This window comes from Saccostrea cucullata, unplaced genomic scaffold, assembly GCF_032062105.1.
Source record: "Saccostrea cucullata isolate Sc308-1 unplaced genomic scaffold, CSIRO_AGI_Scuc_v1 ctg278, whole genome shotgun sequence".
Lineage (NCBI taxonomy): Eukaryota > Metazoa > Mollusca > Bivalvia > Ostreida > Ostreidae > Saccostrea > Saccostrea cuccullata.
The window spans coordinates 72,823-217,001 of NW_026928887.1; the positions used below are offsets into that span (position 1 = coordinate 72,823).

The 144,179-nt window shown below is 32.7% G+C and overlaps 8 protein-coding genes across 11 annotated transcripts; 5 read left to right on the forward strand and 3 right to left on the reverse strand.

The window, feature by feature from the left end:
- Positions 1-3,125: 3,125 nt before the first annotated feature.
- On the reverse strand, positions 3,126-21,234 carry LOC134279043 (mucin-2-like). The gene is made up of 32 exons (XM_062761383.1): positions 21,078-21,234; positions 20,144-20,314; positions 20,028-20,042; positions 19,153-19,599; positions 18,756-18,923; positions 18,102-18,266; positions 17,191-17,547; positions 16,630-17,076; positions 16,335-16,496; positions 13,840-14,268; positions 13,542-13,703; positions 12,919-13,347; positions 11,739-11,900; positions 11,181-11,573; positions 10,914-11,075; positions 10,528-10,593; positions 10,053-10,294; positions 9,872-9,955; positions 9,278-9,422; positions 8,821-9,014; positions 8,315-8,403; positions 8,141-8,204; positions 7,733-7,924; positions 7,266-7,519; positions 6,761-7,058; positions 6,534-6,674; positions 6,144-6,327; positions 5,048-5,238; positions 4,453-4,722; positions 4,172-4,292; positions 3,794-3,938; positions 3,126-3,344 (listed from the first exon to the last, which is right to left on the reverse strand). The coding sequence occupies exons 1-32, from the start codon at positions 21,136-21,138 to the stop codon at positions 3,266-3,268; spliced, it is 6,489 nt and encodes a 2,162-aa protein (XP_062617367.1). The 5' UTR covers positions 21,139-21,234; the 3' UTR covers positions 3,126-3,265.
- Positions 21,235-30,980: 9,746 nt separating this feature from the next.
- Positions 30,981-39,352, forward strand: LOC134279038 (uncharacterized). Its single transcript, XM_062761376.1, has 3 exons — positions 30,981-31,407; positions 36,788-36,937; positions 39,099-39,352. The coding sequence occupies exons 1-3, from the start codon at positions 31,149-31,151 to the stop codon at positions 39,350-39,352; spliced, it is 663 nt and encodes a 220-aa protein (XP_062617360.1). The 5' UTR covers positions 30,981-31,148.
- Positions 39,353-48,202: 8,850 nt separating this feature from the next.
- LOC134279044 (YEATS domain-containing protein 2-like) lies at positions 48,203-60,260 on the forward strand. 2 transcript variants are annotated; one of them, XR_009994565.1, is made up of 18 exons: positions 48,203-48,310; positions 48,502-48,599; positions 48,713-48,805; positions 49,151-49,303; positions 49,601-49,701; positions 49,818-49,979; positions 50,477-50,588; positions 50,850-50,894; positions 51,095-53,457; positions 53,985-54,061; positions 54,300-54,379; positions 56,093-56,228; positions 57,489-57,659; positions 58,288-58,403; positions 58,703-58,777; positions 58,957-59,021; positions 59,349-59,923; positions 59,960-60,260. XR_009994565.1 is itself a non-coding variant. In XM_062761384.1 (17 exons), exons 1-17 carry the CDS (start codon positions 48,217-48,219, stop codon positions 59,455-59,457), a joined length of 4,050 nt encoding a protein of 1,349 aa, XP_062617368.1. In that variant the 5' UTR covers positions 48,203-48,216; the 3' UTR covers positions 59,458-60,260. The 2 variants fall into 2 exon arrangements, 1 of the variants encoding a protein (XP_062617368.1); XM_062761384.1 differs by having other exon boundaries at positions 59,349-60,260.
- Positions 60,261-61,043: 783 nt separating this feature from the next.
- Positions 61,044-64,577, reverse strand: LOC134279033 (uncharacterized). The gene is made up of 3 exons (XM_062761370.1): positions 64,209-64,577; positions 62,312-62,515; positions 61,044-61,412 (listed from the first exon to the last, which is right to left on the reverse strand). Exons 1-3 carry the CDS (start codon positions 64,226-64,228, stop codon positions 61,184-61,186), a joined length of 453 nt encoding a protein of 150 aa, XP_062617354.1. The 5' UTR covers positions 64,229-64,577; the 3' UTR covers positions 61,044-61,183.
- Positions 64,578-66,914: 2,337 nt separating this feature from the next.
- Positions 66,915-70,576, reverse strand: LOC134279046 (uncharacterized). Its single transcript, XM_062761386.1, has 4 exons — positions 70,420-70,576; positions 69,445-69,503; positions 68,555-68,758; positions 66,915-67,452 (listed from the first exon to the last, which is right to left on the reverse strand). Exons 2-4 carry the CDS (start codon positions 69,471-69,473, stop codon positions 67,179-67,181), a joined length of 507 nt encoding a protein of 168 aa, XP_062617370.1. The 5' UTR covers positions 69,474-69,503; positions 70,420-70,576; the 3' UTR covers positions 66,915-67,178.
- A 4,402-nt stretch (positions 70,577-74,978) lies between these two features.
- On the forward strand, positions 74,979-80,664 carry LOC134279045 (uncharacterized). Its single transcript, XM_062761385.1, has 2 exons — positions 74,979-75,242; positions 77,166-80,664. The coding sequence occupies exon 2, from the start codon at positions 77,220-77,222 to the stop codon at positions 80,250-80,252; it is 3,033 nt and encodes a 1,010-aa protein (XP_062617369.1). The 5' UTR covers positions 74,979-75,242; positions 77,166-77,219; the 3' UTR covers positions 80,253-80,664.
- Positions 80,665-102,253: 21,589 nt separating this feature from the next.
- Positions 102,254-108,047, forward strand: LOC134279034 (uncharacterized). Of its 3 annotated transcripts, none has more exons than XR_009994563.1 (4): positions 102,254-102,304; positions 104,255-104,325; positions 105,346-105,474; positions 107,930-108,047. XR_009994563.1 is itself a non-coding variant. In XM_062761371.1 (4 exons), exons 1-4 carry the CDS (start codon positions 104,051-104,053, stop codon positions 108,032-108,034), a joined length of 387 nt encoding a protein of 128 aa, XP_062617355.1. In that variant the 5' UTR covers positions 104,019-104,050; the 3' UTR covers positions 108,035-108,047. The 3 variants fall into 3 exon arrangements, 1 of the variants encoding a protein (XP_062617355.1); XR_009994564.1 differs by lacking the exon at positions 102,254-102,304 and adding an exon at positions 103,658-103,738; XM_062761371.1 differs by lacking the exon at positions 102,254-102,304 and adding an exon at positions 104,019-104,132.
- Positions 108,048-119,764: 11,717 nt separating this feature from the next.
- On the forward strand, positions 119,765-126,276 carry LOC134279035 (uncharacterized). The gene is made up of 2 exons (XM_062761373.1): positions 119,765-120,784; positions 126,074-126,276. Exons 1-2 carry the CDS (start codon positions 120,414-120,416, stop codon positions 126,135-126,137), a joined length of 435 nt encoding a protein of 144 aa, XP_062617357.1. The 5' UTR covers positions 119,765-120,413; the 3' UTR covers positions 126,138-126,276.
- The last annotated feature ends 17,903 nt before the right edge of the window (positions 126,277-144,179 follow it).

A 144,179-nucleotide genomic window follows, 5' to 3' on the forward strand; every position in this document is an offset into this window, starting at 1 on the left:
ACAACACATTGGACACATCTGGGACGAATCTCTACTGCACCCTGAAAAAAAACTAGGGGCGAAAAATGAAGGAAAAGCTGCACTCAGCAAACTCTAAACATAAAAACAGAAAACAAAACACAAGATGAGAGCGCGATATTTGATAGAGATTATGATGAAAACACAATTTTAACAAAGGATCGAGGAAAAGGTGAAAAGCTTGACAAAATTTAAAGCGAAAATTCGTTAAATCGTCGAATTTCTGTCAAAGTATACCATCCATATTCAACCAACAGAGATAAGAAGACAGATATCAAAAAAAAATTTTGACATTGAGAAATGGAAAATCAAGAGATATAACGGGAGAGGAGAAAAAAAAAAATTTTGCTCTACCAATGAGCTAAATGGAAAATGACCGCCACAGATGTAACGGGAGAGTCTGCTACCCGGGCCCCCTGAAACTCCGGTCAGGTGCATTACAAGAGAGCCACACTAGCATTACAAGCAGAGAATGAAGAAATATATAATTGACATATTGTTATAAATAACCATAGTACTGAGCAGTCATGATCTTGTCAAATGTACCAGGCAAGGTCCCGAAGTACTTGACATTAACCTCTGAGAAAAGTTGATAGGCATTGTAGGAACGAATTTTGTTTTTGTTTTTGCTACCCGTTTTCGTCCGTTGGCCTTCGTCGTGCAATGTGCGTCGTGCGTTAACATTTGAAGATTTTCAGCTTCTTCTCTGAAACCGCTTAACCAATTACAACCAATTTTGGCATATATAGCATCTATGGTTGAAAGGGAACCAAAATTATGAATTTCATGGTCCCTGCCCCCCCCCCCCCCCTCCTGGGGACTGGGGGTGGGTGGGGCCAAAACCATTAAAATTTGATGCCATCTTTAAAAATCTTCTTGTTTACTCCAGGACACCAAGCAGTCAAACTGTTGGTATGATTATAAAAAGCATCTAGTCCTCCACCAAAATCGTGAAATTCATGGCCCCAGGATCAGGGGTTCCAGCGCTAGGTCGGGCCGGGCTAAGTAGATTATATAGTGAAAATGGATTGTTTCTTTGAAAATCTTCTTCTCTACTTCTGGGCAATAAATAAACTAACCAGTGCATTAGTTATGTTGAATATGGCTGTCTCTTCCAAAATTGTGAATTTCATGGCCCCAGGGTCAGGGGTTCTAGTGTTAGGGTGGGGCTATATAGATTATTTAGTGAAAATGAATTATTTCCTTTGAAAATCTTTTTTTTCCACTCCTGGGTATTAAATAAACTAACCAAGTATATAGTTTAAATTAATAGGGCTACCTCCTCCAAAATTATGAATTTCATGGCCCCAGAGTCAGGTTTTGGTGTTTGGGTGGGGCTTTATTTCAATTACTAATATATAGTGAAAATGCATAAACTATTTTGAAGTTCTTCTTCTCTGATCCTGGTCATTAAATAAACTATTAACCAAGTGCATAGTTATGTTGAATAAGACAGCCTCTTCCAAATTGTGAATTTCGTCGCCCCAGGGTCAGGGGTGGTAGTGCTAGGGTTGGTCTATTATTTAGTGAAAATGAATTATTTCTTTTGAAAATCTTCTTTTCTGCTCCTGACAAAACAAAAGTTATCTGATCACAGGAGTACAAATAACAATATTTTTTGGTGTTTTCAGTAAGAAATTAAAATAATTTATTATTCAGTCCCATAGTCTTGTATGTAATGTGACAATGACAAAAGAAAGGAAGCTATTCTCTGACTTTGTGTTTTTTGAAATAGTTTTATCTAGTGCATTTTATGAAATTCACCAAACATATTATAATTCTTTGGTATCATGTAAACTTTCCAGCAATTGAAATTCGTGTTTTAAACCAAAACACAAATTCACAATTTTGAAAAAGGACCATTGTTTATCATAATTATAAACTTAGCATGCTTACTTTTGTCATTGAATCGAAGAGAAAATGCATTTCCACTTTATAACCCCCAGTTGTACATCCCTCCCCACAGGAACCACTGACCCTGGGGCCACACATTTCAAAATTTTGGAAATTTCATCATAAATGGTTGATTAATACCAAAGAGCAGATTTCAAAGCATTAATTTATAACACCAAGCGGTGTGATAACTATTTTGGAAGAAGCACCTTTCTTCATCATAAATATGTACTTAGATCATTGGCATAATACACAGGAGCAAAGGAAAAGGTTTTCAAAGAATTCATACATTTTCGCTATATAATCATCCTAACAAGTCCTTTGCACCTTTAGCTCTCTGTATAACTATTGCATAGTTTATTGTTAATACCCAAAAGAATATTTTAAAAGAATTTTTGTATTTTTACTATATAATCAATAGAACCCCACCCTAACACCAGAACCCCTGACCCCTGGGCCATGAAATTCAAAATATTAGTTGTTTAACTTTGTCATTTTATCAAAGGCAAAGAAGATTTTCAAAGAACTTATGCAATTTCACTAAATACTAGTGATCAATAGAGCCCCGACCTAACACCAGAAACCCCGACCCTGGGGCCATGAAATTCACAATTTGAAAGAGTCAGTCTTCTTCAACATAACTATATACAAGGATAGTTTATTTAATACCCAGGAACAGAAAAGAAGATTTTTATAAGAAATTATGCATTTTTACTACATAATCTATTTAGCCCCTTGTTTCCTTTGATTCGATCCATTTGAAATAGTTTTATCTCGTGCATTTTATGAAATTCACCAAACATATTATAATTCTTTGGAAGCAGAAACTTGAAAAAGAAAGAAAACACAAAGTCAGAGAATAGCTTCCTTTCTTTTGTCATTGTCTCATTACATACAAGACTATGGAAATGAATTTACTGAAAACACCAAAAAATATTATGTGTACTCCTGTGATCAGATAACTTTTGTTCTCATAAATCGTGTTTATCTTGGTGAAATCATGCATTTTGATGGTGCGAAATTTTCCATTATTACTCTCCAGAGTTCATTCTTGAAAATAATCATGCAAAGAACTAACATATTAAATAAAAATATAAAAACATTAATTAAACAAATATAAAATTCGAAACTTTTTAATTACTTATTAATGTTGTTGTATATCAAAAGATTTGGTGTGTAGATGATGACAGGTACTTAAAAAAATCAACAGCATCGAAAATCGAATCAATATTTATTCAACAGTAACAATGTATTGCATACAAAATGTATAAAACACGTATTATCAAACTGTATTATATACAACATATTGTATTAATCACAGCACATGTATTTAGTTTTTCAGTAGTTTATTGCACTAGAAATAAACAGAAGAAGGATCCTGAAGCTCGATACCACTGAACGATGATTCAGAAGAAACGTCATATGAAAATTTTCTACAATGAAAGCAAAAGTTAAAATAAATATCAACATGTTCAAATGACTTTGTTTGATATAGAACTCCAAAAAATACATGGAAGTAGCTTTACAAAGCCATTATATATATGCTTATCCTGTAACAGAACGTTTTTCTCGCAAAGTAAAACACAGGGTGAGATTTCCAGACATAATTGATGTCTAATTGATCGTAATTATTGATTTTAATTCACTTTCTTACTATAGGAAAAGACCACAAAACCTGTTTTATACTTTGAATAATTAAAACGAAAGTTATTAAATGAGCATTACTTAGGCTCATGATCAATTAAAACTTACGGTGTATTTTCTGAAATCACATCATGTCTTATATGTGATATAGAGACAGAGGAACAGCAGCTTTCTAACTCTAATCTCTGTATATATATGGTAATTAAAACTTTTCCACTTGTGATTCTTAGGTAATTACCTTTTGGAGCGAATTCTGCGGCATCGGTGTTGACAGACGACCATAAGTATGATCAAGATAACAGCAATGGTCAATCCCAACATCCAGTACAATTCAGTGGAATCAAAGAAAGACTTCTCAACAGGTTCCCGAATAACCTCACATTCTGAAACCAAAGCAAGGTCAGACAGTCATTTGGTCTATTGTTATTCAGTAGTGAGGGGATAAAGCCTGGGTTAGTTTATTACTTTTGATAAACATTGCTTTTCGATTTCTTCAGATATTTTGATCTTTTTATTTTATTTAAAATGTTTTTAACAATGTTGGAATCTATGAAGTTGATTGGATGGAGCATTATTATTTCAAGACAATTTTGAGAGAAACTGCTTAAAATCTTACCTTGACTTTTTACTGGTGTCCATTCTAGGACACTAACAGAGGAGTTACAAGCATTACAAATATTAGTTGTTTGGCGCCACCCGTCTGGAATTCCTTCTTCATCAATGAAACAGTATCCACTCTGTAAATAGAACCATAGGTAGTAGTACTAGTGAGAGGACGATATATAAAAATTCGTAAATCTCCTTTTCTTTCTTCATTTGGAATGCAATAGAAAACTTGATTCTTTATAATTAAAGTTTTATCATTCATTTTTCTTTGTTTTGATTTTTGTTCATCACCTTTAATGAAAACTTTGGCTTTCCGTCTACTATTTCAAGGTCCTGATAGGTTGAATTATATTCATAAAACTGGAAGGATTCACTATAGGTGTTTCCGTCACTACTGAGAGAAACGCTGAACGTCCGTACAAAAACTGGACTTGTTCTTAATACACTGCGAGATGCAAACTTTTCCCTCACTGGAACTGGACATGAAATCGACATTAACGTCTGCATATCACCGTTCAATTTTGTTAATCCAGCGGATGAGGTCGCGCCATCAAACAATATCTGTTCACAAAAAGGATGCAGGTTATACGTTATAATTTTCACCATACATTTGTTTTGCACAGAAGATGTAATTTTCAATCAAATTAATTTTAACCCCTCAGTGCAACGGGAAACATTTTCGCTGTTTTCGATTAGACAGCAGATGTAAATCTATTAGATGATCCATATGTAATTTATTGGTTGTCAAGTTAATTGCAATTAGAAGAAGCAAGACGAAAATACCATATACAGTGCAATTTAAGTACCATGCATTTAATAACGGATAAATATGCAGTAAAATATCTACTTGTTCATTTAATTAACTTATTATAATAAGAGGTCTTACATGTGCAATTTCTATTTTGCAGTTGTATGATCCAGTTTCTGTAAAATCATCGCCTGCTACGAGAATTTGGTCACATGACATTTGACTGACGTCACATAAGCCGTCACCTTCGATCCCATAGATCTCAGGCGGAACAGACACATTCAGGGAACAGTCGGATGCCCCGTAAAGAGGCGGGCAAACACACGTTCCTGGAAATAAATATTACACAAATAGTAAGTCATGGATAAAAAAATCTAACTGTATTATACAAATGGACAAATAATATGGATGATATGCTTTGGTATGGTTTGAAAAAAAAAATAAAAAAGGATTTTCAAACATATGCAGTTAAGCACAGAATATAAAGAAGAAATACATTTATATAAAATATTACATACTTATATAAACACATGCATTAAATCTTAATTAATACATTATTGTTTTTAGTATTTTATAACTATTTTAAAAATATTTTAAATGATTAATAAGTTACATGAAAACATTTTGAAAAACCTTTAATTATTAATGACAGTTATTTTAGTTATATAAAATTTAATGAAAATAAAATCAGTGGTCATCAATTGTCTGTTTTGATTTATTGCACTTTGTTTTGTATACTTTTTCATATGTACTAGTAATATATAAATTTCCATTTGAATTATATGCACATATTTCACAATTTGTATGGTTGATATTTATGTTCGTATTCAATAATTTTTCATTTGTATTGTACAATTCTTAATTTTATTCTATAGCTGTCTATTTGTATTATATTTCCTTTCTAAATTTTTCTTTTAATTGTCATTATAATGTTCTACAAATGTAAAATATCTTATTTTTTATGATATATTTTTTTAATTTGCATAGTAAAATACAACAGTTGCATTTCGATATGTTTCATTTTGAATTGTATGTTTATCCATTTGTATTAACAAATAATTTGCATTCTTTTCTGATATTGATTTAATTCGGAATAAAAATCAGGAAATCTGGATAATAAATTAAATGGAGGAATATTCCTTCCATTCTGCCACATACTTAATTCGTACATGTATTTCCTATTTTAAAGAATAATACTTTGCTAATCGTTTGATTTTGAAGAATTCATGAATACCATTTACACAAGTTCCAATGCCGCTACAATCGTTTGGACATGCTATGTTACGTATCACTTCCGCCACTGATGGGGTGTTATTGCTTTCTGTATTCAAGGTCGCATTAAGTCGCAATTCCGAAACACATCGGTCAATCATAGCTTCCTTTGGATTGTCAGCCCACTCTAGAGAACCATTTGTCAACTGTTAAATGAGAAAAACAAAAATATATAACAAGATTCATATGGACTTTTACCTTTGGACAATTAATGTTGACCTCTAAATTGAAAAAAGTAAGTATTTTCTCTTTAATAAAAACGGAACCTGTTAAGAATAATTTGGATCTGAATTCATGTTTGTAATTTATAAAATGATATAAAAGCATTAAAAAAAATTCTATCGTTACTCACTACAATGTCCAAAGCACATGTTTCGATTGCATCCTCCTTGTTAACGTTAGGTATATCCTCACACAATGTAAAAGCCTTAGATTTGGACAAATGATTTTGACAAAAAGAGGTGGCATTGTTGATTGTCGTCAATGGTATGTGCTGTATAGAATTTTAAAATGATAATAATAATTTCATAATAAATCAGGAAACAGTAATTTTAATACAATGTACTTCCACTATCTTACCGAAACAACTGTTTTTATCCTTCTCTGATTCGGTTCCTGCCTCCGTACGCGTGTGACGTCATAATGTTTTAAACCATACTTTGATGATCTTTTGACCTCACAGCCTCCGCCGACTGCTACGACCTTTTCCCGCCGTCTGGTACAGTTGGATACCACGCTGGAGGAACAATCAGGAGTTCCTCTGCCATCAATTCTCATTTTCACCACGTTTTTCTTGCAGGAACATAAGTATCTCTCTCGTGGCCACTCGGCGTTACTTGAGTCGTAATCCTCAAATAGGCTTTCATTCTCAGCAACCCTGCAGTTGAATAAGAATAGAACTGAGAGATGCATACGAATAACAACAATCTCTCTCTTTTCAAACTGATTGTTTTTTATACAAATTAAGCATTATAAGAAGCGCTTGAATTGTTTTCCCCCTTAAATTCAATACACTTTTATACAAGGTATACTTAAATAAATAATTTTCATTTTGAATGAATAAGAATACAGAATAAAATCATACATCCAGGATCTGGAAAATGAATCCGGTTCCCATCTGTAATCCGACCATCCGAAGTTTCCGCAGGACTTGTTAGCGGCAGGTTCATTAAGATAATTGCCATTCCGAAGGAGAAAGTCGTCCGCACATTCATTAGAAAGTGTTCCACACAGTCCTCTTGTTTGTCCGACATCGCGGATTGAGGGATAAATCTGGAGGTTCATGTAAGTTTTTCCTCGGAGATTTACCTGAATCCTTGTTCCATATGGTGTGTACATCTTTTCCAAGTACATATACAAAAGGCTATTAAAATCTTTTTATAGACTTGCACGTTAAATATGATTGTTCTAAGTCTTTAGGTTACACTTTGTTAGCATGAGAAATTCACACAAATACCAACTGAGGACATGTTTAAAAATATGGGGAAAAGTTTATTATGCTGAAGAAAAGACTAGAAATCATAATATATAGTATTGCTATGGATATCTTACATTATACAAGTAATCGTGCCTCTTTCTGACTTCCAGGGTGTGGTCCATACAGGATGTGTACATCATCCTCCGTAGCCTCTTTCTGGACTCGCACCTGTCAATCACGAACACGTCTCTTCCGGCCTGTACCGCCACTCCACAGGTACAGTGGGGGCCTGAATTGCCATAGCAAGGCTTAAATCGGGCCTGCACCTGTGAAATGTAAACCAAATTCCAATACAATTTAAACCATACTTGTATATACGTTACTTACTTTATACTTCAATTATTAATGGCCAATAAAACTATTTTTCTTTTCAAAACTTTTAAAGTTAATGAGAGTCCAAAAAGCGCAGCATTTGTGGGTTCTGCATTAAAATAGACAAAAAGTAAATGTTTCAAATCACCTGCCGTGTGTATATGCCTTACCTGAATTGGGGCAGTTTTATGCTCATACATTATGAAATCTCCTTTCAAGTGTACATCATATGGCCTGTAAAATTATTTTAAGATACTTTGTTTTTATAATACACCCGTAGCAATTATAAATATGCATCATATACTAGTAAATGAAAAACTCAAGGGACTTAAATCAAAACTAACCGTTGGTCAAAAGTTAAAAGATGGGGGTCATTGACGGCTCGGCAGTATTTCTTGGACCATTCTCTATCGGAACCCTCTTGGATGACAATCTGTATTGTAAGGAAAACACGTACTAAATGTACATCATTAAATGCAAGGAAATGGACATGACAAGGTAGGAACAAGACTACTGTGTATTTTTATTATTTGACATACAAATAGACGTTAGTTATAGATTAAATACCTTGGCAATGCGTAATTCGTCTATAACGAAATACCATAGCTGGTTATAATTTGCTTACATTACTTTTGCCGTAATTCTTTGCATCTACTTTATTATTCTGCATTATCAGTACAAGTGAAAATATTGCATATCATAATTCTAAATACTATAGTAAAACAAATTGTGCGAATTGATTCATTTACTAAGTATTAAAACAAGAATTTATAACATTACTTTGGCGTCAACTAGAATTTTCTCATTTGTGAAATGATAGGCCTAATGCTTTAATAAAAAATTATGTCACCTTTACGGGTGGAAGCTCATAAAGTCCCCATATAGGCTGGTGGAAGTGGGCGTCAGTCCTAAGAACCACCTCGTAAGTAGCTGAGTACGTGTGTCCCTCTTCTTCTATTGCCCCAACTGGAATCTCGTAGATCTTGGTCCATTCTCTGCTTTTCAAGGAAATTCCACAATCTCTCTGTCCAGAGACAGCAGCCCCTATTGGTCCAAAATGTTGATAGTAATTTTATATCAATTACCTATTTTATGTAGGTTTTAATCGGATTTTGCTTTAATAACTACAAAAAATATCTAACGTTACCCTTTTAAATATGAAAAGTATCATTTGAGCTTGTAAAAAAAATTAGTTGAATATCGATTTTTTTAAAAGTTTGACCGCAAATGATACAAAGTGACGAGGAAAATTTAATCAATACGAAAAAAGTATTCACAAAAAAATCGATTCACAAATATGTCTGAACCTGTGCATTGGTCTTCTGATTGGTCCATCATGGCTAGGATGACGTCACACTGACTAACCAACTGGAGGCAACCAATAGGTACAGTAAGCTGAAGTTTAATTTTCCCCTCCTCTCCACGTTTAAATGTAACAACTGGCGTAAGAATCTGTATATTGACGAATGCATTTCATTTCAAATAAAACGTTTTACTGGTATATACATGCATCAACAGCAGTGGTATAAAAAAAATTAAAAGGCACTGTACAACTACTTTTTTTTTTCAATATTGATGTTAATTAGAGATAGACAGTTAGAAAGACCAATGAACTTGGAGAAAAAGTGATTTTAAAAAAAATCAAAAGCACTAAACAAAGAGCAGACTTTTGACATCAAAACAATTGCTAAGTAAAAAAAAGAACTCATTTGGTGCTTAAAACTTAGACCTAACTTGGCAAACAAGGGCACTAAGCAGTGGAGGATCTTTTTCGAGCAAGCAACATGGGACATGGTTAATATTCATCATCTGTACACCTGAGAAACCCATGGTGTTGAAACAAATATAAAATATATTCATTACTTTAATTCCAAAGTGTAAAATATGTGCTGAGGAATTACTTTGATTCCTAAAAACTGTTCTTGGCTTTTTCTTGCTTCAATAATTGTTCCATCGTTGCTGAGCATATCCACACCACAAGATATCTGGAAATAAATGACAGTTTTACAAAAATCCATAAAAAAGTCATTGATTTATATCACTCTTGCATTAAACATGAAATGAAATATGCTTTTAACTTACATTTCTTCCAAGAGTTTTAAAATTATCTCTTTGAAGATAAATATAGGTTCTGTAAATATTCTCCAGGGTAGCCGAGAAGGAAGAATCGAACACGTCGTCAAAGTACCAAGTTATGTTAAAACGGAAGCCACTTGCATTACTCGCATTAAATGTGCATCGTGCTTGGAAAACTTGGCTTATACCGTCTGGAACAAGATGCACTTCTACTTCTGCACTAGAGAGTGTTGGACTTGGTGAAGGTGCTGCCAAAACAATAACAGACATCATTATGTACTTACATCGCTTAAAAGTTGTTCAATTTATGATTATGACCGTCGCTATAGTATTTGTCATTTCATAGTTCCTTGATCAAAACACGTATTTGTTGATTCCAAATTTCGATAAGAGTATTGTTTTTATGACATTTTTTGTAATTATGCTTTCAAAATACGATATTTTCTTTAATTAAAAAAATCCAAATCCGATTATGACTTACTTTGCTGAGAAGTTGAACTCATTTGAATCGTTGTCATGGGATTTGAGGTTGTGGGAACATTGGTATCTGTGAAAAATGAAACAGTTGTTTTTATATCGCATGATCTTTTTTATAGATGAATATTACAGTAAAGCGCATAACACAGCTATTCAAAAGAGCAAATCAAGTAAAGTCGTAATAGTTCCTCTTTCTTAACAGCTATTTTAGATAAAAAATTATATCATTGTTTAATTGGAATGACAATCACATCATTTTTGATAACCGCAATTTTAACTTTTCGATGGAGTAACCGATTAACCGAATACTCCGATCAAATACAGTAGTCGGTTAACAAGTTATTCGTTGATATCCCTAATATTAATGATCTTTATATCACATCCCCCTACCATAAATGCAGTATGCACTGGAGACAATGGTTTGTCGGAGTTGATAAACTCGATGTGTTCCACAGTTACGAATCTTAACAGAAATAGTTATTCCACAGTCTGTATTAGTTACAATACACGCTGTTCGATCAACCTCACCATCTTCTTCTAAAGATACACTGCCTGCGTTAATGAAAAAATCATTTATTTATGTATATATTTTAGAAAAATCTCGAGAAACATGAATATAGAGCGATATGGGAAATATTTACAGGAAGAAAAACTTACCATTTATCCAAATAGGATTAATTGTCCCACAGTGATACCTCCTGGCACTCGACGTTAACAAATCATATTTTCCAGTTCCATACCACCCATACACAAGCGAGTGGTCAGAGAGACTAGAGGTTGAGTTTGCCTGAATTTGATTGGTATGAAATCTCTTTTCAATATTTGTCAAATTTGTATAATGGACACATGGATCCACTGTGACAGGTGTACTTGTTGGTTTCATGGAAGAGTAAGATGAAGTTGGAATAGGCGACTCTGTAGATGTATTCGATTGTATCATTGTAGTTGATGTTGGCGATTGTGTTGTGTTTCCATTTGTTATTGTTGTTGTCTGTGGTGAACTTGACTGAATCGTTGTATTTGGCTTTAACGTTGTGGGGACACTTGCATCTGGAAGGTGAAATAAAATCCTTAAACATTTTCATGTTAACTTCATAGATGAAAATGTGTCTAATTATTTGGAATGGACGATATCAAATAAGTTATAAACATCTCTTTCAAAGCAGTTATTTTTCAATATATAATTATTAACTATTATATTTCACATCATCGTACCATAAATACAGTAGGCGCTGAAGACAAATGTAGGTTGAAGTCGATAAACACGATATGTTCCACAATTACGAATCTTCACAGAAATAGTCATCCCACAGTCCGTATCAGTAACAATACATGCTGTTCGGTCAACCACACCGTCTTCTACCAGAGGTATCTTGCCTGCAATAGGATTATGATACAAATGTGTTAAATACAGAAACTTTCAAAACATTACAATTATATAAAAAGGAAGATAATTGCATGTCGACAAAAAATTACCATTTATCCAAATAGGATAAAATGTCCCACAGTGATAACTCATGGCACTCGACGTTAACAAATCATATTCTCCAGTTCCATACCACCCATACACAAGCGATTGATCAGAGAGAATGGTGGTTGAATTTGCCTGAATTTGATTGGTATGAAATCTCTTTTCGATATTTGTTAAATTTGTATAATAGACACATGGATCCACGGTGACAGGTGTTGTAAAACCTTTTGATGTTGTTGAACGCTTGTCAGTAGATTCTGTCCAGTCTGGTTTCATGGAAGAGGGTGATGAAGTAAAGATAGGTGACTCTGTAGTGGTAGACGTCTTTATTGTTTGCAACATTGTAGTTGATGTTAACGACTGTGTTGTGTTGCCCTGTGTAGTTGCTGTAGTCGGTGGTGAAGTCGGTTTCGAAATTGTAGGAGCATTGTAATCTAGGAGAAAAAAATAATCTGTAAATTTTTCAATGTGTTACTATTTTTTTCCCTAAAAGTTCCAATTCCTAGGATGAAGTATCTTAACTACAGGGATGCATAGACTGCCAAAAAAAGGAAATCCTTCCTTCATTACAATTAATTTAAAACATATTTGTAAATATTTATGATTTCAAATCACGTCCACGTACCATAAATGCAGTATGCACTAAACACAACAGTGGGTCGAAGTTGATAAACACGATGTGTTCCACAATTACGAATCTTCACAGAAAAAGTCATCCCACAGTTCGTATCCGTAACAATACACGCTGTTCGATTCACCTCTCCATCTTCTACCGTAGGTATATTACCTAAAATAGGATTATTACAAAAAAAATCTATACCATGTTTAATACTACCAGAAAATCCTTATAGAAGAATTCGAGAAACCTTTCTTAAAATCACACTGATGTGAAAAAAGAAAGAATTGCAGATAAAAAGTGCTTACCATTTATCCAAATAGGATAAAATGTCCCACAGTGATAACTCATGGCACTCGATGTCAATAAATCATATTCTCCAGTTCCATACCACCCATTCACAAGCGAATGGTCAGAGAGACTAGAGGTTGAGTTTGCCTGAATTTGATTGGTATGAAATCTCTTTTCGATATTTGTTAAATTTGTATAATGAACACATGGATCCACGGTGACAGGTGTTGTAAAAGCTGTTGTTGTTGTCGAAGGCTTGTCAGTAGATTCTGTCCAGTCTGGTTTCATGGAAGAGGGTGATGAAGTAAAGATAGGTGACTCTGTAGTGGTAGATGTATTTGTTGTTTGCAACATTGTAGTTGATGTCAACGACTGTGTTGTGTTGCCCTGTGTAGTTGCTGTAGTTGGTCGTGAAGTCGGTTTCGAAGTTGTAGGAGCATTGTAATCTGGGAGAAAAGAAGTCATTTTAATTTTTCACTTGCAATTAATTTTTTGGCTATATAAAAATCATTCTTGGGACGAAACCTCTTCAAAACATAATGCAGGGAATCTTAGAATGCTGCAAAATATACAAAATCCTTCCTTCTTTGCAGTTATTTTGAAGCATATTTGTAAACATTTATAATTTCAATCCACGTACCATAAATGCAGTATGCACTAAACACAACAGTAGGTCGAAGTTGATAAACACGATGTGTCCCACAGTTGCGAATCCTCACAGAAAAAGTCATTCCACAGTCTGTATCAGTAACCATACACGCTGTTCGATTCACCTCCCCATCTTCTACCATAGGTATATTACCTGCAATAGGATTATTAAAAATAATATCTATACCATGCTTAATACAACAAGAAAACCCTTTTAGAAGAATTCGAGAAACCTTTCTCAACATCCCACTGATGTGAAAAAAGAAAGTATTGCAGAAGAGAAAGCTAACCTTTTATCCATATAGGATAAAATGTCCCACAATGATAACTCATGGCACTCGACGTTAACAAATCATATTCTCCAGTTCCATACCACCCATTCACAAGCAAATGGTCAGAGAGACTGGAGGTTGGGTCAGCCTGAATTTGATTGGTATGAAATCTCTTTTCGATATTTGTTAAATTTGTATAATGAACACATGGATCCACGGTGACAGGTGTCGTAAAACCTGTTGTTATACTTGAAGGTTTGTCAGTAGATTCTGTCCAGTTTGGTTTCATGGAAGAGGGTGATGAAGTAAAGATAGGTGACTCCGTAGTGGTAGATGTATTTGTTGTTTGCAACATTGTAGTTGATGTCAACGACTGTGTTGTGTTGCCCTGTGTAGTTGCTGTAGTCGGTGGTGAAGTCGGTTTCGAAGTTGTAGGAGCATTGTAATCTGGGAGAAAAGAAAACATTCAAATTTTTCTATGTGTTTGTAACAAACTGAAATTCTTCATTACATTGTAAATAAATCCCCTGGGTTCACCCTTCCGGTAACTTGTGTAATAACCCTGTGGGGAGCCCCTAAATTCCTTTAGTTCCCATAGTAACATAGCAGCCTGTGGGGAGCCCCTCGTTTTACTTTAAATAGTAAGGTTAAAGCGTGCTCTGTGGAGTACCCGGGAAAAACATCAGCCGATAGACGTGTTCGTCTAGTGCTACCAGGGGGCCTGTAGAAAACCACATGGGTCTTATGCCTTATTTTCATGCCTAAAGTCTCTCTACAGAATGTTGTTTGAAATTCTTTATTTGAGAGTAGCCAATTCCATGTTATGGTGTGTAGACCGTAGCGTGTGAGTGATGTCGACACATCTCTAAAACCAGTTCTGTGAGTTACTAGTATATCATCGGGCGGTGACCCTCATTGAACATTTCATTATCTGAGTTAAAGTTATTATATGAACGAAACATTGTGAAAGTTTGAGAATTATAACTATTGTGAATTTGGAAATAATTCTGAATATTTAGTTTCATTGAAAGACATTTCAAAGTGTTGAGCCTGGCGTCGGACCATTGTCTCTGGAACCCGAGAGGAACCCAGTGTGCCACGCAGCCCGTTATTAATTAACATTGTTCCGTGCAGCCATACAAAAAGGAAACTGTAAAAATCTATTCTTAAAGGATTTCCGCACTTACGGAAGGACCAGGACAAACGGGACCTATTCATACCAAGGGACATGCGCACTGACTGACTGAGGACCAACAATTAACAAAAATTTTTCTATTTTATTTTTGTACATTTTTTATTTTTTGGTTAAATTCTTTGTTAAAATTTCTGTTTACTTTGTTCTTTAATTTTGTTATTAAATTTTGTTAAAATTTTAAAGTTCTTCTTTTGATTTTTGTAAGTTCATCAGGGTGTATAACCCACACCCTCACAGTGTTATTAATTTTATTTCCTAAAATATCCAATTCCGAGGACGAAATATCTGAACTACAGAGATTCTTAGAATGACAAACAAAAAAGGAAATCTTTCCTAGTTTAAAGTTAATTAAAAACATATTTGAAAAAATAGTTGTAATTTCATTTCACGTCCACGTACCATAAATGCAGTAGGCACTAAACACAACTGTAGGTCGAAGTTGATAAACACGGTATGTTCCACAATTACGAATCTTCACAGAAAAAGTCATCCCACAGTCCGTATCCGTAACAATACACGCTGTTCGATTCACCTCTCCATCTTCTACCGTAGGTATATTACCTAAAATAGGATTATTACAAAAAAAATCTATACCATGTTTAATACTACCAGGAAACCCTAACAGAAGAATTCTAGAAACCTTTCTTGATATCACACTGATGTGGAAAAAAGAAAGAATTGCAGAAGGAAAAGCTTACCATTTATCCAAATAGGATAAAATGTCCCACAGTGATAACTAATGGCACTCGACGTTAACAAATCATATTCTCCAGTTCCATACCACCCATTCACAAGCGAATGGTCAGAGAGACTAGAGGTTGAGTTTGCCTGAATTCGATTGGTATGAAATCTCTTTTCAACATTTGTTAAATTTGTATAATGGACACAATGATCCACGGTGCCAGGTGTTGTAAAAGCTGTTGTTATACTTGAAGGCTTGTCAGTAGATTCTGTCCAGTTTGAATTCATGGAAGAGGGTGATGAAGTAAAGATAGGTGACTCCGTAGTGGTAGATGTCTTTGTTGTTTGCAATATTGTAGTTGATGTTAACGACTGTGTTGTGTTGCCCTGTGTAGCTGCTGTAGTCGGTGGTGAAGACGGTTTCGAAGTTGTAAGGGCATTGTATTCTGGGAGAAAAAAAGAACATTCAAATTTTTCTATGTGTTATTCATTTCTGCCATAAAACATCCAATTCCAGGGACGAAATATCTTAACTACAGGGAATCTTAGAATGCCAAACAAAATAGGAAATCCTTCCTTCTAAGTTATTTTAAAATTAAGATGTGAATACTTTTAATTTTATTTACTGTCCACGTACCATAAATACAGTATGCACTAAACATAATAGTAGGTCGAAGTTGATAAACACGGTATGTTCCACAATTACGAATCTTTATGGAAATAGTCATCCCACATTCCGTATCAGTAACAATACATGCTGTTCGATCAACTACGCCATCTTCTACTGTAGGTATATTGCCTGCATCATAATGATAAAAAAAGTAATGTCTATATTTTCTTTCATACATCAAGAACACCCTCCAAAAGAATTCGAGAAAACTGTAGAAACATCACATAATGTGAAAAAAGGAATTACTGAAGAAAAAGCTTACCGTTTATCCATATAGGATAAAATGTCCCACAGTGATAACTCATGGCACTCGACGTTAACAAATTATATTCTCCAGTTCCATACCACCCATACACAAGCAAATGGTCAGAGAGACTGGAGGTTGGGTCGGCCTGAATTTGATTGGTATGAAATCTCTTTTGGATATTTGTTAAATTTGTATAATGGACACATGGATCCACGGTGACAGGTGTTGTAAAAGCTGTTGATGTTGTTGAAGGTTTGTCAGTAGATTCTGTCTCGTTTGGTTTCGTGGAAGAGAGTGATGAAGTAAAGATTGGTGACCCCGTGGTGGGAGATGTTCTTGTTTGCAACATTGTAGTTGATGTTAACGACTGTGTTGTGTTGCCCTGTGTTGTTGTTGTTGTTGTATGTTGTGACGTTGATTGAATAGTTGCATTTGGTTTTGACGTTGTGGGGACACTGTAATCTTGCGAAAGAAATTATATGTTTACTTTTTTTCAAATACATTCATAAAAGACAGTCTAGAACGAGGTAATTGACGCATGCATTCATCAAAAGCGATAACAGTAACATAACGTACCTGAATTTTCCAATGTTGTTTCTTGAGATTCCAACGTGGTTGGATCTGTTGCATTGATAGTAAGAGTTGTTTGTGAAGACGGTTGAGTTGAGCTTGATATATTGCCTGTCAGATTAAAACTTGGATTATTTGTAGTTGTTTCATGAGGTAAAGCTGTAGTGGAATTCGTGACGTTAATGGCATGAGTTGTTGATTTAGTTTGACGAGGTGTGCTCGATGCGTTAGTTATCATCTCAGATCCCGGATTTTCAGTAGTTGTTATCTGAGGGATAGCCGTCGTAGAATTTGTGACGCTGACTCCAGTTGATGGTACAGTAGTGCGTGTTGTGCTTGAAGAGTTAGTTGTCATCGCAGTCCCTGAAAAATTATGATTTATTTATTGCATTAATAACCATATCATGTCACCGTCATCAAATCGTAGAATAATTTATGACTAAAAGTATACTTTTTAGTAAATATAAAACCGAAAAATGATTGGTTTAAATGGATTGATTGTACATTGTTTAACGTCCCTCTCAAGAATCTTTTACTCATATGGAGACGCCACCACTTGCCGGCGGAGAGCTGCAAATTTTGGCCTATACTCGGCACTTAGGGCCATTGAGTAGGGAAGAATCTTTTTCGTGACAACTCCTACTGCGACACGGGACCTCGGTTTATACGTTCTCATCCAAAGGACCACAATGGGATTCGAACCCGCGACGTAAGGATCAACTCCTTACTTCGCGGATCTAGAGCAGACGCTCTAACCACTGCGCCAAGCGGGCAACTGATAGTTATTATCCCAGTGAAAAGAGGATAGCTGACTAAGCTTCAGTTAAAAATACCAATGAATCTAAAGGAAATTTTAATGATGACACATGAAATAACATAAGCTGAAATTACTATCAGTTATGGAGAACATTAAGTACCGTTGGATACAATTGTAGTCACTGTACTGGTGTATTGATCTAAGGTCGTTTCATCTTTTTCTAACTCGTCTGTAGTTGTTAGGGTTGTTTTTGTCGCACTGCTGTCTCGTGTCGTTTGGGTTGTAGAGAATGTCGTGGTTGTGACATTGGTAGAGGGGTTGGACCCTTTCAAAACATTAATAAGATTGTGCATATATTTTTATATTAAATATATATTTAATACCGGTATCTGTTGCCCGTTTTACAAAAGAACTTACGACTAAGATCAAAAGCTTAAACTGCATGTAAACTCGTTCAAAATTAATTATCTTGTTTAAAATTACCATCTTGAAATAAACTTTCTGTATAACTTTTATAAAGATTAATTCATCTTCATTCATTTTAATTTTGAAAGTTATCAGCAGAATTTAGTTTTGGCCTCAGTCGTGAGTTCTTTTTTAAAAGGGACCCCTGATCTATTTAATCGATATTATTTTCCAATATTTGATTAATGATATTTTTAATATGCTACAAATATGTTGTGTCTAATTAAGAAAAAAAAACCAAATTATTTCTTTCAAAATTCGTACATATTTGCTTTATAAGGAACCTCTCTCAAAAATTCAGTTGTTTCTGATATGTATCTAAATATTGTTAATTTATTAATCCATTTACCAAAACAATATCCTGAGCTCTTAATATCGGTTGGTTTCAAAAAATAAACTCGGTACGTGCCACAATTTTTCACGTTTATCGAAACAGTTTGATGACACCAATTGTCGTCATCACCATAGAAACAGACGGTTCTGGTCACCACCCCAGCTGTTACATTCGGTATGGAACCTGCAGTGTGTTGTTTAATGTTAGAAATAATGTTCAAGCTAAAAAGAATAATATTCGAAATATTAAGAGCATTTTCTAAAATTGATAAATCTAAATGATTAAATGAATACGATGTCGCTACATGTAGTTATATACAAAGGTAATAAATCAAAATTTTCTTTATGTAAACTTTATGAAGAATGTAAGTTTTCACACACTTTTTTCCTTTATAATTAAAGATTCCTCTAACCTTTTAGATACCCTGGATACACGGTTCCACAGTGATATAGGGTCGGCCTAATTACTGGAATATCCAGGTTACCAGCGCGGTACCAGTGTTTTGGTAGGTCCTTGTCGTCAATGAAAGAACTATTTTCATTGACAACGTTCTGTATAAAGCGATCTTCATAATTTGGAAGGATTGAATAGCTTAAACAAGGATCGGCCTGGGATGTAGTGTGGGGTTTAGTAGTTGAATTAGTTGTCAATTGTTGGGTAGTTTGAGTTGATATTGTAATGTGGGACGCGGAAGTTCCATAATCTGCAGTGCTATATTGGTCTGAGGTCGTTAACTCTAATTCCAAATCATTTGTAGTAGTTTCTTGAGGTTTTGAAATGGTTGAATTCCCGATTTCGTTTGTAGCAGTTGTACGCAAAGTAAATGGTGTGGTTGATCCAACGGAGCTCGTAGTAGACTCTAATGTAAAAAAAAAAAACTGACTAATTATTCTATTACACGAGCAAATTGCATACAACTTGATTTAATCACATTTATTTTCAAGACTAATTTTATACATGATTACAGAAAACTATACTTGGGATATAGTATATATATATATATATATATGTAGATTGCCATGATAGGTAGTTTCAAATTATTTTTTTTATTAATATACATATGTACATTGGTCTTATAATTGCTTACAAAACAGAACTAATCTAAATACCCCGGTATGTGTTTATTAAAGAACTTATTATCAAAGAATCCATATCATTCGTATCTGGTGTTCTTAAACGTGTTTTTTTTTCTGATATTCAATACAGTGTTAGTTAAATATATTCACTAACAAACTAACTAAAATACTAATTTTAAAGGTAATTAGATATATTTTGGAGTGTACACACCTGTTTTCTCCATTCCTGAAAGAAAGAAATATGTATGTGTAGACATCTTAGAACATAAAAAAACAGGCAAGTGAAATACGATGACAAATTATCCAAATATGTAAATAAGAACACACCAAAACAGTAGGCTTCGTCGTTACTCGGTGTTGGGTATAAATAATATACTCTGTAGACGCCACAGTTCTTCACTAATATCTGTAAATGGTGGACGCAGTAGTTTCCTACCAGGTGACCCAGAAAACAAACTTTTCTTTCTGCCACACCATCTGTGGTGTCTGGAATCTCCCCTGATAACAAAAAATAATAATAACAACATGTTATATCATCAAATTATTTGAATAGCCTTGTTAAAGATTAAAAATATAACTGAACAAATGTTTTGCATGAAATGAATTCCGACCTTATACAAATGAATCATTATTTTTCAAGCAAAATGGAAATATGAGAATATTGCCACATAGCCATGAATGGATAAAGACATGTGAAAATAACATTTAGTTTCGAAAATATAACTCCTATCTTAAAACGAATCGGTATGTTTTTAATTGATTTTGAATAGGAAGGAAATAGAAAAGAAATAGTGAGTTTTCTTTGGTGCTTCAGTATGATTCTTTGTGTCGTTTTTCTTCAGTATGATTCTTTGTGTCGTTTTTTTTCAGTGTGATATTTTGTGTCGTTTTTCTTCAGTATGATACTTTGTGTCGTATTTCTATGTAATTCTATACAAAAGTTTGCAAAATTTATTTTATATTTGTGACAGAATCTAACACATTCTTCTACTACTTTATCTTGCAAACATAATCAGATTACTAAATTGAATATAAGTCCATAAGAAATATTGCTGATTTCTGAAATAAAGTTTGTCTGATATATCTTTAATTGGTAAAATAGACTAAGAACCACATAGTGATTAGTTAATTTACAAAACAAGATTAGTCAAATTACACAAAATTAGCTCTGTTATACGGTAAAAAGGCAGTATTGATTCTACTGAAACAAAGAGAATCATAATTATTCTATAATACATAGCGTCTTTTTTTTTTAAATTACCATCCATCCAAGCGGGAAATATTGTTCCACAGTGGAGAAGAGAAGGGGTGATATTAGGCATGTCCAGGGAGTGTCCTGCCCGATACCATCCCTCCTCCAGATGACGGTCATGAACGAGGGCCCCCGTGGATCCATTCAGAACATTGGAATAGTACCGGTCATAATCATTAGGAAGAGGAGAATAATTGTAACAAGGGTCCAGTTCCGGTTTACTTGTAACATTTTCTTTTTCTGATGATGTTGTGACGTCATCAGTAACAGATGTTGTTGTAACAGAGAGAGAACTGTTGTCGTTTTCAATATCTGTAAATTATTTTACAAATTTTATAATGGTTTACCTTGATAAAAATGAATTGGTTTGACTGTAAAAAGATTGATTTTGTAAACTCTTTGATCATATAATTCCATTTGCTTTTTTTTTCTTAGATAACAAGTTTTGTGACAATTGTGCTCTAAGATATTATTTTAAAATTAAAATTAAATTGAACATTTTTCATACTTACCGATTCTGTCTGTCCCTATAAAAGATATGTTAGACCTTTACTTACGGTGGAAATTACTCGTATTGAAAATCAGTCATGCATAAACATGTTGTACTTGAATTTTTAACCTTTTATGAAACACGACAGAGTTACAGAACAAATATTGTTGATACAGAGTACAATATTTTGTACTCACCAAAGCAGTAAGCCTCGTCATTGCTTGGTGTGGGAGGAAGATGATACACCCTGTATATTCCGCAGTTCTTAACTTTTATATCAATATGGTGAGCACAAAAATTTCCAACAATGTGACCCAGGAAACACACCCTCCTCACTGCTTCTCCTTCAGAAGTGCTTGGGATACTTCCTTAAATAGGTAATTAACAATTTTTCAGATGGATTTATGTCGTAATAATTTTGCAAGTAATATGAATACACGAAGGTATTTTAATTTAATTATTTATTGAAATTTCTTTTTGCAAATGATAAAGAAAGATTTCGCCAAGGAAAACTCCATTTTATAGAAACAAATTTTATAATACGTATCTCTATTTGCATATAACAGCACCTAATATAACAAAGTAAACCGTTGACATTTATCGGAAAAGTAGACTAACCACAAATTGAATAGTTGACTTAAACAACTAGTTAATTAGCCAAATTACACAAAAGTTAGCTCATTTGTACTATTAAAAGTCAGTTTTGATTCTATAGAAACAATTAGAATCATTTTAATTCTATATTGCATACATTCTTTTTTAAAATCTTACCATTCATCCAGGCAGGAAATATTGTTCCACAATGGAGAAGAGAAGGGGTGATATTCGGCATGTCCAGGGAGTGTCCTGCCCGATACCAACCCTCTACCAGATGACGGTCATGAACGAGGGCCCCCGTGGATCCATTCAGAACATTGGAATAGTACCGGTCATATGCATTAGGAAGAGGAGAATAATTGTAACAAGGGTCCAATTCAGGTTTACTTGTAACATTTTCTTTTTCTGATGATGTTGTGACGTCATCAGTAACAGATGTTGTTGTAACAGAGAGAGAACTGTTGTCGTTTTCAATATCTGTAAATTATTTACAAAATTTAAAATGGTTTACCTTGATAAAAATAAATTGGCTTGACTGTAAAAATCATCGACTTTTGAAATTAATATTTATTATCATTTTATTTGTTAATAAGATAAGTTCATGACACCATATATTTTACTCAGATAATGATACAAACTGAAATGATGCATTCTTTACATACTTACCGGCTCTGTTTGTCCCTATAAAGGATATTTTTGGCATTAACTTATACACGTACAAGAAATTATTGAAAACCAATCAGGCATAAACATATTATGATTGAATTTTACAGCTGAATAGTTCAAAAAAGAAAGAGTCACAGAATAAACGTTGTTGAAATAGAACACTATTTTTTGTACTCACCAAAGCAGTAAGCCTCGTCATTGCTTGGTGTGGGAGGAAGATAGTACACCCTGTATACTCCGCAGTTCTTAACTTTTATATGAATATGGTGAACACAAAAATTTCCCGCAACGTGACCCAGGAAACATACGCTCCTTTCTGATTCTCCTTCAGAAGTGCTTGGAATACTTCCTTAAATCAGTAACAAACAATCTTTCTGATGGATGTTTCGTAAAGAATGTGAGACTAATACTTAAATAAGATTTTTGTTTAAAAGCCTTTTTTTTATTCTTAAAGACCTGCCTGCAATAAAGCAACTGACATGTTGAAAAAAATTTAAAGGCCTTTCATCTTGTAATTCCAATCCAATTATGATTTTGTTTTATTTTGGTAAATTTTTAGTATTCAGATTGATTAAATCTATATTTTTATCTGAACTTATCTATAAAGAAATTATTTCTTTTACCGTTCATCCAGACGGGGAATGTTGTACCACAGTGGAGATGAGAAGGTGGGGGTGTGTTTGGCATATCCAAAGCGTACCCCACCCTGTACCAGCCCTCCTCAATGTGCCTGTCATGTAAGATGCTCCCAGCTGACCCACTAATGTTGTTTGTCAGGTAGCGGTCGTAAGGATTGGGTAGTTGTGCATATTCTTCACATGGATTCCCTCTCGAAGATTTAAGATTTGTTACTGAAACGATTACATTTTTATTACATTATAAAGATTGATTTTTTAAAAAATTCTATCTACTGTCAATGTGACTAAAATATAGAGTATTCAAGAATAGTCTTTTTAAATGTCACTTCTTTTTTACTATACTGTAGGTTTTGAATGGATCTGAATTTTAATTTATCAAATAGCCCTCTAATGTCAGTTAGTTAGATTATGAAAAGTAAGTGAGTACACTGTGTAACGTTGGAATGGTCCCTAGAATTAAGAAAAAAATCCCCAACATTTGGATGGACCCGAGAATTAAAAAAAATGCCATACGTACGTAAAGAGAGAGAGATTATTGAAAATATTCCAGCTGGTGACATCCTTCTCCGTCAGAAAAGACCGAAAACAGCTGGTCTTTAAAGTTTATAATTCTACCTCGACTGTTCAGATTTAGATTTATAGATGTAGAATTTTTGGGTGTACCTTAAATCAATATTAACATGGGTGGACAATATGAGTAGCTATTTACAATCACATGTACCCATACACCTCCTCCCAATGTCTCCTCTAGAGGTCACTCCCTAAGGATGGTTACGTCACCTTATTTTATGCATTTATAATATCTTTTCAATAGCAGTACAGGTTTATTGTTTTATAACTTGATTTAAGTAAGTGAAGGCGGACGACAAGTTGTAAATTTATTTTTTGCCACGTAAGTATTTAAAAATAATTGAAATTCTATTTCATTCTAAACATTTTATTTGATGGTTGTAACAGTGTTTTAAATTTTAAAGCTGGCATGTTATTCATGAAATAAAATGAAAATACGTCATAAAATAATTTCTTAAACGTTTTTTTTTTATAATGTTAACGTATCGTTTTCGCCTAAAACTTTCCGTTTCTGGGTACGATGAATAAGTATGTATATGTGTGTCTCTTTCAAGACATCATCAAGACATATAACAGCTAAAACGTTTTCACATAATATCAACATCTTTTTTCATCAATAAACGCATATTTATCTAGTCATCAACAACCCTCTTGGTTGACTAAAAACACTCAGGACTATATTTTTCTTTAAATGAACATACACATTTTTATATGCATAATATCGGTCTTTTAGAATCTATAAGTATGACCAAGTCCATTGATCCATGTTATACTGTACATGTTGATAAGCGGTGCGCATTCCTAAACATCAGAGATTGCGACTTTTAAGTGGGGTTTGGTCTGAACAGCTGACAGGTGAATAGAACTGAAGGTTACATGTAAGTGGATATATACCTTTGGCAGTCTTGCTCCTTTATATTGCTTAGAGATGATGGAGTCTAAATTTCTCAATATGTTTACAGTCTTCTATATATCTGCACACAGTTTATTTTTTATGTTAGGATACTCCTGCCATGAACTGTGGCCGTTAAGTAGCTAAGGCGGTAGAGCGCTTGCCCGGTGATCGGTAAGTCGACGGGTGTATCAACCATATGATTTACGGAATGATGACTTTTAACGAGACAGTTGATATTCTTGTTTCATCAACGTGTTTGTCAACAATTAACCTCGTTTTAGAAATTTTTCTTTAAGTACAGCATACTCTTGCAGATAGAATCATTTTAGAGATATAAACCCCATATGCAGGTCATAAGGATATTTCTGCATAAGTCAGGGAAGTTAACTATTGAAAAGTTTAAGTTATATCGTTTATCATATAGTTTTTTTTGTTAGATTACTATTAACGTCTTCTTTAAAAATATGTCCAAAAATGAAATAGATGTTTTGCTTAAAGGTGCATGGACACAGATTTGAAGTTAATATTTTCTGTATAATATCACGACTTATATATTTTGATTTTTCACACAAAAATATATTAAAACTCTGTGTCCATGCGCCTTTAAATATTAAAATTACTGAGAAATTATATCGGGATATTTTTTTAAAGACTAAATTTAAATCTTTCTAACAGTGAGGAAATTTTGATTCAGTAGTGAAATTTTCTGAAACACAAGTACAGGTTTGATAAAAAATAATTTAGGATTGTCTTAGGATGAAATAATAGTTTTCAATCAATTTAATCAAAATCAATTCTTTCACGAAATTTCGTAAAAAATACTAAAATTGGTAACACTTCTTTTGATTTTTGTAAAGATTAAAGTTTTGAGAAACGTAAAATAAATAAAATATATAATTAAAGGCATAATCTAAAAAAGAGGCATTATTTAAAAAGAAGATACTCATAATCTGAAATGAAAAATTGTATAACTTCATTGTCTTTTCTTAACAAAGAAAATATTAACAGTTGGTGTGTACGCAATAATGATAGACGTCTTAGTTGTTTGAATATCAAAGTTAGTTAAACGTTCTACTTTTAACTGATCATTCCTTAGAAAAACAGGCTTGATGTATGCACTGATTTCAAAAATTGAAGGGAAAATATTGATAAAACGAAATCTATTTGTTTATATGGTCGAATCCCAACAAACAAAATAACGAAATGTAAGCTTAACGAATGTCAGCCATGAAACAACTCTAGCAGAAAAAAAATCAAAGGATCGTTCAATTTAAACGTTATTTGAAAAATGAACGTGTGTGGCATCAGATAAAAAGTAAGCTATAAAACCAAGCCAGTCTAGAAAATAAAGAAGTAAATCAAAATGAAAACTGGAGTTAAATATATATGTCAGAACTGCACAGATTTTCATGAATTTCTTCCAAGAATAATATCTAAAGTGCAAGCAACATTATTAGATTTTATATGTTTAGAAATTTACCAGACAACTGCTTTTGAATTCAAATGATTGGTTAATTGTTTTAAGACGGGAATTGGCAATGAATACGAAACACATTGCCGTGTTTCTTATACTGCAAGCTTCAACTCAAAATAAATAAAACCACATAAATCTCAACGTATATTTGATTGAGAAAACTTATCCGGACTACTTTTTCATGTCTAGTTCAGCTGCATAATTTAAAAAAAAATAGAATTTTGAACATAGCTTTCAATATTAAATATGTTATTTCTGAAATTATATCGAACTTAATTACACATTGAATTGTCTACAGATGTTTCCCTTTCATGACAAGGAAAACACGGATGGAACACACGCCATGTTTGCTCTCCTCTCGATTTGTATTATTGTAATGGACTTTAGAGTTTTTCTACGGTTGGTTTTTGGCCTTTTTTTTTTTTTTTTACATTTGACGCACGGTAGCAGAAGGCTTAAGTGAGGTTTTGCCCACTGCCTTTCCTTTTTCAAGAAGAGATTATTAGAAAGTAGAGAAAATTAGATGGGAAAATTAAAAAAAAATCTTTTTATGAACCACTGGACCAGAAAAGATCAAACTTATTTGAAAGCTCAAATCATGCACCACGGGGAAGGGTGGTACCATGTTTGGAGAGCAAAAGTTTTAAAAAGTTGTCATTAAATTGGTGTTTGTATACCATGAATCTAGTTAATAATTTTGAAAAATTTGGTTTAAAAAAATGTACCAAATGATCCTTTTTCTTAATTTGCTTCTGATTTGTATTGTTTGAATGAATTTTTGAGCCTAAATACTGTTCATTTTCTCCATTTCTCCATATATTTTTATATAACAACCCTTTCTTCCATTGGTTACTCTAGTGACATTTTAGTATCTGAAAAGATTAAAATGATAAATAAATATTATTTCTATTCATTCATATCTAAATTTTCAACAATTTTTTTTTCCAAGAAAAAAAAACAACTAAAAATAATGAGTCAATCTCATATCTTCATAAAGAACTTTTCCAATCAGCAGTGAGGGAAAAAATTTAGAAATAATGTACAATATTGTGCTACATTATTGAAGATGTGTTATTAATAAATTATGAATACTTGAAAACTCCAAGGCATCTGTACGAATTTTGAAATCACGTTTTAAAACAAAAAGCAACTGCATCAAAACATATGACATTTTAACACTTTATACAATCATACATTACGATAAATTCAATGCAATATTTTTTTTTACTAGGTTGACAACTGCTTCTTCTATATTTGCATCCCTTGTTAGTGGTCATTTGCACACTATTTTGTAAAGAGGAAAAAAAGGTCAACTATGCTATACAAATACTCTCCCATGCTAATACTACAAAGACTCTTACGTTCTGCAATATAATATTGATGTACTTGTAGATGACCGAGTCTCTTGTAATTTTACAATGACCTTGATTTCAAATACATTTGTCGAATATTGACTGTCGTCTATCATACAAATTGTTAGGTCTTTACTTTCAAAAGCAAAGTAATTTTCTTTATTATTTGAAATTTGTCAAATAATAGATATGTCCATTTATTTTCATGAATATCAAAAGAAATCACTGACAGGTACACACTTTCAAGGAGCACATGTTTGTTCAGAGTCGAGATTGATATATAATGTGTGTATTATATGGGTAAAGCATGAGTAAAAATATCTTTGTTGAACAACCTTGTGCTCTATGCTTTCTAATTAAAAGTATTGTGATTTTGAAACTCTTCGCTATCTTCATTTACATGCGATTAACCTCTTATGACCTGTCTCGAATCACAACAAGCCACGTGGATTTGTGTCGTTACAGGTAAATGCCCACAGTGTTAGCAAGCACTCAGTTGAAATGTTCAGTGACATGTTCGGTCAGCATATGGACTTGTTTGGTTAAGTTATCGTTGTTCATTCACATTGCTATAGAGTTTTGTGAAATGAATAGAAAATTGTTTTAGTTGTTGATTGTGAATCTTTAACATATAATTCTTTTTATAGTATCTAATCTAAATGTCTCCGCCCATTTACATATCGTAGTCTGATGGAGGACAGCAATTTTTAGCGCGATGGGTGTTAAAAATTGTCTTGTATTTTTTGATGTATTTGATAATTCATTATGAATGCACAATCATATTATTAGAAATACTTTATTATACACAATGAAATCAAACAAAATACCCAATCCTACTATCTATGCAGTAAACCAAGGGTGTAAAAAGGGACCACGCTACTATACTTAAGTGGAATACTCCTTTTGTCCATTTATCCGATCCATTCAAGGAGCATTGGCTGTTGTGACCGGTTGACAGGTCACAGGCACAATCCAGTCCCTGTCTTCAGAGGCCAGTGTTGTCTGTGTTAAATTGATGTTTTGTTTTAAAGGATTTTTTTTCAGAATTATCGCTACACGTTCCTTATATACACCAGCAGTCCTTAAATGGTGTTATTAATGAATTAATTTTATTAATCAACAACAATTAGCATTAATACTGAAGCTATTTGTCAAATATTTTATGATAAACACTTTAAACATTTGAGAACAAATGGGATTGTTGATTCCTTTTTTTCAATGCACCTAGGACTGTAATCTTAGTTAAATGTGCACTTTGTAATAATACTAACATATGGTTTATTCTTCTGATACTGTATACTCAATAGTTAGGGTTCATATTTTTAAATTTTTCAGCAAAAGTAATTTTTTTTTCAGAATAAAACTTTTTGTGTGTCTGATTGTTTCTCAGCACGTCACTTACATGGAACCTTTAAAAGTAAAACAGGTATTCTGTGTTTTCTGAAGTTTTGTATATTTTTTTCTATCGGTCATTTCGCATACCTGGTTGAAAAAATGAATCAAAACAATATTGAAATACTACTTTTTAGATTGTTTTGAAAATAAAGGATTACATGATATTTAAAAATTAGATTTGATTATTGTTATATGTTCAAAATTATTATGATGCATTTTGGACAATAAATGCACGTACATGAAGACTTGTGTTTTTTACTTACTTTTTTCGCAATGCAAAGCATGTTTGATTCATACAAAAGTCACATAACGTTAATACTCAAGTGTTTGTTTCAGTGTGAAATAAACCCTATTGATGTATTTTTAGAAGCAAAAATAACTGAATTAGATCGGCCCTCCTCTATAAACCCTGTATCTAACATTGAAATTGTTAATTAAAGCAGACGTGCAGTGTACCAACTGACGTTAATACTTCTTTTCCACTGGATATAAAAATCAAAATAATTACTCACTTTATATACTAAATCTTTATCTTAAAAAATTATAGATTTAGGTTTATTTTCTAATTAACCCTTAAATATCGTATATAACATAAACATTGTTGAACTGAAATTTGGAGTACAAGAGGTATGTGAATAAAGATTACATAATTTTGGAAAATGGAATTATTTAGATAAATGTAGGTGGCGTGACATAAAAGCAATATACATCTGGGGTTGTTGGGATGAATAAAACCAAAACTGACATCTAAAGATCTTTTTTGTGTTAGAAATGTGCGTGTTTTGAAGTTTCTGATACCCCTTTCCCGAGGAGAAATTAAAAGTACAGGCAGCATTATATACGATTTCATTGATGGTTCAGAAATATACCAGACAAGAGCTTTTGGATTCATGTGATTGGTTAATTTTTGGGTGCTCATAGGAAATGAATGTATAAAACACATGGCCCTCTTCCTATTTTTATCAGCCACTGTCTTCCTCCCACCTGAGCACCACATTGAAATAAAAATCTGTAGTTCTCGGTCTCATTAAATTGTTAATGTTCTTCTATGAAATAACGTATATAGGGATTATTAGTAAGGCTGAATACTTTTCATTATAGAGGACAGTTTTGAATACTATTTCTTGCCAGTAAGCGAATTAGAATAACTAACCTTAAGCACAGGTGGAAATTCTTTTACCTCAAAGTTAAAAATCAAAACGTAACATTTAAGTAGATTGTTACTCAATGTTTTGTTTTCCATATTGACTCCCTTCTGTGGAAATGCTCTTTACTGTTTTTACCTTTAAAAGCTTTTTTCAAATATCGCTGCTTTATGGTTATAGATGGGAAAAATAAACAAATGGATATAAATCCTTTTTAAACATCCCATTTATTCATTGTTTGATTGATTTTAAATTCTTATATTTGTTACTTATTGATCCTATTTAAATTTTAACAATATTTGTCAGTAATAAATACTTGATCTCCATCTTTTAGCATCAACGGCAAGAGATTTCCACACCGTTTATCTTATTTCAACACAAGGGTACTGGGGCGTCACAGAGTAGACCAAGAGAGCCTGGAATTAAGCTTAAAAAAAAATTTCCTCTATTGTTTTCCTGCATCAATAATACCAGAAGTTTTGTATATTCCCCGTACAGAATGTATTGAATTCTTATTCATATTGTTGAAGTTTATCTTAATAACTTCTTCAACATGTCAACATGAAAACCAGATTATCCTTATCGAGTATAAAAAAATGTTAATTGGCTCACTCCCTTACTTCATAATTAACCCCGACATTGAAACTAAGGTTCCTCGTAAGCTCTAGAGAACTGCTGAAGAAGAATAAATCACACGAGAGCCTGCTAGCTCCTATTAATATCGGCTTCGTTCTATCAAACGCGTTTAGCGCATCTGAGGTTGTTATGGCAATGTGTCTCTTACAGAAAATAACGTGTAGTACTTGTACAACCATGAGTTCTAGTACTTAACTGTTTACTACGAAAAGTCAAAGTCTTATGACAAACATGTTCAACGAAACTTTTAAATCGTCCAGCCTGTTTTTGAAATTGAGCTTAATTCCTGCTTTTCTGGGATTTTTGTGCCATCTGGTGTCGTTTGCCTCGTCGTACTGGCGTTTGATTGAGAGCGTGACAGACGTGTCTCCACATATAAGCTTTTACCCTCAGATCAAGCATACATACTGTGGACTCTGGAATTGCTTCTCCTGTTTTTCTGCAGATCCGAATTGTCAATCTGCAGTTTTGGAGTTGGAAGGTAGGAAATAAAATATTCTGAACACTTTTGAATGCAATTCCAAATAAAACTAAAATTGCTTTTTCAAAATATTTACAGATTTTCGAAGTGTCGTCATTATCGGTCGATAAATGTAAAACTCAACCATCTAATTAAAACTGGTATCAAAATACTGGTGATTAAAATGTTTGTGGGCATATCTCAAATTATTTAAATCGTTTTACTATCTTAATTAGCTTAGCCTATCGACTGCCTGTTAAAAAATCACTAATAACAAGAAAATCCTTGGCATGTCCATAAATGTCAACATATTAAGAGGTAAATCAATCTTTTTAATCTTAGAATAGTAAGGTTTTTATTTTTTAAAACAAATTTTGAACTTTTTTTTATTTTATTGTTTAAATATTCGTAGATACTTTTATTGAAAATACGTTTATTTTGAATCCATGGAAATATAAACTTCTGTATCTTTTCTGAATTTAAGAAGTCGACGATTATTTTTAGTTCTAATAACTGATAATGGGGATTTCATGAACTCTTAGAATAAAAATATTCAAAGATAATGAATTTAAAGGGTTTCTTATGATTTTTGTTACACCTGTTTGAAGGAGATCAGTACAGGGTTTCACAGTTTCATGTCAGGGACGACATCAACCAGATCTTTTTCTCACATAAATGTATAATACAGTTGTGAATAACATAAACTGGGGAGATGTTTATCCACAATCTTTTTTCTGTACATTAGAAGCTCTTATTTTAGAGGATAAATTTGCCTTGCTCTAAGAAGAAGTTCTAGAAAATAAAACCATGTGTGTTTCTGTATTTAGAGGAAACAAATTAATAATCAGGTTATCTTTTTTCTTGTTAATTGCAATTGTTATGTATTTGAGCAATTTATGAAGAGGCAATGCAAGACAAATAACTCAGCATGCGCATTGCATAACACAGGGAAAACATCGAGATAACAGATTAGGCTATTATAATCATAATGATGTTGTTTACTGATAGGAAGAAGTCAATAGCGTGCAATATTACCGACCCCACTTATGTGTCCGAGTGTTATTGTATTGAAAAAAGATAAAAGTTATAGATAGAAGCTGGAGAAATATACAAACACAAAGAGTTTGGATTCTGAAATTGCAGAACTAGTATTTAATGATTTTTGTTCTTCTGTTATATTTTCCTTGTGACCATCGATCTTAATAGCTAATTTTCTTGAAAAAAAAAACTACTAATAACTAGAATATACAGGTTTTTCATTTAAAGGTTTGCTTTTATTCTTATTGGTAGGTCCTTTTTGACAGTCGTTACTGTTGCATTATTCTAAACATTTACACGTAGTGTTAAAAAAAATATCTCACCTGCATACACACAAACAAATGAAATAATTTCAATTTTATCACAAAAATAAGTTAGATCAAGAATTTGAATCAAAACATTAATTTTCATTAGTACATGTATTTGTAATATGAATAAAAAAATTCCTGTTAGTTAAAATGAATTAAGGTTTCAGACTATAGACAGGAGAACTTACCCACTAATTCATTTCGATCTGTATTTTTTATCTGGAAAAACAGCAATAAATATCATCTTATACTAGTTGTGATATTTACACCCTAATTCTTAATTTACAACACACTAAGGGGTTTTGATAAAGTGAAGAGGCATAGTAAATTAACCCAAAGTATAGAAGCATCGTTCCTAGCGTTCCACACCTTGCCATGCCCAAAAGAAGATCAGTAACGTCATGCAACAGTTAGACATACTTTTACTGGGATCTTCGTGGATTATCATAAGAAAACTGTAATTTAAAGAAAATATTTCGGTTAAAGTGATAAACATTCCCGAGTTTAAGTTCGACAGGCTATTTGAGTGTATGATAATTTCATATTATTAACTTTCTACCTTTGTGTTCTTCGATAAATTTAAAATTCAATGTCCTACTCTGTAGGGGCGACTTCTGTCCAACCAGTCGAATTTTCTTCTGCGTTATCTAAAAAAAACACCAACATCTTAACTTAGGAATTTCTGAATGCTGATGAAATAAATGGATACAAGGAACAGTATTCAAGCTAATATTCCAGTCAAACAATACAAATAAGGAACATATCAAACACGAACCTCTAAAACATCAGAGGTAGGATCAGGTGCCCTGATGGAGTGAGCATCCCCTGCCGACCGGTCCCACCCACCGTGTGCTCCTTGGCATGTTCAGGAATCTGTAGACAATCAAGTATTTAAATAATGGTTTATTAATCTTATGAAAAACGTCAGACATCATTTGAAGTAATGATAAATTAATGTATTTGCTGACAAGGCCATTGTATCGACCAAAGAACTTAAGAAATGATAACTTTAAACGAGCCTAACTGATATTCTTGTTTCATCAACTTGTTTGTCAATAACTTACCTCGTTTTAAAAATTGCCCGTACTTATTACATGCTGCTGCGTATCGAATCATCTTATATGAACACCGTATGCAGGTGATAGGGGTATATTGCTACTTAAGTAAGGAAGCTGATGATTGATAATATGCTGAAGTCATCACATTTATGCATGATAAAGCTTTGTTGTTAGGTTAACCATCAACGTCTCTTTCTAGTAAAATCTCCAACAATGTTAAAGATATAAGTTTTGTTTCAAACTCACTGAGATATATCATTTAGAATTGAAAGAATTAATGCAAATTAATATTATGACGGCGATATATTTAAAAGTGAAGTTGAAGGTCACGGCAAGTGTTTTCTTCTTCTCGTGTACAAGATTTTGATTATATTCTGCTTCATATGAATGCAAAAATAGGTCTGCTTATTGTTTCTTATAAAAAAAATGCTGATTTGCTCATCGTATATTTCTTTTGAAAATCAAAAACCAAATACTAGTATGCGTTTCTCTGGCATTATTCATTCTTAGGTATGCGTCGTTATTAATATAGCTACAAACAGCGGTGGTATTTCATTCTCAGTCGATTTCCCTCAAAATATATATCGATCTTTTTTGGACTGAAAATTAATTTTCGTGACAAAAAGCAGTTCTTCACAATATTAATTTGGGACTGTCATTTGCATTAAATGAGCAACGTATTTGAGAAAGGAAGAGAATAGAAATCTACCATTTTTCCTACTAACAAGATAGAATATATTCATGTTTGCAACTTTCTTCCTTGATAAAATATAGTTTAGATGTCCAGTTGTAGAGGATCCTCCATGGCTTTTCATTTAATTTCGTGTCAGACAATTGGACTTTATTCACTCACATTTTCTATATTTAATTGATTATAAATTCATAAATGTTTTTCTTGGCATTTTCTTACAATTACAATAAGTATTTTGTTACATGCATTGAAATAAATTGAGCCAGCTTTGGTGTTTTGTTTTGTTTGTGGCATCGCTATTTCTATAGAATTGTAGAATAAAGTCTCTAGAGACTTCACAACTCTGCCGTGCTTATTACAGGGCTTATGTTAGTTTCCAAAACAAAAAATACAATATTCAATAAGATTTCTGACTTTTTTCACAGAGAAAACACATGTACAAAAATACCCACAATTTTATGCTACATTGGTATAAAGAATGCTAAATAAAATCTCGAGACCGACAAACAATCATGATAAAAGAAATGTCTGAAATTGACATTCCTTATTAAGTGCGAGATATAAAGGCCAAGTATAGCAAGAAAACTGATATGATATAAACGATAGTCATTGTCTAATGGTGCAAGAGGCTTCGATTGATTAAATATCTTCATCTGAAACTTCTTATGGAGAAAGCAGCGTCCCCAGACGTAGAAATTCTCCTCTGATAAATCAAATTAGGCGAGAAAGATACTGGAAATCATACAATAGTGAATCAGAATCGAGTTATTTCAAGTAAATGATCGTGCAGTATCAAGCTATCGATCACTCAAATGGATGTTCTGGATGTGGCCGTGTCTGTTAGTATTTGTTATTCTGTCTTTTACAGGGTTATCTAGTATACCGAGATATACAAGCCGTCAATGGTTATGAAATGCATTGATGAATTATAGAGATAGCCAACAGTAATCTAACTAATAAGTTCATTGCAACAACTTTGGAACAAAGCAAATTAAACATGCACTTCTAAAAAATCAAATGTGGAATCCGGTGCCATGGATAGGAAAACACACCTTGTCGACCGGCTACATGCACTCGCCGTTTAATTTTTGTCATGATTGGGTAAATGAAATATCCAAATACAATTCAGTGTGTAAATAATGACCTATCGATTAATGTGAAAACGTCACTCATTATTCTTCTAAAAGATATGTATTTTCTGACAAGCTCTTTGTATCGATCAAAATATGTGAAACGTTGACTTTCAATGATATTGTTGAGATCCTTGCATAGTCAACTCGTTTATCAATAGCTTGCCTTGTGTAGTCAACTCGTTTGTCAATAGCTTGCCTTGTTTTATTATATGTAATTACGTAAGCATGGTTTGAACCGAATCTACTGGGAGACATAAACTACATCTGCAGGTGAAAATGGTATATTTCTACACAAATGATTAAATTTGACATGAAAAAACGTTGAAATCATTATTTTTATTATAAATCTTTGCTTTAACGTCTTTTTTCTAGAACAATATCCAGATTTGAAATAAAAATACGTTCAAAAATCTGTGATCTTTTATTTCGCTGGGATTTTCTTGAAAAATTACTTAATGCAGATACATGGAAATGATTATTGTTAATTGATAATGTGTCGTCGATATATCTAAATCTTGAGTTGAAAGCCTAACAAATTATTGTTTTATGAAATAGTTCATAATTTTGACATAAGGCTTTTGCCCCGCTTTATTTAGCTTCTTTGTGCTATTTATAATAGTCATACTCTATAAAATATATCGCCTCATTCCTACCATTTCCTCGGAATTGTCGAATTTTTTAACTGCGTTAAATAAATAGACAGATATTATTTGATGAAATTTAAATCATTTTTTTTTCGAATCCAAAATGTGTGGAATCCCTTAAACTCCTTTAATCCAAGTTTTCTTTGTATGATTTTTTTCAGTGCGAATATAATAGTTGAAAGTTAAGTAAGCTCTGCATGGCGACATAAAATCAAATATATACTATAGTAACATTAAATTCATATATCCAAAAATCATAACAAAATATGCCCAGGTTTTTTAAAAATAATTTACGATATAGGTATGCAGAATATATTTCAGCATTAGTGATATAATGAATAGGCAATAAAAAATAACGTACGAAAATATTTTTTGATGAAAAACACAAGTTTAGGAAAAATGTAGAAAGTTTACAAAAATTCGTACAGAAAGGCATGTGTTAATGCAAAATTTTTACAAAAAGATGAAGTTATTTTAAAAAGTAAACATATAATAAAATACATTATTAAAATATTTATTTTATTTACAGATGCCATAGTAGTGACCCGAGTATTCGTGACGATAGGACTGTTCGCCTCCTGTGGTACTCTGTCCCTTACTCTACTCTGTTTGTTCATACGGGAAGTCGCCTCACGTGACTTTGTTCATATCGTCGCCATTTTAGCCAGCATATCAACAGGTACTAAATTTTTAAAAAAAGATTTTATAGCTCAAATAATCTTCTCTCTAGCTGCATTTTTCTGGAAGAAGCATGATCAGGTATTCAAGAAAAGTACACTGTATTTATAACATTTCTTTTGCGTTATATGCATTAACCAAGATTTTAACACAGCATCCAAGGTTGTCAAGTCGCCGGTGGGATCTTTCCTCGTTAGAAAGATTTCTGGTGATGTTTCGTTGGAGGAAAATTTAATTTCATTAATCACTTGAAATCTTGATGTTTATATTGAAATAATGTTTTATTCATGGAATAATGATTCAGTCTGTCTACAAATAAATAAAACATGAATTGCCACAGTTGCACAAATCTATAGTTTTTATCTCTTACAGCAAAGACTGGATTTTGTTTAATTTTGTGACAAATCCATCTTATCGATGCTACAATGAGTGTAGCATGTTCATTGGAATAAGCTTCAAATTCGATAGACATTGTGTTAATACATTTCCCATTTTTCCCGTTATAAGACCATTCTGTTTAATTTCTCATTCAAGGACATTTTGCGTTTCTTAGGTCTGCTTTATTAACTGGGTCGCTGATGATTCATCTCGTAGTTTGGTTTTTTAAATTCAGCAAGGAAAACAAAACAAAACAAAAACAGCTGAAACGGAAATATCATTAGTAAAGGTTATAATTTGGTCTATTCATGCAGTGAACATGGAAATGCTTTATTCAGTGAAGAGTCTGAAATTACCTTATGAACAAAAAGTTAAAGATAAAGAACTTTTTTCGATCTTCTAAATCCCGTAAAAAAATACAAACTGTAAACAGGGGAAAAAGGCCCCTTTAGAAAAACCAGAATTGATTAGGTGTCCAAAGGAATAAGACCCTCACCCCCTCGTCACATTCGCCTTAAGCTGTCTGTATTGATTAGGTGTACGGAAAAAAATCTGCTTAAAAGTAGTGTGTTAGAATGGTCTTGCAATTGGTATAATAAGTACCAGCAATTATTTGATTATTTTTGTAAAACAAGGTTTTCATATCAACCATAGAATCTGCGAAATTATGATTTTAATAGATTTTGTTGAAAGTCATGTAAAATCAACTTCTTTGTCAGTGGCCTACCTTGGTTTAAGAATTGACTTGAGTGCCAAATTTCTATGAAGACCTACACACCATATGCTGGAGATTTTATGATATTGTTTAATAAGAAATAACCCCCAGAAGGAGAATTTGACAGTGAAAAAGCTTCAGCTATTAGTCACACTGTCATTAGTCAGTCAAACATGCATTATGAAACAAATATGGCAGACTACTTTATTTTTTTTTTATTTGGATTAAACTGGGATTCGTAAAACGGATTAAAATTATCTGTAATAATTGAGAAAGCCACTGCGATAAATTTAATTGCATCTCAGTTTACAGGAGGGTCTATTTCTTCTATTTTTCGACAAGATGTGCCTCATATGAAATGTTTCTGTTTTTTATATTATCATACATTCTTCTGGATCGACTTTATACATGGAGATGAAAGTCTGTATTTTGACACTGACTTAAAACAGTGAAAATTTAACTTTGGATATGAAAATCAAACATTTGACTTTCTTTATGTTCTTCTCTTGAGTATAGTTTAATAAAGCAATATGTAAAACAAATGTCTGACTATTACAAAATTAATGACAATGATGTCCTCGAAGCAATCAGTATTAGCTATTCATCAAAGGAGAAAATGATGCATAAAGAAAATTGTATTTCATTCCATCATTCTGATTACGCACAGGCAACATTTTACCGACTGTCGTGTCTAACTCTTATTAGAAGTACAATCACATTCTTCTTTATTATTCATTACATGCATGGGTTACATAATGGTTTCAATACATAAAACCCGGACAATGATGTATAAGGTTGTATACGCTCTTACATTATCAAGAATAAAATAATTACTTTACTTGAAGCATGTTGGCTTAACGATGTTCGGTTCAATCTTTTAAAATCTTCTATGGTAAATTTTGTGGGCTTTAAAATATCATTAATGAATTCGGCGCCGTTTATTGGTCGTCGCATTTTATTCAATTCAAGTTACAAGAAATATATTTATAATACTAAACAATGTTTCAAACACGGTAGTAATATTTTACTAATATAAAGAAGTTTGATTTCATATTTTATCTATTTTTAGGTGGATGCGTCTTGATCGGGATTGTGGTTTATGGGACCTCCACCAATGATCATGAAGCAACTCTTTTGGAAAAGCATAGCCTACATTGGTCCTACTTCATGTGTATTGTGACTTTTCTTCTGTATTTTGGCCTGAGGTGGGATCGGGTGCCTTGGAGGAATGAGCATCCCTTCCAAACCGGTCACCCCCAACGTGTGCTCCATATCATGATTGGGAAAAACGGAAAATCCGTAGATAATTCAGTGTATAAGTAATGGGCTAACAATGCATATGTAGAACCTCATTCTACATTTGACATACTGATGAGTTTTATTTGCTATCAATGTCGTGCTAAACAATAGTTAATGGTTGTACACCGAGTTGCATTATGAAAGAGAAAAAGTTCTGGATAAATTTAGTGTAATTGGAAATATTTTCATTTTACTGAGTGATAGAATTGAATGAGCTGGTAATGACTTGATCGAAAAGCCATCATTAAAAGGGATATGGTAAAAACAAACGAGTTGACCTCAGCTTTCCCTCATTAGTTATATTCCACTGTCTCCTGTGTATGGAGTTTATGTATCATAACTTCTTCGATCTGCAAGAACAATCTTTTGCGTATCGAAAAACATAATGATGGTACAGGAATTTCAACTCTTTGGTCGTTATAATGACCTTGATTTAACCTATCATTTGGGCATATTTGACTCAAGTTTCATTCCAGTTGGGATATATATTCTACACTAAATCTGACTAAAAATAAAATTTTTAGTACATTATTGCATATACTAACGAACATGATAATACTTGTACTTTACCTAATCTTCGTGCTGCTCTGTTTATAAGGCAGTCACCTGAGGATACCCAAACTCGCCTACCCTGACACCACCTATAAGGACCCACTTCCTGGACCAGTTGTTTTATTTCTTCTCTCCTTCTCTCTGGAAGGCATCTAACCTGTTATAATGACTTTTGTCGCCTTCCGAGGTTCCAAATCATACTCCAAGAATTTCTTTTAAAAACATTTGGTTTGGTTGTTTTTTCTTATTCGAGAATGAAATATGTGGAGATAACGAAAATTATTCGATCTCAATAGTTCATTGAACATTACAAAATAAGAGAGGAGCAAACACGGACGTCCAAAACATCAGAGGTTTGGATCAGGTGTCCTGGAGGAGTGAGCATCCCCTTGCCAATCGGTCACAACCCCCGTGTGCTCCTTGTCATCATCAGAAAAAATGGAAAGATCCGTAGATAATTAAGGACGTTCGATCCTGAGATTTTGAGCGTATTTTGGTCAGGTCCTTTATTTATAAAATTCTGTATCATTTTTAAATTCTAACATTAAATCTGAATTCTACAGGGCAAATTTAACTATATTCAATGAAAAAACCGCGATTAAATTCCATTCAAGTAGAATTAAGCTAGGGACTATATTTTCTGGCGGAAGGTTTTTTAGACGAAAATTATCAGTTTTTCCAGTTTGCACTATAACAGTACTGTTAATTTTGGATTTTTATTTTTCCATCCTGGTTGCGCACAAAGCTGTTTTTTGCAGTGAAATGTGTTATGCTGGTTCTGAAATATCTATTAAATTATTTCTTATGAATTCAGTCAACAAATTGTGACAAATATAGTAAATATATTCTGAAAACGCGGGAAAAAATTGAGCCAATTTTAACGTAAAATCGACACTTTTTTAGTAATATCTGAAAATTTACATCATGTACCCCCGCTTTTGATGTTCTTTTCTAAATATTCAAGAAAAAATTGACCTATTTGCTTAAAATCAGAAAAAGTTAAAGACTTTAAAATGATTTTTTTGCTTATTAAATTTTCAATGCCAGAAAAATCACTTTTTATTAGTGCAGAAAGGTCAAATAATTTGTTATGCGAAGCAATATGAAACTTTTTCTTAGTCACAATTTTTTAGTGTCTTTTTTTAAACAAACTTAACAGTTCATTTTGTTTCATGCTTTTAACTGGATAAAATATTGGAGGGAAAATGTCAAAAATTAAATTTTTTAATTAAGACACAAATTTCAGTGCAAAAAGGTCATATTCAATGTAATGTAGCGCCAAAAGAAGCATATTGACCTTCATTTTTTGATTTGAATTTTAATTAAGCTATGTATGTAGAAACTAAAAATATACTTGGCAAAAAAAGTTTAAGACTTTAAATATCAGGATCGAACGTCGTTAATGGGCTAACAATCTGTATGTAAAATCTCAGTCTGTATTTGACTTACTGATGTGTTGTATTTGCTGTCAATGTCGTACTAAACAATAGTAAATGACTGTACACATAGTTATATAATAAAAAGAGAAAAAAAATGATGGTTTTCTTAGTGTAAATGAAAAAATTTGCATTATTCTGAGTCATAAAATTGAATGAGCTGGTAATGGCTTGATCGATAAGTCATCGTTAAAAAAGACGATTTTAGTTTTTCCTTATTAGCTATATATTTAAGGAATCACTGTCTAGTTTTGAGAGTATGCCAGGGCATCAACAATAGTGGGAAACATGGGATAATTTGCATAACGGGCGAAGCCCGTTATGCTAAAATTATCCCATGTTTCCCACTATTGTTGATGTCCCTGGCATACTCTCAAAACTAGACAGTGATTCCTTATATTTCCATTTCATTGTGAAATAAAATTGTAGACTTAGACATTAAGAATGTAGACTAATCGATTTAAATTACACGAGGACTTCCATGCCAATTTCAATAGTCCTCGCACACTGATGTCAAACACAAAGGCAGCCGCACGAGATTTACATGCATATTTGGCCTCCTTAGCGTCAGACAAAGAGACAGATGCGCATGAGATTTGCAAGCGTATTAGGCCTCCTTAGCTGCTGACCTATCGACCTGCCTAATTTACATTCCGGCAGAATTATAAGGAAATCAACTCCGCTTACTTTCAAACGGTTATTATAGAGAAAAAATTTAGAAATTGAAATATTCCACTATCACCTGCATAAAGAGTGTATGTATCACAACTTCGACGATCTGCAAGAACAATCTCTTGCATATAAAAAAACAAAATGATGGTATAGGAATTTCAATAGTTTTGTTTAACTTCAGCATTTCGAAAACTCTTTGGTCGTTATACATGTAATGACCTTGTTAGGAAGTACAGCCTATCATTTGGGCATATTTTGTCTCAAGTTTCATTCGAAATAGGGATATTTTTGCATTATAAATGTGACTATAAATCACATATTTAATACAATACTGCATATACTTACGAACATGGTAATAGTATACTTACTTCACCTAATCTTCTTCGTGCTGCTCTGTTCATAAGGCAGTCACCTGAGGATTCCAAGATCGCCTACCCTTAGAATACCTATAAGGCAGTCACCTGAGGATTCCAAGCTCGCCTACCCTGAGACCACCTATAAGGCAGTCACCTGAGGATTCCTAGCTCGCCTACCCTGAGACCACCTATAAGGCAGTCACCTGAGGATTCCAAGCTCGCCTACCCTGAGAACACCTATAAGGCAGTCACCTGAGGATTCCAAGCTCGCCTACCCTGAGACCACCTATAAGGCAGTCACCTGAGGATTCCTAGCTCGCCTACCCTGAGACCACCTATAAGGCTGTCACCTGAGGATTCCAAGCTCGCCTACCCTGAGAACACCTATAAGGCAGTCACCTGAGGATTCCTAGCTCGCCTACCCTGAGACCACCTATAAGGCAGTCACCTGAGGATTCCTAGCTCGCCTACCCTGAGAACACCTATAAAGACCTGCTTCCTGAGCAGTTGTTTTATTTCTTTTCTCTTTCTCTCTGGAAGGCATCTAACCTGTTTATAATGACTTTTGTCGTCTTCCGCGGTTCGAAATCATACTCCAAGAATTTCTTTTAAAAACATTTAATTTTGTTGTTTGTATTTTCTTATTCGAGAATGAAATATGTGGAGATAACGAACAGTATTCGAGCTCAAAAGTTCATTAAATATTACAAAATAAGAGTGTAGCAAACACGGACCTCCATAACATCAGAGGTGGGATCGGGTGACATGGAGGAATGAGCATCACCAGCAAACTGGTCACACCCGCTGTGTGCTCCTTGCCGTGATCGGGAAAGAACGGGAAAAAATTCAGTGTATAAATAATGGACTAACAATTAGTATGAAAAACGTCAGTCAGCATTTGAATCAATTATAAATTGTATTTACTAAAAAGGTCATTGTCATGATTGTATCGACCATAGAACTTACGAAATGATGACTTTAAACAAGACTGCTGATATTCTTGCTTCATCAACTTGTTTGTCAATGACTTACCTCGTATTTTAGAAATTGTTAATACGTAGAACAATCCCCTTCTTGAATATGTTAGATATATAGTACAGTGCATTAAAACCCCGAGCAAATACATAGACCTTCAAGTCTCCATCAGTCACATTCCTACTTCCGAGGAAGAAAAAGTTGATGACACCTTCTACTTTTGTTCTGTCAAAAGGGATTCGATCATCTGATTTCGTATTGATCCTTAAAATCTTAGTTTTCGTGATGTTGATTTCAGGACCAATCGCTAATTGTCTTTTTGCATGCTGGGTGGTTTTATCTTGCATATCGGTGAGATTCAGTATAACATCATGTGTAAAATTCGGTTCTTCCAGCATGTTTGATATTTATATTTTGTCCAGCTAATTCTTCTCCGATTATTTTTTGTGTGGTTTCTCATAAACAGAAAGTGAACAGGAGGGGCGGGCATATAATTATTCATTTTTATAATTTAAACCCCCTTGACAGTTTTGATCCAAGCTAACACTTGCATTCAGGTCAGTGCACATACAGCAGCTAAAAGAAGAAGAGTTTATGTGGGATTCCGTGTTGATTGGAGATTCTTTTAGAACTTCTTGGTTTGCGTGTTCTTTCTTTGTGCTCTTTACTCTTCCATACCTCCGATTATTATGCTTTGAACCGATCTTTCACAATCTTAGAATTCGACAGTTGATTTACTCTTCTTTTATTTTGTGTTGGTCTTTTCCGTGTACCTATATTGACTAAGATCCATTCTACTTTTTTCTCCTATGACCACCATTTTCCAGAAAATTTATTGAATGTGTCCATATTAATTTCATCAGGGGTGTTCTATGAGATGCTGTAAGTTGTTTTGAACATAAATTTTAAACGATCTCATAATTGTTGTGTCCTTTGATTTTTGGGAGTTAATTATAGAGGCATCCTTTGATCTTTTTCCTTGTTTTTTCTTGGCTTGTTTACAAATGCAGGATCCCTTCACACGTCAACCCCTTGATTTGCAAGCACATCCAGAGGGCCACTCCTCCATGGCACCTGATCCCACTTCTGATGTTACAGAGTCCGTGTTCGCTCTGCTTCAAAATTTGTATTGTTTAATGGACTTTTTTTTATTTATTTCGTTACAATGACCTGAACAAAGTGGCTGAACATCAGAAGAGTCCCACATTGTCTTCTGGATATCTGTGTGCATGAATACCGTTCTGCAAATTACTGAACAGTGAACAGTCTTTATCTATTGCTGTTAAATTCTCCTGTTCCTTGTTGATTCTTTTTGTGTTTAGGTTTTCAAAGTTAATCAGAAGGTTGAGAGATATTGTATCACCTACTTTCTTTTGTGTTTTCTGCATCATCAAACCAATACAGTCACGTAAGTCATTTTGACTAAAATTTAATTTGATATTCGCCACTTAACAGGTCTCCATGCATTCTACGAAACTTCTGTCTCTCTTTCATCGCAATCTTCTTCATCTCTCTGATAATAGCCGGTTCTTCGAAAGTTGACTATTGGTATGTGATGTCCCTACTCGATGTGTTTTGATCCATTGGATGTTATTATTTTCACGCGGAGAACGATTCTACATGTAACTGTCGCCCTGTTTGATATACAGGCTATGCACATTCCAGCAGCCAATTCCCTATGGTTGTGTTTGACAAAGAACGCGTCTCCTAAATCGGAATAGGATCTAGATTATTTCACCATAACCCACAATAAAAAGTATATGGTGGGATAGGTGTCAGAGAAAATCTTTTTTCTGATAACAGTTTAAGATGGAATTCATTAAAACCCCATTGTTGTGCCCACGTCTTTAAAAATATTACACTGATGATGAAATGTTTGCACTTTTAAGTGTGTATGAATTTACTTCTTTGTCAAATTCAGTTGAATGTTAAATGTCAAAAAAGTGCAAACGGAAATTAATGTGACACACTTATAATTATGAATAAAACCACAGTCTCTCCAGAGACGTAATCAAGCTTCACAATTAAAATTTCACTGTCTGATTATGAGGACATAGTACAATATAACGTATACTAGATAAGTAATTAAAATGATTCAGGATATTTGATTTTTACGGATTGAATTAGAGCCAAGATGTCTTAGAGCAACACTGAGAGGTGACCACTTGACCCGTATAAATTAACTTTGCAATTGAATAAAACACGTTGATTTGCATTTTTGAAAAAATTAAATACGAACTGACATAATAATAATTCGCTTGCTGAAATTAATAAAATTGCAGATTATGTTATCTAAATATAGTTCAGTCATTCTACAAAAGCATGCCCAACTACGATTTTTTTTATGTCGCATACAAAATTTGTAATTTACCGTTGTAATTTCTTCACTATAAAAAATCGATTTTAACTCTCTAAGACTTAACATACTCAAATGGTTTTGTAAATATTTACCAATATAATATGTATGTAGTTAAAGTCTTCACATGATCATAATGTAATGTAGAAAAACGTATTCCAGTTGCAAATCTTACAACAAGTCGTAAAAGAGTTCCAAACAAATTGCAAGGAATGTTAAAAAAATGATTTTTATCCCACATAAAAATTAATCAAACCCCTTAAGCTTCTCGCAAAGAAATGCATGGTTCTTCCGATTAACTTCCGTAACGATTTTGTTTTAAATTTCACGCACAGAATGCAGATTTCCAAAAAGAACTGAAAATTATCTGAAAGTGACCACGGTTCCAACCTAATATAGTTGATTCTAGTTGCGAGTCAGCTATTTTATACCATTACATTTGACATTTTCAACATTACAAAATGAATTAAGTGAAAAACAATCGTCTCTCTTAAAAATTTAACTTCCATTGCTGATAATTAACTTCCATTAACGATATTTTTACCGAAATTTTAACTTTAATTTCAGATAAATTCTGCTCATGTTTCATTGAAAAATTATAACTGGTTCTTTATTTGTAATGCTTTCACAAACTAATCTGAACTAATTTTATGATCATTTTTGCACCTTTTGATAGTAAAATTTGTATTATTGTGCAGGCACGTAGCAACAGGGGGAGGGGGGCAGCCACTTTTTTTCCAGACATAACTTTTACTACTGAAAATGTTCATTGAAATACTGGTTGACCCCCCACTTTTTACTATGTATAGTGAAATAGAGATACTGTAGAGTTTTGAGCAAAAAATGTGGTACTGAATGTAGTTGGCCTCTACCCCCCCCCCCCCCCCCCCCCCCCCACACACACACACACAAAATAGGATTTTCGAGTTAGGGCAATTATCTTTTTTTTTGCTTGTCAACTTTTTCAGGTAAGTAAAAAAAAATGTCTCTGTAAGAGGAAGGACAAAATTTGAGGAGAATCAGTATTTTGATTTCTTCTTACTCTGAAATCAAATAATTTCTAGGTGGGAGTTTAGTGTTTTTGTGTTCTATGTTTTTCATTGTAACAATTGAAAAAAAAATTCTTAATGCAAGGAATATATTGATTTTCCATGCAGATATTTTATTTCTGTGGTTTTTGATAATTACTCATTTCTGAGAGACTTCTTGCATACTTCCTAACTGTTTTCTAGAAATTCAAAATGCTAACAACATGGAGACTTATAGTAACACCCACCTGGCCGACAGTCCTTTCCCCGCCTCTTTGTTATTGGTTGATCCACCTCTGTGTTTATGATTTCCCGCGAAAACAGGTTCGCCTCTCGGAAAAAAAAAATCTTCTATTGAAAAACATTAATCCAGAGAACTAACAGTTATGAAAACAACTATTAAAAAGAACATCATCGAGTCAGATAGAGCTATTGAATATGAATTGTTTTGAAATACTTGTGTTTTCCAATTATACGGAAAATGGCATTCCGCGTGTATTGTTTTTCCGCTACATAAACATCGACTTACAAGATGGCGGCCTCCATGAAACAGAAATGTTGAACGTGAGAAACTTGTTCTTTCTTTTCAAAAGCACAATTTATTTTACTAAATAAGTTCTTAAATATTGTTTGATGTTTGTTGCCATGGTTTGACAATGCTGAAATGCAATCATGCACCGCACTTTATAAATTACCGTCAGAAATGTAGTTGACAGTATGAAGTGCATTAGGAATGAATGAAACTGATGGAGTTCATGTGGTACGTCACATAATCATGCATTAATTTATTTTTATGTGTTTAAATTTAATAAAAACCTATTAATTTATGTTTCTCATAAATTTTTCCGTAATCAGTGCTGTTTACAAAGGGCAATTGATACATTTAAATTTACGTGTTTGCAAACCAGAAGTAATCTGTCATGCAGATAGTCTATAATGCATGGAGCTGGTTTATTCGTTTAATGCAGACTGTTGTATTTTTATGATGATTAAGAACTGGATGTTCCTGTTTCCTGATAGAAAAGTTTATAACTTAGCTGGCGTTGCCAGCAATATAAATATACTTATTGATTGTCATTTCAGTCCTGGCCTTCATTGTTTCTATGAAACAAGAGGAAAAATAAACTATACACACATATCTATATAAATGCATGTTGACTGTCATTTCAATCTTGGCTACCACTGTGCATATGATACAAGAGTAAAGAAAAGTTACATGAAACACCTTGAAAACATTCTAAAAATGCTATGTGGTATAAAAAGTGCATATTCACTAGAGGCGCTGCTTTGTAAAATGACCTTAAGGAAAGCAGAAAAAATTATTTGAAAAAGAAATATTCTAACTGTAATTGTCTAATTGACTTCAGAAACGTAAGTTTGTGTGGTAAGTTTGTAAAATAATTTTTAACAGTCAAACATTATTGATCCATTCTGCACATTTATTTTATGCATCTTAATATTTTAATATTTTAATGATCTAAATATTTTAAATTTTAGAATTAGTACCCCTAGAATGGCAACAAAAAGAGGTCACATAGACATTGATCCTGATTATGAAGATGTAACCCAGGCTCAGAGCAAAAGACAGAAAGTTCTGGAAGAGGATGGTTTGTTTAAATATTGTTGTATAGAAAAAGAAATTTGGATTTTTATTCTACTCATCAATCCTAATAACACAGAGATAAAGCAAAATCTTTACATAATAGAAAATTATTTCTCATCTAAGTTGATAAATAAGTATATTTAATGTACTGAAGTATTTTCACTGGAAATTTATGGTAAACTATATATTTAATAGCCAAGGAAACAACAAGAAAGAAAATAGACCTGATTGTAAGAAAAGAATTTCACCAAGAAATCAAGAACAAAGAGAAGGAGTTAGACTGCATTGACCAGGTACCAGAATCAATAAAATGTTTTTGTGTTGTTTTTTTTTACCTTAAACTAATATTCTTTTTAAAAAAGTACATACATGGACAAATATTCCTACTTTCTGTTTGTTGTTATAGAGTCTAAGACATAGCCAGATGATGATGGACAGGCTGCGAGCCTGTATCATTGCTAATTACTATGGAGCAGCAGGTCAACAGAGACATATCAAGGTATACATTGTATATCTACACACAATAAGAAGTAGTGCTTATAAAATATACAATATATATCTACACACTGTATGATATTGAACTACTTATAATATCTGCACAATAAGTTTTGGATAGCAGTGAAATCCTTTAAGAGTTTGTTTCACTGAAGGTCACAGAGAGAAATGATTTACAAAATATTTTGTAGATGAAATAAAAATCTGTAATGTTTAATAGAATCCTTGATTTTCTGAAGGCATATAAACACTTAAAAATATCACACATCAAGAAATCATCTAGTGCTTGTTACTTTTAACAGTGATAAATTTTAGCCTACTTTTACTTACATGTAATTGTTTATACCAGGGTGATCCCCAGCAGAGTGCACCCATACACCCAACAGTCAAGGACACCCTGGGAAAGCGACCTCTCAATGTCAAGGTCAAAGTGGAACCAAAAGTAGAAGGAGACACCACAGAGAAACTGATTATGAAGCAGGAACCACAGGAAGAGAAAGAGGTACATTGAATGCCTTGCTAATGTTATTATGTAACATCACAAGTCTCAAGTTGGAATTTGTTCATGTTATCAGTTCTTTTCCTTCTGTCACAAAGAAAAGTTAGAAATATATGGATAAAAAAAGCTCTCCAAGTACCCATAATAATACTTAATTGTTTAAACTTAACTATTGCAATGTATAGGAAAAGTCATTGATGTAGAATGTGTGTGTTTTGTAATGATAAAAATTCATTGTCTGTCTTGTTTTGGTAAAAAAATGTTTGCATCAATAATTAAAAATTAAATGTTCATACAAAGGAGGACAAGATGATCAAGGAGGAGCCATCTTTGAGTGGAATAACAAATAGATCTGATCGATTCAAAGTCAAGAAGAGAATTGTGATAGGGAATGTATCAAAGTAAGTAAGAAGACCAAATTTATTCAACAAATTTTCCAGATGTCTTCATCTTCTTTAGTTGAATTTTAAGATGTAGACATCTGAATGTGCATTAAGCAGCATTTGGTATTCGGCAGGTATATTCCGGTGGATAGAAGAGACGAGAATGACCAATCAACTCACAAGTGGATGGTGTATGTCAGGGGCCCCAAAGGGGAGCCCAATATTGATCACTTTGTGAAAAAAGTCTGGTTTTTCTTGCACCCCAGCTACAGACCTAATGACCTAGTTGAAGTGTCGTAAGTTAATAGATTTCTTGAATTAAAGATTTTTATGCCATCATTATCAAAAAGTTTTTGCCTGTTCATCTGTCTGTTTGTCCACAAAAAATTAACCTTGCCCATAACTTTTGATTGGTTAGAGCTATGGCATTCATATTTCACAGATGTATTAATCAGAGTTTGACCTACTTTTGAAAAACTTTAAAGCTTCATGGTTATAGATTTTAAAAGGTTAGTGTCATGGGTTTTATTTGTCACTCCAGCTATTTTGACCCCTTGACCTAACCTTGATGTTTTATCTAGTTTTGAAAAAAAACTTTAACCTTGGCCATACCTATAGTTGGTGTAAGGGCTGTTGTATTTCACATAAATATTCCTTAATACTAGACATTTCTTGGGTACTAACAAATTTGACCTAGGAGTTTGACTTGCATTTGAGAAATTTTAATTTTCACCATGAGGTGCCATACATGTATTGGGGCATCATTGTTTCACAAACACTTTGTTTTTTTAAGACAACCACCCTTTCATCTGACACGGCGAGGCTGGGGAGAATTTCCTGTCCGAGTGCAGCTGTACTTTCAGGATTCAAGGAATAAGAAAGTAGACGTCATTCATCAGTTAAAGGTAAATACAGAAGGATTTCTTATGAGGACTCAGACTTTTTATTTCTATTTTGTGGATAGTATTAGTTTAATATATGAAACATTTTAAGCTTGACATATGTGAATTCAGCAAAGACATTTAGTCCCTAAGTGTACATGTTCCTTCAGTGAGTTGGATATCTGGGGAGATTGTAGTTTATTCAAAGTTTCAGAACTAAGCCAAAAAAGTGAATTGACAGCAGATTACAGGTCTTGATATTTTTTCTGATTATCTTTTCTTCAGCTTGACAGAACTTACACTGGTCTGCAGACTCTTGGATCTGAAACGGTAATTAAGGACATTTACATTTAAATACATACATACCTATACACTTGCAGGACTTACTAGTAGTCTTCTCTTTTACTGTAAGACCAGTTCTGTGAAAAATTAAAAATATATTTTTGTGGACAATGAATGCAAGAAATAAAACTTTTAATAATTTTATAAATTTTAGATAGGTACATTAAATATCTTTTGTATGATTACAGGTGATAGATGTTGAGCTGGAAAAGGAGATAGAATTAAAATCTTCAAATAGAGTCCTTTGTAATGGTTCTTCTTCAACTTTGGTGGGGAAGGAATCAAATGTAACAATCAAAGAACATTTATCCCCCATCAAGAAGGAATTTAAACAGGAACAATCTTCACCATTATCAACTCAATCAAAAACATCCAATAAAAATCTCAGCAATTCAAAAAATACTTCTCCATTTTCTCCAAGCAGCAAGCAAGCCAATATGACCTTGACCTTGGGAACTCTTGGATCCTTGACTTCTCATAGCATTAACAAGACTGGCACTGTAGAGGCAGGTCACAGTAGAAGTCCCATTAATGGAGTGAAACAACAGTCTGTGCACAGTTCTACAAGTGTCTCGGATAGTTCTGGCTCCAAGCATTCCTCAGAATTACAGAAAATGCTTCTCCAAAGTACACCACCCAGTGTGACAAAGACTTCTACTACAGGAAATGTTCAGTTGACTCACATAGTTCAGGTCTCTAGAGGAGCACAGATAAGCAATACAAGTAATGTGAAGTCTGCCAGTGCAGGGAAAGCAAATCCGCAGCAGGTTAAATCTCTTCAAAATTCTAGTGCTGGTGTCATCTCAGCTGGAATTCGCCCACCCTCAGCCAATCAAATTTCAACGCCTTCTAATCAAACAACGCTTACAACTGCTACCCCAGGTACACCAAACCCAGCACAGACTCTGTATATAAGGTGCAAAGACAATCAGGGAAATATATTCCTTGTGCCTCATCATCTGTTAAAAACTGTCCCTGGAACACCAGTTGCAGGCCAGCCAGTAAACAACCAGGCAGCAAAAGGAACTGTTCCAAGTCCTCAAACAACCCCCACCAAAGGAACTACACAGAAACCAGTTCAAACACAAAGTACAATAGCAGTGGTAAACACTCCCACAAGTACTGTTACCTCTAGTCCATCAAAGATACAGAATTCCACTGTAACAATGAAGCCAGTTGGTCAAAACCAGACAGTGCATCATCAGTCAGCAGGAGCTAAAGCTGTGTTTCAAAAACCCGTTGTGCAAAATTCTCAGTTATTAATCAGATCCCCTCTACCTGTATCTAAAAACAGTCTCTCTCCATTAACCGGTGGCCCAAGCCCTGTCCTTCTGATAAAAACTGAGGTTAATCCTGTGAGACCCTTACTTACTGTTGGCCAGTCTGCCACTAAAGTGTTGGATAAAAATGGAAAAGAAGTTCCTCAACCAAGTCAGTTACAGCTCCACTTACAGGGTCAGATTGCCCAGAACCAGCTAAAAGTGACCAGTCAAGGACTCAAGTCGGTTCAACCTGCTGGAAAGAGCAGGGTCAGCAAAAAAGTGGAAACATTAGCTCTCATCCAAAAAACAGACTGCAATGTGGAAAACAAAATTCCCAGCAAGACATGTCAGTTAGCTTCTTTATTAAGAGGAGACATAGCAGCAGCCCATAGAAATGCAGTCAAACAAGTGTCTCAGGCTACAGAATCCAACACAACCTCTACTCAAGTACTGACTAGTCAGCGCACTACCCCACAAAATTTCCTAGTGCCAGTAACAGTGGGGGCTCCTAAAGATACCCCCACCTCAGTGGTAGGGATAAAACCAGCCCTAGTGAAAAACAGTGAAGATGCTTCAACCTCTGGACACCAAGGAATCAAGCTTATACAAACTCCAATTAATGTGCTACCACAAGCTGTCCCAGTTTCTGTGCCCCCTAAAACTATGCATTCTGTTATTCTTATTAACGAAGATGCCAAAAAAGTGCCTGGAATTCAACTTCCTTCTAAAAATATCAGTGATAGTCATTCTACACAGAATAGTGAAAAGGTGATGCTCACCTCAAGTGTGAAAACCACAGCCGCTAGATTGACACCATCCACAAACTTAACGAATGCCTCGGTGAATCTTACCAAACAGGTGTCAAAGACAAATGATCTACCTGCAGGACAGGTGACAGGAGGCAAGGAACAAGTGAAGACAGTGATAGCTAAGATTGGGATGCAGACTCTGTTGCTACAGCTTCCTGTGTCAGATTCTGAGGCTGTAAACAAATCCCAGGAAGTGTCAAAGGTCAACAAGCAAGTTCCTAAAAAAGTGGGGATCCCCTCCAATGCAGCACTTATAGAGAGTCTCAAGAAACAAGCCGTGGAGAAAGAGAAGAAATTAAAGGAAGCAGCCAGGTTGTCCTACATTGATAGGAAGCTGGGATTGCCTGTAAAGATGGGTGATTCACAGGAGAAGAGAATTCACAAGTGGAAGAAAAAAACACCCGCAGAAAAGTTACTTACTTCTTCCCAGAAACTTCTTCAAGATGACCCAACACCTGTGAAGGATATTGAGCCACTTTGGTTTGTATATTTCAAGCATTTTCCCATGATCTGATCAATTTTATTGCTCTTATATACATGTATTCTGTTTGAAAATGTTTATAATAGTTTTTTGTAATTTATTTTGGCATTACAGTGTAAAGATATTGTTAAAATTGAATATCGCTAAAAATTAATTGCATATTATTTGTAATAACTTCTTTAGTTAACATTTTAAAATCGCTAAAATTACTTCTCACAAAAAATGAAATACTTGCGATTTGTGATAAAATTTCTTATAAAATAGAATAGTTTTTTGTAATAGTAGAAGCATACATTTATTTGTGTTTTCTAATATTCTTGTGATTTGATTTTCAAAAATATTCATGTATTATAAATTTACAATTTGATTATTTTTTAATCTACCTTCAGTCAATTTCAACAAACATGAAACTGTTAAATTTTGCAAAAATGGGAAAATCACAGAAATTATCTGTTTCACAGTATCTTGTATATCAGATGGCAAATTTTCCTGTGTTTTCTGTTAATTTTGTCTTTTTCCTCTGTAGTGTTGAAAATTATCCAGACGTTCAATCGTTGGTCAGAGCAGCCATAAAGAGACACCCAATTGTCTCCCCCTCTGCCAGTATGATGTTTTTTTTTTAATCTCATATTAAACATTTAATGAATTCACAATTTCAAAGGAGAGCAAAATTGTATAAACTTATACCAAAGTTGGTAACCTTGATTTATTCAATAAATATTCATCTCCAATTAGTTCATAAGTCCATCTGAAGAGTGAAGTTTCTCTGTTATTTGATAAATATTGGTGGTGGATGAGAGGTAATTCTTTGAGAGCTGTACAATTGCCTGTAATATTGTAGATATCCATCAGCATCCATATTGTGCAAAAACATTGGAACAGTGGTTGGAGTGGAATGTAGGCAAAAGGTGGGCATCAGAGGTAAATACATTTATATTGGAAACTTTTATATTTGTACATACCTGTCAACATGGCCAAAATTTTTCGGGTGGTATTAATTTACGACCTCTTGCAAATACACGGTCAAAAGTCGCGCATTTCACTGTTTATAGAACAAAAATAAACAACTTACAAGATAAACCTTTATTATTAATATTAACATTATCATTAATTCATGAAATTTAGTTATTAATTCATACATTGTTTAGACACTTGTACAATGTGATTTAATTTTGAAATTATAAATAAAAATTTATGTTCACTATCTATTCTGTCTGTCCATAAGAGCATAATTTATATAAAATTCATGGCAAATGTTGTAGTTGAACTTGGCAATTAGAAAAATTAATAAGGTTCTGCAGACAGTCTGAGTTTCCAGCTTTTAATAGATGTATGAGTGGATTTTTCTCACTAAGTCTAAGGAACATGAGTTGTGTCCTGGATTTAAAGATCTGAAATTGAAATAATTGTCAAAACTTCATGCTTATATTCTTAAAATAATGTGTAATCAAGTATGAATGAAATACATGGACCCTGTATTTTTTTTCGTTTAATCTCATAACATATACATATATCAGAATTTTTAAATATAATACTTTATTTAAGTAATGTTCTAATGTGCGAATTTTATATTTTTTAATTTTAGAAATGCATTACTGTGTTTAGCTTTGTAAATTTAAAGAAGTCTTCTAAACACACTGTCTTGTTGCTCTGTAGTTTCAGGAACTGTTATATGCTGATGTTGATGCAGGATTTACTAAGACTGAATCTCAAAATCTGAGGGGAAATTTTTAGACTCTTCATTTATATTAGCTTCCAGGAAATTGTTTCCTTCTCCTTGTTAAATTAATAATAGAGTACTGTAGCTACAACTTTCCTGATCACTGTATTGTTTATGGAGAAATAGTTTTGTCATATGCACTTGTAAACTTATTTGCAGCAAAGTATCAAGTACTTCCATATCGTTATTTACCGTCATGTTCTGTAAAAATTTTCACATCTGGCATCTCTGTCTTTGATAATATACATTTTAATGAGAATAAGGAGCATATTACAACTGCAATTACATCTGCTAGCACAGTTGACACCTTGTTGATTACCTGTTATCAGTGGCAATAAACAGATTAGCTACCGATATGCACTGCATGACATCCATTTTTGTGTTGACTAGTTGGTATTTTACGAAACAAAGTAGATAAAAAATCCGGATTTTTTCAAAATCAGTAGAAACGGCAGTTAAAAAAAAATTCGGTAGACAGTCGGTAGGGGGTGGTTAAAAATCGGTAGACTCCCGATAAATTTGGGAGAGTTGACAGGTATGCTTGTATTACTATATACCTTATGTTTTTTATGCCATCACCAGTGTACTTCTTTTAGGCACAAATAGTAATTTGTCTGTCTCATTTTTGATCAACCCTTTCTCTAGTTAATATTTTGTGGTCCCTGCTGGTATGGAAAATTTAACTATCTGTCCTTTGTGACCCTTCCTAATCAAGCAATTGTTTCAGAAAACACTGAGCACAAGACAGCCTACATGTATCTGCTAAATGACCATGCAAGGGGTCTCAGTTGGATATGTATTATTCTTTAAGTCAAACTGATAAATTCACCATCTATTTTAGGACTTTAAAAGATAAAATTAAGAAACCCTGGAACCTAGATGTTGTATAAAGGCAGCTGTTTTGTTTATTTTAGTGGCAGAGAGCTGTGGCATGTCAAAAATATTTAAAGGAGTTGTTAGATGGTGATCAGTTTAAAGGGAACCAGTTGTGGTCTGTGAAGAAGATCGTCTGCTGGTGTCGTCTGCATGCTTATAGTCCGCATTACATGGGTAAGTGGATTTATTGCAAATTTTTTTATGAGGTTCTTAGTAAACTTGTTCAATGGCCTTTTTAACTTAGAAAAATTGTATGAAACATGTTTAGAATGCTGTAGAATTGAAGTACAGTCAATTCTCGAATTATCGCCATTCGATTCATCGCCATTTTCGCAATACCGCCATGATTTCCCAAGAACGTTTTTCCTGCTATATAAAATTCTCTTTATAACGCCAAATTCGCATACCGCCATCCGCCACCCTGTTTTCACAACAAACGTCCATTTTTAAGTGTCAATTATCTCGATAATACCGCCACATGTGTATGTGGTCAGTGAAGCGCGTCTAATTGGTTGACGCTATCCCTGTTGTAAAGCATGCAAAGCCAATCAAGGTACATGCAATTAAGTAAACAATGATTTTAACATGAACTGTTAGAATAATTTTGTTTTCTTTTTAATAAAATCATTTAGTCAAGGCTTTGCCATGAAAGCGGTCGTTGTAAAGAACGCCGATAACGATATCATTTTGATGACCTCTGCTTTTAAAAACAATGCAAGGTTTGTTTAAAAAATAATTATAAGTCAGAAATTGTGAACGTTTCATTAACAATGATTTCATAAACAATGAGTTTATTCAAGAACTTATTTTACGTACTTTAGGCAATATATCATGACGATCGACCCAGCATATTTTTTTCAATATCAGACGTGCAGATTTACATACATACACATATACTTGTCTTAATTTCACAACTGAATACTTTGTTTTAGCGAAATTGTACATAAAAAAAATTACTTGAAGTATTTTCAAATTTAGAAATATGTTTATATATACATGTACATGTGATAATAAGAATAGAAACGCTAAATGGTATTTCTAAGAACGATAACTCTGCGTCTTTTCTCCTAAAAGATGGAAAATTCAATTCATCGCCAAATTCGTTATACCGCCATGATTTCTAAATTACAAAAGGTGGCGGTTTATCGAGAATTAACTGTAATTCATGAAGAAAATAAGGATATTTCCTATTTTCAGTATACATTTATATGCAACTAGAATAACGCATTAATGAAATGAGTTTAAAAAAATCATTGTATCCTATAACACATCAAATAACAAATAAAATTTCATGGATTTCTTTACATAACACATATTTTCAAAATATACATTTTAAAATGTTATTAAAATTATTCTTTGCAAATATACTTGAATGTCAAATTAATAAGTCTTGTATATCCTTATAATGATATTTATAAATTAAAATTTCTGTAGAGAAGACCCTGCATCCATCAGGCGTGGAGTTTCCTATGAAGGAGATGAGGATGGGAGAGAGATTCTGCTCAGCAACGGACAGCTACGAGACGTTGACGGAAGTCGATCAGATTAACAGTAAACGGAGGACGGAGAGTTTGTCCGAGGATGAGGTGGATATCATATCAGATGGTACGTGTATAGACTCAGAACAACAAGGGGTGGTTAGACACTGATCAGGGGTGTTGCTAAACATAAAACAGTAGTGTAGGTAGAAATAAAATAATTTAATTAGTGTCTGATATATATCCTTTGTATTGTAATTAGATGCATGTAGTATGAAGTGTAAAGATTATAAATATTTATGAAATCTTAAAAAATAAAGGAAAAGAGGGAAAAAAAGGACTTGAATCATGAATGTGGTGGCCAGGTGAGAAGGGGTGCTGTTGGCAAGATAGCTTAGTTGGTAGAGCTTCAATTTTCTCCTTTTCTGTTACAAAGCATTTTTTTAATGAATTTTATTCATTAAGATTAACATTATGGATTTTCCACATTATACATGTACATACTGTATACAGGTTTTTTTTTTTGCCCAATGTTATTTTCGCCCTTTCACACTTGCAGACAACTTTACCCTGTCTTAAATTTGCCCGTTCAAAGTTTTACCGTGGGTATTTAAGAAAGTATATTGTATTCTTTGAATTGGCCCCGTTTTAAATTCGCCCAAATGAGGGTAGGGGGAAGGGGGGAAATAAAACTGGGGAAAAAATTTCCCTGTGTACATCAGCTAAAATATATGTATTTCCATTGTTGACATCAGAACCCCCCAAACCAAGGATAAAGCTTGAGCCTCAGGAGGAGATAACTGACCCCAAAGATCCTGTCATTCTGTCAGCCTCAGCTAATGCTCGCTTTGTTCAGGATCTGACTCAAAAGGTAAATCATGTTCTTGGTTGGAACTTTAAGGAATTTTGATGTATAATTCTATGAGAAATGTGTTCATATATTGTAAATGCTTTCAAATGTAGTCAATATGAAAATTCTCAAAACTCACCCTTGAGTTGAATTTTGTTGAGATGACATTTGATTTTGTTCTGATATATCTTAAATTTTTCTGTGATATGCCTATAGATTAATTGTTCTATGATATCTTGTAGATTGTTCTTTGATATACTTATTTATGGATTACTGAGTATTTTGGATATATTTATAGATTTTTCTGTGATAATTTACAGATTGGAGTTAAATTTGAACCCTCTCCTGTACTTGATGATGTTTATAGTTCTGTATCTGAGGATGTTTTATATAAGGTACAGAATACAGTCAAGACGATAAATAAAGAACTTAATTTTTATCAAATAAATCTCAATATGTTATTAGTTTGATGTATTTTTTGTGTTAAAATTTCTTTAAAAATATAAATCTTACAATGTAAATAGCTTTAATTTTAGAGGACATAACTCATGCATATCTAAATTTTACAATGCAGGCAATGTTGTGCTTTGTTGAGGACATTATAACTGAGTCATTCGCTTTCAAAGTTAACATGGGCAGGTATGTTATTCAAGAGAGATAACTCTTATGCAGTCATTGATTGTGTACAATGTTTATTCTTTACAGCACAAGGAATTCTTTAGTTGTTGGACTAAGCGAAAAAATAATTATCTTGAAAACTGTTAATTTTTTGTACATTTCACTGCTGGAATGTCAAAGACAGAATTACTATTGAACTTGAAATTAGGTTTGAATTTCTTCAATCATAACAATTTGAGATGCAGTACACGTATCTCTTAAGTTTTAATTACAAGCAACTGCATTGAATAAGAAAGATGTTTTAACGAATTTAAACTTATCAAATAATTCAGAATGTTGCATTTTCAGGTATCCTGATGGTATTGGGGTTACAGATGTGTATAAGGCTCTGTCTGTCCTCCCACAAGCCGACTTCTTAACGAACAAACACCTGGGGGTCAAGGACGTAACCAGGTGACACAGGTGATACACGGTCCAGGTGACACAGGTGGTCCACTGTCACACGTTTTAGAGATCTTTAAGACATATCATTTATATACATGTATACGTAAAATACTGAGCATGATCACATTACTGCAGTATACCAGTCTTCTTTAGATTGTTGCCATGAAATTTTATTGTTGACTTGTTGTTACATAGAGACAGATGTTATTTATGTCTAGACCTCATAGCTTTCTGGGGCATTGTTGACTGTTTATAATGAATGCTTTTTCACCAAAAAATTTAAATTTTTTATGATTTTAAATAAACAAAATTTCCCGATGTATGGAATTTCTGACAATAGGGAAGAATTTATGTCTAATGTTTCCTGTCAGCAAGGAATATTATGTTGACTCTGATGGAGAGATTCATACATTGAACTACTGAAAACAATGATCTGTATCTAGTTAGAGTACTACTGTCTTGAATCTGGCCTGTATCTAGTTAGAGTACTACTGTCTTGAGTCTGGCCTTTTTAGTGAGAGTCTCTACCCCATGTCTCAATAAGGAGGAGACAACTCTTTGTACTAGAAAAATAGAAATTAGGTCATCTTCATAAGTGACGTATTACAGTCCTTTCCAGTATATAAAACATAAAACACTTAAGGATTTAAAACACTTGTTCACTGAAAAATTTGTTGATGATTACAGGACAAGTCTACATTATTACCCTCCTAAGAAGTTTTGAGGAGGGGGTGCCAGTAGTGTAGAGGGTTTAAGTATGTTGCATTCTCAGTGAATTGTTGTATGAAATTTTTATTAAAAAAGGTGATATTTATACTTAGTCTTGCTTTTTACTTAAAATTCAAAGTGTTTGGGTTGAGATGAGAGGAATTTACATTTGAAGATCTACAAAGTGTCTAAATACCACAAAGATGTTTTTGATGTGCATGTATGCACTATTTGTTTTTCTCTTATTGAAGAAAAAACATCATAAGTTGTAGTATTGTAATCCTTTCATTTTGTTTGCCCCCTCCCAATAATTTATGTTTATTCTAAAGAGCTTTGCCAAAAGAGTTGTTAAGCATATTTTAAATAGAATTTACATGCAGATCTGGATATTAGGTAAAGGTGTCAAAATTATCTGTTTCACGAAGTAGGATGAAATAGATCTTTTTCATAACCCATTTTACGAAGTTTCAAAGCTTGAATTACTACAAAAGTGTTTTAAAAATTTACTCTATAAAGTGATGTAACAATAAATACCTATTTTGAGTTTCTTTTATAAAAAGTAATCTAAGATTTAACAGACTGGAAGTTGGAAATTTATTTTCTTAAAGTAAAAAAAAAAAACAAAACAAAAGTGAATAAATCTTTATTTGAAATATAACAATCAAATAATATTTGTTAATTCCTAAGAAATAAATAGCAATAAATAACTGAACACAGGTGCTTTTTATATTAGAGTAACAACCTCAGTAACAGTTAAGATTCATAGAACCCAGATCACAGGTGAAGATAATGAATGACTGCGAGAGTGGAAAAGTTTACATTATACATATATATACAATGTATGTATAATCCCACCCCCACCCCCACCCCCCCCCCCCGAAAAAAAGATAATGGTAATGTCCTAATTGATAAAAGACCCATGAATGAAATGAAATAATAAACTTTAAATAAATGTTAATTTAAAAAAATATATATGCACTATAAAGCCATCACAATTAATTTTTTAACAACCTGGATTTTCTCAGATAATTTTAAGATCTACTTTGTTTAATCCTACAGAACACATTCATAAATTTTCCAAAGTCCATCTTTTTCTCTTGGCCGGCCGCAGCTTTGATGAACACCTCTAACTCGCTATCATCAGCGAGTTTACCATTGGCGTTTTTTACTGTTTTTAGTAAATCCCAGGTTTTCTCAAAATCTAAACTACCAGCTCCCTCGGAGTTGAGTTTCTCAAATGTTTCGAATAGTTCAGCAGCACTAGAAAATAAAAGTTAACGGTAAAAAAAAAATAGAAGCTGTATAATTTTACTCGTACATTTACAATGTAGGTACATTTTTACAGATATGCATGTATCTTTATTTGTTTAATTAAAAGCTGGGAATTACATAATAAAAATCTTTTACATGAAGTTTTATGATAAATCTTCAAAGTGATAATTTTTTGCACTGTTTGCGCCGAACGCGAGGCGTGATTATGGCGAAGTAGGTTATTGCAGTTGCGTGCAATTTTATTGCATTTATGTACAAATTACTGTTGGATTTATCACCTAGTGGTAAAGTACGGGGACCGTAAAATGTAGGAAACGATGCTAAATATTTTTTATTTCTGTTATCAAGGCAGTGGCGGATCAAGAAGCGGAGATGGGGGTGGGGTTACGAGGGGTTGCGGCCTCCTCCCGCCATTGGATTTGCTAAAAAGAGTGAGATAGACGAGAGTCCACAATTTTTGTTGTAGTAATGTATGAAGGAATTCGGTTGTGAAAAGAAAATGACCCCCCCCCCCCCTTTAAAAATATGGTTTTCGGATTTTGAGATTTATTGAAAATTTTGCTTTCTTCGTCACTAACTTTCAGGAAATCCATAATTTTCTTTCCCGTGCGGACCCCCTTCCACTTTTAAAAACGATACTTCATCCCTGTATCCTATTGAGTTTTCTTTACTTTATGTAAACCCACAATATAAAATCTGTTTTCCTGATATGTATAATAATATGTCCAAACAAAAGTATTTAATATTGTTTTTTTTTTATTATCATTTGAAATTGACGTGATCGACAAGGCTTCGACTGCGTTAATCTTGAGGGATCAGAAAAATATATAAACGCGTTGTTAATTTTTAGTCATTTATATCCTTTAATTGGGTCCCTGCCTACTTACTGTTCTCCCAGGTTGGTGTAAAACTGTCTGAACTCCCATTGGCTGAGTTGTCCGTTTTTGTCGATGTCGTAAAGTTCAAACATGGTTTCTGCCTGCTTTTCATTCAGGTGGAAGTCCGAGGTGAACATTCTAATGGCATCCTCGCGTTTCAATTTCATGACGAAGTTTTGACAATACTTATCAAATATTTTCTGCGCCTCTGGCCTGCAAAAATAATACGTACATATAGAGCAACGTATTACCATTGCTAGTTGGTGTAGGGTATGTTGTTTGAATTTCATTAAAATATTTTGAATATTTTTCAAATTTTAATCTCTCATAAAATGTTTGTTTTACCCTGTCTTATGCCAATGACCTGATAATGCCGAACGTAAAAATGTTCACAAATTATGTGCATTTTTCAGTTAGCTACATTTTACCAACGGCATCTTCCTTTTTCTTCTCCCACAAATTCTCTCTCTCTCTCTCTCTCTCTCTCTCTCTCTCTCTCTCTCTCTCTCTCTCTCTCTCTCTCATATACAGTTACAATAAAGTGTGGATTGTCCAAAACTCCAAAATCCTAATTGTTAGGAAAAAAAGTTGGGAAACAGCCTTAACCCGATCCCCCCTCCCCAATCCCACGGAACTTATGAATGGGGACACGCATGCTAATAATCAAACAGACAATACTTCTACATAAACTTGTATCTTCAGCATAGGTAGAGGTAACTTTGTAATCGGTTTTACTGTACAAATATTTCCTGATGGGTTATACACAGGAAATTGGTCGTGACCTTAATTACCAGATCACTTTTGATGGTTCTTTTTGCACGGTAACTAAAACCTGTACCTTCCATCGAATTTAAATGAAAGTGAAACGTAAGAAAAGTGAAACATTCCTTTCCTTGTTATTGTTTGATTTTCGGAAAGTTTGCCGAGATTTTGGAAACGAAACCTAGCATAAACAATTTTGCAATTCACGTGATTATTTTCTCGCCAAGTTGTCACTGTAGGGGTTGATGAATCTAATCGACTACAAAATGACGGTTTACCACGGGTATACCTGACAGGTGAAATGGCCCTTATATCACGCATAATTCACAAGGTGGAAGACGCCGAAAACCTTATTTTCACATAAAAATGATTAATTACACGTAACTTTACGTTTTTAATAATATAAAGATGCCATATTAAATTTAATATCTTACCTTTTTACATGCCATACAATTTCAAATGACAGTTCACGCAAAATGTATCATAAAAAACAAGTTACTAGTATAACAATAGTATTACAATGGTTGAACTAATTGTCTCTTTTGGATTTTTTTTTTATACTTATCGAATTAAAATGCAGATTTTTTTTTTCTGATTGGAAAATTAATTAAGAATTTTCGTAGGTCTCTTACTGAGTTTGTAGGTTTCTTAAAAAAATGTAAAAGAAAAGTGATCTCAGAAAGTAATTATGCAGGATTTCAGTTTATTACTGAAATGTTTGCGACGTTGATACAAGTGTTTAATTGATAAATAAGATGTATCGTGATTGTTATTCATCAGTCGTTATCTATATATCGAGTCTCTATAACATACAGGTAAAGTACAAATCAACAATGACAAATGTATAGAACACATCATTAATGCACATTTCAGTTAAAGTTCCGTGATATGTTAAATAAATATTTAAATATAACAATAACATATGGCGACATTCAATATTTAGTTGGTTTTAAATATGGATTAAAAATATTGCCACCTAATCCTTGTTTGCGACAGACTGATCTTTAATAAGTGTTTGGTGAGAGAATTTACCGATGTCATCAATAACATTCACCAAGTCAGGCAATGATGAAGGGGAATATTTCTTTTACGTGTAATAAAATATAAATATTACACACAAGTACACAAAATAAATTGTACTTACGGTAGCTTTCGACAGGCCATGTTTTTCTTTTAGTAGAATCCTGTAAAACTGTTTCGTATTTATTTATCAACGTATTTTATTCAAGCACTTTAGGACAAAATGTTTATTTTTACCATTAAAGGTAAAAGCAGCTGTGCGCATGTGCGCATGTGCGCGTGACGGGGATGCCCTGCTCGGTTGAGTCACCGTGGTCACTGCATTTTTTTCCATTGTTGTTCGCGGTCTATGATGACATATTTTTATATTAATTTCAAAATAACAATGGCTGCTTGATATAAAAGTTTGTCACAAAATCAGAGAATTAAAACTGGATTGTTATCGCACAAAGGACTAGTAGTTTTAATCGCCCACACTCTACTGTCACCTTCAGCAATGTGTCAAGATTTTATCTCGGAATTTCTACTGTGACCTTAAACAATTTTAATTGTTCTGTACCAAAAACATCTTTCAAGCATAATTTATAAATAGGAAAGATTATGAATAACAATAAAGTGTGTAGGGAAATAATTATGTAAAGTAAAGAATTTTGTATCTTAAAATTATGAATATCTTCAATTTGGTAAACATCGGTAAAACGGTTGAACTATTTCCATACCATAATCGGAAGTCAAGTTTTAGTCTGCTTAACAGAAATCAAAAATTGCATGTTTAAAAAAACATTTGGCAATATTATGGAGTTTTAAGGGTTTTGTACTGTTCATCATAAGTAATGCAGCAATATTTCAAAAAAGTAAACTCTCCTTTCGTTTCCCGTAACGATATATTGAAAAGGCATTTCCATTGCTCTAGCTGGAAAATGTCAATGTAAAGGTGATGGAGAGTTGCTTGCCAAATTTCACTACATTGCTACAATAGGGTCTTTGTGTGACAGTCCTTGTACCGGAAGGGGTGGGGGTAATATTCGCTTTTGAAAATCATAAGATATAAAAATCAAACATTTGTAAATTACTGTGCGTTTCTTTTTTAGTATATTTAATTTTTTCAGATTACCTACTGAAAATATTTCAATATTCGTGTTTGTTGTTTTGTGTGTGTGTGTGTGTTGGGGGGGGGGGGGGTTGCCATTTAGAATTTCAGCTGAAAATTTTCAAATTTGTGCTTAAAATTGAAATAAATCGTACAATTATACTCTTTATTTCGTGAATAAATATAAAGTTATTGAATATGCCATATGAAGGCCTGCTTTTGTGCACTAAAACATAAGATATGTTGAGAAGATACATATGAAAAATAACAAGAAGTCCATGGGCCTTGACGGTCATCTGAGTATTATTTTCTCAAGCCTTGACCCCTTCCGGGAGTAGAAACCTGGACTCACGTCACAAACACTTTACTATGATAATACAGTATTCTCATAAAAATTGTAACAGTTGTAGAGAACATCATCATATCTTTTGAGAAATATTTTGATATTCTTTACCATTTAAAATTTTTATACTATTTTTATGGATAATGTACTCTTAAAGTATGATATTCTTTATTTTGTGACCTTTTGACATTAGCCGTATTACAATTTCCACGTATATCTTAAATCACATGAAATAAATAATAAGTTTCGTTAGGACCTTATAATCGTTATCATTTTTTGGTCAGAGATTGTACAGATTAATGATTTTGGAGCAGGTTAAAGTTATTCCGAAGTAACTACATACATAAGCCCTATGTTGACCAAAAGTTGTATGAATGATGCATCTATGGTCGCAAGCTATCATGATTACTTTGGATGCTGGATCTGGCCTAGTTTTTCGGATGAGTGAACAGCTTTTAAGCTTTTAAAGCAGATTCGATCTTAAGTAAGTAAAAGCTTACCTGAACCACATTTTTATTGATAATGCATTTAGGGCGATGCACATTCCCAGACCTAATTAAAACTATATTCTCGAGATGAGTGACCTGGTTAAGAAGAATATCCAATCCAGTGAAACTCTAAGCTCAAGCTAGACAATACCTTGTTGATACAAGACTTGTAATCACTACTGGACTTATTATCCCCTGGAATTCTTATTTTTTTCTGAAAATCTCTGACAACCCTTGTACTTTCACTGTACATTACTGTAATTACCTCTGTACTACACAGTACATTACAGTACAATACTGTACAGAAGAACAGCATTTCACAGCACCTCCCTGTACTTCACAGTACACTTCCTCTGTATCTTACAGTACTTCACAGTACACAATCACTGTTTTCCACTGCACATCACAGATTTTAGCTGTGCAGATAACTGATCTTCACATTACACCACCGTTATTCCCTGAAACCTCATTCTGTACATCACAGTACATCAAATCATGGATGCTGGATTTGACCTACATGCATTTTCTGATTGTATCAATGGGTTATAGGTTTTACAGAAGCATCTTTCTAGTGTTTCCAACTTATGTGATACATTTAAGTTTTCTCAAGGAAAAGTGGCTTCCATTTTTTTTCCCGCGAGGGAAGTGTGGTGAGTAGGTGGTTAACTCTGAAATGCTTTAATCAGTTTTTGACCTGTCTTGGATAACACTAAAATTTTGCTTGATCCAGGCTTCTATGCAACATATAGTATAACTATAAGCAAGAAATGGTCAAAGCAATTTTGAACTATTTCAAAGTGTTCCAGAGTTAACTGCCTTTGTTTGTGACGACGCATAATTCACTGATTCTCTAAACCAAAAACAACCGGTTTAAAACTATTTCCCCAGCAAAAAAATTAATTAAAGAAATTTGTTTCTCGAGATATTTTATTTTTGTCATGGTAAAAAAGTGAAAAAGATCAACAAAACAAGAACAAATCATATACGATCAGCGTACAATGTATAACATGAAAACTGTGACGCATGGTTCAATGAAATATTACACAATAAGATTTTTATAGTATATTAACGACGTCCATTGCGTTTAAATAAAAAATTAAATCTTAAAAATACAAAAAAATGTTCATCTAAGAACACGTTTTCCAGCACTGTCTTTATTTGGTCTGTCCCAGTTCATTCACTACCCAGCACGTGACATTTGGCATTCTTTGGGGGTGCGGGGCTGTCGTAAACCTTCAATCGCTTGAACAGACTGACAAACTTTCCGATATCAATGAAGCCTTGGTCATCGGAGGCCGTTTTCAGGAAGAATTCGATTTCACGAGGATCTAATTTTCGCCCCGTGGCGGTCGTCATAAGTTCTAGTCCCTGTCTGGCTTCGTCTTGGTCGAGTTTTCCACTTCTGTCAACGTCCAGTTCATGGAATTTGTTCAACATTTCCGACGCCCTGTTTAAAAGATTGGTTTGTTACTATAGTCAATGTATGTCTATTCCATATCAATTATGAAACGTCAATTCTTTGTACAGTGCAAATATTAAAAAAAAAATCTTCATGAAATTAGATATTACCGAGTTTTGACGAATTCAAGTAAATTGAAATGTAAATTTAGTGATATACTCATGTGCATATACATACTCCTAGGATTGGTTGCAGGCGATGAAGAACTACCGGTGAATAATACATACATACAGTATTTCTAGGGCCTTACTGCAGGATATATTGATAAACGCAAACTTCTAGAAACCCAGTGTATACCTCCCATTTCAACCCTCACTGATAACAAGTTGATAGCAATTTTGATAAATTTTTTGATATATTGATAAGAAAATCATCTGTTTCCTCCTGAATGAGTCGATTCATATTGATTATTTTTAAAAATATCATGAAACAGTGCCACCTTTGTTATCAGGGAGTAAAATTTGAAAATATTCCAACTCACCCATCTCTGTAAAAATCAAAGAAAACACAAGAAATTAGTGAACAAATCTAAGAGCGCATTATGTAATCAGTTAATTGGAGAAAAGAAAGGCAGGAACCACACAAAACACGTCAATATTACATACTAATAAGTTAAATCATTCATGGAATACAAGTATATATCTATTAATTAACCACAAACTATCAGTTTACACTGCAATCGAACTTAAGGACATACGCAACGCATATCATGTACATGTATTCCCTTAGAGTCTAAGTGTAACCTTTCATAAAGTTAATTTTCCCAAGGTTTTTTTAAAATTTAGAATCCGAGTACCGTCGATATCGGGTTAAGGAGTTTTCACTTGATATTACATGTAAGTAATGAAAATAACTGTGTTTTTTTTATATTAACAAAAATAGTTTCAGTCGGTATTTCTTGTATTTTAAGATTTGATAACGAAGAGGGGTTCTGTAGAACCAAGCAGCATTCAATTATGGAACTCTTAAATTCATTACCGAGAATAAGAAATAAGTTTCAAGTATAAACGTTTCGTATGTCCTTAAATTAGTTGTGAATTTTATTTAAAATCATGCGAAAGTTAAATAAGGGAAACACTCGGAGACATACCCGTTCCCTACTGTTTCATAGAACTGCTGGAACTCCCAGATACTCATGATGGAATTCTGATCTTTATCAAAGGTATCGAACATGCACTCGGCTTCGGCGTCATTCAGGTTGAACTCGGTCATCAGGAGCTTAATGGCGTCCGGCTTCTTCAAGCTCCTCACGTTCTGGTGCGCATATTTGTCAAAGATGAACTGAACCTCTTTTCTGGTGAATAAGATAATGAAATACCATTAATAAAGTATGAATATTATCAGTGTTCTAGTGGTTTGAACTGAACAGCCTCGATCACTCATTTATAAAAACTAACAACAGTTCTGCAATCTTATAGTAAAATACTTTTCCGATCTTGTAAAACGTATTTTAATAAATATCTTGTTCTTAGAAGAATTATTGTGAGGAAATATTATTTTAACCTTCAGAATTTGAAGTATCAGAATCTAGTACCAGTTTACATGTTCGCCATAAAAATCTTTTATCATAGTGATGATAAATTAGGTGCTGGCATTATCAACAAATGAACAGAGTCTTGCCATTTGTTATTAAGAAGTCTGGCTTGATAACAATACATGTAAACCATTTTTTTCATCACCCCATGCTGTGTACTAGACTAGACACGTGCTTTTGATGTAGTGCCTGATACTTCCGACTCTATACAGATTAATGCCAAAATTACTCTCGCTACTCGGAAGTATGTACAAGCACTACTTTACGGATACAAATGTCACTGGCAATATTCTTAATAGATACTAAATAATACTTATTTCATAAAAAAAATGTTTATATTACTTACTTAGATCTAAAGATTGCTAGATAAAATCGACTTATGATGGATGTAAAAACTGAGTAATGAAAAAGATCTCCCGATCTGCTGATAAAAAGATAGAACTTACGGAATTTTTCCTCTCCTCATCATAGCCATTTTGTAGAGTTGCTGGAATGTAGGTTTGAGCTGAAACGAATGACGTATGTAATGAAAACCACAGACGAGTTCAAAACTCTGAAGCTAGGAGTCTGACGAGGGGGATGAGTCTTTGATATCATTGACTAAGCAGACTTATCAAAGGGAGAAAACATTTTATGATCTCACTTAAAAATATATTCACGATCATCTGTTTGTTGGGTGATTGGGAGTTTAATATTTTTTTTGAATTTTTAGGAAGAGAATTAACAACGAACATGTTGATGCCAATATTTAGCCGGAGAATGGAAGAGTCCGCTTAATTTTAATTACTTAAGTAGTAAAACACAAAAACTTAACATTTTATCAAAGAAAATTAACCTAACCGCGAATAACAAAAGCATTCAAGTGGAATTCTACTTGTATACATTGCCTTTTACTGAGATGGAAAAGTAAAAAGAAGTTTTGTTTCTTACATTAGAAGGTTATGCAGTTATAGCCAATTACAATAGACTTGAAGAACAACTCACTAATGAGTTAGGAATTTTAAAGTGCTTCAGCACAAGATTTGTTGTTGTTTTTTTAAAGCTCAGACAGTTTTTATCAAAGGCGCTTTTTTCATACAATAGGCTAGTTTTTATACTGTTATTTTACAGTATAAAAACTAGCCTATTGTATGGAACAAGCGCCTGTGGTTTTTGCATGAAAACATATATAAAAATAAAGAAAATATCAATGATTTCCATTCTCACTATCATATCCTTCTTACTCAGAGACAAAAATAACATAATAAATGTTATTTATGTCTCTGAATTACTGTATTTTTCAGTAAAATTTCCTTCCTTGGAAAATTCATGACATTTTGAGCATTAAAAACATATTCTCCAAACTATATGTAAAATTTCCTCAGTGTACATGTACCGATGGTAGGTGTTGATATATGAATATCTGGAGGAATAAATCTTACCTTGTTAATATAACACAAGGCAGTAGCTTCTTGTCAGGCTCCCCTCCCGCCGTGTATATATACCTCTCTCGGTATGGGTGCAGCAAAACTCCTCACAGATTCTGGAAGGCTTTCGTCATCAGCAAGGCATACTTATTCTTTGTTTCGTAGAAGTTCTATTTTTAGAGGACGAATGAGTCAGATTTCTAAATCAAGAAGAAACTGACTGTATTAAGAGTTTTGACACTACTAGTCTTGATAATTTTATTTTTCATTTAGTAAAATTGCGACGTTTTCACGGATATTTTTTTCTTCTCTTTTTTGTTTTGATTTACGTACATTGATCAATTCAGAATTCCTTTTTTGTGATTTACACTTGATAAAAATGTTGACTAAAAGGATATAAATATACTAGTATTTGAATGTCCCATGAAATGATCCTTCAAAATGTATCGAAGTAATAAAATAAGTTTTTCTAATAAATTAAATGATTCATCCATGGATGTATATTTATTATACTTTGTAATGAACAGATAACGCATACCTGCAGAGTAGCTAAATAAAAAGATTATTTCTATCCATCAACAATATTTTGAAGTAGAAAATACGAATTATAATGCTTGGCACATGTTCCAAATCTCAAAGAAAGTCCATAGAATACAAGACAAGGACAAGCTTTAAGGAAAACGAAATTACAGAAAACCTAGTATGAATGCAATAGTGTAGGACTAGACGACAACAAATATTAGCGAGTTTTGACTAAACATTTTTTAACCAGGACTTTGAAATTTTCTTCAAGTTGATACACGAAGAAATTCAAAAATTGTAGACCAATGCTTATTATTTATCTTTGATTCGAACAATTTAAATATATTTTTTAAAAAATCAGCATCTCTAATTCTCTATTATTTATGAAGCATTCGTTCATTATATTGTTTTTGGCATGATTTTTATTCCAGTCCGATACATTATCGGAGCATTTGCAGAACTGTCGGTATTAGGTAAACAGAAAGGGCAAGGTCACACGGAGAACTGATACAACTATGAACTATTTCATAGAGTTTTTATATAATGATATTTCATAGAGATTTTATAATACCTGCAAGAGATTAAAAGTGTATGATCTAAGCGAAAATTGTTCGATATATATATATATTCAAATGAAATGAGTTTTCGTTATCAAAAATTAACATGATTCAAAAATGTCTAGAATTAAATTGTGATTGAATGTTTAGGGTAAAATCTTTTATATTTACAGTGTTTAATACAAATAACATTTTAAAAACAAAAGTTGAAAACAAATTGTTCATTTGATACCTTTAAGAAAGAAATATTGTCAGGTACATGTACTAGCTGAAGAAAAAAATATATGCAGGTAGAATCAAAAGATGAAAAATAAGATTTTTATATACATGTACATATAGCTTAAATAGTTTTTATTCAAATGAATTATATGACTTTAATTTTTTTTAATTTACAAAATAGAACAATATTTCATTGAATATAATTTCTAAGGCTGTAGATATGAAGTAAAATTACAGAAAGAGAATATGATGAAATATATTTTGCGCAATTGAAAAATCATATTTACACATGTGTAAAGGAACTTTTACTGTAGATATAATGGGAAATCCAGTAAAAATTAACCTTGCATCATATCAAAACTTGAAGAAATTACTTAATCAATCAGGGGAATAACCTCTATCCGCCTCTTCATTCAGTAAAGTTTGAACTTTTATGCAGATAGACGCGCTAAAACCGGGTCGGCGACAGATTAGCTGAAGAAAAAAATAATTTAAATTCAAGAACTATATTTTGATCTGGAAAACACGAATCACATGTTCCAAGTCTCAAAGATAGTCCATGGAGGACAAGACAAGAAGAACGACATCACAGTAAACCCAGTATCAAGAAAATATAGTGTAGGACTAGAAAACAAATACGAGCGAGTTTTGTTTTGACCAAAAGATTTTTTTAACCAGGACTTTGAATTTACTTTCAAGAAATATGTGAAGATAATGAATATATGAAGAAATTCAAAAACTGTAGACTAATGCTTATTATTTTTCTTTAATTCAAACAATAAAATATATTCATGTTTTGTTTTGTTTTTTTCCAAAAATCAATATCTCTATTATTCGTGAACATATACGGTCATTATAATGTTTTTTGGCATGCTATATAAACTATCGGAGTGTTTGTAAAACTGTCATTATTAGGTAAACATGCAAAAACTGCAAGGTCACTTTCAGAAATAACCAATGATTGTTCTATTTTATGAGTTTAAATATGTAATGATATTTCGTAGGGATATTATTATACTTGCAAGAGATTGACGTTATTACTATAAGGAAAAGTTATTTGAAATAATTAAAATGAAATGAGTTTTTGTCATGTAAAATTAACATGAATTCAAGTTGAATTGTGATTGAATGTTCAGAATAAAATCTTTCATATTTACGATTTCAAACAAATTAAATTTTAAAGTTAAACAGAAACTGAAAACTACATGATTGCATATATTTAATACAATTTATTTTTAATTCTTTATTTATTTTACACAATCTGTTTCACAATTCATAATACAAAAATTAATATATTACAGACTGGTTTTTTTGATAGAGGGAGAGAAGAGAGAGATCGAGAGGGAGAGAGAGAGAGAGAAAGAAGGAAAGAGAGAGGGAGGGAGAGTTGGCATGTTTTAAAATTCCTTTACATAAATAAGTTTTTTTTCATTTAATAACATTTTATGAAAACATTTGATTCCACAGATTCCAGTTGGTGTCAAACATCTCTCTGTCACCATTCTTATATGCTAAATAAGTTTCAAGTTGAATTAATTTTTTTTCTAAACATCTCATTGAATATATTTAATATTTTATCCATAGGGCCATCAAGTTATGAATATCTTTGTTTTTTACTATAAATCCCAAAATAAAACTTTGCTTTGTGAATATTTACTTTGTTCACAATGTCTTTCAAAACTGTTGAGGAATGTATTGTCACATTTAAAATATGTATTATTGTGTTCCATATTACAGAAAGAACATAAGTTAATCTCTTTTCCTAATTTTACATAGATATGAGTTTGTACCTAGTATTTTTTTTTAAAATATATTTAATACAATTAATAAAATACTTTCAGATACATTTTGTACATTATAGCTTTGGAAGAAATATATGCAGATAGAACCAAAGGATGAAAAATAAGACTTACATATATAAATTAAATAGTTTTTATTCAAGTCAATAAGATTGCTATTCTTTTTAAAATCTACGCAACAAGTTGCGTGAGGTATAATGTTTTTGACCCGTCCGTCAGTTAGTGTTTCAGTCAGTCCTGTTTTTTTGTCAGCGCAACTCCTCATAAACTGCTGCACAGAATTTGGTCAAACTTTGCTCATATTTAGGACACAATGTGCAGATGAGCACATTACCAGAAAATTCTGATTCCTTTATTGTTTCCGGTAATTTCGGCACTTTTCATCTTAGATTTTTTGGCCATATCTTTAATACATGTATAGAGATGAACAGTTTGTAAGCGCAACTCCTCATAAACCGCTGTACAGAATTTGGTCAAACTCTGCAGATACAATGTATATAGAACATAATGTGTAGATATGCATATTAACAGGAAATTCCAATTCCTCTATTTTTTCCGGGAATTTTGGCACTCTTTCACTAAGATTTTGGGCCATATCTTGAATATAGAGATGAACAGTTTGTCAGCGCAACACCTCTTTAACCGCTTCACAGAATTTAAATTTAGGAAACAATGTGTAGATATGCATATTTTCAGGAAATTTCGATTTCTTTTCTTTTTACAGGATTTTCTGCAATTTTCAACTTAGATTTTTAGCTATACTTTGAATAAAGAGATGAGTAGTTGTCAGCGTAACTCCTCTTTAACCGCTGCACAGAATTTGGTCAAACTTTGCAGATATTTACTACACAGTGCATAGATAAGCATATTACCAGGAAATTCCGATTCCTTTTTTTTCGGGGATTTTCGGCACTTTTCAACTTAGATTTTTGGCCATATCTTGAATATAGAGATGAACAGTTTGTCAGCGCAACTCCGCATAAACCGCTGCACAGAATTTGGTCAAACTTTGCAGACTTTTAAGGACACGATATTTAGATGTACATCAGGAAATTACGATTCCTTTGTTTTTTTCGGGATTTTCGGCACTTTGAGTTTTGGGGCAGCACGGGTCAGGTAAGTAAGCTGGCTCACTTCTTCTTTCATTTTATACAAAATAGAACAATATTCTATTGAATTATAGGGCTGTAGATGTGAAGTAAAATCACAGAAAGAGAATATGATTAAATATATTTTGCTCAATTGAAAAATCATAAGATGTGTAAATGAACTCTAAATGTGGAGATAATGGGAAATTCAGCAACAAATAATCTTGCATCATATCAAGACTTGAAGAACTTACTTAACCAATCAGGAGAACAACCTACAACCGCCTCTTCATTCAGCAAAGTTTGAACCTTTTTTGCAAAAAAAGACTCGCTAAAACCGGGTGATCGGCTGCAGAACCCTAGTGGCTTTCAAAAGAAACAGATGCATAAAGCACCGTTAAAACACACGTTAATATCAACTCCGATTTATTAGCAGAGTGTTTCGCTATCAGAAACAGCTAGGTGTGTTTAGTATATACAAAGTAATTCTGCACAAAATATGACCCTTCTTCGGCTAAAGCTAAAAATAGCCTGAGGTTCTGAGAGAGCTGCTCCGAGTGAAGCTGGGGAGTGTGTTGTATTGTGAAGGATTTTCTTTTCGGTTTGGACAGGAATTAAAGATTGGATATAGTCTTGACCTGTATCCAACAATGGTAGGTACCGTGTTTTCCCGTTTAACAATGTTTTATATGGGACTTCTTGATAACTGCTTTCTTATCTTGTTTATGCTTCTTTTGTGTTGGCGTTCCTGTCCGCCATGTCTTAGATGTCCTCTTTCAGTATGTATCGTAGGAACATATTTTAGTTACAGTGTTGTCTTTTGTTAAAAAAAATTAATAACACAAAAAACACAGTTAAAGTCAGTTAAATTTTAAGCGATGAAGCTGTTGATTTTGTATAAACACATTGGAACATGTACGTGTAAATTATCGAGGACATTTATGGCTTGTAAAGCATATTTTTGTCATCAAAATATTTATTTCAAACGCATTTACTCGCACATAATAAAAGTTAAAAGGAACCTCCCAGAATACAGTTGACGATAAAATAAATATATATGGATTAGTCTACAAACATCCGAACACAAAGTTACGCAACAAAGATGTATGATGAGATTAGTCAGACAGCTTGTTATGGCTACGTCATCATCAACCGTGATCACATGATCAAAATCTCTCGTGTCATTGTACTAAGAATATTTCCCGTTCCTACATTCAACTTTCAAAGTAATATATCTTACCACATCTTTCATTTTCATGAATCTCAACAAATAAAATAAATAATGTTCATCTTCAGTGATATTTCTCTGGGGTGCAGTTTAGTAGTATTGTGTTTTGGTTAAATAACATATAATATCAAAAACAACGTAAAAGTCTCAAGAATGAAAGAACAATCTTTAAACTTATAATGTTATTTTTAATTCTAAGCCGATTGTACTTTGCTTGAGCATGGTGAGAATGTTTTTAATTAACATAGCTGATACTAATGGGTCGTCGATCTGTATATAATAAACAAAAGAACAGATGCCTGGCTAATCGCTACCAAAAGGATCAGATCTTCGATTGTCCGTGATTTATTACAAACCTGGAAAATGCCCACACCACCGTTCAATCGAGATACACAGTTTCTCCTTGTGATTCCACTTTGATTATTAATGAATTGATGTAAAATGCACCTAAGGTAGATTTGTTTTCTGTAAGAAAAGAAAATCCAACCTACCACCTACCGAAATATTAGCAAATTAACCCTCTTATTGCCAATAATCAACAAAGATTTATTCAGACAGAGGCAGATTATAGTTAAATAATTTCACTTTTAGAGCATATAATTTAATTTAGTAATTAATGATTCAGTTAACTTTGACGGATAGACCTGATAACATTAACTCAAGAAGAAGAAAAAACCATTGAATTCCATACCGTTACTTGCAAATTTCTAATACTTTTTTCCAAATCTACTTAAACAGCTGTTTTAATTACTTTTTGCTTCCGAATTTAACCAGTTTAATGAAGATTACAGTCATGATTTCTCCATGAAAAAGAAATATTCCTAATCCAAAATATAAGATAGGAGACTAGAATTACGTCAACGTAGATTTGTTCTGAAAGCACAAGATTTTGGTTGGCATAGACACAAAGCAGATCTCGGATCTGATAAATACATATAGAGTTATAGCTTGTTTTTCTTTCCACTGGGTCAGGCTATCTCATTTTCTAAGGGCACATTCGTCATTTAACAAATATAATCTGATTTTCGTTTCAAAATTCTATTTTCTGGGATTTTGTTTTCTTCTTTCAAGTATCTGAGAGAAAATAATGTTTATAATATAAAAGTGCATGTAAAATACAAAATATGCACGCTGTTTTGTATGATAAATAGAAGTAAAATTAATGTATCAAACCGTGCCAAGAAATCCTGAACATTTGTATTTTCCCTCTTATAAAAATAAAATTTTCCATTAAGATTAAGTGATTTTACTGGAAAAAATATCTAATCAGGAAAAAAGTATTGTAGAATGCTTATTTTTATTGTGATTATATGCTGAACTACACTCTTTTCTGTATTTATTTAAACAGGTTCGACCTTGGAAAAAAGCCACACGAATAAAATAATGAACCATGTGACCTCGAATGAACGTTATCGTTCCCAAGAAAGCCTCGCTTTCATCAGCTTCTGCTTATTCCAAGCCAACTAACAAGCACAGCAAAAGAAGTCGCAAGCATCAGCGTTACCATGAGCGGAGAACAAGCACCAGCAGCAATAGCAGCCTCTACAATCCAAACAATGACAGGAAACACTCTGTAAAGAAAAGGTCGCGACATAGGAAAAATATGGGGACCTGTACTTCAAAGAAGAAACCGAAAGAAAATCAAGAGAAGGTGGAAACGGAGGAAGTATGGAAGAAACGGACAGACGAACCTGTATCAGAAACGGCAGAAACGGGTTTATACAATTTTAGAAGGGAAGATCCACTGATAACGGAATTAAAATCAGTTCTCCCGAGTAGAAATATTGCAGAAAATGCAAATTTCCCGTCCACCACCAAAGGAATCAAAATGGCGGACGACTCTTCTTCAGGTAGCCATGGATTTGTGACACCGTTGTCAACTCCACCAGTCAGAAGAGTCCAGCATCCAGTATTCAAGGTCACCACACCTCCGCCATCCAGAAGAGCTGTTGAACCTGATACAAATAAAATTTCGAGCCCTGTTCTTCGCCGGGTCAGGAAACAAAGTGACGTTGCACCTCCTTCCCCACCTCCGAGATACAAGGAACTATTTCAAACGGAATCTCTTCGATCAGATCCACCAGAAGTGAAAACAAATGAAGAGGCGCCTGAATTACCTCCTCGCAGGAATAGACTAGGGAGTAACAAACTTTCGAGCCCTAGTCTCTCAAGAAAAGCAGAAAACAAAAAAGAATACTTGAATACACCTTTCAGTAAACCACAGGAAGATCAAAGCAACACGTTTGAATTAAAAAGTAATGGAAAACAAGTCATATGTGAAAATTGTAGTTCTCCTGTATTAATAAGAAAAGATGACCGTGCCCCAACACCTCCTCCTCGGAAAACGCAGACTAAACCTTCTCCGGAATCTGCTCAGCATGGTTCACCTTCTGTCCGAAGAGCGTATCCTGTGTTCAAAATCGATACTCCGCCATCCACAAGACGGATTATTGAGACGAATAAGGAGATAACAGACATTAAAAGTAATGAAATACCGAATGAAACAAGTAATGAAACGCCATCATCATCTCAACAAGCAACATCTTCTCAAACGTCAAGAGAGAATGATTTATGTAGGCCAATATACTCCACGATTTCAAAGCCAAAAGCAGCTAATATTACACCCCCTGAACCCCTTTTAAGGAGAAAAAATAATGAAACAGATGACGCGCTTGTTGTACGTGATGATTCTAAGTACCTTGTGAGAAAAGAGAAAACTTTGTCAATGGAAATTGAGGAGGAAAACCTTCGTAATTATATGCGGGAACACGCAGGTAAATCATCGGCCACAATGAATGTGTTACCAGGCCCTGTTCTTGTGAAACAGGTAAAAATGCCATCACCCGTCAGGGCAGTGTTAACTGATGTCCCTCCACCAAGTCCGAATTCCCTCGACATTCTAGAAGAAGAGGAAGATTTAGAGAATGACTTAGATGAAGATAAACAGGACAGAAAAAGTAAAGAGATGGACCAGTTTACTGATAGTGTGTGTCAAAGACTTTCTCAACTCTTAGAAACAAAGGAGATCATAAAGCATGATAAAGAAAACCCTGGTAATGGTGTCATCCTGAAAGATAATTTAGATGATGTTCCTAATGACACAATACATGTCAATAAGGAAAACACGGAAATACCAATCGAAACTGTTCCCCCACCTCCAGAGTATTTTGACGATTTTTCTTTAGATCTCATGAACAACAGTAATCAGGGAATACATGGTAGCGAGGACATAAGTGATAAAAAAGAGGCTGTTGAGTGTCTATCAAAGGATGAAAGTGTTCCACTCTTAAATACAAATACCGTCAGACAAAATATTACACCACAAAATAAATTCAATTATAAAGACTATTGTCAGAATAAAAAACAAACAAGCAAAGGTATTCAGGAGAAAATTAACCTGATAAGTGAGTCGGCTGCTTCATCTAGTCGTGAAGATCCAGATGGGGTATCAGATAAAGTTGTAATCGAGGAGAGTATTGTACCTATTTCAATTAAACGAAGGAGCTACGAACCCTATGCCCAGGAAAGGCAGTCTGAACTGTTATGTGATGTAATTCAGTCCTATGCAAAGCCTGAAGAATCCGATATAGAAAAAATTATGGAAGAGCCTGTCGTCAGCAAGAGCTCGGTTAACCTACAAGAAAAGAAAAAGAAATCTTCCTCTCTTGACAGGAAACCATCAAAACTTGATCAGTCACTGAAAAAGCTGTTTGAGGTTCCCGTTAAGGAAGACACGTACGACAAGCTTCTTCCTTTGGAGTCTTTCCTCGATGACGTTACAGATCAACCGTTAAAGTCTGAAGGAACACTTCCTTTTGATCCATATGATTTGGATGAAAGGTTAAGAAATAGAAGAGTCCTAGGTGGGCGACATTCTGTTACAAGAACAGAATCTGACATTGATATATCAGAGCCAGGCGACTGGAGAGATGATATAAGTTCTGACAGCAATCAGGCGGATGATGAAGATGAGATAGAAAGTGGGGAGGTAGTTTTCAGCAAATCTTTCCCGGATACTCGGAGATATTCAGTAAAACGGCAGGGACGGGACATTAAATATGACGCTTCTGTTCAACACGGAACATTCCAGGATGAAATTGATGATAATGATGATGATGTTTCAGACGAAGAGTACGATGATGTTGAAGATTATGAAATTGATGACGCAGAAGAAGACGAGGACTTGTGGATCGACGAAAACACTCCGGAAAAACGTGATTTGGAACCATTGACATTTGGAGCTGATTATTATCCAATTGAACATCCTAGAGATGCGGGTGATGTGGCATACAGTAGTGCAAGACGACAGATGCATGAAATTCATTCACATTTGTTAAACTTGAGAGATCAAATGGAATATCTGGCAGACGAGTCGGAGAATTCCAATTTGAAACCAAGTAGATGTAGTGGAATTTCTTCAGGGGAGAAAAAATAATCCCTATATCCTAGTTTTTTTTAAAAAATGATATTACACATAGAGTATGAGCTAATTTTTTTAGATTCTGTTGGTTTTATTCATATGTATATAAAAAGAGATGTTTTATTTGTATAAAATTTAACAAGGCTGCATAAAAGAAGCTTTTGCTATTTTTAACTGAAACTGCTCACACGCTTTTGTTTTACTACATCAAATGTTTATGAATGGTATGTATTAGCATTTTTAGTTGAGAAACATAACATGCTAGGTCTGATTTTTAAATATATATTTTTATTATTTTATTTAGAAAAAAAGTTGTATAAACAACGAATTTTCTGCAAGGAAATGATTACCATCAGAAGTCTAAAGTTTCTTATATACTAAGAACGTACTTTGAAATAAAACATTGCAAAACTTATAAAACTAACAATGTGTCAAATTTTATGTATAAATTTTATCCAGGTGTTAATGAATAGGTAAATGCAACTGAATATCATCTTATTCAAAATATTTTATAATTTACACATTGAACCCTGCACCACCACTTCTTTTATTCTTTGAGTGGATTGGGAACTACTTTTATTGGTGGCAGATCGTACAAATTAGATCCTGAAAAGTGATTAAGTCCGCAGTTTAGTATATTTTGAACAATTTTTTATTAGTAAAAAATGAATTTCAGCTGCTTTCAAAAATATTTTTAAACAGATTACTAGTACATAGCTAATCACTACTTTCAATACATTTGTCGAACTTTGTTCAACACAAAAATATTGGTAAACAAACTGCTTCTTACATTTATATGTCATTTTGATTTTCACTTCAATTCTGTATTGTAGCTTTCGAATAGGAATTGTTTTCAGAGGCGAACAATTTTTGATCTGTCAGCCCGCCCGTTTGTCCGCAAGATCTTTAACCATGCTCAATATTTTTTATCAGTTGGAGAAAAGGAATTTATGCTTTACATGTGTTTTCCTTGTGACAAGATCTTTCTTTGATACCAAACAAGCTAAATCTTAACCTCGAAGTTTAATCCACTATTGCAAAGTTTTGCAAAACATTAAACTTGGTCATAATTTTTGGTGTTAGAGATTTCTAATCTCACATGTGTATCTGTGTATTCCTTGTTCTGAAATTAACAGTCTTTACCTGCAAGGATCTCTGTAAATCTTGCCCACAAGCTGTTACAGATACACTAACACGCACACATAGTCATGCCCTCACGTACGCACAGTAGTGATGCCATATTCCTTCCGCAACTTGTAATGTGTATAACTATTATATTACTTCATTAATAAGGAAAGTTTACGATAGGAAAGTTGCAGTCATTACGTTATAAAGCATCGTAAGTTACGATTAACAAAACTTTATCTAGCGAAATATCCAAATATGTAACGGATGTTTAAGACTCTGCGGTATTTTTTACTTCAAATTCACTGGGATGTAATGATTTGATATTTACATGGATGGAAATAACTTTTGTTAAGTGATAATACGTCGTCGATATAGATGAAGGCCACAGTTCATGTTCAAAGGGTCCATTGATAAGGTTTAAACAGTGTTTTGATGAAAAGCAAAGGGGAGGACAGGTATTGAAACAAATGATGTCAGTGCAGAAAAAAATCAGGGTGCAGCACAATTAATAACTAGGGCTAATTGTAACGGGGACCGTTACAGATGTTCCCCAAACGCTCCCCAACTCCCTTTTGGTGCCATATTTCCTTAAACTCTATCAAATAAGACATACTTTGTGCAATTTAGACTTAAACAATGTTTTCCCAGAAGACTATGAAATATATTTAAATTTTAGCATTACATGCGAGCTCATGTGAATGCATGTGGGTAATGATCATATCATCTTTTCTACACTATGTATATATATTCAAATAGACTTAATATCAAAGCATTAAATCCAGAAGTATTAAAAAATACACTTATTCAAGCATATTTTTAAATTACCCATTTCACGTCACAAGCATGTGCATGATGACCATACCTTCTTGTAGGGGTCCATTATGTCTATCAATATTCTAAATACCATCCTATTTCGTTGAAAACCAAGGGAGTTATAACCATTTAAAGTTTAAGCCAATCAGATTTCAGCGCACGTGCATGCGTGTGATTTAATGACAATTGTTATATATCATATTGTAGGACATCCTATTGTATGCTTATGTTTTAAATTTCGTAGCATTTCGTCAAAGAACGGAAAAGATATTGAGATTTTTGTTTCAGCCAATCAGAGTGAAGAACACGTGCACGCACGTGCATGACGACCATACCATCTTGTTGGAGTCTATTATGACTGTCTATGTTCTAAATCCCATCCTGTTTGGTTGAAAAACAAGGGAGTAATAGCCATTTAAAGTTTAAGCCAATCAGATTGCAGCGCACGTGCATGCGCATGTTTTCATGACAACTGTTATATATCATATTGTAGGACATCCTAATGCATGACTATGTGTAAAATTTCAAAGCATTTCGTCAAAAATTAAAAAAGATATTGCGATTTTTGTTTCAGCCAATCACAGCAAAGCACAAGTGCACGCATGTGCATGCATGTGCATGACGACTTCACCGCCTTGTAGGAGTCCATTATGTCTGTCTATGTTCTAAATCTCATACTGTTTGGTTGAAAAACAAAGGAGTTATAGCCACTTAAAGTTTAAGCCAATCAGATTGCAGTGCACGTGCATGCGCGTGCTTACATGACAATTGTTATATATCATATTGTAGTACATCCTAAAGTAAGCCTATGTTTTAAATTTCATAGCATTTCGTCAAAAAACAGAAAAGATATTGAGCTTTTTGTTTCAGCCAATCAGAGCGAAGCGCACGTGCATGCGCGTGAGTTCGTGCTAATTTGACAGTGTCACATTATCTACAGTATTAATATATCTTTATATAATGAGTTTCAAATCATTTCATCAAAAAATGTAAATGTAATAGCTATATTAAGTATATCAGTCAATTCACTCATTTCACGCCCACGCACGTGCATGCGTATGCGCGCAAAATAACCTTCGTGTTGCACACCTACACTACACACCTATTAACCCTAAAAAGCTTTTAGCTCAATTGGGTGAACAGTTTCTGAGAACACTCGCGGACAAAAAAGTACCGGAGAACAAAGAAGAAAAAAAAGAATAATAATAATAACTAGAAAGTCTGCTATTGCAAGCAATAGCATATGTCGCCCCGTATTGGACAAGACTTTCATTTTTATCATCACTAAAACAATGGTCCATTAGCTAAGCTTTGACAACCATCCAGTCGTATGATCAGTTCTTTCCGTTAGAAACGGAAGACCTTAATTGGGTACATCCCACTCATTATTTTTAGAATCTGTAAAGTAGTGCAGGAAAAAAATTACAAGTCCAAAATTGCAGACTTGCATACAAGAAATTGGGCAGATGTACTGAACTGAGCCTCATACTTGTTAATTGGCAGTATCTTTCCTACCAAAAAAGCTTGGCAAATATTATTTATTAAGAAGATCAGCCGAATTATTTTGTGTATTAAAACGCCAGTGATAAATCAGAAAATTCCCTACTTTCACTTTAATTTCTGGAGGTTCTGCCGGAAAACGAATCTGACATGCCACCTTCAATTCGAGCATTTCTGCAGTGTACAGGTCTGATGTTTCTTATGAGATGATAAATCATGTGTAAACTTTCTCAGTTTAGCGGAATCATGAATATTTTCGGCGAGATGAATGTTTTGTTTACAGTAGTGATCAAGGCTTAGCGCACCTGTATAGGAGCGGATCCAAAGATTTATGAATGAATAAAAACTATGGAAATAACGTACCAATTTTTCTAATTTATTCTTGCACTATTTAATGAAATTAATAATATACGAGTAATAGATATACCAAACAACGCAAAATGCTAATAAATGAAGTTGACAATCGTTACTTTTTATATAGAAAAAACAAAATAATTATAAAATCTAGAGACAAGACAGAAGAAGAATGACTGTTGGCAAACTATCAAATCACTTCAGGAGAACTGAATTTTATGAATGAAACTTTTAAAACGTTACCTGTAAATTGTATATGTTATATCTGTGTATTCTACCTGGCAGTGCGCTTCAAAAAGGGGGGGGGGTGTCTTGAACATAGTACCTTACGTTTGAACGGTAAGGGCTAGGGCTTTCGTATTTCAAATATGTAATCCTTGTGAAAAGAACTTTTATTGGACACCAAGAACTTTGACCCTTTGACCTAGACCTTGGAGAACACATGTGTACATCTGAATCTTTTTTTCTGTTTCGTTTCTATGGCAACTGTGAGCGACTCATTACAATTTTTTTAAAAGTAGAAATCACTTTGACACATTGCAAGGAATAAACACTGAAAGTTTCAAAACGATTGCCTGCGTAGTTATTGAGAAAATCGAAATTAAATAATTTTGACTTTCACCTGGTTTCCATGGCAATAATCGATTATTTGAAAATTTTAAATGCGAGTTGCATAACTACAGATACTAATCATTAAAATAAGAAAAGTTTCATGACGAACGATTAAGGGACCAGAGAGAACACTCTCGGACAAAATTTGTCGCTTTTTACAGGTTTCCATGGCAACGGTAGACATATTGGAACTGAACAACCTCACTGCACAACTACAACCAGTGATCGTCCTTTGAGGAAAGTTTCAGGAAGATTGTCCCAGCCATCTCCGAGAAACAGCCTGGATAAAAAAAACATGCGTACAATATCAATATGTCGTCCCCGACTTCGTTCGGGGCGACATAATAATAATAATAATAAGAAACCGAGTAAAAACAATATGTTCCCAAACTCCGTTTGGGGAACATAAATAGTACTCAGATCAATATACAGTACCTATACAAAATTTATCAAGTCAGGATTGAATTCCAATATACCTAGTATGACAAACCCATTTTTTGAGAAGTGACTGCAAATACTTCTTTTATCTTTAATCTCCACAGTGTTAAGCTGTGAAGAAACAAAAGGTAGAAATAATCCTACATTTTCACATAAATTGACTAGCCGTTCTAGATCTGTCGCGTGGGTGTTTTAAGGACATGTTGATAGATTTTTTTTCATATTTTATTGCTTTAATTTGAAAAAAAATTGAATTTTTGATTTTGTTAGACAGGAAAATTAATCTTTTAATTTGAAGACTACTTTGAATATTTTTCAAAAAATATTTCATTATGGAACAATTTTTCCAAACACCCCTTATAATTCAGACATAAAGTGCTAATTATTGAACAGATCTGGCTAGCAACAAATCTTCCTTTGAATGCAGCAGTGTGACATTTTTGTCTTAAAAAATGACGTTTTATATAAAAGTAGTTAAAATAAACATTAGTGAATAATTTTGTACTGAGTAGAACCAAATTTTCCTTTAAGAGAACCCTTCAAAACACAAAATCAAGAACCCTGCTATGTTCTATTAAAGTTAAAGGGGGGAAACGTATGAAAGACACCTTTTTACTGAACTTAGTGAAAAAGCTATATTAGATCGACAAACTCCAATAGGAAAACTCGATTATCTCTCTTTAATTTCAGAAATTCTTTCCATGTCAACATCATTCTTCTAATACTTGACATATCTTATGATCATTTTCTTTATTCGTCAATGAAAAACAGAAAACACATTCCACAGAATACAATGCATCAAAGAGACGTGCAATTTGTCACTCAGGATCTGGTCGATGTGTATACAAGAAAATCCCTCATTTGGGAGAGAATATGAATTAGAGATTTATTGTATTATATTTTAACAGTCACAAAAAAGCAATAAGAAGAGAATCTGAATCAAAAAGAAAAAAATTAACTGATTAGTATTTTTATTTTCAGGAAATTGATTCCAAGGAATGGTAGTATATAAAGTTGAAAAGTCGTAAGTTTTTAAGCTGTTGATTTTGGTAAAATCTTGTGATTTCAAATTGTCCAAAAGTTCCTTTGAATTTTTAAGTATCCACATCTGTTTTACACCACTTCTTGAATATATTGCTGCACAGTACTCTTGAAGTTTCTCCTTCACTACTGTTAATATCTTAGTGAGGAGTGAAGAAAGAGACCTGGTTGAAATTAATTGGAACCCGCTATGTATCTTTGTAAGGATTCTTAATATGAAGTTTCGGAGTTCAATATATATCTGTATATATGGTAGTTCAAATTTATTTTGGTTGTTTGGTATATTAGAAATATTCAAAACTGATAAATGATTTCGAAGAATTTCTTCCTTAGACAGGGAACTGTGAGTATAAGTTGAATTACCACTTGTAGAATTAAATCCAAGTTCTTCTAAAATGCAATTTATATACTAGTAATGAGCCTTACAAACAATGTTGTTACCTGCTTTGTCAGCAGGAACCAGTACGTACTTAACATGTAATCTATCTAATTCTTTTTTCACTTCTTGATTATTAAACACAGAAGGATAGATGGCTTTCATATTGCCAAAACAAATGACAAGATAATTAGTCAGAAATAAAATAAAAGCAAAAATACTTACTTACAAATAAACATACAAATACAAAAGAAAAACAACACATATATCTCAGTGAGTATCTCTGTTTCTTTTAATCAACCAAGATCCTTAATAGAAGAAACTTAGTATTGTCCAGTCATAAGAGGTAAACATGTCTAGATATTTGAAGAACTTTCAAACAAATAAGGGTATAAATCTTAGTGACGGCTAAAGTTCTGTAAACTTTGGATCGTACTAAATGCAGATGACAAAGTAATCTGATTCTTATACTTTATATATTTCAAAGGAGAATCCGTTATAATTAAATTCATTTTATGAAATACTGAAATTTAATCTTAAACAGAATACTTTTTATACAGACAATTCCTCCAGTAAAAAATGTTAAAGAATTGTTGTTTTAGAGGTCTGTGTTTGCTCTGCTACAAAATTTTTTTTTATGTCTAATTGACTTTTGAGCTTGAATACTGTTCGTTATCTCCATATATTTCCCTGATCAAACGGTGTATTTTCAATATTTTGTTTAAATATTTTGCTTTATAAAAAATAAGTTAATAATGTTAAGTGATTGCTTACCTTGATAAGTTAATGAGAGTAACAAATTAAATGGTAATAATTTTCACAGATACGTATTTATGGAACGGTGAAACTTCAAAGAGTCATGCAATATGTCATTTAGGACCGATATTCTGTTTACTTTACTAATATTATATTTTACCTTGATCTCAAAGGTTAATTATTATTGCAGTTTTATTTCGTTAATAAAAAGATTTGCATCAAGTTGAGGATGTGAATACGTGCCATCACAGATATATACCACATGCAAACAAATCTGATTATTGAATAAATTTTTACCTTAATTTTATGCCGAGTACTTTTATACTTCTGATTTCAAACGCTTTTCAGCTTTCATATTTTTTCCTTCAAAATTTTCAATTTGTATAATAAGATGTATTTTTCTCGTAACTGGAAATTCAAATAATGTGAAAATACATCCCCTGTCGACTGGTCACACCCGCTATGTACCCTCTTTATAATCAGGTCAAAGATTTCAAAGTAACCTGTCGTCAGATTGGTATGAAAACAATAGCCTAACAAGACGCACTTTTGAAACACTGGTGCCTCTGTATAGCAGCCCATACAGATGATCAATGTTTCTCAAATGCAAGTATAAATCTTAAGTCAAGAGACAAAAAAAAGGCAAACCCAAGGAAACGACTTGTCATCAATTGTTTACCTGTAAAATACGAAAACCCTAGCGCAGTCGTTCAAAAGATAATTCCTTTTCTCAAGTACTCAGTATCGATGCCTTTTTACCAAATGATATTAACTTTTGAGTTTCAACTACTTTAAAAAATACAATCTTTTTTTTTAATATCTTGACCATAAAACCATAATTATATGCTTCTGTATTCAACCATCCAGAATTGGAAAAAGGGGAATTCGAGAGATAATATGATCAGTACGTATTGGTCCTGCTGACAAAGCAGGTAACAACATTGTTTTTGTTTGTAAGGCTCATTATATAAAAATTGTACTTTTAAAGAACTTTGGTTTGAATTCTACAGGTAGTAATCCAACTTATACGAGGGTTGATCCAAAAGTTCGTGGAATTTCTATCTTAAATTTATTGTGATTTGATGAAAGCAAACAGCATATTCATAAAATAGAGTCATAATGCAACAATATTTGAAAATTTCACTACTTTCCAATTACCAATGAGGTCACACGAGCTTTCTGAAAATGGATAGTTGTGAAACCCGGGGGAGACTTTGACGTCACGTCAAGTTAGATATGTCACGTCATTATAGATGCAACTCAACCTAATGTCCAATTTGAATTCGTAATTCTACAAAATGCTGTCTCTTTCTCCATTTTTTCCCTAAGGAAAACCTGGGTGTCCTCTTGCACCAACTTATCTTCATTTTTCACTCATATTTCAAATAACTACCAATCTTTCCATATGATGTTCCAATTTCAGTAGCAATGTCAAGAACTGTACGGCAGCCGACAACGTCCATTAACGCTTTTAATGTGTTTAGGGGGATCTGCACTTTAAACAGAGCCTCCAAAAAGCGACCAAACTTTTAATCATCGTCCATGGCAGTTCTATTTTCTTAAATTTCTTATGCCACGGAAAAACCAGTAACTAAATGTATTTTTCCCAAGCCTTTGTCAATGATATACGCGTTTAAGATGGAGTGATGCCGGATTTTTCACAAAACGTGACTTGATCGAAATTTGACGTTGTCTAACAACTTGAAGATGAACAATAAATAATCAATTAATGAACGAAATGTCCAGTAAAATCAGTAAAACTGTCACACAAAGGATTATAAAAGATCAAGCGATCGTAATAATGACATAATTTTCGTTTTATATACCACATAGGCCGGTTTAAAACTCATTTCACGTATTAAGAATTAGAAAGAAAATAAACGCGTTAATGTCTCCCCCGCATTTCCAAACAACCGTTTCTATGGCAACTACCATAGAGTTACTATCAAATATATTTAAACCGTTTTTCAATTTAAAATATTCATCAAGTGTCTATATTTTCATTTGTTATTTTCAACCAATTCTACTTAAAAATAAATAAAATATGAAAAAATTCCATGAACTTTTGGATCAACCCTCGTACAAGGGTTGATCCAAAAGTTCGTGGAATTTCTTTCTAAAATATTATCGAGATTTGGTAAAAGCAAAGAACGGGTATATTGGTTATATAGAGTCATAATGCAACAAAATTGGAAAATTTCACTACTTTCCAATTACCAATAAGGTCACTCGAGCTTTTTGAAAATGGACACTTGTGAAACCTGGGGGAGACTTCGACGTTACGTGTAGTTAGATATGTCACGTCAGGTTATAGAAGAAGGATATGGAGATAACGAACAGTATTCAATCTCAAAGTCCATAAAACAATACAAAATAAGAGCAGAGCAAACACGGACCCGCGAAGCATCAGAGGTGGGATCAGGTGCCATGGAGGAATGAGCATCCCTTGGTGACCGGTCACATCCGCCGTGTGCTCCTTGTCATGATCAGGAAATAACGGAAAAAATCCGTCGTCAATTCAGTTCAGTGTATTAATAATGGACTAACAATTGGTATGAAAAGCGTCAGTCAACATTTGACTCAATGATAAATTGTATTTGCTGACAAGGTCATTGTATCATCCATAGAACTTACGAAATAATGACTTTAAACGAGACTATTGATATTCTTGTTTCATCAATTGCTTGTCAATAATGTACCTCGTTTTAAAAATTGTTCATACGTGGAGCATGCTCTTGCATCTCATCCTAATGTCCAGTTCAAATACGTATTCTAAAAAATGCTGCCCTTCTCTCCATTTTTGTAAAGAATAGCCTGGGTATGCTCTTGAACTAACTTATCTTCATTATTTAATCATATTTCTAAATATACCCCATCTTTCTATATGATTTCCATTTTCAATAGCAATGTCAAGATCAGTACGTCAGCCGACAACGTCCATTAACGCTTTTAATTTGTCTAGGGGAATAAACACTTAAAACAGAGCCTTCAAAAAGCGGCAACACCTTTAATTAACGTCTATGGAAGTTATGATTGTACACCCAAGTACTCTGAAGTTGATATAAAAAAGATGCCTGAGTTTCTGATTGACAATATCTATGTGTTTTTTGGAGACCAGGTCTTCCAACAATTTATTGGAATTCCCATGAGTACCAATTGCGTCCCGTTATTAGCAGACCTAATTTTGTATTCATATGAAGCAAAATTTGTCCAACATCTTATACATGAAAAGAAGAAACCACTTGCTGTGGCCTTCAACTCGACAAATAGATATATCGACGACGTATTCTCAATTACCAAAGGTAACTTCCATTCTTATATCGATACGATATATCCCGGTGAGCTTGAGATAAACGATACCACAGAGTCTGACTCATCTGTTTCATATTTTGATATTTTACTTGAAAAAGACGTTAATGGTAATCTAACAACCAAGCTCAATGATATACGTGATGACTTTAGCTTTACAATCGTCAGCTTCCCTTTTTTATGCATCAATATACCTTCATCACCTGCATACGGAGTTTATACATCTCTACATCTCTCTTTATAGCATGCTCTACGTATGAACAATTTCTGAAACGAGGTAAATTAATGATAAACAAGTTGATGAAACAAGAATATCAGCAGTGTCGTTATTTTGTAAGTTTTATTGTAGATACAATGACCTTGTCAGCAAATTTTTCATGTAGTCAAATTGTGATTGAAATTTTTTCATACTAATTGTTAGTCCATTATCTATACAGTGAATTGACGACGCAGTAGGTGTGACCGGTCAACAGCGGATGTTAAATCCTCCATGGCACCTGATCCCACTTGATGTTTTGGAAGTCCGTGTTTGCTCTGCTCCTGTTTTTAATTGTTTTATGGACTTTGATCTTGAATACTGTTCGTTATTTCCATATGTTTCATTATATCTGAATTTTAGCTTTACTGTTTTTTCCATCCACAGCCGCATTTCATGTGGAAAGACCTTTCTTTGGATTTAAATATTTTTGATTGCCTGATTGTGACCTTTGAGATTTTATTGCATTAGAGAAAAATTTGTATTTCGTTGCCCATCAGTGTTTGCAAAGACATCTTGTTTTCGACATGTTATATATATTGTGGCATATGACTGCATTAATAATTGATACTGCCCGTCAAATGTGTTAGAAAGTTTCAATTTAGAATAGTCCTATCATGTCACGTATTCAATTTTGATGAGATTAATAAAATTGTTCATAAGTTTATTGAGATAGCTTTTAGTAAAATTAAATTCATTACTTGTATTACAAGTATCATATTTTTTTTATTACTTTCGTTATTATTTTTTTCAAATCTGATATGTACAAGCAAATACATGAAGGATATGGAGATAACGAACAGTATTCAATATCAAAGTCCATAAAACAATACAAAATAGAAGCAGAGCAAACACGCACCTCCGAAACATCAGAGGTGGGATCAGGTGCCATAGAGGAATGAGCATCCCTTGGTGACCGGTCACACCTGCCGTGTGCTCCTTGTCATGATCGGATTATAACGGAAAAATCCGTCGTCAAGTCAGTGTATTAATAATGGACTAACAATTAGTATGAAAAACGTCAGTCAGTATTTGTCTCAATGATAAATTGTATTTGCTGACAAGGTCATTCTATCGACCATGAAATTTACGAAATGATGATTTTAAACGAGGCTGTTGATATTCTTGTTTCATCAACTTGCTTGTCAATAATGTAACTCGTTTCAGAAATTGTTCATACGTGGAGCATGCTCTTGCGTATCGAATCAACTGAGATATATACACTCCGTATGCAGGTGATGAAGGTAATTGCTTCATAAGTAAGGGAAGTTGACGATAGAAAAGTTAAAGTAATCACGTTTATCATATAGTTTGGTTGTTAGATTACCATTAACGTCTTTTGCAAGTAAAATATCCAAGTATGAAACAGATATGTCAGACTCTGTGGTATCTTTTATCCCAAGATCACCAGGATATATCGTATCGACGTAGGTATGGAAATGACCATTGTTAATTGACAATGCGTCGTCGATATATTATCTAAATGTCGAGTTGAAGGCCACAGCAAGTGTTTTCTTCTTTTCAGGCATAAGATTTTGCACAATTTCTGCTTCAAATGAATATAAAAATAGGTCTGCTAATAACTGAGTGCAATTGGTACCCATGGGAATTCCTATAAATTGTTGGAATACTAGTACCTGGTCTCCAAAAACAACATAGATATTGTCAATCAGAAACTCAAGCATCTCTTTGATGTCAACCTCAGAGTAACTGTGTGTGCAATCAGAATGTGTTTTAACAAAATAATTTTTGCAAATGACCAATGATTATTATTTTCAAAAAGAGTTCCATTTTTATTGAAAAAGCAGCTGTCAATGATATCAAACAGCTTGGACTTTAATTTATCGTTGGGAAGTTCTTTGGAATTTTTGAGTATCCACATCTTATTCACGCAACTTCTGAATATATTGTTGCACAGTGCTCTAGAAGTTTTTTCTTCACTACATCTCATTAACTTAAAGGTACTTAGACACAGATTTGAAGTTATTATTTTCTCTATAATATTTCGACTTATATATTTTAATAGCATTTCTCAAAAAATTATTTCAAAATCTTATTTCATATAAAAGATATTAAAATTTCAAATTTTTTGGCGGGTTTGATTGACACATCCTTGCTCTTTCACAAATTAATTCTATTCTTAATCCTTAGGAAAAGTGGCAATTATCTCGTTGTGTATAAATGAAAAATATTAATACTATAATCCAGAAAATTCAGAGTAGATATGTTCGAAAGCAAAACAAACACACAATATGTTGTCAGTCCGTGCAGTTATGGTAAGCAGACTGTGACGATTGAACGCACCCGATGAATTGTAAACATCAACAATAACAGAACTCGTGCCCTGTTTACAAGAACTGTGTACATAACACGAGTTTGCTCGATTTGCTAAACTCTGTACGCAACTCTTAGTTCGGAATGACTATATTTGTGAAGGCGTTTTGCTTTCTAACATTTCTAATCTGAATAAAATTATTTTTCTGGATAAAAGTTTTAATATTTCTCATTAATACACAACAAGATTGCAACTTTTCCTAAGGATTAAGAATAAGGTTAAAATTTGTGAAAGTGCAAGGATGTGTCAATCAAAAAAAAAGTTTTAATAACTTTTAAATGAAATAAGATTTTGAATTAATTTTTGTGTGAAATGCTATTAAAAGATGTAATATAATAGAGAAAATATTGACTTCAAATCTGTGTCCAAGTACCTTTAAAAACAATTGAAAATTTTTGTTTAATTTAAACAATTAAATATTGAATTTTACGGTTTAGAGAGGGTTTTGTAATAAATTTCACGAGTGGATTTTACAACGCTTTCAACTGATCAGCGCTAAAATCATAAAAAGCTTGAAGCAAGGATGTTTTAACTTTCATCTAGATTGTAAATACCCTACACATGCATATGATTAGTCAAAAAAAAATATCACATAATACTTTACATTTTCGTGATTTTTACGAGAATAAACTTTATTCAAACTATTAACACAAAGGTATTTATACTTTAATTGCAAAAAAGTCAGGTTAATTGTACTGTTGCTCAGTATGATGTTCACTGGCCTCCAATTTCTTGGCATTTTGGAGCTTAATACCACACTAGTTTTTAAAACACCTTAATACTATTCATACCGCGAGTAACATACCTTGAATGCAAATTAAAGATCGTAATTCAGTCAACGCTTTTTTATTGGCTCTTACATTTTACAAATGAAGAAAAATTACATTGAATGTAAATATTGCAGTATGAATATATAATCAATATTTCTAAAGCAATATCTATAGACTTAAAATTATCTTATTTAATGACTGAAAATGTTTTTGGCTTAATCTTATACAAAAATCCTTTAAAACATAGATCGATTTTCCAGTTTTTCTAATAATTCTTGTCATTCAGTGTAAATATCTTGTAATTTTCCCTCACCACAGTATAGACATTTATTAATGTATAATTTTTCCATTACCATTTTCTAAAACCCATAAAATCCAAGTTACATTCGAAACTCTCTTGTGCATTTCTTACAGTATAAACAAAGTATTTTGCCAGCAAAAAACAATAATACAATAATTCAGTCAACCTCATGCACCCTAAATCCTTAGTTACATATCAATAATCATTAGTTACTATTATTCCATCTAATCTCAAACTCCTAAAAAGGTGTGTAATTATGACTTATAGGTGGCCTAAATATCGAGTAAAAATGACTTATATAGACAGTTTTTAAATCCCTTTTAAGCCGCTATTAAGAGATATGTCCTAAATCCTTGAAACCATCTTTAATCCGCATATGAACCAACATAAAGTCAACGTAACACATTCCATCAATAAGCCCTTTCACCTTGTATAATATTGCTCTTATTAAAATTTTATCTCGTCATTTCTACATGCCGGCGTTATATTTTTGTGAACGCAGCAAAGGAGAGAAGAAAGGAAATAAATAAAGGTTCCTTTGTTAGCTGGACTTGAATCCACAATCTTCACTACTTCAAGAACACACGACTCATTGTTTTAAATAACTGTAAATATTGAGTTGTGTGCATTCACTATCCGAATTGTTCTTTCCCCGCTTGCTACCTACATGATGCTTGATGGACGATTCAGCGCTGAATAATCATGATTTTCAAAGTTTAACAGATGATGTTACATGTAATGAAAAAAATAAATCCCATGAACATGATATATGCATGAGTTTCAACTGTAGCAACCATTTATAGATGTCAAGGTAAAATCATTTATGTATTCGGATTATAATTAAAACCAAAACCCAGGTATTCATTCTGAAGTTGGTATTAAAAACATAATGTTTGATTTAATCATCGAAGACAACACCTAGATGGGTCTCACTTTTCCATGATTAATTTCTTTTGAAAAAGTGAGACTGAGATCAAAAGTTTTATTGTCCCTAGGCCGGGCCCCAAGACCATAAACTAAGAACAGACTTAAGTAAAAATTTCAAATCAATATAACTTTTGAAATACTTTTGATTATATAAAAATAATCACATGTTAACAATGGAATATTTTTTACAAACCTACATCTCCCATTTTTTTTACATTCAAGAGTATGCTCCGAGTACTTAGACATGTAATTTTAAAACTATTACCCGGTGCTCACAGTTAACTTTCAAAAACCTCATTTAAATTCATTTGGCATTCTTTCAATTTTGTAAGCATTGTAATAACAATTTCAGCAAATGTAACCTATCATTCAGTAGAATTAAGGGTGACTTCTATCAATTGTTGGCCCTTTGTTTATTAACTGAATTTTACTATACGTAATGTTCCGTGTACCTCTACCTAACCGATACATAGGCTCACGGCGGGTGTGATCTCTCAACGTACGTTGCATTCTCCTCCCGGAGACCTGGTACCACTTCTGATTTCCAGGGTTACATGTTTGATGCCTCTTTACTGACTTCTATCGTGTATAGATTTTTTTTTTTGAGATCGTTTTCTGTCCGTTATCTTTACTTTTTTTATTATTTCAGAAAGAACGAATATTCCGAACAAATATATAACTATGAATTGGCTATTATATATATATATATATATCGCATTTTATCCTGCAACTACCCCTTGCATTGACCTAATAAAGGTAACCTAATAAACCAAATCTTTATCCGGTCACTGCCCTAATAAAGCCTCGCGCAGGTATTCCGACGTTCCAAAAGCATTGTGACGTCACGTATACTGCAATTTTTACGCCATGGCGTCATAGTTTCAGCTGCAGAGATGTGCCTAAATCTGTCGGAAATAGCTTGGTTTGGGCGTTCAAATGTAAAATTTTGTTGCAGGATAAACAAAATACATGGTTACTGTCTTGAAATAAAAGCGATATTTGGGCTCGGGTCGAAAACGTAAGAGGGCTCGGCAAGCCTCGCCCTCACTTTCTTTACCCTCGCCCAAATATCATTATATTTCAAGGCAGTAAATGTATTTTATATGTCTTCGTTCTTTTATTCAGTAATGACAAGAAGAGCACGGCGGTGTTACCGGTCGACATGCGATTCTTACTCCTCCATGGCACCTGATCCAATCTCTGATGCTATTAGAGGCCCAGTTGGCTAAGCTCCTGATTAGTATTGCTGCAATGGACTTCTGACGATGATGTTTTTGAAGTTTTTTTCTCCAAAAATGCACAAATGTCACTTTCTTTGAATTAAGGATAACTTCATTAATAGTGAAATGAATATACCAGAAAGTTATAAAAGAGCTTTTGAATTGTTTGCGCAACTCCTCTTTCAGTTTCCCTCTTGGAAGAATCAAAAGCAGAAATTGCATTGCATATTCTGGAGAGGGATTTTGATGGATCATGGTTTCTGAATCCCTATTTCATTTTATATGTCACACACTAACACCTCGTACCTATTTACCCTTCTCATAGTGGCACAGGAAGTAAAGTTAGGCATTAATTAAGCAAGGACAATTAATACTAATTATTAACAAATACGAGAATGTTCATCCCCAAACAAAACAAGGAATCCTTACTGCCGTGCGGCGATATGAAACAATAATCAATTAGAGTAATAAAAATACACCCAAATAATAAAGGCAATGAGAGATAAAGCAGGAGAACCGATGTGCGACAATCAAGTTGTGAACAATTAATCATTTATTATTAATAGAAACGACAGGGAAAGGATAGGGATAGATTGACAAGTAAGACACATACACAATACTGTCCACTCTGGGGACAAAGACATGAGCTTTTGCAAGAACCCAAAGGATTTCCCTTTCGTGATACATATATTGTGCTATCATAGTAACTAATACCAAACTGCTGAAATACATAGATTAAACAAAAACAGGTCTCCATTCGGTTCTTTGTAAATCAAGGTTTTGATGAGACATCAACACGACAGCTTGTTTGCGCTAGTAGACATGTAAACCTGTAAAATACGCCCTCTATTTTCAGTGACTAAGACAAAAAAAATAGTTTTTGCTCAGGAATATACTGCTATTGCATGTCTCAGCTATTCAAGCGATGGTATTTAAAACAAAGTATAACAAGCTAATTCAGAGAATTTGTTTCCCCCGCTTAAGGAAAAAGTAAAACATGCACAGTTCGGGGGGAGGGGGGGGGGGAGTTGGATCCTTCTCACTGAATTTGTAGAATTATTAAATGTATACATGCATGTATACTGAAGCAAATAAAATATACCATTATGGATATAAAGATTTAATTGCTTATTATTTATAATGTGTATAGAAGATTCTTTTTATATGGAATATTTATACACTGAAATGATGATTTTATGAGTTTGTACAAGCCAGACTTCGTAAATTTTTCATTTCGCGTGCTGAATACTATTATTTAGTAAAAAAAAAAGTATTTCTCAAAAAAAAAAAAAAAAAGTTGTCCGTCCGGGACTTGAACTCGGAATCTCTCACATTGGAAGCGAGAAACATACCGCCAGACCACGGAATCGCTTTACATGGGTGCAAGTATATGCAGAAGTGAAGTCACATACATGTATATATTCATGTTCGGTATTGTCAAAATTTTACACAGTCCATGGTGTTTGATTTATTTAGCCTTTATTAAAGCAAATTCTGTCTGTTATATACGATGGCCGATATCAGCCATGACACTCTACAGTTAAATTAAGTGTAGAATGCCAGCGTTTTGTACGCGTTACGTTGTCTGCTTAAAAATAGCTTCCGTAAAGTGTACAACGTTCACACCAAAAGAAGATGGGCGCATTTGGCGGGTGAGATGCAGGAATCATTTGTACGAAACATTTATGGTTTAAATGTCCATGATTTGGTTGAAACATACCTGGTCAGATTTTACACACACGTCCATGGTTTTTTTTTTCATTTAGTTTGAAAGACATTATGAAATTGTGACATTTATGTCCATTTTTTTCTAGGGGGTACTATAACATAGTAAATAAAACCTAAAATATTTAATGCATAGATGCATGATACGTGTAAATGTACATTATAAAATACTATGTAGAAGATTAGAATTGATTTCGCTCCAGAACCAAACTGAACCAAAATTTATCTAATTTAAAATTTTGATACATCAGTACATAAAACGAAACAGACAAAATAAATGGTTGCTGGCCTGAATAAAAAAAATTAACGCCCCGTGCCAGGCTCGAACCAAAAACTTTTCGCTTCGAGTACACTGAACAGGTAGCCTAACTTTCTGAGCTATCACCCTACACATGTACAAATGTCTTTAAAAGGACAAAGACGCACCACATGGACTCATTTGGATTTTATGGCAATCAAGTTCATTTTTCGTGGTTTTATTATTCTCTCCATTTTTTAAAAAATTTTTTTAATCGTTTCATTTAAGATTAAAAATACACACAAATAACGTTTCAAAATCATGGAGAGATGTTTCCAGACATAGAAAATTTTTCATGAAAAATGTGTTTCAAAATGTACAACTTTGATTTTCGGGTTGTTGTAAATGTCAATGAGTTTTTATTTTTTGGCCAATTTTCAAGTTATTTTTAGCAAATCAAAGTGACTCAATTTTTGAAATATATTTTCTGTGCCTGTTGCACAGGAACCTATTATGTTTATACAAAAAAAAATGTTAAAATTTCATGTGACATGTCAAAAAATTTTCACTTTTCAATTCCCTAATGTAGATTTTCCAACTTCCATGGAATGCCAATCAAAAGCGCCCTCGTTCTTTAAAATCAGTCTTCGCACTCATACTGGTAGTAATGTGTGATCTGACTTCGTTCAAACTATGGCCGATATCAGCCATGCCATTCTACAGTTAAATGAAGTGTAGAGTGCCAGTGGTTTTCAGCTCTGTCACGACTTTCGTTTCCACACGATATCTCTAGAACCATTTGAACTATTGCAATGAAATTTTACATAACAACTCCCTGTGGCCTAATAAAGACCCCTATTGATTTTGAGGTCAAAAGGTCAAAGTTCAAGGTCGTAAATTTACACATTCTGTCTGTGTGTAACACTATCATTTACGATATTTCAAGAAGATTTTGAGCTTATTCAATGTAATTTTGTACCAAAACTCCCTAGGACCTCTCTCACCCCTCTCAAAGTGCCCCGCCCCGTTTGTTTTATTAGTATTTATAGTATAACTTGTCGCTATTTTTAGCACAGGGGCATGAGGAGAGTTATTGCATATAAAACAGGTTCTCGGCGGACTTTATGTTCTTTTAACATCTATTAGAACTGTTTAATAAAGGCTAAATAAATCAAACACCATGGGTTGTGTAAAATTTTGACAATACCGAACATGAGTATATACATGAATGTGACTTCACTTCTGCATATAGTTGACACTATGTAAAATAATTCCGTGGTCTGGTGGTATGTTTCTCGCTTCTAATGTGAGAGGTCCCGAGTTCAAGTCCCGGACGGAGACCTACTTTTTTTTTTTTTTTGAAATACTTTTTTTTGCTAAATAATAGTATTCAGCACGCGAAATGAAAAATTTACGAGGTCTGGCTTGTACAAACTCATAAAATCATCATTACAGTGTGTACAAACTCATAAAATCATCATTACAGTGTGATAAATATTCCGTATAAAAAGAATCTTCTATACACATAATAAAGAATAAGCAATTAAATCTGATATCCATAGGTATATTTTATTTGCTTCAGTATACATGCATGTATACATTTAATAATTCTACAAATTCAGTGAAGGGGATCCAACTCTCCCCCACTCCCAGTCCCCCGAACTGCGCATGTTTTACTTTTTCCTTAAGCGGGGGACACAAATTCTCTGAATTAGCTTGTTTTAAATGGAAGAAGCTGTTATTTATGATATACAGAGGAATTGCTGAATAAATTGTACAAAAATCTAGAGGACGTAGGCTAAAAAGGAAGAAAAAACACCTCGGGAGTTTTTAATTTAGATGTTTCGTACAGGTTTGTTGTCCCCCGCTTGAAAAGTGGGGGATATTAATTTGGGTCTCTCCGTCCGTCCGTCTTTCTGTCTGTCTATAACGCTTTCGTTTCCACACGATATCTCGAAAACCCTTTGAGCTTTCGCAATGAAATTTTGCATAGCAACTTCCTATGGACTAAAAAAGAACCCTATTGATTTTGAGGTCAGAAGGTCAAAGGTCAAGGTCATGAATAAGCAAATTCTGTCTTTTATAACACTTTCGTTTCCGCGCGATATCTCGAGAACTCTTTGATCTTTTGCTATGAAATTTTACATAACAACTCCCTGTGGCCGAAGGAAGACCCCTATTGATTTTAAGGTCAAAAGGTCAAAGTTCAAGGTCGTAAATTTATACATTCTGTCTGTATGAAACACTATCATTTCCGGGCGATATTTCAAGAAGATTTTGAGCTTTTGCAATGTAATTTTATACCAAAACTCCCTAGGACCTCTCTCACCCCTCTCAAAGTGTCCCACCCCGTTTGTTTTATTAGTATTTATTGTATTACATGTCGCTATTTTTAGCACAGGGGCATGAGGAGAGTTATTACGTATAAAACAGGTTATCGGTGGACTTTATATTCTTATTACATCTAATAGAACTGTTTAATAAAGGTTAAATTAGATATCATGCATTGTGTAAAATTTTGACAATATCGAATGTGAATATATACATAAATGTGACTTCATCTTTGCATGTAATTTTCACTAGTTTAATGCGGCTCCTTGGTGTAGTGGTATGTCTCTCGGTCCTCAAGTGAGAGGGTCTGGGTTCGCATCTTGGGAGACCTAAGTTTTTTTTTCGAAATACTTCTTTTTTTTTTTTTACTAAATGATAGTATTCATGTGAAATGAAAAATTTATGAGGTCTGGCTTGTAAAAACTTATAAAATCATCATTACAGTGTGATAAATATTCCCTATAAAAAGAATCTTCTATACACATAATAAATAATAAGCAATCAAACCTTTAAATCCATATTGACATATTTTATTTGCTTCAGTATACATGTATACATTTAATAATTCTACAAATTCAGTCAAGGGGATCCGACCAACCCCCCCCCCCCCTTGAACTGCGCATGGTTTACTTTTTCCCTAACCGGGGGACACAAATTCTCTGCATTAGCATGTTTATAATTGAAAGGTCTAGAGGCAAGGGTTTAGGAATATCTCTAGGAAATGAGGGTTGTATACTTCAACTTGAAATAAGGTGGAATGCAAGAGGTTTTTGTGGTTCAGAATTTTATTAATGTGCACACTTCTTTCATTTATAATTTTGTAAAATATACGAGGGTTAATCAAAAAGTTCGCGAACTATCTCTATATCTACAAAGCCACGATTCAGATTAGAAAGAAATTGGTTCACACATAGCAATACATAAGTCCTATAAATAGCATATGCTGAATAAGTTTTGCTCCTTGTTTGTGACTTCACACTGTGAAAATGACGTCACTGTGTAGGTCACTTGTGCAAAAAATTGTTGTCTCAGTCGTACTCGTTCAACGAAGGACTGTAAAGTTTATAGTATATCCTAGAGATTCCTTTGCAGTAGCGTATAATAATTTGTAAACAGTTTATTAAGACAAAAGACTTCCTATAAATTCAATCAATGATTGGATGTATCATTTTAGTGAAGGAAGGCGGATGGTTAAAATGATATGTGTTATGTTGCCCAGTGAAAGCAAGTTTGAAAAGAGATGTGTTTTAATTAAGCAATTTGCTATCAAAGTTTTGATGTTCGCCATACTTATTTTTGGAAAGGATATTCTAATGCACCCATTCTGTTGCCGAGATTTGACCATTTCTGACAAATGAACTGTTCTTGTTATAAAAAATAACTTATACGGAAAGAATTATAAAACTCAGAAAAATCTTTCAAGGGGGTCACATGACCGCCTATATCACGTGATTCGTGCATTAAAATCGGAGAGGACTAATTTAAAATATAATCAACACTGAAACCAAATATTGTTTCTTTTATGGAATTTATTCAATTGGTTCGCGAACTTTTTTATCACCCCTCGTAGAATCGAAATATTTGTCTTAGATTTAATGGATCTGTTCACAAATTTAATGTGTCTTTTCAGAGATAAAGTAAATCTTTTATTTTGTTCCAAAGATTTATTTGAATAAAAAATATTGAAGGGTACACTTCGAGAAATTTGATTTATGTGCTAGACGTTATAATAGTATTAAAAGGCCATATTTAATGCTCCGTGACGCTAAAAGAAGTGCACTTGACTGACTACCCTCTTTTGTTTTTATTCTTAATAAACCCTGTGTATAGATTCAAAAGATATACTTTAGGAAAAAAAACCCTATTTTGATACTTATATGACAGGCATTGTTGAAAATTAACCGCAAACAACAATGAATTATACAAAAGTACTAACAGAAAATAAAGTTAGACCACTTCCTATTTATATTTATTTTCTTGCATCTCAATAAGTTCATCATGACGTGTAAACATGGAATTTTCCTCCTATGAATATGAGAACACATATGGCAAGATTCAAAGTTAATTTGGATAACATAAGGGATGTTAAAACTTAATTCACTTCGGAAGTTAAATAGCATTGTGTAAAGCTTATTCAGCTTAACAAAAACAAAGAAACCACAGTTTTAGTAATAGCCGGATGTAAGTCTGTTTTGTTCGTATTTACACGCCATATTTTTTTTTTCAAAATATAATAAATGCATTTCTAAAGATTATCTAACAATCTGTGAGTAATACATGTATTTCCTTAATTATTCAACAATATCAAAACAATATTATAACCACGAAAAAGGGTTAAAGAAATAAGCGTGGTATCCTACCCTGATATTTTGTTATGTTAGAGTGAAAAAAAAATAAATTAGTATGACATATTTCAGTATTATAGTCAAATTACTCATTACAACAAACACGATTTTAACAGCAGGAAGAAAATAATGTAATACACGAAAATTAATCTCTAACACTCTCCGGAAGGAAAAATACTTGTTCAATAATTCAAGAAGAAATGCAAACATAACATATTTTGTACAATATACATAAGAATTCAATTTTTGTGCCAATAAAAGGAAAGCACGGTTATCGGCGGAAACAAAGTTATAATCAAGCAACCTTAGGAAATCTTAAATCAATTTTTAATTTTTGAAATCATTAATTTTGAGTCAAACACTTAAAATACATATATAAACACTTACGTTCCATTAGTGAAGAACAACACAGATAGTAAACAACACAGATAGTATTTTTCTGTTGTTTTTAATGAAGCTGAAGATACTCTCAGCTGGAAGAGCACAAATTATCACGATCGTTAAAAAAAAAAACAACTGAAATTTGAAAACACATCTATTAGAACATATTTTCCCTCTACATAGATCACACATAAGATAAAATATTCTAGTCACTTAATTTATTTACTATTACATAATACTTATACTGCTACTCTATTGTATATGGGGAGTTTTGTTTAATATCGTGTCAGAAGTTTTCCTGTTTTCTACAAATACTTCCTATACTATACAGATATTAGCTAAAAGGTATAATATACAATTAAAAATGTTTTCTAGAATTAAATGCGTATATTAAAAAGTATTTTGAAAATCAGGGGTATTAAGTACACGATCAAAGTAGGAGGTAACTATGTTTGTTACCTACACAATCGTCGAAACATGTAACTAACAGGATTATAGAAAAAAAAACACCTCGAAATAGTACAGATGAAAGTGTTCGATTTTGCAAGTAGGTGAAATTTTAGAGGGGATTTTTGGTAAGAATAAGAATATATAAGTATTTTTTCATGTCTTTAGAATAAAAAGAAAAATAAACTGTTAAGACTTCATACCAAAGAAATGAAGCAAGTCAAAGGAATGGTTGTCTTTATTTTTTTAATTTCTGTTACATGTGGAAGTTTTGATATAAAACGCGAAGTAGGTAAGTGTCTTTTTATGTGGTAAATATTGCTGTGAGTTATAGAGATCGACAAACATTTCAATTTATTATTATTAATATAATATCTTCCAAGAATTTAAATTCTGTATTTTCTTTGTACAAAGCACGACAGTTCAAACACGAAGATGTGCACAATTTGACCCTTAATAACATTCCATCGTACCTTTCCTTTCTGGTAAGTCTGTGTTTTTTAACAACATTTGTATTAATCCCACATAAGAAAACGTTTTGGGCTTATATCAAAAATAAGCAAAATTTTAAAATTTTAATGATACATATCAAGTTTTTTTTTTTTTTTGAAGGCTTATTCCATATTCAGATCTTTAGCAATCATTAAAAACTCAAATTTCAAGATTTCTTTTATGATGTTTTATGTTTTTCCCATTTCACTTGATTCCACCTCTGATGTTTTGGAGGTACGTATTTGCTCTGCTCCTATTTTGTATTGTTTATGGACTTTTGAGCTTGAATACTGTTCGTTATTTCAATATATTTCATTATTTATTTTGTATTGTTTACTTTTTTTGGTATATTTTTAATATATTTGCTTAATTAAAATTCAAATCAAAGATTGAACATTTAATACATTTTTCACTGAAGTTTTTTCTTTCATATATATTTCATTATTAAAAAAAAAAAACACTTAAAAAACATTTCAATTTTCATAAAAAGTGATTTGAAAATTTAATAAGCAAGGAACTTTTTCGTTAAGCAAATAGGCCCTAGAAAAGAACATCAAAACATTTCACCAATTTTACGTTAAAATATTTTTGGGGAATATAACTATATTTGTCACACTTTGTTGATAGAAATCATAAGAAATAATTTAATAAAATTTCAGAACCAGCATAACTTTTGCAAAAAACAGCTTTTTGGAACAGGAATCCAAAATTAACTTTTACCTGACCTTTATGCAAGAGATATTATATTAGATTTGCACTCCAGATTTAATGTTAGAACTTAAACATGATGCAGAATTTTATAAATAAAGGACCTGACCAAATTACGCTCAAAATCTCAGGAAAAGACTTAAAAAAAAATCATTTCAATTTTCAATGTTCTTATATTTTGTAAAAAAAAAGTAGTTACTTTTACCTGACCTTTATGCAAGAGATATTAATTAAGCTCTTTGAAAAGACAAAAGTGCTTACTTGATCTAATGAAAGTTACTCATATGATTGTATATAATTTGCAGTATACAAGAACAATACGTAATAGTGACGTAATAAAAGATCTGGAAAGAAATCTGACGGGCATAATTAATCACAGGATGAACTTGGATAGAAATATTTCTCATATAATGAAGGAAAAGAAACTAAGAAAGGTAACTGATGTATATTTGATATATATTGTTATAAGTAGGTGGGAATAAGGCATACTTGTCAGATTAATCTTAGGCACGTTTTTTAAACCTAAGACCATTTTTATCATTTCATAAATTGGCATTCCTCTTATTTATTATTAAGCCATTTACATCGATCTACCGCTACACTGAGCTATCTCTACATTAGACACTCATTTCATCATGGTACTTTTATGTAATTAGACTGATAAATAATTTGATATTAGACAGAAAAATAATGCATATATGCACTGTACATGTATTTCAAAAATTTGAAATATTTTTCTACTATTCCTAATATTATCTTGGATCAAGACAGAGAAATTAAACACTTGATTGGTATGTATTTACCTTATAAAAGTACTCAAACGCAACTTCGTTATCTTTGAGGATTTCTCTTGGGTTAAAATATACTCGCACGAAATACCAGTACATGTAATAACTTTTCTCAAAGTCCAAATCCATTTTGCATTAAGATATATTGAAGTTCCGTAAAGGTCTTAATGAGCAATGTCTTTCTTTTTCCGAAATCAAATTTTATGAAATAGAAGATATCAACGAATTTTTTTTTTAATTAAGGAGGTTAGGTCCTGCCATCAAAAGTAATGAAAATTTTTCATTAAGTATGTTTTTAGAATTTAAACATATAGCTTTATTAAAAATCAAAACAAAAATTTGGGGAAAATGCGCTTCTTTTGACTCTAAAGAGCATTTAGTTTGATCTTTGTGCGCTGTTAATACGTCTTACACATAAATCAGTTTTTAATGTTTTTCCTCTAATATTTTTTGTTCAAATGAATAATAGGAACAAACACAGTCTCATTTTATATTAAACAGACACATTAGAATTTGTGAAATCGAAGAAAATTTCAAATTCCTCCGCATGTTCAATTATTTGACCTTTATGCACTCAAACATTTTCATTTCTCTTGCGTTAAAAAACAAAAAAAAAATCGTTTGAAAGTAATGAAATTTTACTTAATTTAAGAAGAATGGTAAAAAATATCGTATAAATGCAGAAAAAAAATTAAAAGTGGAGGTCTGTGATGTTAATTCTAAGAAATTACTAAAATAGTGCTGATTTTAGCTTAAATGAGGGATTTTTTCTTCTATTTTACAATATGTTTGCTATATTTATCAAATATGATGAGAGAATTCATGACAGTTTATTTAATAGATAATTTAGGACCAGTAAAAAGTAAAAAAAAAAAAAAAAACTTCACAGCACAAAAAAATTCTTTGGGCAGGTTGCATGTAAAAATAGGAATACAAAATTAACATAGTTTAATACTTCGAAAGAGAAAAAAATGATCATTTTCTTCTAAAATAAACCTTCCGCCACAAAATATAGTTCCTCACTTAATGCTTTTGGTATGGAATTTAATCATGAAGTTATAAATGAATATAGTTAAACTGGCATTGTAGAATCCAAATTTACTAAAAAAAAAAAACATTATGCAGAATTTTTAAAATATAGGTTAAGATAAAAATCTGCTCAAAAGCTCAGGAGCGAACCTCGTTAAGCTTTAACTTTTAATGATCTGCATTTATTATCACTTTTCTATTGAAATAAAATCTTTTTAGATGATTGAAAATAATAAAGCAAGTATACATTTGTTCATTATAGTGTCATAGTGCATACAAAACATTTAATATACATTATTCATGGAAATTAACACTTTGCACTCAGTTCTATGGATCTGTGTGTCATTTAGTACATACACAGACACACAATTCTCAATTACCTTTATGGACCTAAAGCTTTTTAGTTTTTTTCAACAAACTAACTTGAGATCTACTTTTATTGATTTCAAGCCTTAATTATCTTTTTAAATTTTACTATTTTTTAAAAATTTGGTAAAGGATGATTGAAAAAACATTGATAAGCCAACAATGGGGGTATGCGTGTTTAAAAGGCTGTTCTGTTAAATTTTTCTGGTCAAACATAATAAAGTATGTGTTTTTTTAAACCTTAGATATAATTCTTTAGGTTTAAAGAAAAATTGGCATACAAACAGTTTAAGATTTTGAGAATTATTATGAATAAAGATATTTTGAGATATTTTTCTTAAAGACATGGACAGATTCAACTTCAATTTGTTAATGTTTTCCAGTAAAGATTTAAAATATTCTCTTGCCAAATGAATATTTTTTGATTTTCATAAATTTTAACTTAAATTTTATGTGATTTGGCAATAGCTAAATAAAATATGATATCAAACTTCTCTATGTTCAATTTTGGCTGTTGAATTTTTAGAGGTATGTACTGTGAGACATGTATGAAAATTAACCTGCAAAGATATAACTTTTCTTGATGTTTTAGTTAGTTTATGGCTTATTGAAGTTATTCAAATTAAAAAATTATCAGTTTAACAGAATATTTTGAAATTATGGACCAACCTTAAGAAGTATAAAAATTTGTAACTTTTAATTTCAGGGAAAAATAAGAGGCATGATCAGGAAGGAAATTCGGAAATTTAACAATAAGCGCACTCGTAAGAAGGGACGAAGAAAGTTAAAGAATAAATCATTAAACGCATAATTTTACATCAACTACCATATTTTCATTAACTAGTAGCTTTGAAATTTGTTAGAATATTTTCACTATGTTAAGTTTCAAAGAAAAATATATTGTTCATTTATGATAAGTCATTGATTTCTTACACATCCTTACTTAGTTATGATTTGATTGTTTATCAAAATAAATTGTCATTTATTGTGCATTAAAGAATAAATGGTATCTGACTAATAAACCTACACCATGCACTCTTTAGGCATCTTACGGCGCCCAATTTTTATCCTAAGGAAGCTTAAGTTTGTGTTCTTGTACCAATATCTATTTTGGCAATAGGAAAAGATAAAGTAAAGGTTTGTCTTTACCATTTATGTAATCCTGAAACTAAATTTTTAAAGAAAGTCATGCTATTCATGGATAATTTGATTCTACAAGTGTTTCAACAACCTTGTTTGTTTTATTATTTAACGTACCTTCGACAAATTTTCAATTAAGACACCAACATTTTCCGGTGGCGGGCTGAATTTCTTACCTTCATGGCACTTGGAAGTTTTAGCAGAGAAAGATCTTTTTCGTGCTGGCACGACACCGAAGCTCAGTTTATCGGTTATTTAAGGAATCACTGTCTAGTTAGTATAGTATGCCAGGGCATTAACGATAGTGGGAAACATGGGAAAATTTGCATAACGGGCGAAGCCCGAATATATTCCCATGTTTCCCATAACGTTGATGTCCCTGGCATAGATTCCTTATATTTCCATTTCATTGTGAAATAAAATTGTAGATTTAGATTTTAAAAATGTAGAAATAGATTTAAATTACACGAGGACTCCCATGCCAGTTTCAATGTAGTCTTCGCCCACTGACGACACACACAAAGGCAGCCGTAAGAGATTACATGCGTATTTAGCCTCCTTAGCGTCAGACACAGAGACAGATGCGCACGAGATTTGCATGCATATTAGGCCTCCCTAGCTCCTGACCTATCGACCTGCCTAATTTACATTCGGGTAGAGTTATAAAGAAATCTTCTCCTCTAACTTTAGAGTTTTCACAGAGAAAAAAATAGAAATGGAAATATGAGCTAACGACCGGTCTCCTCGTCCTGCAATGGGATAAGAACCTGGGGATCTGACTGCAGAGTAAACTCGTAATAATTGTTTTAATAATCTATAGGAACACAATACAATCACGGTTTTTATTTTATCAAATTGATACACAATTGGAATGTAATATAAAAGATATTTGGACTGTGATCCAAGAAAAAAAATCTTGTAAATTAAAGTATAAAATATATATACACCAGTTGCGCCCCGTTATTAGCAGACCTGAATTTATAATTATGTGAAGCGAATTTGTGCAAAGTCTTATGCGTATAGAAAACACTCTCTGTGACCTTCAACTCGACATTTAGATATACTGACGACATATTGTCATTTAACAATGGTAAATTCAATTCTTATGCCGATACGATATATCATGGTGAGCTTGAGATAAAAGATACATCAGAGTCTGACACATCTGTTTCATATTTGGATATTTTACTTGAAAAAGATGTTAATGGCAATCTAACAACCAAGCTCTAAGATAACATGATGACTTTAACTTTTCTACTGTCAACTTCCCTTACTTATGCCATGACTTTCTCAGCAAATACAATCTATCTTTGAGTCAAATGCTGAATGATGTTTTTCAAACGAATTGTAAGTCCATTATTAATATACTGAATTGAAGACGGATTTTTCTGTATTTCCCGACCATGGCAAGGAGCACACGGCGGATGTGACCGGTACCAGGGGATAGCGCCTTATGGCACCAAAACCTCTGATGTTTTGGATGTCCGTGTTTGCTCTGCTCCTATTTTTATTGTTTTATGGACTTCTGATCTTGAATACGAGGGTCGTTCAATAAGTAATGCAATACACAGTGTATCATAATAAATGTTGAGACATTTGAATTTATTTTTTCATATTTGAAAAGTTCTATTAAAGAGCTCCTAAACACAGAAAATTCCACAAATTTCTATATTGTCTTAAAAAATGTTGAGACATTTGAATTTATTTTTTCATATTTGAAAAGTTCTATTAAAGAGTAAACACACAATTCCACAAATTTCTAAATTGTCATCAAAGAAATTCATTTTTAAAGATTGACATATTTCAATATCTATATTGAAAACTGTTTATGAGTGATCTCCGCCAAGAAGATGAAACGAGAGTATTTGAAAATTGTGCTATTTACATAAATCGCCCAAAAACCTCATATTTAAGATATGATTTTTATTTGTAGAAAAAATATCTTTAACGCTGTATACTTTTCAGATGGATTCAATAATTCAAAAGAAAAAAAAACGAGAGTTCAAATATAACAGTCAATGTGGTCAATTTAGGTATTTAGGTAGGTATTTATTTGGTATCATGTCATCATACATAAAACAAATACAAATAATTATACATGATCTTATGAAAGATGAAAGTTGGTAATCAAGATTTTATAAATAAATAATTTAAATGACTAGATAGATACCAGGATAACCCATTAAAGCTGACACTTATTTCCTGCTTCATATTTAAATATCTTTAAAGAATAAATAACAATACATTGTAATGAATATTCCATCATTAAAGCACTATAATATTTTTGGCACAATAATTTTAGCATACACATCTAAATTGGGTTGAAGTATGACAACATTGACATCATCAATAAAATATAAAATACATTTTATAAACTAGTACTGAAACATATCACTTTCATGTTCTAAAATGCCTTTTTTTTTTAAAAGAACTTGTAAAAGTACTCTTTCCTTTTGTACACTTAATAGAGGCTGGTAAAAAATTCCAGTCCTTTATGTCATTATAATAAAAAGTGTCTGTTTGACATGTTTTCACATGAGGTATAAAAAATCTTCATTAGTGGATGCTCTGGTGTTACGTGAAGACACAGCTGATCTAAGAGTAAAATTTTCTGTTAAGTAAGATGGCGCATAGCCATGGTATACATGTATATTATAAACATAGTTTAATCTGAGTTGTCTTACCCGATCTTCTACATTCAACAAATTCAATGTACTAAGAACTTTGTAGTTTATGGTATGCAAAGGGGATACATTCAGTATAAATCTCACCATTTTGTTTTGGCATATTTGTAATTTGTTTTTAAGGCTCTTTGACAAACCTGCATACCATGCACAGCTGGCATAATCTAAGCTGACATTTAAGAGCAGAACATAATAGCATTTTACTTCTTATATCTAAAAACACACACAAAAAAAGAAATGTTTACTTTTTTAACAATGGTCAAAATGAAATAATTTGCTATTAAAAACTAGTATTTAACTTTTTGCATAGAATGAATTGAAATCATTGTACTCAATGTGAAAATCTTGAACCTTTATATAGACCCTTTTAAACTAAAATTTCATTTTTTAAAGTTAGTGATAATATATTATATAACCAGTTTGAACATTGTTTTAACAGAGTGAAATATTTAATTTTTATGTGAAAATAAAATTGCACTATCATCTGCATATAAAATGGTATGGTGAGGGATTTTCACTTTTTGCATAATGTCACAGCAATCATTTCCCGTACAGTTATTAGAAATTTGTAGCCCAGATTTTATAACTTCTACGGTCAGACATAACATTTTCTAAGTTTGCTAGCAAATTGCTTTCTAGAGGACAATTACAATCAATAGAAATAGAATTATTTTACAAATTTTTTATCGCATGATAAAAATTATTGATATAATCTCTATATCCATGTACATTAGTCGTCGAAATTTATTTTGCTTAAGATTTGTTTAATTTTTTAAAAACGGTTTTTAACAATTTAAAAAAAATCGTGTACATCTACTGTTTTTCTCAAAGAGAATTACATTATGAACTTTCAAATTTTATCTCTTCAATATCAATTTGATTAAAAATGCCACGTTAAGATTTGTTTTTCTATATCATTTTTATTCAGATTTTTAGGTGTAAAAATGATTAATATTAAAAATGTGGAATCAAGAAAAATTAAACTATGAATGCATAACGGTAGGCATGAAGTATAGGTTTGACCAAGCAAGGGTACAAAAGTCCTCTCATTGTTCATTGTACTTCAGTTTATGTAAATATGCATGGGTGACCGCGCAAGGAAATTAGATGCTTTATTTTTTTTAAAAATCATTTTCGTAACCTTATGACGTTTTACCGTTCTTTTTTAAATATTGTTAATTTGACCCAACCTACGATAAAAACTTAATTACATTTAAACATGGATACGTTGGACTGAAATGTACTCAATCATTTTAATCAAATGAAAGCAGTGTGTTTAGAGCATCCCTAAAGATGAGTATGTTGTTTCTATGTTCATGGATACAAAGATGTTTAAAAATAGTCTGTACACGATTTTTTTTAAAAACTTGATTAAAAACCAGCATTAAAAAATTAAACAAATTTTGGCTTATATAAATAGGTAGTCATTTTTCGAAAAAAAAATTAAAAATCACTTGTCAAATTTATCTCTTTATATCAATTTGATTAAAAATATATTTTTGGTTTTCTAAAGCATTTTTAATCTTTTTGTGGCGGGGAAATAATCTAATGATTTAATGGGAAATAATTTAATGCTATAATGGATAAGAAAAAAATAAAACTTTGAATGCATTGTTGCCACCACATATACGTACAATTTTTTTTTCATAAATACTTCAATTTTAAATTTGATTGAGAACATCAAGGAAAAATGTTTAATTTTTTTTTATCATTTTCATAACCCTATGACGTTTTGCTGTTCGTTTTTAAATATTGTTAATTTGACCCAACCTACGATAAAAACTTAATTACATTTAAACATGGATACGTTGGACTGAAATGTACTCAATCATTTTAATCACAGAAAGCAGGATAAAAAATTACAGAGGCAGATTTTAGTTGTGTTATCTGTGTTCTGAATTCAAGGATTTTTAATTAAGGAGTGTCGATTTTTTTATGAAGTAAAATTGTACTTAACTAAAGCAGTGTTAAGCTTGAGTGTGGCGGGGTGGGGTGGGGGGGGATACATTTTATTTAAGTGGATACAAATGAGTTTGTATCATTGTTGCCACCACATATACGTACAATTTTTTTTTAAAATAAATCACTCAATTTTCCATTTGATTGAGAACATCAGGTAAAATGTTTAACCAGACACCCTCTTATGGCCTCGGGTTACAGTTTTACTCAAAATAAATGATGATTTAAATTAGCAAATTAAAAAAAACCCAACAACGATCAATCTCATAAAAACCAAAAGACAATAAATCTGTGAACAAACCAAAAACAAGAACCCTCGAAAAATATATTAACGGGAAAAAATGTATTCCTAAATCACGCGATTTGAAAATAGCAGTTGTCTTCGATATCAAAAAGCGAAGTCTTTGAATTTATCGTGAGGAATGGTTGTATAAAGTGAACAAAAATCGTACATTCTGATGTTATATACTTATTAATTATTTGGTGATGAAATGTGGTTATAATAAACAATAATCAAGCTCAAAAGTCCGTTTAAACAATACAAATCGAGAGCAGGGCAAACACGGACCTCTAAAACATCAGAAGTCGGATCAGGTACCATGAACAAAAAAGCATTCCCAGTCGACCGATCACTACCGCCGTGTGCTACTTGTCATGATTGGGCAAACGGGAAAATCAGTATACACTTAGTTTGTAGATAATGGCTAGGCAATAACCATGAAACTACTCAGTCAACATTCGACAAATGATTGATTTTATTTGCTGATAGTCTTTTTTCACTACAGAACTTGCGAAATGTTGACTTTAAACGAAACTGGTGAAATCATTTTTTCATCAATTTGTTTGTCAATTGCTTGCCTCGTTTCAGAAAATGTTCGTACTTACAAAATGCCCTTGCATATCGAATGAACTAAGAGAAAGATATTCTAAATGCAAACAATAAGGGTATATTGCTACATAAAAAAAAAAGAAAAATCGATGGAGAATTTTGTAATCTTAAAATTCTATTTCAATGTTACGTTGTTGGGAAACCATTAGCGTTTTTTTTTATAGTAAATAAAAAGGGTTCAAAACCGACCACTATTGTGCCCTTTCTTTCTTATTTTTTCCATTGCGGGAGTTTTTTTTAAGGTTTTAGATATATATTATTATATTAATTTTTTAACCTGTTGTTTCATTATGCTGCAGTAAAAATAGAAAATGCTATGAAAGTGTTATTTTCCACATTGTTTCTAATAAATCCTGTAAAAAATCGAAATTTGAAGAGGAAAGTTCAGGGACCTTTGTACAGACAGAAGTGGGATCAAGTGCCGAGGTCGGAATTGGACCATTGGGTACGTTGTGTTGGCAAAGTCAGCAATAGCAGCAAAGTCAGCAACTACCATAGCAATTGCAAAATATTAAGTTCTTTCCTATTTACATGATAACGACAAAAAGAATTTCCGGTGTCCAGATTCTTTTTTAATTATCGATGTTCAAAACTTATTTGCATCTCTTTTATAAGTTAAACACCATATTGAATTACTTTCATGGTAATTATGAGACCTCTCTCTGATATTTACTTAACACTTTGGATTACAGCGTTCGTTTTTATGACAAGTGCAGTACAGCTTATTGAAACAATACTTGACATTTCTTTACTTTTTTACATTTCACAACATCGTACCATAGTTTTGTTAATTATAAAATCCCATGTGCCCGAAAATCTTACAACCTTTAATGTGACTCTATTGAGAAATTTAAATTTAGAAAGTGAAAACAGTCCGCCTTTCAAAATTTGTCACGGGATGAGCTTTAGATGCACATTTAATCTAATAAATAAACAAGAGCACGAGGAAATATCCACGTATCCACGATACCAATTTATTTAAAGAATGCTGTGACGTAGGCTGTTCACCGGATGCCATTAAACACACGTCTGTATATTTCATTGACAATAATGTCTTCCGTTCTCGGTCAAACAAGTAGTACATTTCATTCATAAAAGGTTTCCTCAATGATTTTGAAGAGATTAAACAAATGTTGATAAAGTTTGAAACTTATAATTTAATTCGTCGCATTGATAAGTATTTTAATTTAAATATTCCATGATCAAAGAAGTTGCTTTAATGCCCTGTTTACACTTAAAAATAAAAAAGATATTCAAAAATTCACTTTGTTTTGAAAAGGAAAATGTTAACTGTGATTACCGGTAAATAAAAATACCAGAAGGAAAAAAATCGAGTTATAACAAGTAAAAAATAAAACTTGCACTTAGTTCTCAGTAAGAAAACCAGCTGAAGATTGAATGGTTACAAATACATTGTCGTTGACCTTCCCAAAGAAATCTGTTGGTTTTTCCAATTTAATCTCTTCTCAAAAAATGATTTTTTTTATTGAACCACCTTTCCCTTCCTGCACAAAAATATGCAAGGTCCGATGGTGACGCCAAAGTCCGATGGTCTCGCCAAACCCCGATGGTTTGCTATCGTTACGGACGCCAAAGTCCGATGGTCACGCCAAAGTCCGATGGCTCGTTTCCCATGACACGCGCGACGCTAAAGTGCGATGGTCTGACACGCCAAGGTCCGATGGTGCGGAGGAACAAACAACGTTTATGACGTCACAATAATCCGACGTCAATCCTTGACGCCGTTGTCCCGCATTCAAAAGCCATCATTTCATAATTCGTTATCGAATACAATTTTATTGGTTTTTGCTTATTGTTTGCACCTTCCAGATACATTAGGATTAGCCCTCGCACACAACTCGGTTGATTAGGGTTAGTCCTTGCATTGTACAACCCAACAGATTTAGGGTTAGTCCTCGCACACTAGTCGAGTGATAAGGATTAGTCTCGCACCCACCAAAGATACCTCGGTTATAGTTAATGCACACTTTTCGAGCGTTTAGGGTTAGTCTCGCACCTATCTCAGAGATTAGGGTTAGTTTTCGCATTTAATAATTTTTTATTTATACTTGTTTTTTTAAAGACCTTGGAATGGTGCGGCATTGAGGTTTGGTGCAGTAGTACTATGACGTCGTAAACGTTACATGTTTTCCGCACCATCGGACTTTAACGTGTCAAACCATCGGGGTTTGGCGCAGACCATCGGACTTTGGCGTGACCATCGAACTTTGGAGTCCCATGGCACTTTGGAGTCCTACAAATATACACAATTTGATTCCATTACTAGTAAAAGAAAAGTGGATACCCTTTGTAAAAATAATTCCTTTTTGTTTTCACGCACATATACTTACACGCATCAATAATAACTCACTAACACACATATTTTAAAAAATCAGTATTTGATATTCTTGATAGTCGTTACTATGTTAAAAGTTAAGAAAACGAACAGTATTTGGCCTTATAATTCTTAAAAACAATGTAAACTTTTAAAAAGACACAAAGGACGCACTCCTACAAATACTAGAGATGGGAGCAGGTCCCACGGAGGATATAATAACAATCATGATAATATTATTAGACTTCAGATCGCACTCATTTTTTGCACTCAAAAGTCATTTGTTCATCACAAATGCAGATGTTACCACCGTTTTGATTTCACTACATGATGTTAAGAACTCGTCAAACAGTTAGGTTATAACCAGAACCGATCATTATTCTTTGGGCTTTACAGGATTGGATCACGTTACCAACGAAGTTCATTTTTAAGTGAACTTTTTAACATTAGTATTTATTTCTTATTAAAACTATTAAAGTTAGATGTTGGAAAACTAGAAAAATACACATTAGTAAGTTCACTGAATCCTTTTTTTAAAGGATAGTAATTATTTTTAACTTTAACAGTGTTTAATGGATGGACTACTGTATCTGATAATAAAACAAGTCCCTACATCATAAATTCGAGTCAATGAGTGAAAACACGTGCACCGAATTTTGATCGGTGCATTTTCCGATGACTGCAACTTTTTACGCTTTCAGTTAAATCTTTTGAACTTTTAAAAGTTGGTTTTATATTATGATATTATGAGATGATGAATATGGCAATTTTTATAAACATCTACAAGCATGTGCAATGAAATCAAATGGACTCGTACTGGTTTTATATGATTATGTTCAATTTCATACCCCCTCCCCCCACCCAAAAAAAAAACCACCGTAGGGAATAATTTAAAATTCTATTTTAGATTTTTTTTTTACTAATTTAAAGAACTTCTTTGAAATATGTCACCAAAAGGCAGTAGAGGGTTTTGGAGACATCTGTAATATCTCATTACATTTGAAACTAGTTTAAAGTTTTAAATGCAATTGCACCACGTGTTTCCTATATTTCGCTGTAATTTGAGAAAGTTAAAAGTTTAAGACTTCAAAGTCAAAAAGCCACGCGAAAGCCCGGTGGTCTGTTCCAAACCCCGATGGTTTGACACGCCAAAGTTCAATGGTGCGGAAAAAAAAACAACAAACGATAATGACGACAAAGTACCAAACTGCTATACCGTGACATGCCAAGGTCAAAAAAAAAAATGTTTTCAATTACTGTCAAATCAATGATTTTCGTGAGGGTTTAATTTTCGTGGTTTCCAAGGTATGAATTCGAAGAGACCCACGAATTTATATCCAACATGAAATGCAATTTTTCACATAAATTACTACTGAACAATTCTTCAACCACGAAATCAAATCCCCATGAACCAATATATTTTCCTCAAACCACTAAAATTTGACCCCTCGAAAATATGTGATTTTACAGTATGCAAATAAATATGAAGTACAGTGACAAAGCCTTACCCTAATCAGTCGAATAGTGTGCAATGACTAACCTCAAATCTCTCTAGTGTGCTCAGAATAACTCATTAACAGTCAAAAAGTGCGCAAGAACTGACTTTTATCATTTGAGTGGTTTGAGAGGACTATACATCATATTTCTGGTGGGTGCAAGAGTAAAACTGTATGCAAAGATGAATATAACGAATTGGTGGCTTTTAAAGCAGGTCAACGGCGTCAGGGATAGACGTCGGACTATTATAAACCTTGATTGTTTCTGCACCATTGGACCTCGGTGTATCAGCTAGACCATCGCACACTTTAGCACCACGCGTCTTTTATGAACGAGTCATCGGACTTTGACGTCCGTACCGAAAACAAACCGTTGGGATTTAGCTCAGACCATCTGACTTTACGTGACTGTGGGACTTTGGAGTCTATAACCTAATATTGAACAAATGCGATAGAATGAAACGAGAATATGTCAATGAAAACAAGAAGATGAAGATATAGGTGTGATCAATAGTGAATTAAAATTTATAAGTAAAGATTAGTACCATCAGCCAAGTGGTTAATAGAAATTATAAAAAATTAGATTTCTTCCTGTGATTTTATCAGGAGGATGTTTATTCCTCCATTATTTATATCTATTTAAATAATTAATTTTATTTCATTTTTGAAGGTTAATCCCTTGGTGTTGCTCACTGTCAAAACCAAAATCATAGACAGTTCTTATTCATTAGTTTAAAAAAGGATCATGCATAGGCAATAGGAAACAGATGGTTAAATACATTATTAATATTCAAGACATTCATAACCACACAGTTAAGATTTTCCTGAAATGATGAAAAATTTGTGCCATCGTTTACTTACTGGGAATTTTATTGTCAGTGTTTTTTTTTCCCTCTAGAAATTATCCTTTTCAAAGAGCTTTGAAATTTGCACTGAAAAGGAACATAAATACATATATTTAGTTCTAGCTAGATTTTTCCCAACCAGTCAGTAAAAAATAGCATTCAAATGCTTAGCATGTTATTGTAAGGGTCATATATATAGGTTTCCTGCATATGTAGTTTTACTGCTTTCTGTTAAATAAAAAATATGGATATTACGAACAGTATTCAAGCTCAAAAGTCCTTTCAAACTATACTAATCAAGAGCAGAGCTAACAGGGACCTCTAAAACATCAGAGGTGGGATCAGGTGCCATAGAAGAGTGAGCAATTAACCGATGCCGATCGGTCACACCCACCGTGTGCTCCTTGTCATGATGGGGAAATAACGGGAAAATCTGTCGATAATTCATTGTGTAAATAATGGTCTAAAAATTAGTTTGAAAAACGTTAGTCAGCATTTGACAGTGGTATATTGTATCAAACAGGCCATGAAAACGAACGTTTTAGTCTGCGGAAAAATCAACAGTTTTGATCAAATAAACTTTACTTAATGAAAATAAGTGAATCTGAACACCCTTCAGCATATACACTACTTTTCAAGAATTTTGAGTTTACGCAAAAGTGTAACACCTAAATTTCACCGATCAACCTTATGCTCTCTACACCGACATATCATTCTTCTCGTAAATTATAGCACAATATCAGTATAAATCTTAATCGTTTTAGCTAATATGCTGTTGTTTTAGTAGGATTTTATTGGCAATTTAGACTTTGAAAAATATTTATCCTTTGACCTTTCACGATGGGAGTGGGAAGCAACAATAAAATTATTTCATAATCCTAGACAGGATTTTGACTCATCTTTGTTTTGTTCAACAACCACCCAAGGGCGGTGGTGAAATGTTTTAACCTTCGCAGAGATTCTTACTTCAAATAATGTTTGTCATATCATAAATCAAAGAGAAACAATCTACGCATGTGCTGTCCAAAAAAAAAAGTTCCAAATTTGCCCCTTGTCTTCTCGAGAGATCATCCAGGACCTTGTTGGTAGGCGTTTTAGCTTTTTCCGGAAATCAATCATTGTAATAGCCTTATCAATGAATCCATGATATAGGAAATGAAATCGGATGACCATTGAAGCAAGTTTTTTGCTAAAAATATACGTTTCCACTGGACAAACATCAGACAAAGGCCTTGTTCCGTATTTTCATTAACCTTACCGAGTCGAGGCCAAGGAGACATTGAAAGAAGTAAATTAAGCGAGAAATAATAAGCTCTTTTTATTTTAGTTGGATTTAATTATTTATTTTCCCCCCACAAAATATTTGGTATCTAGGGACCACCTTATAGCAATATGAAATAATGACATCAGCGCGTCAGTGAACTATAAATTAGCTGGCAAAAGGATAATTAAGCAGAGTGTAACCGAACGGAAGAGTTGCCGGTTATAAAAACGGACGGAACGAGTTCAGGCACCGATAAAAAAGGACTTATTGAGTTATATGTATGGTAATGATAAACGTGTGATCTATTTTCATTGAGTGAAATACCAGATATAGTTTGTTGTTCAGGTTTGGTCCATCCACTTGTGAATGACGTGTAGGTGAAAAAGATTTTTTTTTCTTTCCGCAACTAGCAACAAAGGTATTTCAAACAGCGTTTGTCAACATTAACGTACGAGGTGGGAAGTTGTTTTATTAAATAACTGTACTTCCTCCTTAAACTTTCATAAAAACATTAAAATTTTTAAGTATCATACGGAAATAAAAAGACAGTTCTTTGACACACTCAAGACATTTTCAAAATGGCAAGCATGAACCGAATGGTGCTGAACTCGTTATGTGTATTAGCTCTTTGCACGATTGCCTTAGGTGGATTTTCAGTGGAAAAATTTTGTGAAAATGCTTGCAATAGAGGACGCGGGGGAAATTTATGTAGATGTAATGGTTTTCATTTCGCAGGCAAAAGAACCGTTTTAAGTGACATTTTACCAGTTCCAAATACATATTCTACTCTTTATAAGGAAGAACAGATGGAGGAGAGAAATCCCTCTACTACCAATGACCTAGAGCGTCTCAGGCAACATTTTCGCAGGGAACAATTTACAACGACGAACAAAATCAAGGAAGCACAAATGTTTATCCAGTGGCTTTTAGAACACGTTGATGTTTTAAAGTAAGTAACCATGTCAGATTTGATAAAGTTTTATTTATTCTTTTAAACGTTTTCATTCACAATTACATTACGCAACATCTAAATTGACTTATTGGCTGTTCAAGAGTTCAAGAATCAAAACCTTTTATGGCAGAGGTAATTAATATTTTGCAAGGTACCATGAGTAGTGAAACAAAATTACAGCATCATGTTAAGGTTTTGGGGGCGGAAATGAGTATCCTTATAAAAGTGAATTTCTTTTTGATTTCTAGATTAATATTTTTCACTTAGAGCAGTTTTAATAGTTTAAAAGTGTTTGTAAAATGTGCTTTAGGTATATAATGAAAAGCACTGCATGTAAAACAATACCCCCTCCCTCTCCCCCATTCCTCTTCTTTGCACCCCTTTTCCTTCTGAAATTCAACTGCAAAGCGTTAATATATATAACGACTTTAATGCTATGTTACTTAATTTCTTCATTTGCATTTGTCTTATTTCTCAAAGAGTGCACTGAAAATTTCTAAAACCATTGGGTAGGTAGTCTGTCTTTTAATTTATTGGTAACTCTCTGCCTTTGTGTTAATTAGATACATTGTAACCTTAGTCTCTGTAAGGAATTCATAAACATGAAAATTTAATTAAGAAGCCGTATAAGCTTTTCTTATGATCACTCCAAATGAGTCCCGATGGTAGCCGTAGGTGGGAGGAGAGACTGTTTTTCTAGATGATCCAGATTTGGGATAAATATAATTATGGAAAGCCAATAAAGGAACAAAGTGAACAAAATTAATTAAAAACTATAAATTATATACAGGGTAGCTCATGAGAAATACAATGTTAGAATCGATAAGAATTGTGTTACATAAACATATTTGATAAAATTATACCTTAATATTGAGATCAAATGTTAAATATTTAGTCTCGTGAAACAGATAAACAAACTAAAAATGTCTAATTAAAATAAATGTTTCAAAATTTAAAATTCATTCCATACGAGTCATTACAGAAATCAACACAGGAACCTCCTCCCTATTCAAACTCCCGTTACAATTAAATTTATAGAAGCTCCTTTATGTGATCATATCTGGATTTTTACGGGATTGTTTGGATAAAAGAACATTATTGTGTACATTTAAAGCCCAAAATGTCAGATGAACTGTCACTTAACCTTTTCCCTGACTTTTATCGTAAGTGTCTATTCAAATCAAACCACTCTTGTTAGTTTGCAGCACGGAGAGATTTTTAAGGGCACTCTCCGCAATATTTGGGCACTTTTGTGTAGTTAAACTGAACAAACTTTTGAATATTATTTTATCTGCACTGATAGTCATAATTAATATTAATCCATGTACATGTATTCTAAACATAATACAAGTCTAAGATGCAGTTGAAAACTTTATTTGCATATATTTTTTTAATCATTCCTTAATTGTCTTTAGGGATGTTTTCCTAGTTAATAATGTCATGCCCACTACATTAAAATGAATCAATTAATTATATAATATCATCCAATATGCAATATAATTTCAAAGTCTAAATCATTTTGCATTATTGTTCATGTTTCAGGTAATTAAAAACATTTTAGATTTCGATGTCCAAAATTCACCTTTCATTAAAAATACTAATAAGATTAAACTCAGATTAAAATAAATTAAATTTTGTAAACACAAATTTTCAATCATAGGTTGAAATATAGTTATTATTTAAATATATCATTAAAATGTCAGAGAGAGAGAGAGAGAGAGAGAGAGAGAGAGAGAAAGAGAGATTTTGTTTCATTGAGGAGAGTTTATCGGCTTTCAACAATGATCAAAGCAAAAAAAGTAACAAATAAAAACAAAAAGATACAATTGATCAACATTCACTATTGAGTTTATGTATCACTCCCCAATAGAAGTCTTAAACTTCACAGCTGGTATTTCCATCAGTGTAATTGAGACAACCCAATAAGAGAAAAAACAATTGGCTCGTCTACGAACGATCAAATACCCAAAATGGCAGAGATCTGTCGAAAAGATCAGTTTGAAAATTGTAAATTGTTATTTGATGGAATTCTCAGGTGGTATGGAATAATCAGTCTTTGTCAGAATCTGTTTTGAGACGATACCAAGGGGATAGGACTCAGTGATAAAAATCGCTATAGAGAATGTCTGATACAATTTCCCCTCACGGTTAGATTCAGTAAAAAATGTACAGATAGCTAAGTATTTTTATGTATCAAACACATTAAATTGACAAAATTTTGGAATCTCTCTCTTTCTGCCCTAGTTTTGAAAAATAATTTTAATGTCATCTGCAATAAAAAGGAAAAATCCCTATAAATCATTCTTTCATAAATTCAAAAATTAAAAATTCGGCTATTTTTTTAAACGGTGTACGAAAAGAAAAAAAAACATGTAAGAAACACTATGGAAATGTAAAACTTCATTGTGATATTTTCTGACATCTTTGATAAAAGATTAAAATCTTTAAAGAAACATTAATATTTCAAAGACATTTACCTTTAAATTTGTGAGATAAAAGTTAATCCCTCTTAGTAGGTGGCTATCCAGGTGAATTAGATAAAAAGCTAAAAATAATCGTTTTGATCACGATATTTTGGGACTTGTGACGTCGTAACCTTGACAATGTTACCACCCTCGCCCGTCCCATCGTCATACAGAATCCCACTAAAAGTCATAGATGTCCCCTGATGCCAGCGAATATTAGTGATATTTTCTAAACATATTTAATTCTTTTGTAAAAAAAAAAGGTCAATAGATTTCTCGTGTTCAGCATAATTATCTACATTCTATTTTGGTTATAAAGCAAAGAAAAGGGTAGGGTTTTAGATTTATTAAGCCCTAAAAAATTATGTGTTTTAAAAAGGTTTTTAAAACTGGCTTAAATATAAACAAAGTATATGATTGAAATAAATAAGACAAGAATATGACATGAAGGAGTACCATTCTGAAAATATAACGTCATTCATTTGACGCATTTCTCTATTTTAAAGAAAAAAGTCTCAAAACGACTCATTTCAAGAGTTATTTTCCTTTAGAATATAGTGTCCACAGCCGTCGCTCGATTTAGTTTTTGGATATGTTGTGTAAATTCTTTGAAAAAATCTTTGTGGGTGATGCCCGTCCACATAAATATTATTTGAAAGAAAATTCCATTGAAAAATGGCGTCTTCTGCAATTTTTTAAGAAAATACGGAAAAGTGCACAAGTTTGTGACGTCAAATTAAAGTTAGCATTGAGAGGGTCATGAGAGAAAATAATTGATATTATCTTTATGCATGGAATTTCAAAGATTCAGAAAGCATGAGTTTTAATTTATACCTCATTTTTATTTTTAAGAAAAACACAGGGCAAGATGTGTATTGAAATAGCACAGCAGAACAGTAGAACAGTACCTTTTTCTTTAACCTTCCTTTAGATAAGCATTTTAAGACACATCTTAGATTCTCCATTTAAGATAAAATGTATCAAACCCTGAGTTATGCACTTAGAATACCGAGTATATAAAAAAACCCAAAAGAGACTATAGTTATAAATATGACAAGTAACTGCTCCACATGTTGGTACGTGTGCTTTGTTTTCTTTGAAGTCCAAAAACTGCAGAACAATATTAATTATTTATAATCTTATCACTCCCTCCTGAGCATTACATATTATATGAGGATAATTGCTCAAATGGGTAGTTCTGGTGTCATAAAATCTTAGTTTGGTAAACCAGGTCCCTTTGTAATGTTTAGATTTAAAGCTGTTTATGCAATCTGGTTTTCCGGTTTATATGTAAATATTTTGGAAACCTAAATCAAAGGCATTTATTTTGATTCTGGAGCATCTTGATATGGATGTATACAACCTAGAATGACAAACCAGAAACATACATTTTAATATGAGTTTTAACCATTCCTAAAAAAAAACTTAGTCCATATCTTTTATTTCTATTTTTGAATAAAACATAACGTCTTGAACTTAAAAAAAAGATAAATTTGTGCCTTACTTACAAAAAAAAAAAAAAAAAAAAAAAAATTGAATTTCAAAAATGATATGAATAAATTCGACATACATGTATATATTTTTACTAAGTTTAAATCTCGTACTCCTAATTCAAAATATTGTGTATGGCAAGCCCTTTTATTCGGAAAATAAAATTTATCTTAAAATTACAGAGGTATCTCTTATTTTAGAGAGCTATCTCCTAAAACAATAGAGATACCCCCAACTTAAAGAGATATATCTCTTTTTTAAGAGATATCTCTATGAAAAAGATATATCTCTTAAACTTAGAGAGATATCTCTTTTTATAAACGAGATATCTCTTCCACTTGAACAGATATCTCCTTCTCCTTGAGAGATATCTCTTTCGGAAAAATATATATCTCTGAACCTTAAAGAGATATTTCTATGACCTAGAGAGATATCTCTTTTCCTTTAGGAGATATTGCATTTGAGATTTTATGTTTACTTTTGTTTTCCTGAATATTAAACTTTTAGCACTGATGTTTATCAACAAAGGTGCCATTATCAAGCAAAAAGAGATTTGTTGTTTCAAACAAAGGAGATAATAGCATTATTTTTAAATTCCATTTTAAATATATTCTTCTTTGGAAGTATTGCATGAAGTACATTAAAGTTTTTTTCATAAGCTGAAAAAATTATTGCATTTGAGATTTTACTTACTTTTGTTTTTGAATATTAAACTTTTAGCACTAGTGTTTATGAATTAGTTTTTTTTTGTTGTTTCAAACAAGAGATTTATCTTTTTTTTTACAAAAAGATATATTCTTTAGGTATTGCAAGATATTTTTTTTCAACAGCGAAATATAAAGAGATTCTACTCTCCTGTTTTGCTTTCGTTTTAAAGTGGATAAAAGATTTTATTTTAAATATGGAAAAGAGATATCTCTTTCATTAAAATATCATTTTTATACCTTATAAAGATATCTCTCTAAGTAAACGAAATATCTCTCTTACAAAAGAGATATCTCTTTTGTTTAAAGAGATATCTCTCTAAGGTATAAATATATCTCTATTGGTCAAAAAGATATCTCTATAAGCTAAAGAGATATCTCTCTTATTAAAAGAAAATTTTTGTTTCACGAATAAAGTAAAATTTTTGTTGTATATGTCAATAAAAATGTAATTTAATGGGTTTATTGAATTATAGTATTATACCCTTAATTTGTAAATACGATTGACAATCTTTTTTTTTCTTCGGATAGATTTTTTTTTCATGTGTATCCGATACTTATAATCAATAAGTTATTATAAATCAACTATATGACTTCATAAAATGATTTTGTTTTTACCTTTACAGATCGGATATACCAGAAAAACACTCGAGCACGTATGGTATTGAAAATGATGAGTATGCGCCATGATTCGTCAGTTACATCATGCCATAAACTATTGGACAGTCCCCGAATTTGCTTCTCTTTATTTAACGTTATTGTTATGTAAAGATTTTCATATCATTAAGTTGTTCTATTTTTGCACACATTTTTAAAGTTATGTTTTTAATATGTTGTAATAAAAACAATATTTTTTTCAGTTTTATGATTTAGCAGTTTCATTATTTAATATTACTGTCATTGTTGAAATTTCATTCTCAATAATTTTGTTGTTGAAACCAAAATAAAAATTTAATTTTGTTAGCTGTGTTACAACTCAAAATGCAATAACAATGCAAAATGTAATAAACAAGGATTATTGCATTTGGCGTTATTATATTTTGCGTCGAAACCAACGCAAAATGTAATAACACGATTTTTGGATTATTACATTTTGCGTTGTTATATTTTGCGTTGATATTAAGCAAAAAGGAAGAACGCAAAATGAGAAAAAGAAATGACAAGAAAATGAAACAATATGAAAAAATATATACAGTATATACTAATTCTTTTAAAAAGATAGGATTTTATAATCTATTGATTTCATTAGCTGTTTGCATTTAAAATCGGTTCAATATTCAACTCATATGTGTTGCAAATTAGATTGTGCGTGCGGGGAAGGGTCGTTGTTGTTGGGGGCAGTTATTTTGTCGTTCAGTTGTTATTTTGCTTTTTGATTGACAAATGCAATTATTCAAAAATATAGATCTATTAATTTGTACTGGCACTGGGGGGTGGGGTATTAACAATTATGATTCCATGCTAGTTTGAAAATTCTCTCTCTCTCTCTCTCTCTCTCTCTCTCTCTTCAATTATAAATGGATTGTTTCTGCATTCCTATAGTAATACAATGATCAACATATGGGGTAAACACCCGACCCAATCCCTTCCCCTCCTCGCTAGACACATACACTTCCAATTTGCTAATAAATGTGCAAATGCCGAACATGCATATGAATAGCTTTTAAATGGAGCTATGGTCAATTTTTCGTAATTAAAAATGTTATTGGTTAGATATATGATGAGACTGATTTATAAAGAAGAAAAAAATTTATGTTTTATAAGTATAGTGTATTAAATAAAAATGTCAGAAACAGAGTAAGAAATAGACACACACAGAAACATTTAATTTGTCTGTAAAATGTGCACATGCCTCATTTACATATTCTAAGTATTTTGTAAAGTGAGTTTTTCCAGGGTTATATCATGTATATATTTAAATCAATTTAATGATGTTTTGTGTTTAACACAGTCCAAAAAATTAATTATATTTGGTTTTATTTACATATCAATTCATTACATTTTTCGCTGTATTCAACGCAAAAATTAATTAACACAAGATATAACAATGAAAATGTACGTTATTACATTTTGCGTTGATCTTGACGAAAAATGTTATAACGCAAAAACATCGTTTTATTACATTTTTCGTCGAGATCAACGCAAAATGTAATAACGCAAAATGTTATATTATTTTTGCGCTGTTATTACATTTCGCGTTGTAACATAGCTGTTAAAAACATTGTAATGGTAAATAATAGAATGTCAGCAAATACATGTATTGAAAACAGTGATGAAGAATGTGAAATTGCATATTCATCCATCGGCTTGAAATATCTAAGTTTGACAATGTGCTAAAGCCGTGATACATAATTAGCCACAAGCGAAAAGAAATTAAAATCAAAATTAAAAATAAAATTGTGGGCAGTCGGTGAACGAGGTGAAAATGAAAGATGAATTCCAAGCAACTATATGCTTTTATAAGGACTTTTATTTCACACATTTATATGATCTATAAACCTTCAGCAAAAACAAATTACAATCAATATGTAAGTCGAATACTGACTTACTTTTTTCATACGAATTGTCTGGACATTTTTCGAAAACTTTATTTTCTGCGAATGCTTACTCCACCACGATGAAAGATTTGTAATTTGATAATGTTTGGACTTTTGAGTTGATTATTGTTTGGTATCTCAATTATTCATATGTAAATCCCCTGAGATTCAATCATACATGTAATTAAAGTATGCAAAAAATAAGATAAAAAATCTTTTTCCACATATATGGAAACAGCAATAGTAAGACTGAGGCTCTAAAATTAGAGCTTGGTTCTGAAAACACGAGCAAGTCGTCAGAATACCTCATTTTGTAAGATTTTACATTGATCTTATTTTTTAAGCATACTTTAACATCGCCTGTAAATGACTGTATTCTCTGAATATTTCCCCCTTTATTCGATAAAAACTGTTGTTTATCTTATAGTCTGGTCCGATTTATAGAAAAAATACCTCTAACGGCAAATAATTATTATTTGGTCCAGCAAAGTTTTTTGACCTATTTTGAGTATGCTGAATCCGAAAAAATATGCTGGCCTCCATGAAAATGGCGTTAAAGAGGTCAAAATGGCGATTCAAAATGGCGGACATCCAATTTTTCTAATTTTCTCTTAATATCGTTCAAAAAGGAGAAATAATGTGTGAAGATCTCACTGAGTGTAATTCAAGTATATAAATGATAATAGAATGCTAACATTATTAGTTTAACTCAGAAAATTTAGTCGTTTCTACACTTAATTCGAATTTCTCTGAATTTTTTGTCTATTGTTCTATATTCTTCTTTGTTCAGGATTTTACATTTGCAAATATCCATACACTGCAGATTTGTATTTTTTCCTCTGCATCTCACTATTTTACAACTGAATGATGGCGCAGCTATAAGTTAAAAGTCAAAATGGCGATTCAAAATGGCGGATATTCATCTTTTTTAACATTATTTCTTAATGTCGTTTACATAGGAGAAAGTATTTCTGAATATCTTACTGAGCGTAGTACAACTATGTAAAATGCCTAAAAGAACACTAATATGATCACTTTAAATCGGCAAATTTAGTCGTTTAAATTTGAAATGTGTTAATTAGCTCAAAATGGCGATTCAAAATGACGTCTGATACACTCGAATTTCGTAGAAACTGCTTAATTCTGGTTCGTTTTGCAGAAAATAAATTACAGTTTGTTTTTTATATATATATATAGTGTATATAGTATATTGATTAGTCCATAAAATATGATAAAAAATACTTGAAAAGATTCATTTTTTTATGGAAATAGTTAAAACAAACTCGACTTAAGAGTTTCCAAATTCCCCCCTTCGTATTTGACCGTACGTGTTCCAAAGCCTTTGAGCCCCCGTCCACCTAAAATCACTCCCGAATCCTGTCATTATCAACTCGCACTTCTACCTCAACATCCCTCGGCACACCATCAAATATATCTGAAGAAATTCTTGTCCGATTTCATCGAACACTTTGTTCTAGCTTTTTAGCACTTATAAGAACTTAGTATTATCCCCTAACATCTTCTTTTCCAGCTTTGTTTGCTATATGTTTCAGTCAGTCTTCGGAAATTTGGTATTTTCAACACTCAAGTAAAATGGTGCCCAGTGTCAGGGATGACAACCCCCTTGGCATGTAAAAGATCGTTTCTCTAGAGTTCGAAAAAGAGTAAGCTCACTGGGGGCCGCCAGAGAAACCAAAATCCTTCAAAAACCGATTATTTAAATGATAGTCCGCCGAAACATGGCTGAAAAATAATTGCCGACTCGGCGTTAAACAATATAAAATCAATCAACCAACACTCAAGGAACAACACATTTATGTTCAAATGTTAAAAGTCTATTTTGTTTTCCAAAACCATATGCAAAATGAACTAGATGTACTGTGAGCAATTAGCTCACTAAATGATACCCCGGCCTCCCATATGAATATATTGACCATGTTTTGCTATGAGAAACCCAAAATATGTGTCGGATCAAGAAGTAAAATAGGAGGTCACTATGGCAATATGTAATAACGATTGTATGAAAATTTCATCAAATTTCATTCAGTGGTATGAGAGGAGTTGCGGATAAGAGATGGTACCCCAAAGCGTAACAGACGGACGGACATACCGATTACTCTATACCATCCCGCTTTTCAAGCGGGGGGTATAAAAAAACTCTGATATTTAAGACATGTAGCTCTTTTTTTGTGACCTCGTATAGATTTGTTGTCTTTTAGGGTAGATAGGTCATTCTATTAGCAAGAAAATTCTCAAACTTGATCATCTGAAATCACATTAATTGTGTGCATATTTTGGTGAGAAAAGTTGTAAAATTATGCAATTTAAGAGCACCTACAGATTCCTCGTGATTTCTATCACTTACAAGCTTTCGTACCAACAGCCCTAAGCCATTCCTGATTTCGATCTAGTCAACACTTCTCTTGACAACAAAATTTTGTTGAACATGTTGAACACTTCAAGAACTTTACAAGGCAACTTGATCGACACTTCTTTATTACGATAGTGTAAGGTTGTATCAAGAATCGAGGGGGGATTGAACACAAACATTTTCTTCTTTCAGATTTTGTAAATTTCAAAATTTTTAAATTTATATACACTGTTCAATACAAAATTATCCGTTCACAGCATGAAAAATTTGAGAATGCAGCTGAATTTTTGATTGAGAATAACAAAATGCAAATGTAGGGACACAGAATCAGAGCTGGGCAATCAAGAAAACTTATGGTTTACGTATATTATACTGATAATGTTTTAATATCTATGTTTATATTTGGATATTATAATATATTCAGATTTATATGATGTAACAATTACTAGTTCTATAATTGGTCGTGGTTAATCATTTTAAAAACCATACTAAGTTATGTTGCACTAGACCTTCCACATGAACATAAACATTTATTTTTTTCTACATGTAATTAAAGTATGCAAGGTAAAATGTCTTCGGAATTGTCGTCAAAAGTTTATCTTAATAATACATGTATAAGTAATTAAACAAAAATCCGTGTCATAAGAACCCTAAGTCATTAACAAAAATATCCTCCAACTTTTATTGCATATTTAAACATTATTTCATGAATAAAAAAAACCTGTAATTTATTTTCTGCAAAACGAACCAGAATTAAGCAGTTTGGGTATTTTACGAAATTCGAGTGTATAAGACGTCATTTGAATTGCCATTTTGAACTAATTAACACATATCAAATTTAACGACTAAATTTTCCGATTTAAAGTGATCAAATTAGTGTTCTTTTGTCATTTTACATAGTTCTACTACGCTCAGTAAAATATTCACAAATCCTTTCTCCTATTAAGAATTAAATAATTTGAAGAAAAAGATGAATATCCGCCATTTTGAATCGCCATTTTGACTTTTACCTTACAGCAGCACTATCATTCAATTTTAGAATAGTGAGATATAGAGGAAAAAATACAAATCTGCAGTGTATGGATATTTGCAAATGTAAAATCCTGAAAAAAGAAGAATATAGAAACCATAGACCAAAAAATCAGAGAAAATTCGAATTAAGTGTAGAAACGACTAAATTTTCTGAGTTTAACTAATAATGTTAGCATCCTATTATAATTTTTATAGATTTATTACACTCAGTTAGATATTCACTCATTACTTCTCCATTTTGAACGACATTAAGAGAAAATTAGAAAAATTGGATGTCCGCCATTTTGACCTCTTAAACGCCATTTTCATGGAGGCCAGCATATTTTTTCGGATTCAGCATACTCGAAATAGGTTAAAAAACTATGCTGGACCAAGTAATAATTATTTGCCGTTAGAAGTTATTTCTAGACTTCTTATTAAAAATCAGGACCAGACTATTAAACAAAAAAGAATAAAGTAACTTTAAAACTACAAGTTAAAGTTTAAAAGTTTAGTAAGCCATCTGTATGTAAGATTTGTAGGAAGCGTCAAAGGTCATAAGTTAGTTAACTTTTAAATGCATATAGTTATAACATAGATCGATAACACACTGACGTTTTTCAGTCAACAATATTCAGGTTGATTCCAAAATTTGGACACATCTGTTTCATATTTGGATGCTTTATAGAAAATGACTTGATTTTGTATACAGAGAAAGACTTACGAAAATTATGAGTATATAGCGAAGATATGACAATTAAACTGCAAGAATTGACTCCACAATATAAGTGCCGGAAAAACAAAGGTTGTATCTACCGTTTCGTTGTTTCGTATATGTCAAGGTCACGCTACTCTTATTTTTAGCTCAAACTTGTAAACACATGCAAAGGTGAGAAATATGTTCTAACAACTTTTTTAAAAGATTACATCAATTTTTTTGGTCTACTTATATTCATTCGTGGATACCTGAGACCATGGTAACTATGGAAACTTAAGGAATTGAACAAAATTTACAGAGGTCATGCGAAAATTCTACATTTGTCAATTTTCCCCTTTGTGCGTCACTGTGCCACTTTAACGTCCCTATCGAGAATTTTTTACTCATGTGGAGACGCCACCACTAGTCGATGGAGAGCTGCAAATTTTGTCCTACACTCGGTACTCAGGGCCAATTAACAGGGATGGGTCTTTTTGTGCCAACACCTACTGCGACACGGGACCTCGGTTTATACGATCTCATCCGAAGGACCGGTCTCCAAGTCCCACAGTGGTATTCGAAACAGCAACGTAAGGATCAACTCCTTACTTCCCGACTCTAGAGCAGACGATTTAACCACTGTGCCACGCGGGCGACTTGATTAAGATTATGGTCTATGTCCCTTATTTATGAAGCAATATACCATTATCAACTGCATACGGTATTTATAACCTCTATTTATAACACAAGGGTATTTTCTACATATCAACAATATCTTAAGCAAAAAGCCAACTTACAAAGAAGTTGATGATGCAAGTATTTCAACAAATTCGAATATTGTCAGTAAATTGCAAATTCTGTGGAATATTCTACGGGTGATTTTATTTACATCGCAATCTATTCTCAGTTTTAATTGTCAATGATGGTTTCATACAAAATTTTTGGTTATATCCATACTGAATTATCTCTGGATTTTATGTTTACCCCATCATATCATAGGACACACTGCGGGTCTGTCCTGTCAACATGAATGCTCACTCTTAAATGGTCTTTAATTTAGAATGATCAATGTTCGCTATATTAACATTCCATTCTTCTTCATTACTATATTTAAATAAAGACAAAAAATAAGCAACTAAATTCGTTTTTAAACATGCCTGAAATTCGTAGATTTGATAAGAAGAAGGTACGGTTTGAGCTTAATTGTGCCCACACAATCTAATGTTCTTAAAAAGTTATGAAACTGGCTTTATCAAGAGTTAAGTAGATGAATATGATAAATCATGAAAGAATATGGCATGAAGGAGGACCGTTCTGGAAATATGATGTCATTAATTTGGTACATTTCTAAGTTTGATGCAGAAAAGCCTCAGAATGATTCATTTCTTTGCTTGAATAGTGTCTGCCACCGTCGCCCACTTCAGTTTTTGGAAATATTATGTAAACTGCTTTGAAAAATCACATATCTCAAAATCTTTGTGGGCGACGGTGGCAGAGTATGTTTTCTGAAAGATAATCCCACTGAAAATTGATGTCTTCTGCAACTTTTTAAGAAAATGCGGGAAAATGCACAAGTTAACGACGTCACAATTAGCATTTAGGAGGTCATATGAGAAAAAAGATTTGTGTATTCTTATTGCATGGAATTCCTACGATTCAGAAAGTATTAATTTTAATTTCTTATATTACTTTCATATTTTAGAAAAATACAGGGCTTAATTTGTATTGAAACTGTACCTTATTCTGTTTAAAGACCTCCGTCATACACTCAAAATGACTTTGAAGGTTAAAACTTAATCACTTAAAACAGTTGCCTTTAAACCCTTCCCAAAAATAGCTAAGTTCACAGAACCTATGATAAGAGGAATAACTCTTGATGGACATAACGAACAGTATTCACACTCAAAAGTTTATTAATTTGATTAATTGTTTAATCGAGCAAATACGGACCTCCAAAACATCAGATGTTGGATCAGGTGCCATGGAGCAGTGACAACTCCCTGCCGACCGGTCGCACGCGCCGTATGCTCCGTGTTATGATCGGAAAATAACGGAAAAAAATCTTTCGACGGTTCAGTGTGTATACAAAAATGGCCCAACAATTAGTATGAAAAAGATTAGCCAGCATTTGAGATTAATGATAAATTGTATTTGTGGACAAGGTCATCGTACCGCCCATAGAATGAAACATACTTATAAAATGATGACTTTAAACGAGACGGCTGATTTCTTGTTTGATCAAAGTGTTTGTAAATAATTTACCTCGTTTTAGAAATTGTTCAAAGGTAGAGCATGTTCTTGCGTATCGATTCAATTGAGAGATATAAACTCTGTTTGCAGGTGATGAAGGTACTGTAAAGGTGTTACATTTGGCTGTGTATAGCGCTTTGGCGGAGAGAGTTTTAGGCTAATTGAAGAATAACGCTAAATGCCTTGCAGCATGAACAAAAAATAAGAACATTGAGAAATGGTTTAATTAAATCAGATGTACGCTAACTTGTTTTAAAATCAATTTCCGCTAAATATCGTACACGATAAATATAATACGTTTAGAGTATATTGCTGCATTAAATTAAGGAAGTTGACACTCGAAAAGTTAAAATCATCTCGTTTGCCATAATACTTGGTTGTTTTGTTACCATTAACGCCTCATTTAAGGCAGAATTCTTCTCTGGTTTCTGACTAGATGGAATATTCAAAGTATACATTTGTTGATATGTCTTTATTTAGATGTAAGAGATTTAAAAGACCATGTTTTTCTTTCCTCATCACAATTGTACAACTTGAAATAGAAATAATAAACTGCGTTTGAAAACTAGCAGGTACTATATTTTTGGCGGAATGGTGACGTATGACATTGAATTTAGTGATAATTTTTACGCAATCAAAGACTAGATGAAATTTTCAAGTGTAAGTTAAATTAATAATAAGGGACTAAAGTTTCAAAATATATCAAATAACTAAGATTTTTCACACATACTTCAACTATGTTTGCTTTTAAATATTTCAAATCTGAGTACAGATTTGAGCCACAAATCCGTAAAAAGTGTTGTTTCTCTCTTAGTAAACGATCAAAACTTTTAGTTTTTGTATCATTTTGTACCTTTATGTGACAACTTTACTATATGTGAAAATTGGAAAAAAGTTAAATATAGGAAGCATATAAAAATGACTAATAAATCCTAAAAGTTTAAGAAAAGTAGAGGAAATTCGGATTAGCAAATATCCATTTTATTTAAATTATCCATGTCAGTTTGGTAATATCATCTTATAGGCCCTATATGATAGTATCTTTTTATGAAAAAAAAGTTAAGAAAATCATTCAATCTTTTGAATTACAAGTAGGGATTGCATGATTGGAAACAATAATTTTTTATTCTTTATGTCCAGGAAAAAGGTTATGACCTTGACCTGACCTTGCCTCTAATATTAAACGGTCAAATTTAATCTAACTGATACCATCACTTAGTGATATTGTCCTCTTGATTCTGTGAAAATTTCATTAATTTTTAAATACAAGAAATGTGAGAAGAATCCTACCTTAAGAAATAAGATATTATTTTTAGAGTTTCATTGAAAAACATTTCCTCTAAGTATGTAGGTGAAGGATGTGGAGATAACGAACAGTATTCATGTATTCAATATCCATAAAACAATACAAAAGAGGAGCATAGCTTCCCCTGCCGACCGCGGGTCACACCCGCCGTGCGCTTCTTGTAATGATCGGGAAATAACGGAAAATTCGTCGTTAATTCAGTATATAAATAATGGACTAACAATAAGTATGAAAAACGTCAGTCAGTATTTGACCCAATGATAAATGTATTTGTTGACAAGGTCATTGTATCGATCATGATAGAACTTACGAAATGATGACTGTAAACGAGACTGCTGATATTCTTGTTAAATCAACTTGTTTGTCAATAATTTACCTCGTTTTTGAAATTGTTTATATTAAGTAGAGCATGCTCTTGCGTATCAAATCAACTGAGAGACATAAATCCGTATGCAGGTGATGATGGTATATTGCTGCATAAGTAAGGGAAGTTAACGATAGAAAAGTTAAAGTTATCATATTGATCATAGAGCTTGGCTGTTAGGATACCATCCACGTCTTTATCAAGTAAAATATCCAAATATGAAATAGATGTGTCAGACTCTGTGGTATATGTTTGTGTCCATTTTTATGCTATATTCTGATTTTATTTTAATGCAGAAAAGACATGTGAAATTTATTTCTATTACTTTTATAAAAAAAAAAAAGTTTGGTAGGAAAAGTCAAACTTTTCAAAAACTGATCTAATCCATTTGTATCGTATACTTTATTTTAATTTCTAATGAATAACTTTAAATTCTTAATTCAATATTTTGCAAATTGGGAGCAGAACAAACACGAACCTCTTTAATATCAGAGTTGGAATCAGTTGCCATGGAGGAGTTAGCATCTCCTGTCGACCGGTCACACTCGCCGTGTGTGCTCCTTGACATGATCGGCCAACGGAAAAAAAATCCATAGACTATTCAGTGTGAAAATAATGGACTAACAATTAGTATTTATAAAAAAATCACAAATCAACATTCGACTTGTGTATTAGCAGACACGGTTATTGAATTGACCGTAGAAAATGCTAAAAGTTTACCTTGAACAAAACTGATAATATCTTATATCATCGACTTGTTTGGCAATAGCTTGCATCGTTTTAGAAATTTTTCGTACGAAAATCATGCTGGCAAAAAGCAAATAAATAATTTGTCCTTCAAAATATTGATTGGGAAGAAAATGAATAATTTGACCTTGGCTTATCGTACCTTTCCCCCTCCCCGTCAGGGAATCCATGTTCATTTACTTTTATTACACCATGGGAATGCAGACAATTATCTACAAGTAACCTAAGACAATGAAATAGAAAAAAAGAGCACTAGTATGATTATAAATCAATTATTTGTATAGGTTGTAGAAGTGAGAATAATAATAGAGCATTGCAATAACATATTTTTTAAATATTGTATTCAATCTGTGAAATGTTTGAAAAATATTGCAATGTTAATTATTTTTTCAGAATTCTCTATTCCCCTCAATAAGCTGATTGGTCAGTGTTAAAGACATGTTAGAACCTAATTCAGTATGAAAGTTATTTCTTGCGTCAGAGAATATACATATAGTTTCCTTGACCTGATTAAACATCATAAAAATATTGTATGTACAACAACAAAAACAAAACTTTAAGCGTGTAGACGGTTTAAATTGAAAATATATTTATTTATCATTTAGTTATTTATTTTCCACAAAAAATCATGCACTTATTGCCTGTGCACAGAGATAGAAATATGTCTTTTGCCATAAAATGTAATTCAAATACTACATTATCGATGTTTATATAAAAGATGCTTTAGGTTTAATGCAGAAGTTATATTAAAAGGATGGGCATATATCTTAGCAGTGGATTTTTTAAGCCACTTAAATTTTGCCACTCCTGCAACATGTAACTATTGGAGCCGGGCTGTTAAATTAGGTTTCATTTTCTCGAGTGCAATTATAGACCTATAAGTACGTAATATCGCGAGTACCTCGCAGATACCTAACTTACTACCGCTCTTTTGCGGGGGAATCGATAAAGCTCTAGATTTTGGGGGCACATGACATTGTTTACAGTAGTAACAATCAAATGATTCGAACAATTTAATGTCGAAAGTACAATGTATTGTCAAGAACTGGACTCTAAATAGAAGAATGTCAAATAAGGAACGTTTAGAATATTTCATGAGCTTTAAATTGAGACGATTTTCGATGAAAATTTAATGAGAAGAGTCCGTTTAGTTAAAAATATCATTAAAAATGTAACATTTTAGGACCAGCTCGTCTCAAAAATTAATTAGGCTGGTTCAGAGATTTTTAAGCAAGGTTTTCCACCAGGATTTTTTTTTACTTATCTGTACTTATAAACTCTACAATGACCGATCTTGCATTGTATTCAATAGCACATTTGACCCCATTCAACAGACGTTTCCTACTTCCATCGTGAAAGAGTTCCGCTAAGTTGAGTAATCGCGATATCAAGTATTCAAGATGAACAAGCAAATTCAAAGAATTGTGGTCCCCCGCTTTCGGTGTCTTTGTGGGTGAGATGTTATTTTTATGACATATTGTGTGAAATACGAACATCCTATCATATGTCATTTATTTAGAAAGTAACACTGAAGTTGTTTTTTTGAAGGATGAAAACCCTAATCCTGACCGTTAAAAAGTTATGGCCAAAGTAAAAAGTTTTTTAAAAGTAGGTCAACTCCAAGGTGAAGATCAAAGGGTCAAAGTTGTTGATATCCAATGAAAAGTTTTCTCACAAGGATTACATATGTGAAGTATGAAAGCCCTAGCCCTTACTGTTCAAAATTTATGGTCAAGGTTAAAGTTTTTTTCATAAGTACATAAATCTTCAAGGTCAAGGTCAAACGGTCAAAGTTGTTGATATCCAATGAAAGGACTTGCCACAAAGAATACATATGTAAAATATAAAAGTCCTAGTATCTACCGTTCAAAAGTTGTGACCAAAGTATTCTTAGAAAGTAGTTAAAACTCCAAGGTCAAGGTCAAAGGGTAAAAGTTGTTGGTATCCAATGAAAGGTCTTCTCAAAAGGATCACATATGTGAAGTACAAAAGCCCTAGTCCTCACCGTTCAAAAGTTATGGTCAAGGTTAAAGTTTTTTCTTAGTACATAAATCTCCAAGGTCAAGGTTAAAAGGTCAAGGTTGTTGGTATCCAATGAAATGAATGTCTTGCCACAAGAAATACATATGTGAAATATAAAAGTCCTAGTATCTACTGTTTAAAAGTTGTAACCAAGGTTAAAGTTTTTAAAATGTAAATAAAACTCCAAGGTCAAGGTCAAAGGGCAAAAGTTATTGGTATCCAATGAAAGGTCTTCTCACAAGGAATACATATGTGAAGTACGAAAGCCTTCGTCCTCACCGTTCAAAAGTTATGGTCAAGGTTAAAGTTTTTCCATAAGTATGTAAATCTCCAAAATCAAGGTCAAAAGGTCAAGGTTGTTGTTATCCAATGAAAGGTTTTGCCACAAACAATACATATTTGAAATATGAAAGTCCTAGTACCTACTATTCAAAAGTTATGGCCAAAGTAAAAGTTTGGAATTTTTGTGTAAAAGTGGGTCAAACTCCAAGGTCAAGGTCAAAAGGTCAAATTTGGTGGTACCCAAAGAAAGGTCTTGTCACAAGGAATACACATGTGAAATATGAATGTCATAGCTCCACTAAATCAAAAGTTATGGACAAGGTTAAAGTTTTTGTGACGGACAGACTGACAGACTGACGGACAGACGGACAGACAGACAGACGAATGAGATTTAATGTCCCCTCGCTTTCGCGAAAGCGGGGGACAATAACATTAGAGAGTTGCAGTCACAATCTTGACATATTGGATAACTATGACAGACTCTGCCTAATCAAATTAAATGGAAAGACCAATATATTGCTGTATCAAAATCTCTTACAATTTATCTTATGTTTAGTAGTTAATTTGCTATGAATGTAGTCAAAAATATCATCTTATCATAGGGTTTGAAAAGGAAATCTTGATCTTTTTTAAACCATAAAGAGAAAAGAGAGAAGAGAAATAATTCAGTGAGAAACAGAGTTATACCTCTTTTCCTGGTTGTACGACATAAGGAGAGTTCATTGTTTGATACGGACATTAATTATTCCCGCAAATGATTTTTTTCTCTTTCGGCGTGTCTTTTAACATATTTTCTTTAATTTCTTCTGAGTAATTTTAAAGTCTCGATTTCATCAATTGTTTGTATAAATAAAATATTCAGGAAATGGTCATGATTTTCATTTTAACAACCATTTAAATGTATATCTTACTTCCAATATTTTGCAATCACATAATTTTTTTTTATAAATTAAAACTAAATCACAAGTTTTTTTTTTTTTTACCTGTTTCAGAATATCTCTTTAGTCGTTATTTAATAACATCAAAACAACATATTACTATTCTGACAGCTTGCGTGAGCAGAATATATAACATTAATACAAAATGTGTGTGTATTTAACTTAATTGAACATTTGTACTTAAAACGTAATATGTTTGGGAATTTACTATTTTCTATTATCTTTTAATTTGTCACCGCATTAAATTTAATGAAATGCGTCACCTACACCAGTTTCACATAAAAAAAACCCAACATATTCTATTAACCCTTTCAGTACCTGCACATCTTCTCGTTTCAATTGTTAGTTTATGATTTGATGTTCTGAATCTAGCTAACTAGCAATCTCAGTTTCCCATTACTGTATTTTTGCTTGCAATAAAATGACAGTTTTAAACTAAAATAACTTAAAATAAATTATCGCTTTGGTTAGGATGAAATAGCTTACATTGAATTATCGCCTATTTTGATGTAAAGGTCTTTCAACAAACTTTTTCTGCTTCTATATTCGCCGATCTGTTTTTATGATATTCTATAACATAATTCAGAACTATTTTTAAATACACGAGAAGAAAATACTTGCTGTGGTCTTCAACTGGGTATTCAGATAAATCGAAGATGCATAATCAATTTACAAATTTTAATAAATAGTAACTACGATTCATATGTTGATTTGATGTATCCCAGTGAACTTGAAATAAAGGATATGCAGCAGTCTTACACATCTGTTTCATAATTTTGAAGCTTTCATTAAACTTCTTCATTGGCCAATATCGCTTATTTTAAAGTTCGGTTAAAAGATTCTTTCGATTTCTTAGATTTTGAACTTGTTTTTGATTAAATCCACCTTCATAAGAAAATAAAAACAGACCTACTAATAACGGGTCGAAATCTATATTCATGGGAAGTCCCTGTAAAAAAGATAAAGAAAAGATTTATATTTAAATTTCTCAATAAAAATGTGTAATCAAAGAACTTTATTCGGTAATAACCAATATTTGCCCCCAAAATCAAACTTTGATGAAGATATATTTAATTAAGTTCTTAAACAGGGGAGTATATGCTGACTTCAAAGCACTGAATATTTTCATAAGTAATGACGTCATATGTACGTAATGACGTCACAAACATGACGTAAATTTCATTTTTTTATGAATTTTACAGAAAAATGTACATATTTCGTCGATATTTTGAGTAAAAGTCACCGAGCGCATGTGTGTTCAGGATCAATATTTTGATATAATGTGTAGAATGATAATATCAATGAAATATGTCAATATTGTTCCTGAACAAACTTGCGCTCTATAAATTTTAAAGCTAAAGTTGTTGAATTTTTTTTCCATTTTGTCCTCTCTCTGAAAAAGGATATAAAATCGGACTAGTTTGTGACGTCATAAAAACAAAAATTGTGAATACACTGCTTTGAAACTATAATATTTTCAGTTAATTTATATTTCTCATACAATTTATTAAATTCAGCACATTTCAGGAAGTTTTCAAAATTTGACTTTTGTGGGGGCAGATATATGCGATATACCGCATATAGTTCTTTTAACTAAGGACATACTTTAGTAATTTCTACCATGAGTCTAAGTTATGCTAAGCTAAAATGCCAAATCTAAGAACCTTTCTAGTTAAGATTCTAAGCCTTAGAATGTACTTAAGCTCTGCTTAAGCATGGTTCTAGATTTAAGTACCCTTTATGTTAGGAACCCTTGTCCCCAAGCAACAAAATCTGCCTCGTTTACGTGTAATGAGAAAATCACACACCAACGTCAAAGTACTTTTTATAAGTTCAGAATGTATGTAACAAAGAAAGCTTCAAGATATTAAATCAATTTTGTCATTGATTGTTTGCAAAATTACTTTGTTAAAAACAGTCTGATTGTACATATAAAAGTACTCTGAAGTTGACATAAAAAGATGCTTGAGTTTCTGAATGACAAAATCAATGATGGTTTTGGAGACCAGGTCTTCCAACAATCTATTGGAATTTCCATGGGTACCAATTACACCTCGTTATTAGCAGACCTATATTTGCATTCACATAAAGCAGAATTTGTGCAGAATCTTATGTGTGAAAAGAAGAAAACACTTGCTGTGGCCTTAACGTAGAACCTACGTCGTATGACATCATAACTAGTGAATGTGTTTAGCCTGTGCTAGATCCATTATGACGTCATAATTAATTCAATGTCATTTCCCGTACTTTACAGCTTCGGTATAGAAATGGTAGAAAATACACCATTTGGAAATTCACAGAATTCAATTAAAAATCATGCCGAAATAATCTTAATTCGATTTATATATATATTTTGATATAATGCTTAATGACAATATATTTCTTGAATTAGAGAAACCTGTAGGCACCTTTCATTTAATAGATCTTGACCTTAATTAAGTTGACAAAGTCAAGACTATATTGTGTGATGAAATTACAATGTATACAACTTACTATAATAATGTAAATGGCATGTAACTATTTTGAAGGAATGCAAAAATCCTTAAAAAATCGTCAGTTGCCAACTAAATAGTGTAATATCTTGATGAAATGTGTCTAAGTCAAAGATGTATGTGTTGTATTGTGTGTAAATTTTGTGATATCTATCATGAAATGATGTGCATTCCTTTTCATAATTATTTGTTACTTATTCACATTTTTGGAGTTTTATTACAATTTTTCTATTGGACATGATCTTTTAAATTAAGGATACAATTTTTTTTATAAACATTTTTAATCCGAAAGTATCCCCAAACAGTCATTTAATAATTAAATCCGTGTAAGTGCAAAAAGGTCAAGAATATTAGCATCGGTAAATAGCCTATCTCCCATTAATTAGTGGGGAAAGGTATATATTTTAATCCCTTTTTGTAATAATTTGGGTATGTTCTTTATCATATTAAAGATTGAAAACATTGTGACAAAGACTTCTGAAAAATATTTACAAATATAGGGTGTAAAATTGACTGAAAATAAATAGAGTTCATTTGCCTATAGTTTTGAAAATGTGGACTTATTTTTTATGTCAATTGAATGAAAAAGAATTTATTCTCGGGAAATATTGTTTAATACTGTTTAATTAATAGACAATAAAAACAACGATGTTAAAAGCAGTAATTTTGGGATTTTTTTGTCTTCTTTGCATGACAAGTACCCCTAAAAATAACTGAAATTGTGAAGTCGCAATATGTATTTATCATTCCATGTTTAACTGGCTGCACTACATTTAATAACAAGGAAACATGTCATGTGCTTTTAACTGATTGATAAGCAAGTGCTAATGTATCATTATGAAAAGTTTGAAAATCTTGTGACAAAGACTTCTCCGACATAGGTTCTACCTTAAACTCGACATATAGAGATATCGACGACGTATTGTCAATTAACAATGGTAATTTCCATTCTTATTTCGATACGATATATCCTGGTGAGCTTGGGATAAATGATATAAACAGAATCTGACGCATCTGTTTCATATTGGATATTTTACTTAAAAAGACGTTAATGGTAATCTAACAACCAAGCTTTATGATAAGCGTGATGACTTTAACTTTTCTATCGTCAATTTCCCTTACTTATTCAGCAAAATACCTTCACCGCCTGCATACGGAGTTTATATATCTCAGTTGAATTGATACGCAAGAGCATGCTCTAAGTATGAACGATTTCTAAAACGAGGTAAAATTATTGGCAAACAATTTGATGAAACAAGAATATCAACAGTCTCTTTTAATCATCCTTTTGTAAGGTCTATGGCCGATTCAATGACCTTGTCAGCAAATACAATTTATCATACTATTGGTTAGTCCATCATTTGTACACTGAATCGACAGCGGATTTTTCCGTGATTTCTCGATCATGACAAGGAGCACACGGCGGGTGTGACTGGTCGGCAGGGGATGCTCACTCCTCCATGGCAACTGATGTTTTGGAGGTCCATCTTTGCTCTATTTTGTATTGTTTAATGAACTTTTGATCTTGAATACTGTTTGATATCTCCACACGTTTCACTGATATTAAGATAATATAACTGTGTATTTTTTTGTTTGTTTTAACGTTTCTTAGGAAATTTTTCAGTCAGATTGAGACGTAAAAACTTAGTGGTTTAAAAATATAAATCTGTACTCGACGCTAAAAAGGGATTTGAGAACATAGGGTTTGTAACAGT

Coding starts and splice junctions, on each gene's coding strand:
- LOC134279043 (XM_062761383.1), bottom strand. CDS start 21,138: ATGCCTAATATCACCCCTTCTCTTCTCCACTGTGGAACAATATTTCCC. Junction 14,269..16,334: donor TAGTGCATACTGTATTTATG/GTACGTGGACAG, acceptor CTTTTCTCCCAG/ATTACAATGCTCCTACAACT. Junction 11,901..12,918: donor TTATCCTATTTGGATAAATG/GTAAGCACTTTT, acceptor ATCCTATTGCAG/GCAAGATACCTCTGGTAGAA.
- LOC134279035 (XM_062761373.1), top strand. CDS start 120,414: ATGGCAAGCATGAACCGAATGGTGCTGAACTCGTTATGTGTATTAGCT. Junction 120,785..126,073: donor GAACACGTTGATGTTTTAAA/GTAAGTAACCAT, acceptor TTACCTTTACAG/ATCGGATATACCAGAAAAAC.
- LOC134279045 (XM_062761385.1), top strand. CDS start 77,220: ATGAACGTTATCGTTCCCAAGAAAGCCTCGCTTTCATCAGCTTCTGCT.
- LOC134279038 (XM_062761376.1), top strand. CDS start 31,149: ATGACAAACATGTTCAACGAAACTTTTAAATCGTCCAGCCTGTTTTTG. Junction 31,408..36,787: donor TGCAGTTTTGGAGTTGGAAG/GTAGGAAATAAA, acceptor TTTTATTTACAG/ATGCCATAGTAGTGACCCGA. Junction 36,938..39,098: donor TTTAGCCAGCATATCAACAG/GTACTAAATTTT, acceptor ATCTATTTTTAG/GTGGATGCGTCTTGATCGGG.
- LOC134279044 (XM_062761384.1), top strand. CDS start 48,217: ATGGCAACAAAAAGAGGTCACATAGACATTGATCCTGATTATGAAGAT. Junction 48,600..48,712: donor AGTTAGACTGCATTGACCAG/GTACCAGAATCA, acceptor TTGTTGTTATAG/AGTCTAAGACATAGCCAGAT. Junction 53,458..53,984: donor AAGGATATTGAGCCACTTTG/GTTTGTATATTT, acceptor TTTCCTCTGTAG/TGTTGAAAATTATCCAGACG.
- LOC134279033 (XM_062761370.1), bottom strand. CDS start 64,228: ATGGCCTGTCGAAAGCTACC. Junction 62,516..64,208: donor ATGGCCTGTCGAAAGCTACC/GTAAGTACAATT, acceptor TTATTTTTGCAG/GCCAGAGGCGCAGAAAATAT. Junction 61,413..62,311: donor TACACCAACCTGGGAGAACA/GTAAGTAGGCAG, acceptor TTTATTTTCTAG/TGCTGCTGAACTATTCGAAA.
- LOC134279046 (XM_062761386.1), bottom strand. CDS start 69,473: ATGGCTATGATGAGGAGAGGAAAAATTCC. Junction 68,759..69,444: donor ATGAGGAGAGGAAAAATTCC/GTAAGTTCTATC, acceptor CTTATTCACCAG/AAAAGAGGTTCAGTTCATCT. Junction 67,453..68,554: donor TATGAAACAGTAGGGAACGG/GTATGTCTCCGA, acceptor TCTTTTAAACAG/GGCGTCGGAAATGTTGAACA.
- LOC134279034 (XM_062761371.1), top strand. CDS start 104,051: ATGAAGCAAGTCAAAGGAATGGTTGTCTTTATTTTTTTAATTTCTGTT. Junction 104,133..104,254: donor TGATATAAAACGCGAAGTAG/GTAAGTGTCTTT, acceptor CTTTGTACAAAG/CACGACAGTTCAAACACGAA. Junction 104,326..105,345: donor CATCGTACCTTTCCTTTCTG/GTAAGTCTGTGT, acceptor TATAATTTGCAG/TATACAAGAACAATACGTAA.